The sequence below is a fragment of the Barbatula barbatula genome, assembly GCF_947034865.1.
Source record: "Barbatula barbatula genome assembly, chromosome: 3".
Taxonomy (NCBI): domain Eukaryota; kingdom Metazoa; phylum Chordata; class Actinopteri; order Cypriniformes; family Nemacheilidae; genus Barbatula; species Barbatula barbatula.
The window spans coordinates 2,399,263-2,528,416 of record NC_136764.1 but is presented as its reverse complement, the minus strand read 5'-3'; the positions used below and the strand labels follow the sequence as shown (position 1 = coordinate 2,528,416).

The following is a 129,154-nucleotide window of genomic DNA, read 5'->3' as shown; positions in this document are numbered from 1 at the left end:
CACACACAATCACACACACACACATGGATTAACTACAAATTTTTTTACTCCACTTATTTTTGTTGTCTTGATAAAAGTATGTTTAGTTATTTGTATAGTAATGAGCGACTTTAAATGGTTGAAATATGAATCATTTTATTAACACCCGCGTATGTTAAGTAGATCTATGACGCAATCGAAACGTGAGGCGTTGGCAACCTCTACTGGAGACTTTACTCAACGACACGTCACTCGAGTCGAGCCGGTTCTGACAGGACTTGTTTCGCATTAATTTCGGTCTGTTATGTGGTGTATGGAGTGTGGGGAAACTCCGGGTTTGTTATGCATGTCCATGCTAAGAGAGTAACTCTTTGTCCGGTTTTGGTTGGCCAAACGCGGGGTTGCGGAGGCCAGGTTTTTGGGGTTCAGTAAAAGAAGTTAGACAGTTCGTTTGTGTCTGATCTTTATTGTGTGGTACAAACACAACAATTGGCGACGAGGATTAAAGGATTTACGGATACGTTGTCGACACGATGGCTGGATACATTGGGATAATTGAGTCTTTTGACAGTGCCACGGATGATTGGACATTGTACTGTGAACGGATCGAGCAGTATTTCGCAGCTAACGACATCGCCGTCGATAAACGTGTCTCAGTATTATTGAGTTCAATCGGAGGAAAAGCTTATGCATTGCTGAGAAGTCTTGCTGCCCCCGTGAAGCCGGCGGAACTCAGTTTTGATGGCATTGTGAAGGTAATGCAGGAACATTTAGCTCCGAAGCCTCTAATCATAGCGGAACGCTTCAGATTCCATAAGCGGAACCAGAACGAGGGGGAGTACATTACAGCTTACGTGGCTGAACTGAAAAAGTTGTCAGAACACTGTCAGTTCGGAGATGGACTGAATGATGCGCTGAGAGACCGCTTGGTCTGTGGCATTCTAAACGAGAGCACCCAGAAAAGATTTCTCACGGAGGCGGATCTCACCTTTAAGCGGGCCGTTGAAATTGCGGTCGCTATGGAAACAGCCGCAAGAGACGCAGTGGAGCTACGATCAGGAGTGAAGATGTCAGTGAATAAGGTAGCTACTGCGTACAAATCAAAAAGGACAATGCTAAATACCGAATTGTGTTATCGATGTGGAGGAGAGGGACATAAAGCAAATCAGTGCAGATTTAAAACGGAAACATGCAGGAAATGCAACAAAGTGGGACACATACAAAGAGCATGTCGTTCGGATATCTCAGTAAATGAAAGGGACAGACAGTACAAGGCTTCAAGGAAGACCTACAAAGAGTTGCACGTTGTTGCTCCACAGTCGGATGATGAAAGCGATACAGGATTGACAAATTTGGATATTTACAACCTGAAAAATGAATCGACAGAGGCAATTTGGCTAACTCCACAAGTTAATGGGAAAACTGTCAGAATGGAGTTAGACACAGGCTCAGCTGTATCAGTGATGTCACAGGGTGAGTTTGAAAGACATTTCAAGAGAGTCAAATTACATCCATCACCTGTCAAACTAAAAACATATACAGGAGAGCCCATAGTTCCCCTCGGAGTGATGCCGGTGATGGTAAAATACAACCAGCAACAGGCCAAGCTAGATCTGTACATAGTGCAGACAGAAGGACCAGCACTCTGGGGACGAGATTGGCTGAGGAAGCTGAAGTTGGACTGGGAATCCATTAAAAGCCTACAAGTATCCAATCCGGGGGTACAGCGTACACAGGAGCAACTGAAGGAAGTGCTGGATAGAGCTACAACGGTGTTTCAACCTGGTATTGGAACCCTGAAACACATTAAAGGAAAAATAACTCTTGAGGAGTCTGCAGTTCCTAAGTTTCACAAGGCACGTCCAGTTCCTTATGCTATTCGCCAGAAAGTCGAAATTGAGCTAGATAGGCTAGAAGCTGAAGGAATCCTTTCCAAGGTCGATTGGAGCCCCTGGGCAACCCCAGTCGTTCCAGTTGCAAAAAAGGACGGGACGGTAAGGCTGTGCGAGGATTTTAAAGTCTCCATCAACCCTGTGCTGCAAGCAGAACAATATCCACTCCCAAGAATTGAGGATATTTTTGCTAACCTTTCAGGAGGGCAGTTTTTCAGCAAAATAGATCTGGCAGAAGCATACTTGCAGATGGAAATAGAAGAGGACTCGAAAGTGTACCTGACAATAAAAACCCATAAAGGACTGTATCGCTACAATAGGCTGGTTTTCGGCATCGCCTCAGCCCCAGCGCTATGGCAAAGAGCAATGGAGCAGGTACTTCAAGGATGCCCAGGGACACAATGCTACCTTGATGACATCATAGTCACAGGAGAGAACGACTGCAGTCATCTAGAGAATCTGACACATGTCCTGAAAAGACTAGAGGAGTATGGACTACGGGCAAGACGCGATAAGTGTGAGTTTTTCAAGAGCACCATCACATACTGTGGACACGAGATCGATGCAAACGGACTACACAAATGTCTTGACAAACTAAAAGCTGTCGCAGAGGCACCGCAACCAAAAGACGTCTCACAACTGCGGTCCTTTCTTGGATTCGTTAATTATTACAACCGGTTCCTGCCAAACCTTGCAAATGTACTTCACCCTCTCCATGCACTACTACGGACAGGAAAGAAATGGATGTGGACAAGGCAGTGTGAACGAGCATTTCAGGAGGCTAAGAAACTGGTGATGTCAGACACAGTGTTGACCCACTTTGACCCGCACAAACCCGTGAAGCTAGCCTGTGATGCCTCACCATATGGAATCGGTGCGGTGTTGTCGCATGTGATGTGTGATGGAACGGAACGCCCCATAGCTTTTGCTTCGCGCTCCCTGAGTGCTGCAGAGACAAATTATGCACAGATAGACAGAGAAGCTTTAAGCCTGGTCTGGGGTGTAAAGCGATTTAATCAGTATTTGTATGGAAAGGAATTTACCTTGGTCACGGACCATCAGCCCCTGCTTTCCATTTTCAGTCCTCAGAAAGGAGTACCACTGACCGCTGCTGCACGAATGCAGAGATGGGCACTGTTTCTGGGAGGACACAGATACCAAATTGAGTTCAAACGAACGCTCAAACATGCAAATGCAGATGGACTGTCACGGTTACCTTTAAATGGTCTCGGCCTAGAGTCAACAAGGGAAAGCATAGCCCTGGATGTTTTTACTCTGGGGCAGCTTGAGAATTCTCCTGTCACAGCTGAAATGATCCAGAGAGAAACCAGAAGAGACCCTACCTTGTCACAGGTCTACACAGCCACTCAAACCGGCTGGAGTGTAGAACAAAAAGATCGATTTCCACAGTTCTATCAGCGGCGGGATGAACTATCTCTGGACGGAGGATGCATCATGTGGGGGTTAAGAGTCGTGGTTCCACCAAAATTGCGCACTCGAGTGTTGGAAGAAGTGCATACTGGGCATTTAGGGGTGGTAAAGATGAAGTCGCTTGCACGGAGTTTCGTGTGGTGGCCGGGAATTGACCAGCAAATAGAACAACTTGCCATGTGTTGTTCAGGATGTCAGCATGTTCAAAAGATGCCAAAGACTGCTCCGTTGCATCCTTGGGAATGGCCTTCATCACCATGGCAACGGATACACGTTGACTTTGCAGGGCCGTTTATGGGACGTATGTTTCTGGTCATTGTGGATGCATGCTCTAAGTGGCCAGAGGTTTTTGATATGACCACTACAACGGCTAGTCAAACCATTGCAGTACTGAGAGATCTGTTTGCAAGGACCGGTGTTCCACAACAGTTGGTGAGTGACAATGGGCCCCAGTTTGTGGCTGAGGAATTCCAGATGTTTTTGAGGAACAACGGCATCAAACACGTAACATCAGCGCCATACCACCCCGCCACAAATGGGTTGGCGGAACGATTCGTGCAAAGTTTGAAAAATGCACTGCGAGCCATGACGAATGAAAGGATCTCACTAAGCCAGAAGCTGCACAACTTCTTGTTTGCGTACAGAAATGCAGTACACATCACCACTAATCGAACACCTGCCATGCTGTTCATTGGACTGGACAGGACAAGAAGTCAGCTAATGGCAGTGCTAGGATAAACACACAACGGACTGACAAAGAACAAGAGCACACGAGGGAATGAAATAGGAAACCTCTTAATTACGTAATGGGCAACAGCCGCGTAGCGCAACCCGCGAGCGGGAAGCGCTAGCGAAACTCGCTACAGGTGACAGGGTGATCAGCGGAGTCGTGAGGGAAACCCAGTGAGGGAGACACGGGGCGGGGCTGGTGACGCAGACACAGAACACGCGGAAAACTGTCAAACAATTCCCCACGTGTTCAACATGAAACAAAACAAAGTCACGCAGGCAAAAAACTGAACCACAGACCCAGAGTCATGACAGAGAGCGATCCTGTAAAACTGATGGTGCTGTCCCAGCATGCAATGCTCCATATCATAGCTTCACATTCTCTATTTACAATGTAAATGATATAGGCCTATTAAAACATATCAACTAAAATAAAGCGACAAAAAATAAAATAAAGCACAGGTGGTTTTCTTCTTTAAACATTGTCATCAATTACAAGAGTTCAGTTTTTCACTTTGCATTTTAATGTTAAATTCAGTACATTGTGATAAATTCATTTATTGGCGTAAAAGTCAGATATACAGAAGGACAGTTTGTGGACACAGAAGTGAATCTCTTGACATTTACAAACTGTGATTCAGGTCAGAGAACATAACGCTGTGGTACTATATGCTATAAGCTTTGTACTTAATAAAAAACTGCATAAGATACTCATACGTAATTTAACCATCTGCTTTGTATCATTCAGTGTTTCTCGTCTCATTCTTGTGGTGCCATGCACACAGTTGCTCTGCTTATCTTCAGACATGTGCATGTTGTGCAAGCAGCACATCTTAAAAGTAAAGTCGGTTTGTTTAGATCATCATTTCACCACAAGCCTCTCACACTTAAAGCTAGAAGACTCTTTCCTTTTCCATTTTGTGTTTTTATGCATCTGACACTGGCGATCATCTGAGCTCAGCTCCATTAAACCAGGTATGTTTAGAAAGTTATTTCCAGCTGACAATAATGAAACGGTACCAAACAACACAAACATAAAACAACATAAAACCTGAAATATTTTAAAGTGAATGTTTGTTTATTCATTTGATCGATATTTCATTCACATCACATAATTAACAGTTATTATAGTCTGTCATGTAAGAAACTACCATCTTTGAATACTGAATGCTTTATAATGTGTTTTACTGAAAGAAATGTAAATTATATTAGACATTTAAATTATAATATAATTGCATAATATAGCTGTTGACAGTAAATATCTGATCCGTGCAATTTTGTCAAAAGAGTATGCCAAGCTTTTAAATGGTTCACCGAATATCTGTATCTTCTGACTGTCTACCTTACTATGAGACAATATGTTTTCAAATCAGACTAATGTCCAGCATTGCAGCATCAAACTGTTTCTCTGTTCCAGAAAAAATAACATTTATAATCTATAAGTGTCACGTTCAGGTTCTGTTTATTGTTCATATAGTCAATCATTAGTTTCACCTGTGTCTGGTTTAGTTCTCCTGTATATTTGAATCTCATCATTCCCGGAGGACCGCGGCCCTCTTGTAGTCTTTAGGGACTAATCTTGCATACACTACACTATTATAATATAAATATTATGAAGGTTTAGGCTGCACTAGTCAGATCAACCGCAACCAGGAACACTTCCAATAACAACTGATGCATTTGTTGCTTCAAAGAGTGCAGAACAGTCCTCTACTCTCAGCCAGTCTCATTGTTCCAAGGGTACCAGAGCGGGCAGGACGCAGTCCATACCCAGACCTGACAAAATCTGTGATGATTGAGCTGGACAAAGGACGTGACAACTACAACATTTTAGCCGCTATTAGATTATTAATGATAATCTATTTTGCCTTGTTGTGCAGCACTGTCGAGCTTGTGCAGAGGCTGCAGCTTTTGCCAGAGGAGAACTGGGATCCGCTGGTTAGGCCTGGTTTCCCTCTGAGGGTTTGTTTGCCTGGCTGCTAGAATTTTATAGTTTTATTTCATTAACACTGCATAGAGGAATTTATAGCAATATAACAATGAACATTGTAAAAAGCGCTATATAAATAAAGCTGACTTGACTTCACTTGACAATTATTGAGTTGTGTTACAATAAAGTGTTAAATTAGTGAAATTATACAGTGATAATCTTGAGTGAGAGCTTTCATTTGATATATTTAAAATCGGTTTGACATTGTGTGTGATATAAATATGAAATTGTGGGTGGTGAAAAGACAAATTCAGACCCTTTTATGTAACATAAATGCTAAATCTCACATTGGGACTGGTAAGAAAGCTTTCAAAAATGCCAAAAAAATGTTTTGTGCTCTAACCAGTTTGTGGTTGTGTTTAGGAAGATCAATGCAAAATAATCTACCCAGAAGCATTGTTTGTTTTCAGGTTCTTGAAAGGTTTTCCACTGTACACTAGCAGATGACGGCGCTGTACCTCGGTGTTCTTCTGTTGCTTCAGTGTGGACTGTTGCATGCAGCTGAACCTCAGAGTTCACAGAACCTGAACTGTCCTGCTCTTGCTGGAGTACCAGGAACACCTGGACACAATGGTGTACCCGGAAGAGACGGTAGAGATGGAAAAGACGGGGCCATTGGGCCTAAAGGAGAGAAGGGAGAGCCAGGTTTGTGTGAGAGTTTAAGTGTGTTTTTCAGAGGGAGAGATAAAGATTCAGGCATTTGCTTGCTTTACTGTGACAGGAATGGATGTGCAAGGACCGCCAGGTAAAGCAGGACCACCTGGACCCCAAGGAGTACGAGGTCACGATGGTTTAATTGGTTTGCCAGGTATCAAACATCATAAATTGTGGTCCAGAATATCAGCCTATAAATCAATAAAGCATCCTGATAAAATGTATTTTCAGGTCATCCTGGAAGTGACACAATGTCCCTCAAATCTGAGATCCAGCAGCTAACTGCCAAAATGACCATGATGGAGAAGGCTTCAGGATTTAATACTTTTAGAAGGGTTGGGCAGAAATATTACATTTATGATGGCCTATTGGACAGTTTTGGACAGGGGATTAAGTTCTGCAATGCAGCTGGTGGAACGATCGTTTTGCCAAAAGATGATGCTGAAATCCAAGGTTTGTTAAGATTATCTGTTGCCAGTGGTTTGAGTGGTAAGAAGGTGTTCATTGGAGTCACAGACAGAAAAAGAGAAGGGCAGTTTATGGACCTTGATGGACAGCTCTTGACTTTTACCAAGTGGGGTTCAGGTCAGCCTGATGACTATAAAGGTGGACAAGACTGTGGTGCCCTCGTGGTGGATTATGGGGAATGGGATGATGTTGGTTGTAATGATTCACATCATGTCATATGTGAAATAAAAATCTGATAGAACGTGTCACAATCTTCTGCACTATTGACATGTGTATGTGTGGGACAGATGCACATCCAACCACCAGGGGGAGCTCTCTCCAAAATACTAAAACCTTACTATTCACTCAACATTTTATATATTTGTCTCATGTATACTGTATGTGGCCATGCTTTCCATTGTCATGGTATTGCCAGTTCACCTGTGTACCAAGCATTATATCATTATTCATTGCATGTCTTATGTGATGACAATAGTTTGGCTGTTCTTTTGGTTTATCCTTTAGAATCATATATGTCTTGTTTGCTTGGTTGAACTGATCATTTGGATTGTAGACCTTCCCTGGTATTTTGACCGTCCCTTTCTGGACTGTTGTTTAATAAACTTCTGCATATGGTTTTTCAACCTGCCTACATGTCCAGTCCTTTACGCATAAATGATCAAATGTTGGATTATTTCCAAAAAGGGAGAAATGTTTCTTCATTGTTAGATATTGATATTCATATAGTGTTTACGGTTGATTAAAACAGACACTTCATGCCTGAGGTATTTGTTCACATATTTATACTTTTCTCTTTAATTCATAAACTTATAATTTATTAAACCTGGCTCAGACCAGAAGACAGTTTCGAGATTTGTCTCAAAAATTAATTAAATAACATTTATTTTCTAATAACTACCTTTTCTATTGATTAGTGATAAAATGTTGTTACCTTTTATTATTCTTGAATAAATTAGTTTCTGTTTCATTTAAATGCAAATCTAATAACAACTTTAAAAACTCTAAATACCTGAAGTGATGTCATATACTGTAAATGAGATTTCATTGGTCGGCTGTAATGTTTATATTCTGATAACATGAACTCAAGACCCGTCCTGTCCACAACATTTGTATCTGACTTGATAATCCTGATTATGTGACTTTAAACTGATTGATTCAAACATTCATTTGGTTTAAAAACTAAACAACAAACTTAAAGTTAAACAAGCTAAAGTATGTTGTTATTGTTTTATTATTTATTTACATTTATTATAGTGGAGAAAGAAACTATCTACACATTTTTCTGAAGTCACATCAAGACAACAAGATGTGAAAAAGTCTATATTTCAACAATCTTTTGATAACTGTTTATGTTTGGAAACTGATAAACATTTTATAAACTGAAGCCAATCATCACTTTAATAATCAAACTAAATTAATAATCATAATAAATATATATATTGTAAATCCCTCCCTCAAGTGTGGACACTTTAAATACTGCTTAAACAGAAACCTTGTTATTCCCACAGTGAGCAGAAGATGGTGATGTTAAAGTCCTGCTGTCTCTGTGCTGCTCCAGCTGCAGTTGTGGCCGCATGTATGAGCTGCGACAGAGAAGAGTTGTGCAGCTTTCCTGCAGCTCAGTGGGAAGAGTTTGGTGGTAACAACATCAAGGTCTTGGGCTCGATCCAGAGGATTGCACTTAGAGACAAATGTATAGGATCATGCAAATGTAAGTCACTTTGGTTAAAAGCGTTTGCCAAATGCATTAATGTAAATGTTTATCCTGGAGTCCCCAGTATACCGGGACACAATGGCTCTCCTGCAGAGATGGTAAAGATGGGGCTGCTGGTCAAAAAGGTCAGAAAGGAGACACAGGTTTGTTCGTCTAGTTTATATTTTATTTGTGTGTATTACTGTCTATTGTGACATATACCTGTACATACAGTATTACATATCAGTCATATGAGAATGATGTTGATGAGACATTAAATGGTTTAACAACGTTGTATTTTGGTTACAATTAGGTAATGTTGCAGTAAAACCTTTTAAAAACCTTTTAAAAACCACACCCCATATTAAAAAAACAGGTAACTAAAATAAAATGTTTTAAAACTTAAAAAAATAACAAAGTGCTTTATGTTTTTTAAAATAGTTTAAAACATAAATATCATGTGTCTTTACAACGAAGACAAACCCAAACCAAACGGTAACTTTTGTGACATGTTTTGTTTAGGTGTTAAAATGATTTTATATTGATTGAACAATCTATATTATATTAACACATCATATGAACGCTTACAGATAGTAAATACACTTACAGGTTTATATTTCTCAAAGCAAAGTTTGTTCGCGTTGTGAACCGAAACTAGTCCATTAGTTTAGTCCATAGACAAAATACTGCTGTGAGATGAATGAGATCTAAATCTCAACACTGAGCAAACTTCAATACTGAAAATGACCACAAGGTGGCGCACACACACATGACAATCTGAACACATGAAACTAAAGGTTTCGGTGTTTTAACACGAAGCTCAATATTATGCATGTGAATTATTTTCTTATTGTGACAAATCTTATATTGTCAGAAAGGTCTAAGACTCTAAAATAAATATTTCATCACTGTTTTATCAAATCATTTATGTAAGAAGAGTAATTGATTCATAAATGACAAGAGTGTGAATAAGAAACATTTATGTGCTGCTCAATGTCTGGCGGTACACGTACATTTACTTCAATATTTAGTTTAAATTATTAACTTATCATAACAAACTATATATTGTCAGAAAGGTCTAGGACTCTAGAATGCATATATGATCAGTACTTTATGAAATTCATAAATAACAAGAAATAACATTATATCCAGTAATGAAAAGGCAAGACAGTCCGCTATGAATCGGTGATGAGGGGGATTGACATCAGGGTTCTAGGAACAGGCTTTCGGCTGAATGTGGATCATTTTTACACCAGACCATCACTGTTCCAGGATCTCCTTCAAAAAGGCTTCTGGACCTGCGATGGATCCAGAAAGTGCTATCGATCTCTATTTGACCGTTTTGTGGATATCACAGTGGTCAATGCCTTCATACTGCACCAGCAGCTGGCTGAACACCAGAACTGAAGGCAGATGACACAGAAAGATTCTGGGAGGCTCTGGATCTGGAGCTTACAGACTGGAGGCCTCAGAATCAAAGCTGCTCCACTTCTGCTCCTTCCACCTCCTCTTCTGTTCCAACTATTACAACTTCTAAAGTCCATTTTATATCCATTTCTTGTGTTTTATTATTTTGTGTCCATTTGTCAAAGTCAAAAGAAAGTGAAAAAAGCATCTCAATGTGTTTCTTTAATGTTAAATGTCATACCAAGTAACTAAGTTTGAAGAAACCAATGTTTCTGTTTTCCAGCATTCCAGTGACGTTTGAGAAGAATTTGAGTCTCATTGTATGTTTTAACACCTGATTACTGTCATGTTGTGCAGCCAAGGTGTGAAACTTTAGATTTTCTTTGGTCAAACTTATTTGGTTAAATTCAAAGGGAGACGATCACAGTGTTGTTCAGTTTCTTTTATTGCTTATCCATAATCTCTCTGAAGAGTGTATGCAGTGATTCCTGTACCCTAAAATAAAAAGGGAAACAAAGGAGTTAGTGACAGTCATCCAGATCAATAACAGTTGGTTTATTTATTCCTTTTATTGGATTTAAGTGAAGAGAGAACAACTTGTTTTGTCAATATAAACTTCTATGTTAAATCAAACCGTGTCAGTCATTCACCCACTTGCTGGTTGTTCTCTTCCTCCAGTAGAGTTCTTGCTTCTTGTAGTGGATAGAAATCTCTCTATAACTCCCCTGGTGGAGAACTGGCATTATCTGCCCAGTAGATTTAGCGGCGTCAGGTCACCGGCTGGTGAATCACTATGATGGAGCTCTAAATAAAAGACAGTTTTCAAATGGCGGGGTTTGATTTACTCTTTGAGTCCTGGTTGCCTGTTCCAGCGGAGTCGTGTAGTTCGGGGCATTTATTCTGTTCATTGGTTAATCAGGTTTGAGTGAGATGTGGAATGTGATTTTCTTATATTAGTGAATAATGTAAAGTTTGTGTCCTGCAGTCATTACACCCTTCAAGTGCAGCTGAACCTGTACAGTCGTGTCAGACTGATCGTCAACTTGTTTTACATCATTTGTATTTGTAGACGGAAGTTCACTGAAGAACCAGTAACTGTTGATTTATACAGTTTTCTTTGTTTGTGGTTAATTGTAATTATTGTAAGTGTTCGGGTCTCCTGTGTTCAATAGTAGAAAGGGTACTTTACACACCTCTCTTTAGGGGTGCAGTGTTTAACACTGAGTGAGTTTCTCATTCTCTTTTGTTTAGGGAGCAACACCAGTGTGTGTGTTTGTAGTGTTTGAGGTGGGGCAGTATTCTCTTTCCTTGTTAGTGTCTTTTATGATCCAAGGCTGCCCGTAGTGTTTACATGTTTGTTTTTCTTTTCTTTATTTTAAGTACCTTTTCTTGGTCTGTGTTGTAACTGAATTTGAAGGTACTTTTTAATGACTGTCATAGGAATTATACTTAAATAAAATAAACATTTGTTCTATTTTGCAGAACTGTCTCAGTCCTCTCTGGAAAGACCGAACCTGGGGTTTAGATTTTCTCTGAGTACTAGTATATCCGGGTGAAAGTCCCTATTGACTACAGTTAAGACTTTCAGTATCTTAATGTGAGTTTATTTGAATTATTATCTTGATCTCCGCCTCACAATCTCATCCTATTGGCCTTTTCTCAATTGTGTGGATGTGGTGTGGCCATAACGTCATGTGTTACCCGCTACACACACACCATAGTAAAAAATAGAAACAAATGACTTAAAACCATTTTTAGCATAAATTACTCATCAACACTTATTCTTCACTTTGTCAAGAGCAAAAAGGCTACAAATGACTAAAACTTCAATTTTGGGACATTTAACAGGAAATTATGTAACAAATTCAACATTCCCATTAGTTTTGGTCACTTGAAACAGGGAGAGCTATATAGAGTTTTAAAGAACTGTAATCCCTAAAACTTTCAGCCAATTTGGATATGAATACTAAATAAAGCCAAGAGTGGCACTTTAAGCCGTTATTAATAATATCTCTCTAACCTGAATACATATAAAAACCTAAAATAACTAAAAATATGCCTCTGTCCCAATATATGTGTGTATTAACATTATATGTACATATTAAAATGTTTAGTTTATATATAAATATATTTTTAGTAAATGATCACAAAGCCATGAAATACCTGAAGCGTGCTGAGTTGTCAAATGTCTAAACTGATGGAGACTCTCAGACCTCACAAGAGACCAAGCCGCTTTGAAAGTGAATCAGATGATGGTTAATAAATGAAATACATTGTTATTATAACCAAGTTCAACAGGATATTTAATAATAAACAATGAAAAAACATTGTCAGACTTTCACTGAATCAAATACTTGATGAAGTTTTAACAGAGATGCGTCAGCTGCGAGAAGTGATCATGAAACATCACCAGCAACAGGTGTTAGAAGAACCTGTAAATCTGATTCTTTTATTGGCTGAACATCATCACTTTGAAGATACTTTGAAGAACTGCACATATGTATAGACTCTATAGTATAGAGGCTACGGAAAGACCTGTACAAAGCAGAAACTTCAATGACTTCCAATATCGTAGTCTTGAGGAGCACGCCAACCTCCTGGAAATTATATAGGACAGTTTACATGTTTACAGGTAATTTATTTTATTATTGTAGTACGTTTTGCGCCTAGCCATTTTACCTCAACTATTTATGTTAATAATAGCAGAGGTTTATGGGTAAAATGTAAATGAGTGGCGCCAAATGAACATTGTATATGTTTTAATTGGTCAGTGCAGCGGATTGGTTGGTGCCACGCTGCCCATCACCAAGGGGGTGGTTGCTTGTTAACACAAATTATCCAGTTATTAGAAAATATACAATTAAAAAATAATTCAGCACACGCTCAAATACATTTTAGACTTTATTGTAGATGTTTTGATAGAACATACTCTAACCAGGGATGTTCTTCACACCACTGTCCCTGAAAAGAACGTACTTGTTCATTGTACCACATTGTACATTATATTGTGTTTTTTTAAATGCGCAGGATCTGATGGATTTTGTAACTGAAACTTTTTCTCCCTTGTATACATGGCTGTGGCTGCCTCACTCTCCATTTCTTCCTGTCTTCCAAATTCTAATAAAACAGAAATATTACTTATCGGACCAAAGACACGCAAACCGAATATTTCTGATTATAAACTGCAAGTTGAAGGATGTGCTGTTACTCCAACTCATACTGTAAAAGATCTAGACGTTATATTAGACAGCAACCTGTCATTTCAAAATCACATCTCAAATGTCACAAAAACAGCCTTTTTTCACCTAAGAAATGTTGCCAAATTTTGAAATATTCTGTGTGTTGCTGATGCAGAGAGAAGCTTATTCATGCATTTATGACCTCAAGACTTGACTACTGTAATGCACTTCTTAGTGTTTGTCCTGCATCATCAATAAACAAACTATAGTTACTTCAGAACACAGCTGCCAGAGTTCTAACCAGGTCTAGAAAATACCATCACATAACCCCAATGTTATCAACCCTTCACTGGCTACACATTAAGTATCGTATTGACTTTAAAGGTCTTTTAATCACTTATAAAGCCTTAAAGGGTTTAGCCCCTACCTACCTAACAGAGCTTCTATCACACTACAACCCATCACGCTCTCTAAGATCTCAAAACTCAGGACTTTTGATAACATCTAGAATAACTAAATTTCTCATACGTAGCACCTGGAAACTCTAAACTCTGGAATAGCCTTCCTGATACTATTCGAGGATCAGACACACTCGCTCAATTTAAATCTAGATTAAAGACACATCTTTTCAGCCAAGCATTCACTTAATGCAAAATATGCAAAATAAACCACCAGGAGACTGCTGACATTAGATATTATTTACTAGGCGTTTATATAACAAGTTAAACTATTCATGTACTGTGTTTTACCTTTTTTTGTGTTTTTCTTATTTTCCCCTGTAAAGCAGCTTTGGAACAGTGCAGATTGTGAAAAGCGCTATATAAATAAATTTGAATTAAATTCAATTCAATTGATTTGGCTGATGCTCAATGGGCTCTCCCTCACTCTCTGAGCCTGCCTCTGCCTCATCTTCAATGGAGTAATAAGTAATAGACATTTAATTTCATATTAGCATACAGCATTAATCTATATAGCCTACTATGCTAATATACAACTCATTTAGAGCCTAAGATGTGCTACTCAGAACTAAGACAAGTGATTACAATGGGAAATATATTTACAAGAATTAAACTGGAGCTTTGAATCCATGTTTGCAGTGTTGAACTGCCTTTAACAGCCTCCCTTCGCTCCTTCTCTCTCTGTCTTCTTTTTTGTGAAGGCATTGTTGTACATTGTTTTTTGGGGGCGGATTGTCTACAAAGTGTGCTAACAACAGGACATTATTTAAATCTGATCGTTGAGTACAATAATATGATTAGACAAGCAGCTAACTTTAATTAAAAAAACGCGGATATGTTGTACAAGTTGTTAGAGCAAGACCAAGAGCAAAACATTACCGATATACAAAGAAAATAATAATACCAAATGACAAATTTTGCAGATTCAACCACTGTCCTGTTAATTTTTTTTCCACTGTCCTGTTAATGCGACAGCTTTCGTTAACTGTCGTGTCGTGTTCACTCTCAGTTTCAAGAGACAGAGACACGCGCCGCAGACACTGTGAGTGATGCTGTGGAGCGAGCGGGAAAACCTGGAGCGGAATAGTGGAATCAGCGGAATAGTGGAATCAGCGGAATACTTTGAACGGAGCGGGATGGGAAAAGGGGCACCTCAGTCGATGAGGGCAGAGGGCAGTGGCTCTAGCCACCGGGCCACCCCCCTGTGCACGGCCCTGTGTCTCAGTAATACCCCGCTGTCTCATCCCACTATTGGATTGTTTGGCTTCCCTTACTAACGCTCAATTTGCGCGAATCACACCACAAGTAGGTATAGGTCTATCACCAGAGAGTCAGTCAAGAGAGAGTGAGTAGGCCTACACTGGTCCACTTGCACTGGTACACTGGTCCATGGCACTTAGTTCTCAGCTTTGTAGGTTTTTGAGGGAATGGAACAGTAGATATGCATATCTACAGGGACCGCAAGGATGGTGTACTGGTTGGTTGTGTCCGACCCATTGTGGTGGGCCGGTCTGAGTAAAAATGCCAGGGCCCTTTTTTTCTCCTAGTCCAGCCCTGCCTGGAATAATACTACAGCAGCATATATAGTCTTGAGCTAAAGGTATAGACTACCATTGCCTGTTCCCCGAACAACACATTTTGTATTGCACTGGGTGCTGTAGCCATTAAAGAAAACGTATTTATGTTCAAATGTATGTTCAATTTTTTATTTATTTAATCTATTTTGCTTATGAAAAGTGAACACTGAACAGCATTATAAGAGGCGCAATATGACATGATTATGACCACTTCATAGGTTTGTTTAGAAAGACTTTCTTTAAAGTGAATTTCGTTTTGTATAAATTGTATCTTAATTTTAATCAATGTTTAATCAAACAATTTCCTCGATTGAATAAATGAGAAGCAAACCAAGAACGTCGGGTGTGGATTGAAGTGCGGAACCCACTATAGGACCTTGTTTCCGAGGCCTATGTCTTTCTGTCTTCTGTCTCAATTATACAGTAGGCTTATAGAAAGTTATGAAAGGCTATTGGACAGTTTTATTGTGGCTTAAAAGCAATATGCTGTTGTTTAAAAACAATAAACGTCACGTGACTTATAGTGCTGAATTACAGAGCTGGTATAAACATATTTACATTTACATTTAGTATCAGACAAACATATCAAACAACATCGGGTAAATAATCTGTCATTTCAGAACGTTAAGAATGAAGCCCGTGTTTGTATGGCCGAGATAAATGCGCTGATGGCGACACCTTTTGGACAGATATAAATATGCAGCACACTTCACTGTGCATTAATGAGACTAGATCGCTGTATATAGCAGTTCATCTTCTTTTGTCATTACTGTTGGCTATGCCTATGTAGAAAAATGCATGCATCTCTCACTTATTGTAAATTGTATTTCAGAACCACACCTCATGTAAAGCAGTAAACTCACTAAAAGGAATTCTGGCGTCTGGAGGATTATTACTTCAGATAGATGCCACACACACAGTTTTATTCTCTTTACAACACCGGTACAAACACACACAGATGAGGCGGCTGATCCTTCACAAGGGTGTTTGTCATGTGCACTTGACCTTATTCCTCACCGCTGGTCTCTCAGCTCTCTCTCCCTACAGCAAACATTATACAGAATTCAAATGATGGGACGTACAAAGATGTTTTATGGGAACCTGCACATGTTGGTATCAAAGGAAATGAAATGGCAGACGAGACAGCAAAAGAAGCCATTAAAAACAATGATATTAATATAAGTGTTTGTATCAGTAAGAATGAAATCTAGAGGATTTTTGAGGAAGAACGTCAGGTGGCAAAAACAATGGGAGATGGAGAAGAAAGGAAGGTGGTTGGACAAAGGAAAGTGGGAGAGATGAGAAGAGATGAGATAATAATATCAAGGATGAGAAACAGACATACAAGACTAAACAGCACACTTTATAAAATGGGTCATCATGAGGAATTTTGTGGGCAAGAAGAAACTGTGGAACATGTTATACTGTCAGAAATATGAGTCTGAAAAAAGGATTCCAAGGCAAAATCCAGAAAAAATTAAAATGCAATTAATTTTATTTTACGAAATTATTATGGAAATAAATGTAATAGCTTTATATTTCAATATCTTAGAATAACAAATTTCGGTCTCTCTCTCTCTCTCTCTCTCCCACTCTCTCTCTCTCTCTGCTTTCTTCTTTCTTACTTTATTAACCCCCAGAGGTCGACAAACGCACGGAACACTGGATTTTTATATTTTTTTATGATTTATTAAATCAATGGCATAAGAACAAGCAAGAGTTTTTATATATTCAAGTCACATTAACATTCGTTGACAGATAGAAATGAAAAATGAAAGAAATAGAATTACATACATTTTAATGTTTTCAGAGCATCATATGTTTTCAGAGCATCACATGTTTTCGGTGCTTTTTTGTTTGTTCACGAGATCTATATACAATTTGAAGTCATTATTAAAATGTGGTTTACATTGAGTCAACTTTTTCTTATGTAGGCCTATATGTAATTTTCCTAAAAGAATAAACAAATGTATAATATGTTGTTGTTTACAGTTCAAATATACAGCACATCAAATATACACATTTCTATCATACATTCCAGTTTTCTGTTTATATAGAATCAATATGTTTCCAAAGACATCTTGAGTTAATACAATGAAGAAAAAGATGCAAAATGGTTTCTCTTTCTTGACAACAAAATGAACAATATTAAGCTTAAATCTTTCCAAAACATGCTTAGCAGGATCAATTCTATGAAGTATTTTGTTATTGATACAAACTTATTTGGCAGTTTCCAAGCTTTAACCCGAGAGATATTACCAAATAAAGAAGACCTAAATAATCTTTCTGCAGGTAAAGACACAGAACAAAGAGCATTCCTTATAATCTTATTACTACATTATTGTTTTAAAACATCAACATTTTCAATGAAAATGTTTCCACAAGTATAAACCAAACTGACTCTTTCTGAAATACAGTTTTATTAAAGTTACAGTATTAATTTCATCAATCACAACAGCAAATTTTCTTGGTTTAATTGGTAATTGTAATTTTTGAAGACATTCAGGACAACAAGTACCCATGAGAATTAAATAACTGTCTTACTTAAAGAATACCTTTATTGAACCAAGTATGATAGAATAAAGACATCTCATTTAAATTTATCAATATGCAATATTTATTTATCCATATGATATATATGTGGGGTGAAAAATTGTGCTTATATATCAATTTCCATGCTAGCAGGGCTTGTCTGTGAAAACCGACAGAAAAATTACATTTTAACAAAAAATCTTTGCCTCCCAGAGTATTAAATATATAATAAGGAAATACTTTCCAAGGGCTTTCTCTATTCTTCATAAACTCTATTAAATATTTAATTTTAAAGGTGTCATTCAGAGTATTATAATCTGAGACCTCCAGTCCCCTTTACTCTTTAGGATTACAAATGACTTCCTTTTTTAAATAATGTGTTTTTTCCTCCAAATAAAGTTATAAAGAATCTGATCTTGGTCTTTTTTATGATCTTGGTAGGTACATCTAATGATAATGACGTATACACCGATCTAGCTATACCTTCCGCCTTTGACAATAATACCCTCCTAAATATTGAGTGGTCCCACATTAACCAACAATGAAACTTCTTTTTAGTTTTCTCAATAATTGACCCAAAATTAAACTGACTTTTTCATTTTAACAGATTATTACACCTAAATATGTTAGTTCATGTTTAATTGGAATATTCTGAATTTCTGTAAAGGAGCAATCTTTAAGGGGAAATAATACACATTTATCTAAGTTCATGTTAAGTCCTGTCGGTGACCACGCGCTCTCTCACTCTCCGCACCGATCAAGCTCACCGGACTTCTGAGAGCACCTGCACCTCGTCAGCTCATTTGCTTGGACACTATTTAGTAGGGCTGTGTAAAAAATATCGATTCTTCGATTTTAATCGATTTTCAATTTAACGAAACAATATCGATTCGGGAAATCCCGAATACAAATAAAACAAAATTATTCAAATAAAAAGTGGGAGAGGGAGAAAGGATCATGGCGGAAGCTCAATGGACCCCAGCGCCGGCTAAATTAAAGTCTGATGTGTGGAAGCACTTTATGTTTAAAGGCAATGACGGCAAAGGTGAGGTCGACAAAACTACTGTTGTTTGCAAGTTGTGTCCGCAAGAGCTACGATTTTGGAACAATACAACAAACCTACGAGACCACCTGTCGAGACGTCAACCTGACGCGATATCTGGTTCATGCGATTCTGGACAGCAACGACTGGACGTTGCTTTTGCCTGCAATTTACAGTCAGATTCACCTCGCGCTAAGAAAATTACTGATGCTATAGTAATGATGATTTGCAAGGATTTACGCCCATACGCACTAGTTGAGAACGAGGGATTTCACAATCTTATCAATGTTTTAGAGCCGAGATACGCAATGGTTTCACGCTAGTACCTCTGTGAAAAGGCAATACCGAAAAAGTATGCTGAGGTTAAGATCAATGTCGCAGCAAAGAGTATCCTCTTTTAACACAACAAGCAAAGAGGTATCTCTGTGTGCCGGGAACAAGTGTTCCTGCTGAGCGAGTTTTTTCAACTGCTGGTGATATTATCACAGCACAAAGAAGCTGCCTTAGGTCAGACCATGTTGATCAGCTACTTTTTTTACTTCAAAAAATGAGTTAGTGCTAGTAAAGAACTGTTTGTTATTTGGACAGTTACTGTGTTTAATATGCACAATGTCCAGAAAAGGTTTTATGGGCCTGTTTTGGATGCTACAATGAATCTGTTTTATTTTGTTATGAATTTAACTTTTTAAAATAAAAAGTTAAAATCTGATTGTTGGTTACTTGTTTGGTTACCCAAAGTAAAAATAAAAAGTAATTCCTAACATAATTGTATGGGCTCTACTGTCAATGTGTACGTGTATTTAACTAATGTAAGAGAGTAAGAGTTTCAGTTACCAGCATATATACTTAAATGTGGATTCCATGCTTACAGAACTAGAATTTTCATCTACGTAATGATAACTAAACGATATTGAATCGAATCTAAACCATAAAAACAAGAATCGAATCGCCAATTTGGTCGCAAAACCCAGCCCTACTATTTAGTTTGTGCATTTTGGTTCAGTTTTTGTTCGGTGTTGATGTCGTTATGTGTTATGTTTGATACCTGTTGTGGAATTTACTTGTTTTTTGAAGGCATATACTTGATTGTGGAGTTCATACTTTTCCTATTTTTGAGAAAACTTACCTGTTATGGATTTTGGTTACTTGCCTGTTTTGGAGAAACATTCTTGTTTTTTTGGTATACTTTCCGGGGATTTTTTGTTCCTTTGTTATTCCTGTTATGAAATCCCAGTTCTCTCATCCTGTACTCCTGTGGCGTGACATCCTGAAGCAGCACTGAATTCCTCAATATATATAATAATTTTTGATATTTCACATTTGTTTTGCAATCGACTGCTGCAGGGGCGATTCTAGGTTTTCAATGTTAGGGGGCTCAGTCTCCTATGAGGATAAATATAAATAAATAATACTGTACATAGCCCCTCTCTTAGCACCACATACTGTTTACATTACTAAAATAAATAATTCAGAAAAAAATTGCAGATTAAAGACAAGTTATCTAAATGAATATCACATTAATCTATCGATCTGCAACATTTATAATTCAAAGTGACAACAACTGTAACAAATCCACATAATAAATGTCACAATCAACTGCTGAAAGAAATAACTTGATGATATTGATGTTTCCCTCCCGTTCATTCTGCCGAGCGCTGTCACTCCTGTGCATGACTGAGTGTTCATGTATTACATCCACAATACATTTTAAGTCAATAATATAATAATTAATAAAAATTCGTCTTCGAAAATCACCAGGCTGAGCTACAGTTACTCTATCTGCCCGAGGTCTTTCCGGGGCTCTCGAAACTACCATCAGCTCTCAATAACTGGGTGCAGAAAAATAAAACATCATCATGAATGACACATATCTGTCATGCTTGTTTTGTAAAGTATGCCGTCATCGGTGTGAAATGATTTAGTTTGCTGTATGTAACGTAAACTAGTTAACAGTGAGGGGTGAACGCAGACAAGACGTTTTTCAGTGGATGAGAAAAGGGTCTTGTATTGCTCCTGCATCATATTATGTAATCTGTATTAATAACAAATAATAGAAAAGATGCAGATGTCACCTTGTACTCGCTTATGACGTTAAATCCACTGCTATGTACTGAAGAATGCGCTAAATAACGTAACCTGCCGCCGTTTTCATAATAAGACTTTTAAAGGGGACTATAAAGTGATCTCGAATACTTGTACAGACTTGTACTTACAATATTTTAGGGGGGCTAAGCTAGACCTTTAGGGGGCTTCAGCTCCCCTAAAAGCAACGTCACTGGACTGCAGTATCATCTGCAAACTGACAAAGTTTAAGTTGTTCACTTAAAGTTGTGATACCATTCAATTGATTTATTTTTATATGTGATGCTTAAACTTGAGTGACTAACAAAATAAAAAGGGAGAGAGGGGGGGGGCTTCCTTAACTAGTGCCACGATGAATATTGAATCTTTGTGAGGTACCATGAGCAAGTTTGATAAAACTATTACACCCACTATATCGTGTTTTAACTGCTTTTAAAAAACATATCTCCACCAAACAACTGAATGACTTTGAAAATAAAACTATGAATCACCGTATCAAAAGATTTATTGAAATCAATAAATAAAATAAAACTTTCATCCTCTATAAAGTGATTATAATCAATCATATCTAAGACTAGTCTACTGTTCTCTTTTGTCTACACTTTGCTTTAGTCTTCTAGCTAAAATCATTGCAAACACTTTACTGTCATTATTTAGCAAACTAATAGCCCTCGAATTTTCAATGAATAACTTGTCTTTATTAGATTTGGGAATCAATGTTATAACTCCTTGTTTTAATGAAACAGGCAATTCACAATTTTGTATATCTTATTCAAATACTAATAGTAAAAAGGGTGAAAGTTCTTTGGCAAAAGTCTTATAAAAATCACCGGTTAGCCCGTCATTGCTGGAGATTTCTTACTCTAATAAGTTAATACACTCTCGCAACTCTTCAATGTCTATTTCTTTATCACAAACATTCTGAAAGTTCTGATACATTTATTTTTTGTACTCAATTTAAAAAGGTATCAATGTCAGAAAGAAGCTGATATGGGAGAATACAAATGACTACAAAACTGGGCAACATACTTTGAAATAACTGAGGAATTATCTACTAATTTATGATTTATCATTAATTTACAGATTGAGGCAAAATCGCAGTTTGTTTTTTCAAGGGCATAAAAACATTTTGTATTTTTCCCCTTTTTCTAACCATTTAAGTTCTGATAAAAGCTCCTCTTGCTTTATCCTCATAGATCTTATCTAAGTCAATTTGCAATAAGTGTAATTTTTTGTAACTCACAATTAGTCAAAGTTTCTTTTTCTTTTTGCACAAATTAAAAATATCCGTAATAATTGTTTTTCTTTGATTTTGTTTCGTTTTTTGTCTCCAATTTTCCTCGATTAATAAATGCTTTTCTAATATGAAACTTAAAAATAATTAACTGTTATGTTTTTTGACTGATTGTACCGTATTTATTTGTATAAATATTCCTTTATGTCAATACATTAAACATTATTAGTTAAATCATTAGACACAAGTCAATAGTCAATATGAGAATGAAGAGATGAGTCCTCATGTATATTCTTCCCTGTCTGGATTCTGACATCGCCACACATCTATAAGACCCTTAATCCAGTTCACTAGAAGGGCCTGGGCTAGTTTTAGGAGGCCATCTATCAATGGTTTCATTCAACACAGTATTGAAATCTCCGCCCCACATAACTTTGGAAAGAAAGACATAAATGCGTTAGAACGGTTTCATAAAGAAACACAAGAGTAATAAAAGTATAAACTTAAAATTTTCACATAATGGGATTCTCACAAATGATACACAAGAATTTAAACAGTTGCAAACATTCAGAGAAGAAAAACTAACTTCAAGTGCATCAGACCCGTCGCCAGACCTCAGTCTTAAGGGGGGCATATGAAATGCATGGGAGGGCACACTTATTATAAGCCTACAGTACGTATACTTATAATAATCGTATACTCTATTCGCGCAGCACGTAATCATCACCTTAAACAGAACCAACAGCGATAGCCTATAGCCTGCACCACATTACATAGAAGCAATTTTATGAATATCCATAAAACACTTGACTATACAACATATTAGATGTAACACCAGTAGCATCTCTCAAACATTGCATTTTAAAGCAGTCAACAGAGAGATATGCATTGCCATGACACACACACACACACACAGAGACTTTGAACCTACCGGTACTTTGAGTGGAGGCAGCGCTGTCCTCTCTCCAGTCCCTCCTGTCAGTACAGCGGGAGGGGGCGTTTCTCCGAGCAGAACCTCCTCATCAAAGTGTCCTTCCACTCGGACTTAAACTTGTGAGTGAGGTCCTTTTCAAAAGCAAGCTGAATCAGCTGGGCCTTGCGTTTGTGCAGCATACTGCGCCGATGCTCTGAGAAGACGCTTTTGAGCGTGGAAAATTAGTTTTCACACATTGCTGTGGAAGCTCCTAAAGTTAGGGCAAGGGTGTAGGCTGTGAGAACAGTCGGCATAGCCTGGAGTGCGCAGTTGAATGTGCTGAGGATGTTAGCTATTGTCCATTTTCCATCTTCGGGGGGGACCGGTGTGTCAGTCATTTTCTTCACCAGGAACTCACGAGCCACAGTATATTCAGATTCAACCACATCAGTTCCAGCTAATACCAGGAGAGGGGTTACCTTTGATGGATCCAGGAAATTATCCTCGGCTTCTGGGTTCAAAGCAGCCAGTGCGCCAATGAGCTCGCTACTGCGCTCTCCAAAACACGCATTCATCTCTCCTTGCACAGCATCAATAACACTGTAAAACAATCTCATGAACTCAGTCTTTTCGTCTATGTCACTTTGTGGCTGACCAACTGTTTCTTCAACTGCAAATCCGCGGAGGTTCTTGTTAATTGTGCGTCTTCTCTTGCTTGGACCAGGGTCGGTCACCGACACAGCCTTGGTGGCCGATGCTGGAGGAGCGCAGAGATCCCACAGTGCAGAAAACTCTTCACGCAGTCAGAAGCGCTTTTCACAAGTGTCACCGCAGTGAACAAGTCCATATCTTCGGCCTGTAGTAGTCTGTTAGGTGGCTCAAAAAGTGACAACAGTTTCATAACAAGGTGCGCAATTAAAAGAAAACTGCGCTGCGTAATGGCACGAAGCAGCCCCGTAGCCTCAACGCGCACCTCCGCTCCAAGGCCTCGTGTGTTTTCCACCTCGGTCAGTAATGTGGATATGTCGTGAAAACTCTTCACCACAACTTTGACCGTTGCCAAGTGGCCAGTCCATCTCTGGTCCAAGAGACGTTTCAGGTGTGACGAGCGGGCCAGTGGCCAATCAGCGTCGTCATGGCAACGGCGTAATCAAGCCACCACACCGGCAGATCGTCACCACCTGGTCCCTATCAAGCTCACCCTTTATAAACAGAGGAAGAAGAGGAAAGGGTGAGCTTGTTCTCAACGGAGATGTTATTGTCTAACGTGTCGTTTGCTTCCTTTAACAGAGACCAGCGAGTGACGATCACCAAGGCACCGCTCACCAGGCACAGACACTTCACCACCTTTCACCTAAGAGGCACGAGCACCACCTCTGAACCCGGGAGCACACGAGGAGCTAACTTCCCCACAGCTGCACTTATCTGTAACCCTTTTGCTGTGTATCCCATTAAACCACCCTCCGGGGCTAGAAAGATTCGAAGTACTGTGTCTGTCTCGTCTATGCTTGCCACAGTGGTGGAGAATGCGGGCATATTGACGGGACAGCTTCTAACAGAATTTGTCTGGTTTTTTTTCTTGTCGTCTGTAGGAAATCGCTCTCTCTCTCTCTCTTTGCTCCAACCCGAGTTGGATGAAGATGGAAGGAATTATTCAGCGCCTCACGGACATCTCCGCCCAACAACATGTGTTCAGCGAACAGCTCGCTCGCCGGCAAGAGCGTTTGGAGCACCAGCTCGAAACCATCCGGGCCACCGCAGCGCGGGTTCCCCTCCCAGATGCCCGTGCCACCGCCCACCACCATCTCACCAAGCTCACTGAGCTAGATGACATTGATGCGTACCTCCACACATTTGAGGTAATCGCTACCAGAGAGGCTTGGGACAAAGGCGATTGGGCACGACTGCTGGCGCCCTTCTTGACCGGCGAGGCACAGAGGGCATATTTTGCTCTCCCCGCCCAACATCAAGAGGATTACGAGAGGCTGAAAGCCGAAATCCTCGCCCGGGTGGGGTTATCACCGGTAGCCGCGGCGCAACAGTTCCAGCAGTGGGCGTACAACGAACAACTTCCCATTCGGGTACAGGTTGCGCAGCTGTCGAGGCTCGCCCAGTTGTGGCTCCTAACCGAGGAACTCTCGGCCAGACAAGTCGCAGAGAAGGTCGTCCTTGATCGCCTACTCCGGGCCCTGCCTCGCCGTGTTAGAAATCCGGTGAGCATGCGTAACCCCACCTCCCTCCGAGAGCTTGTGGAGTCTGTCGAGCTGGCGGATGCAGCACTCGCCCGCGAAGGGGGAGAGAGAGCGATTCCTCAGCCCCGGAGGGTGAACTCCCCTTGGCGACCGCAGGAGGGTATCTCTCGGCCAGTCAGCAGACCCCCGGTGGCCTCACCGCAGGACGAGCCGATGCCCACGGAGCCGGCATCTCCTACACCACGGGCGTGGCTGGCGGGTTGCATCGTCCATAGGAAACTTCCACCAAGCGCCCCAGAGAGGGTCGTACGAGTCGACGGCAAGACCCTGGTGGCTACCCTCGACTCCGGCAGTTCCATTACCCTGGTTCGAGACGGCGTACTCTCCCCTCGTCCGATGCGGAACACCCGACTTCCTATAAAATGTGTCCATGGAGACACCCGCGAGGTCCCGAGCCGTCGAGTTGAGATCGCTGTAAGCCCCGGGTCCTGGCCTTTTGGAAGTAGGCATTGTGAATGACCTCCCTGTACCTCTTCTCCTCGGACGTGACTGGCCGGGGTTCGACCAACTGTTGGCCGCGACGATGCAGCCCAATCGATGGAGGACCAAGCCCCCGCGACGCCGACGCACAGCGAGAACTCAGCCAGCGCTGATGGCCACCGAAAGTGAGCAAGGGGGTGAGTGTGTTCCTCGTTCCACTAACCTGGATGTTGATCTTTTTCAGAGGGTCACCGAAGGGGGTTCGTTTGGAAGGGAGCAACGGGAGGATGACCGCTTACGCAACTGTTGGAACCAAGTTCGACTAGTCGACGAGGAAGTCAGACATCCAGCTCCTCACCCTCTTCCGCACTTCATCATGAAAAACGGGCTGCTGTACTGTGTCGCCCTAAGGCGGGGGGAGGAAAAATCCTTGTTGGTCGTTCCCAAGGCGAAGACGGGGGTAGTTATGGAGCTTGCACATGTGCACCCGATGGCCGGACATCCCGCGGCCGCCAACACGGCCCAGCGGATAAGGGACCGTTTCCACTGGCCAGGACTCGAAGCGGAGGTAAAAAGGTTCTGCCAAGGATGTCCCACCTGCCAGCTGACGTCCCCCCAACGACCTCCCCCTAGCCCCTTGATCCCTCTCCCCGTGATAGAGATACCCTTCTCGCGCATTGGCCTGGACCTGGTGGGGCCCCTTCCGAAGTCTGCCCGTGGTCATGAATACATTCTCGTAATCGTTGATTATGCCACCCGGTATCCGGAAGCCCTCCCTCTTCGAAAAGCCACCACCAAGGCGATTGCCAAAGAGGTCTTCATGCTGTTCAGCAGGGTGGGAATCCCCTCCGAGATATTGACGGACCAAGGGACCCCCTTCATGTCTCGGCTGATGGCCGATCTCTGCCACCTACTCAAGGTGAAACAGCTCCGCACTTCGGTATATCACCCTCAGACGGACGGCTTAGTAGAGAGATTCAACCAAACCCTGAAGAGGATGTTACGGCGAGTGGTGGCAGAGGATGGGCGTGACTGGGACCTCATGCTTCCCTACGTGCTCTTCGGCGTGAGAGAGGTACCCCAGGCGTCTACCGGGTTTACCCCGTTTGAACTTCTGTTTGGCCGTCAACCTCGGGGGCTCCTGGATGTAGCCCGAGATGCCTGGGAGCAACAACCCGCCCCGCATCGGAATATTGTGGAGCATGTTCAACAGATGAGAGAACGCATCGACCGGGTCATGCCACTCGTGAAGGAGCATCTGCTCGAGGCCCAGCGCACCCAGAAGCGGTTGTATGACCGGCCCACACAGCCAAGAGAGTTCCAGCCAGGTGACCGCGTGTTACTGTTGACCCCCTCGGCTACCTCGAAGTTCCTGGCGTCCTGGAAGGGCCCATACACCATCGTCGAGAAGGTTGGGCCGGTCAACTACCGGGTCCGTCAGCCGGGCAGAAGGAAACTCGAACAGCTCTACCACGTGAACTTGCTAAAAAAGTGGGTGGCCCCAGCCCAAGAGATGGCCGCCTTCGCGGAGATGGAACCACCAGTGGTTCAAGTGGGCGAGCACCTTTCCCCAGACCAGAAGGGCGATCTAGAGACCTTGGTCCGTCAGTTCTCTGATGTATTCCGGGAACGACCCGGGCAGACTCGAATCATCCAACATGAGATTCGGACACCCCCGGGAGTCGTCGTCCGACAGCGGCCCTACCGGGTCCCTGAGGCTCGTCGGCTGGCTATTGAGGAAGAAATTACCAGGATGAAAGATCTGCAGGTGATTGAACCCTCACGTAGCCCCTGGTCCAGCCCAATCGTAATGGTACCAAAGCCAGATGGAACATTACGGTTCTGCAACGACTTTCGGCGCCTCAACGAGGTCTCCGCTTTCGACAGCTACCCCATGCCCCGAGTGGATGAACTCCTGGACCGGTTAGGGAAGGCACGGTTTATCTCAACGCTTGACCTTACCAAGGGCTACTGGCAGGTACCCCTTTCCCCCGGAGGCCAAGGAGAAAACTGCCTTCAGTACACCGTCGGGCCATTGGCAATATAGGGTCTTGCCCTTTGGACTGCATGGAGCACCGGCCACGTTCCAACGCATGATGGACATTCTGTTGAGGCCCCACCAAAGTTACGCGGCAGCCTACTTGGATGACTTGGTTATCCACTCGGGGTCGTGGGAGGAACATTTGACGAGGCTCCGGAAGATCCTGCTGGACCTGCGGAAGGCAGGGCTCGCTGCGAACCCGAGAAAGTGCCACCTGGGCCTGGCGGAAGCCCACTACCTCGGCTTCAGAGTTGGACGCGGATTAATCCAACCACAGCCCAACAAAACAGAGGCCGTCCAGAAGGCTCCCCGACCTACCACGAAGACCCAGGTGCGTGCATTTCTCGGGTTAGCCGGCTATTACAGGTGCTTCATCCCTGCTTTCTCCTCTCTAGCCAGACCCCTGACCGACCTGACCAAGAAGGGGCAGCCGGAGAAAGTCATCTGGAACCAGGAGGCCCAGGCAGCGTTTCGGGCCCTGAAACAGGCTCTCTCCTCCTCGCCCGTCTTACACGCCCCAGACTTCGGCTGCCCCTTCACACTCCAGACTGATGCTTCCGACACCGGGTTGGGAGCGGTCCTGTCCCAGGACCTGGATGGAAAGGAACACCCGGTCGTCTACATCAGTCGGAAGCTCACCCCAGCTGAAACCCGGTATGCCACGGTGGAGAAAGAAGCCCTCGCCATAAAGTGGGCTGTCCTGGAGCTCCGCTATTACCTGCTGGGAAGGAGCTTCACCCTGGTTACAGACCACGAACCATTGACCTGGATGGCCAAAGCCAAGGACTCCAATGCCAGGGTGACCAGGTGGTTCCTTGCGCTCCAGGACTACCACTTCACAGTCACACATCGGGCGGGGGCTTCCCATGGCAACGCCGACGGCCTATCCCGGATGTGGTCAGGTTGGGCATCAAGGTCAGGGGCACAAATCCCCCCCCAGTGCCCCCTAATTCCGTACAGAGCGAGCCGCCATACCATGTCGACGCTTAAGGGGGGAGAGTGTGACGAGCGGGCCAGTGGCCAATCAGCGTCGTCATGGCAACGGCGTAATCAAGCCACCACACCAGCAGATCGTCACCACCTGGTCCCTATCAAGCTCACCCTTTATAAACAGAGGAAGAAGAGGAAAGGGTGAGCTTGTTCTCAACGGAGATGTTATTGTCTAACGTGTCGTTTGCTTCCTTTAACAGAGACCAGCGAGTGACGATCACCAAGGCACCGCTCACCAGGCACAGACACTTCACCACCTTTCACCTAAGAGGCACGAGCACCACCTCTGAACCCGGGAGCACACGAGGAGCTAACTTCCCCACAGCTGCACTTACCTGTAACCCTTTTGCTGTGTATCCCATTAAACCACCCTCCGGGGCTAGAAAGATTCGAAGTACTGTGTCTGTCTCGTCTATGCTTGCCACACAGGGTATCGCCTTTGTACAGAATAGCCACGGTTGGCTTCCTGATGAAGTTGTACAGCATGTTGCATACACCAAATACAGCAATTTCTGCACACCACCATGCCTGCCAGACATGAGTGATGCGCCATCATAAACCTGACTCAGGATTTTGTCCGTGCTGAGTCCGGCGCTGGTAAGCTCATCAATGATGACACCTGTCAGAGCCTCTGCATCACCTTTCTCAGATGTGGCCATTACCAAGACGCGCTCACACACACCATAGTTTTCCTCAACAAAACGCACAACTACAGATATATTTTCTTGGCCTAAAGGATCCCGTGTGCCATCCACTTTAATTGAATACCAGCTATCGCCGACTTGTCGCACTATTTCTTCTGTCACGAGTTTGCTCATCATTTCGATAATCTCGTTTTGTATCTGTGGGCTGGTATAGCGTGCATTCTGTGGGATTGTTTTTGTAATCCTTGTCAGTTCGGGATCTTTGCGCATGGTGTACTCAAAGAGAGACAAAAACAGCCCCATGGAGCCATTATCATCTAGCACACTGGCAAAACCAGAATTATCTCCACGTAACGGCAACTGATTCACCACTAAAAACTCCAGCATATCAATTACGGCTGACATGTAGTATCTGTTGCGAGCCAGTTGCTCTGAATTTAAGAGAGTGAATCTCTTTTCCTGTCTCTCTACGTTTTTCTGAATCTCTCCACATTGCTTCACATGCTAAATGTTCTTTTGAAGCTGCATGCTTATTTAAGCCCTTGCCTGTTTCGATTGCATGTTTCCAATCATTGAATCCCTTAATGGAGAAGGACGCGTCCGATGATGCAGATTTGAATTTCCTGCAGGCATAACAAAATGCGGAGTCCTTTTCCACCGAGTACTCAAGCCAGGCCCTGTTCAAATACCAGCTAGAGGAAAATGATCGCTTTTTTGAACCAAACATTTTAACTGGATATTTCTTCAACACAACCTGTTTGGGTTTATCTGTGCCGAGGTCACTCACACCCACTGATTCAACAGCCAGTTGTTGTGGCCCAAATGCTGCCCCAGTCGCGGTTGCACTTGACCTGCCAGGCCCCTGGTCGGGCTCCACGGAGCTAGCATCAGGCTCAGCCTGTCGTCCAGGGTCTCCTTCTCCAACATCAGGCGTCGGTGTCGTTTCAATTGTGGCAGAGGAGACTGTTGGTGGGCTTTTCAACCACTTACGGATATCCATCTTCTTATATACGGTCTATGATCTGAAGCGAGTAAGCGAAAACTCATCCAGTTTTTAAAAATTCGCGGTAACTGTTGAGCGGCTACACTGACATAGGCAACGTCAAGTACGTAGCCTAACGTTCTTTTTAGTAAGGCCGTGATAGGCTGTTGCAGTGTAGATTCCCATCAATCAAACAAAATCACACCATTGTTTCTTTATATATTAATGTTTTAATGATAAAGAATGCAACATTAATGCAAAACAAAATTAGCAACTATGATAATATAAAATTACTGTATTTTTTAAGAGATCTGTGCCTCAAGTGGGGGGACACAAGCATTTTTGGGGGCGGGCCTGGCCCCCTATGGCCCGCCCATAGCGACGGGTGTGAAGTGCATCCAGTTTAACCATCAGATTTAAAACTCAAAAGCACATTTCTTCTTTTCTTAATTTTTTCTTCTTTCTCACACAAAGATCAACTATCATATACAATACAGCCAATTGCAGACTGCAACAAGTCTATCAAGCCTATGTTCAGTTATCTTCTTCAGAATGAATCTCTCTCCCATCGATGAAAGCTATTGCTCGGATGATGTTTGCATTTTTGCCTTCATTCTTGCTCTCAACACAACCGGCCAAAGGCGATTCCGTGCTTCTCTGTCGACCGCAGTCAAGTCCTTAAACCTTAGTCCCTTGGTGGTCAGATATTCATTGTTTTTTTAGTTTATCCATATAAAATCTCTAGCGGTACGGGAAATGAACCTCATGGTCACCGGTCTTGGTTTCACTCCTCTTCCATTATCCGAAGTTTTAAGTCGCCCCAGACGATGTACCACATCCAGACCATCTGCTACCACCCGTCTGTCTGTGTCCGAAACCACCGCTTTGCATACTCCCATGGCTCTCATTTTCACGTTTTCATAAGTTTGCTCTGACATACAAACGCAGGCGCCATCTGCGGCTGTAACTCCTGATCCTGAATTTTTATGTTAATTTCGTTTCCTTTTTTCCAGGAGAGCATTTGCACTTGCTAGCATTTCGTTTTCTTTCTGCAGAACCAAACATCATCGTGCACTGAGGTAAGAGATTTGCCCAAAGCTTCAATGTTGGAAGAGTTTTCTTTAGCCTAACCATGATTTCAATCTGATCGGATCGCTCGTTGATTTTCTCAGAGAGAATTCGGATGATATTCTCCTGCACATCACTCAAAGAAAGTTCACTTCCAGGTGTCAACGACATTTTCTGAATTGTGCATAGAAACTGATGATGGATCAATTGTTGCGCTACTCGAAAGTCAATGTTGTCGACTATAAATCGACTACAATAAGCAACATAACGATAGTAGTAAACAACATAATGGTATTTGTGTTTTCATTTGTGAGACTTACCCGATTTGTTTCTCAGCTTACAAAACCTGTCACAGCGCCATCTTGACGCTCCTCCCGCTGGATCTTGTTCTCATAGCATCAGAATCAACTCGACATTAGTGATCATACATATATGTGTAAGACATCATATAAAAGTGTAAAGTGTTTATACTTTTATTTGGGAACATTGACAACCAAACGTGTATTTGTAAAAAAAAAGAAAATATACAGGGTGTGCTTTCAGCCGTCGTAATATATTTCTGAAAACAAATCACAATATAAAGACTAAATAGATCATTCCACTCCACCAATAACGTGTTTTTGTTATGCGTGGGCTTTGTTAGTATTCATATTTATATTATTAATCAATACTTTGCAGATTATATGTTAACAGTTATTTGCAGTTTTATTTCAGGAAAGTTGCTGCATCACTGAATCTCTGAGCTTATTAAATCAGTTCATGTTAAAGACAGAACACATGACAGACATATGATGTGTAACTGTGCTCATGTTGATCATAGTCTGAACCATTTGATAAAGAAATGACCAATAAACATATGAACCGTCAGCGGTGATGTCACAGTCTTCAGAGAGAAAAAGGCTCAGATGATCTTTACTGAATGAAGGGAATCCTTTCACTCTTCATGTGATTGTTTCAGTCGAGGCTCAATACTGTAAAACATTGAGAAACATCAGATATGATATTAATATTCACTCATCTCAGTCATTATCAACATCATGTCACAATGACTTTATAATTACAAATCATATTAAATTAATCTGAGAGAGAGAACACAATACAAGAAGTGCAGCCACACCAACATTAACACAAGTGTGAGTACAAAACATTTCTGTCACTTGTTCACTGTAAATAAATCTACTTAATGTCTTGCAAACAAATAGATATTTTTGTATACACTGAATAAAACTAGTCCTAAAACATCTCTAATAAAGTTTATTTTGTTGACTGGATACTTAAAGGAACAGTTCACTCAAAAATGAAAAGACTACTATGGGAGTCAATGGTGACCCACAACGGCTGAGTTACAATATCTCGTGTTTATTTGTGTTCAGCAAAACAAAGAAATGTATTCAGGTTTATAATAACTGGTCCCCAAAAAAGAAAATTATTTAATCATTTACACCTTGTGTCATTCCAAACCTGTATGACTTTATTCTCACAAAAGATATTTTGATAAAACATTTGTCCTCATTGTCTTGTCATTGGTTTTGTATCCATACAATAGAAGTTTATGGCTACAAACTGTGTTTTTGCAGAAGAAAGTAAGGTTGTAAAGTATGGACTTTATATTAGTTAAGTAAACTCAGAGAATGGAGGGACTCCTGCAAAACAGCCTCTTAATATAATAGCATCTAAAACCAAATGATCTATTTTTCATCTATTGCACGAGAGCAACAACAACTAAAATAAAACTATTTTAAAGCGTGAGGTCGCTGGTAGTAAAAGAGCAGCAGGTGGATCTCTACAGCAGCTTTACGTTACTTCAGATCTGAAGCGAGTGTACAGACCAAACTTCACTTGCATTTACAACAAGTCCACTGAAAGTGTCATGAGCACTAATAGATGAAACAGCAGAAACATGTGTCGAGTTTGTTTGTGACGGCCTACGACTTTAGAACAACGTCGATATATTTATTAGCCCACATGACCCGCGACTAGTCGACATCAAGCTTTAAATGAAGTGCCAGAGCATTCATGTCGACTAGTTTGAGCCAAACCCTACAGTGTGGTAATAGTTTATAGAAATATAATGATTTAAAAATAATAAATAACTCACAGTAGTGTCTGTAGTTGACAGTGTGGATCCTTCAGTAGATCAGAGAGCAGCTTCACTCCTGAATCTTCTGGATTATTATATCTCAGATCCAGTTGTGTCAGATGTGAGGGGTTTGATCTCAGAGCTGAAGTCAGAGCAACACAACCTTCAGATCCAATACTGCAGTCAGACAGACTGAAGAGCGAAGAAAATAAATGAAATAATGACAATAACATTTAGACAATAATCTTAAGGATATATTATTTATTGTTCATCAAATGTATCAAATTTTGTCCCTTTTTACAAGATACAAGTAATAAATTAAATGATTGTAAATCACTGTCATTATACAATAATATCATGAATAGTTTCATATATTGAAGTTAGTTATTATAATGATCTCAGTTTGGTGATAATTCTGTATGAATCTGAATCAACAGAGAGTCATTGACTGACAGTCACTGTTGAGTCTCTTACATATAAAGATGATTCTGATAAACTTATGAAGACCTTCATTTACATAATACATACACATGTTTAACTTTATTGCTTTAAGGATTTTCTTACTTTAGTGTCTTCAGTTTACAGTTTGTATTCTTCAGTCCATCAGAGAGCAGCTTCACTCCTGAATCCTTCAGATTATTGAGACTCAGGTTCAGTTCTGTCAGACTTGAGGAGTTTGATCTGAGAACTGACGCCAGTGATGAACAACTTTTCTCTGTCAGATTACAGTCACTCAGACTGAAAGAGAAATAACAAGATAACAGTGAGTCACAATGTTTTTAATACATTTATCATTAAAATAATTTGATCTCATGTATTTTCAATGAAACCCACTTCTAGCATGAGTGACAGAAAACCTCAACAAAACATGAATGTGTGTCTACAGCAAAACAGTGTAATGTTTAACTTCATGCAAATGGAGAGCAACTTTCCATATATTACATTTCTATTTATTCGTTAAAACTTGTATCCAGAGGGATTTACACATGAGATTAATACAAGCAGATCGAGTTTATCCAAGAGAAATCATTTTACAAATAGTGCTGCCACACCACATTTACACAACAAGAGTGAAACAGCAACAATACTTGAAAGTCTCTTGTGATTATAAAAAATAGTGAGTTTATAAACAAAATGATTAAGACCTCTACTGATTTTACAAACACACACGTTATTGCTTTAAGGATTTTCTTACTTTAATGTCTTCAGTTTACAGTTTGTATTCTTCAGTCCATCAGAGAGCAGCTTCACTCCTGAATCCTTCAGATTATTGTCACTCAGGTTCAGTTCTGTCAGACTTGAGGAGTTTGATGTGAGAACTGACGCCAGTGATGAACAACTTTTCTCTTTCAGATTACAGCGACTCAGACTGAAAGAGAAATAACAAGATAACAGTGAGTCACAATGTTAGTAAGACACTTATGACTGTTTTCTGACTGATGGATCTTTCTGGTGTGAATAACGCTGACACAAGGTTCATGTGACAATTAAAATCTCACCGTATCACAAATGTAATACATATAACAATGTTCCAAGAGAAAGACGATAACATTTAAAAAAATCTCATTTATTTTCAATGAAAGCTTAATAACTTGTTGAGTGACAATGACAGTGACATTGCAAAGACAACGCAATCCTGTCGATATGCCTTATTCAACATCCCAAAGGTTAGACCCTATCTCACGGAGAATGCAGCACAACTTCTTGTCCAGGCGCTGGTGATCTCAAGGTTGGACTACTGCAATGCTCTCCTCACTGGTCTTCCTGCAAAGGCTTTCAGCTGGTTCAAAACGGCCCAAAAGGGTTCGTGTGACACCTCTGTTCATCTCTCTCCACTGGCTACCGGTTAAAGCCCGGATCAGATTCAAGTCACTGATGTTTGCCTACAGGACTATCACAGGATCTGCGCCGGCATACTTCCACACCATACTACACTCCTACACCCCATCAAGAACCAGCGGCATCTTGTATTGTCTTCTCATAAGGGCAGAAAATCACTTTCACGCTCATTCTCCTTCACAACTTCTTCCTGATGGAACAGTCTTCCAAATGCGGTTAATAAGTGAAAATAATAAGTTAAATAATCACACCATAATAAAAGCAAAATAACTCAACAAGGCTGAAGTGTGCTCACATAACAACTGCACTCAGCAGGTTAATGAAACAAACAATAGAAGAAAATATAAAGACCGGACCTCTAGGAACTTGAATGTAAGACCCCTGCCCTACAGCATTCAGACAAAACAGTGAAACAAAGTGTGTATAATGATGCTCATTAAAGATCATCTTCATATATTAGACTGCTGTATATTTCTTGTATGTTAGATGTTCAGGTGAATCTTTTTGGATTATCTGGATGTCACAGATTTAGCTTCAACCTCGCCGCTGCTTAATAACAATAAACTTCACTGTGACAAGATGAGACATGTTTTATATTTAATAATGTTTGCTGTTCATTTCATTTAATGTTTGGTGTTTATTTTAGACTCGTACCTGATGAACGTGGTCGTTTGTGGTTGTTATGAAACATCTGTCTGTGTGTTTGAAGCGATTGTCACACACAGTATAAATGACAGATGCTTTAGTAGATATTTGTTGGAGTCGCACTTTTGCTGCAGAGTTAGAGCTTTAAAAACACATTTTAATGGATATGAGGGTTTGTGTTTGTTATCTGTAAGTCTCTGTGCATGTTCATGCATTCATTCAGTGTTTTGGATTCTTGTGAATAATTTGTATATGTAGCAGGGAAAAGTGACAGGGCCCCTTTAAGAGCATTTCCTTAGGGGCGGAGTTGTGCACATGATTAGATTCCCAGGTGCTTTATAAGACCAGAGGAGCAGTTGTTTGCATGGGCTTTGTTTGCTGGTTGAGACTCAAGAAGGTTATCATTGTTGCTACTTTCACTCATTCAGTATTTATTGCCTCTAAAGTGATGTACACACTTTAGTACACCTGTGCGCCTTGTTTGTAGGCTGTTATCCTCCTTTCCTTGTATATGGTTAGAATGAATGATTTCAACCATTTTTGTGGATGTGTCTTAGGCTGGTTTGATCTCCCTGATGGTCGTGGGGCTGGTGGACGCATGTTAGTGACCATTGAAAGTGGTACTGTTCAACCTTTTAGAGCATCGGTAGGGTTTATGTGTATTGGGAGTGATTTAGCTGCGGCAATATATATTTACTTGTGAAGTTGATGATTAGATGATTTTATATTTATCTGATGTAACATTTGGTCTATTTTTGTTCTCCTTAGAATTTCCAGTTTCTTTGCCACTGCTGTCTTTCCTCCCCTTTCGGTTTTATGTAACTTTTTTATTTTCCTTTTTTGGGGGGTTTGCTGGTTAAGGTTGTTTTGATAATTTAATATTGTGACATGTCTAGTACGGCTGGGTATGGCTACTCTTATTAGTCTGCATCAGGGCTGTTTAAACTACAATGGTCCGCTTCCTGAGCATCAGTTTTACTCCGAGAACCAACTCATTTGTTTTATTTTTTTGTCTTTTGTTTAGCGGATCTCTAGGGAGTGCTGGTTGGCACCACACTTGTGTGGTCTCTTTGGTGGATACTCTCCTGTGGTGCTGCCATGTACACTGTGTTGTTCACATTTATTTCTCTTTGGGTGTGCACGTGTGTGTGTGTGTGTGTGCGCGTGTGTGTGTTTCCCTTTTATTAGGCACGTGTACTGGTGAATATCACAGGGGCAATAGTGTGGGCCCATGCCAGTGTCCGGTCAGTCCTCCTCGAGTGTCCGCTAGTTTGTCTTTGGGTTTGTTTCGTCTCTTAAAGTTGGTGTTCTCTATTTTAAGATTACAGCTCCAATGGTGATTACCCTGATTAATAATTCAGGCCTTTTAATAGGGCGTGTCCTTTTCTTTAAGATGTCTGTCAATAAATTGTGAATTTTGTTCTATTTGAGAAACTCGTCTCTATTCCTTCTGTTGATAAGGCACACAATGAATCTGTGTCTATAATTTAACTTCACTCTCCCTGAGTGGGATTAAGGGTGGCGTAGTCAGGCGATGTTGATCGGGCATCTTAATTTTCCAGTGTTTATAGTGCCCTCGTGCTACATTAAGATATAATGTGGTATCATTTATGGTGACGTTACTTAGGAATATCGCTGTTGTTTAGCCGGAGGAAGTTGACATAACCGAGGTTTTGTTAAAACGCCGCCACTGTCAACTACATCAAATTTACACACGAACAAGAGTGAAACAGCAAAACATAAACAGCAAAAATACTCGACAGTCACTTGTGATTATTAAAAAAGTGAGTTTATAACTAAATGATAATTTGATCAGTAACTCACAGTAGTTTCTGTAGTTGACAGTGTGGATCCTTCAGTAGATCAGAGAGCAGCTTCACTCCTGAATCTTCTGGATTATTATAGTTCAGATCCAGTTGTGTCAGATGTGAGGGGTTTGATCTCAGAGCTAAAGTCAGAGCAACACAACCTTCAGATCCAATACTGCAGTGAGACAGACTGAAGAGAGAAGAAAAATGAAATAATGACAATAGTTAGGAGTTAAATTATTTAAGTTAATTATACTTTAATATATTTTTATTATTCATATATTATTATTCATCAATGTATCAAATGATGTCCCTTTTTACAAGATACACATAATAAATTAATTTATTGTAAATCACTATAATATCATGAATAGTTTAATATATTGAAGTTAGTTATTAAAATGATCTCAGTTTGGTGATAATTCTGTATGAATCTGAATCAACAGAGAGTCATTGACTGACAGTTTATTTGTTTATTTAAAAGGATCCCCATTAGCTGACGCCGAAACGACAGCTAGTCTTCCTGGGGTCCAAACAATACATACAAAACCCAGTAATTACAGTCACAATTACTGATAAAAATATCATGTATAATTACACATAAAAAAACAAAATGAAGTAACAATACAAGAAGTACTGATTAAAATAAAAATAATGCAAAACAACATAGCACATAATACAGCCTCATATAACCAATCCTGACGATGTTATTATGTTAAAACAAATACGTTCTTAGTCTTTTTTTGAAAGCAGTTTTTCCCTTAATTTCCCGAACCCCAACTGGAAGATTGTTCCAAAACACAATTGACCTATAAAACACGGTCCTCTTCATAGAGTCAGATTTTGGTATGGGTAAAGAAATCTGTCGACTATTCGCCCCTCTTGTGTAATGAGAATGCATATCTGAATAGTAAATTAAATTGTCATAAAAAAAATTAGGAATCCAAGTGTTAATAATTCTATGAAAATATACTAACATATTACCGGATAGTCTGTGCTTGACCAGCGGCCAAGCCAGACTTTCATGCATCTCAGCGACACTAGTTCTCGGAGAACAACCAAGGACCAGTCTTGCAGCCTTATTTTGAGCCACTTGTAATTTTTTTAAATGACTGCTTGATGCAGCAGACCATACAACAGAACAGTAATCTAAATGACACAAAACCAATGTACAAACAACACGACTAAACACATTTCCGAGTTACTGCAACCGCTCTGCCCATTTTAGCAACAACTTTGTTGATGTGGTCAGACCATGACCATGTAGAATCAAGCCAAAGTCCAAGAAGCTTCACCTTTTTTACTTGCTGTACATTTTGACCATTTACTTGTATATTCATTTTAGGATTATCAGATAATCTATACTTAGAACCAAATATTATACAAGGAGTTTTTAAAATATTAAGGACAAGTTTATTTGTTTTAATCCAGTTATGCAATTTGCTAATCTCACAAGACAGAACCTGATTAAGATCTGAACATGTAGAGGCTGCATAATAAAGAGTAGTATCATCCGCAAACATAGTCAATTTAGCTTCACTGAGTAAATACGGCATATCATTAGTGAAAATTGAAAATAACAAAGGTCCGAGGCAACTTCCTTGAAAAACGCCACAATCCAGGGACTTGCTAGAAGATAATGCACCGTTAAAATAAACTCTTTGCGACCTCTCCGACAAATAGCTCTTAAACCACTTGATAGATGAGGAAGTAAAACCATAACTAATGAGTTTGGAAATCAAAATTTCATGGTCAATCACATCAAAGGCAGCACTGAAGTCTAGTAGTAGTGTACCCACTAGCATTGAGTTATCAATCGATGTTAGCCAGCTATCCGACATTTGTGTCATTGCAGTGCAGGTGGAATGACCATTCCTATAAGCATGCTGAGAATTTGTAGTCAAATCATTGTTAGCAAAGTAACCTTGTACTTGCTCAGATACCATCTTTTCTAGTAATTTACTTAGAATAGGTAAAATGCTAATAGGCCTACTATTTGGACCACAGAAAGTTGATTTTGTGTCTTTGGGTAAGGGGATTATCTTACTCTCCTTCCAAAGTTTTGGGCACACACCACTAATCAGACATCTGTTAAAAATGTGACAAATTGGTTTAGAAATATGTCCAGCTGATAACTTCAACAGCCGACTATCCAAGTTGTCTGTACCAGCAGACCCACCAACAGTCAAAGATCTCAGCAACTTTTCCACCTGCACAACATTAACCTGATGAAATTCAAAACTACACAGTTTATCTTTCATAATACATCTTTCAATTAGCTCATTTGAGTGGGAATCAACAGCGCATTTGATTGTCTCTCTAAGTTTAGAAACCTTATTAACAAAATAGTCATTAAAATAATTTGCAATCTGTATTGGCTTAGTCAAATAAACTCCATTCAATTCAACAAAAGAAGTACAAGTAGATTTTTTCCCCATGATTTCATTGAGTACGTTCCACATTCACTTGCTATCTGTACCACTGTCGTCAATTCTCTTCTGAAAATATTTTTTCTTTTTCGCTCTGTTCTCCTTGGTCACCTGATTCCTTAGAGTACAAGTAAATTTTCTGTCCTCAAAGGAGTCAGAAAGAACCGCAACCTTTTTAGCCTCTTCCCTTTGAGCCATTAAGCTCCTTAACTCAGTATCAACCCAAGGAGCACTTTTGGCTTTAACTGTGAATTTCTTTAGTGGGGCATGATAGTTAACAACTCTCATAAAACAATCCATAAATAAATTAAGGGATACATCCACATCATCAATGTCACTTATCAAATTCCATTTAATCTTATCCAAGTCATTTAGAAAACACTCCTCATTAAATACCCTATAAGATCTATTCATAATAATTTTAGGACAGGCTCTAGGTAGCTTAGTTTTCCTGGAGACAGCAATACAGTTGTGATCACTAAAGCCAACTGTTACAGAAATAGGCGTTGAGCACATATCAGGATTATTAGTGTAAATGTGATCAATACATTTTGATGTTAAAGATCCTGTATTATTACTAGAAACTCTTGTTGGTTGATCTATTAATTGAGATAAACCACAGGTGTCTGTCATGGTTTTAATCTTATTCTTCAGAGGACAAGTATCAGACAGCCAATCAATATTTAGATCACCCAGCCAGTATAACTCTCTGTTTTCTTCAGTCACCTTATCTAGCATATTACATAAACCATTTACATACTCTATCCTGGCACTAGGTGGCCTATAACAACACCCAATAATAATTGGTTTTAGATGTGGAAGATGTACCTGTAACCATAACACTTCAACATCAACAACCATTAAGTCATGTCTCATTTTAACAGGGAAATGATCCCGTATATAAATGGCAACACCACCTCCAAACCTGTTTCGATCATTTCTATAAATAGAAAACCCCCCTATATCAACATCTGAATTGTCTATGAAGTGATCCAGATGAGTTTCGGAAATCATTAGTATGTCTATTTTGTTTAGTTGCAAAAATAAAGACAAGTCTTGAATTTTGTTCCTTAGACTACATATATTAATATGTGCGAGTATTAAACCTTTACGTAGTTTATTTATACTGGTCATCTTAGTTAAAAGTAAATAAGTCCTATATTATAATCTGGTTGAATATCTTGTACCCTAGGTTAGTTTATCTACATCAAATAGGCTACGTACATATACGTCCTGCACACAAACACACACACATGTAAACAACCATATTTAAAATTGAGCTTAAAGCTCATTAGGCCGATAACTGACTTTGTCCGTTCCTTGGGGTAATGATCAGTTTATCATACTTCAAACTCGCTTTATCCCCTCTCTCTCTGGCAGCTTTCACCTTCGGCCACAACTCTTTCCTCCTCAGTTGCACAGCTTCCGAGAAATCTTCGTTAATGTATCAATCTTAGTGCCCTTTAATTTCTTGGCAGAAGAAAGAATCAGCTCTCTATCTTTAATGCGAAGAAGTTTAACAACGATTTTCCTTGGCCATTCCCTCTCCTGAAACTGACCAAGTCTCTGGGCACGCTCAATGTCCATATTTATTCCATCTAAGCCCAAGTTTTTTGAAAACATTTCTCGCACCTTTTTCTCTGATTCACACCAATTCTCTCCTTTCTCGTCAGCAATGCCATCGATTACAATATTTGTTCTCCTGCTCTGGTTTTCAATGTACTCAAGCTTGTTAACCATTGCATCCAATTCCTGCTTGGAGGTAGTGATGTTTGTCTCAAACGCCCTTATCTTTGACTCGATCTCCTTGCATCCCATCTTCTCTTCTTCAAACTTTGATTGGGTAAATTCCAAGCTGGTCTTCAGCTCCTGTACTTCTCTGATAACACCATCCAATCTTTTGTTAGTTCCATCCATGATCAGCTGAATGAAACATTTGAAGTTCTCTTGCTGCTGCAATAAAATATCTTTATAGATCTCTCTCTGCCCGTCCATTAACTGAGAGAGTACACTCATTGTGACAACAGCATCCTCCTCACTAGGAGATGTTTTAGCATTTTTAGGAGGCATGATGTGTCTTACCAGGATGTACCGGGAATTGATGAAAGTTGCAAATATTGATGGTGACAGATCTGTTTGTCCAGTCCTGGTAGGCCCAAAAGCCCAACCACTTGGGCTACAGCACAAGCTCAGCAGATAGTGGAAATATTGTCCCCAATTCTGAGACGCAATTTAAATAAAATGCCACTTGTGTCAATTAACCACTGAATTTGAGAATATCAGAAAGGATTCAGTAGATTTTTGTTAGATTCTAAGAGACCAGGTTCATAATACACACACATGTTTAACTTTATTGCTTTAAGGATTTTCTTACTTTAATGTCTTCAGTTTACAGTTTGTATTCTTCAGTCCATCAGAGAGCAGCTTCACTCCTGAATCCTTCAGATTATTGTCACTCAGGTTCAGTTCTGTCAGACTTGAGGAGTTTGATCTGAGAACTGACGCCAGTGATGAACAACTTTTCTGTGTCAGATTACAGAGACTCAGACTGAAAGAGAAATAACAAGATAACAGTGAGTCACAATGTTAGTAAGACACTTATGACTGTTTTCTGACTGCATGATGGATCTTTCTGATGTGAATAACGCTGCACTTGCCACAGAGATGAATAACAGTCAAAGCCTTAACAGATGGATCGTTAATGATCACTTCTGATCTCATTTCTATGTTTCAGGATATCGTATGAAGCATCAAGGTGTCAGGAACGTGTTGAGGGAACAAGGACAGAGAACCCAAGTGCAGACAGCGGGGTCAGAGGTCAAACCTTTCTGATCCGCGTGCGCTGCTTCTCTCCACCAAAGACACGCCGCATGAAGAGCAGCAGACACGTGTTCATGTTAACAACAGTAGTGCAGACACGCAGAGCAGGTCAAAAGACTCACAACAATAAACTAAATACAGCAACTTTAAAGGATTTCTATCTGTCAGTCTGTTTGATAAAAGTCTCCAACCTTTCCACCAGATTTGTGATATTTTATGAACCACAACCTTTTTATCTATATTGAGCATTAGCATTATTGATCAGCATGTAAACATTTGTGACCCTGTGAAAACCCAAACTAAAGTCTCAAAAATCTAACTTATTATAACAAGCATCAAATATTAATTTCAAGCATTAATTTCATGATTTTATGTAGAAAGCAATGAAATAAAATTTGCTTTTCACAAGCAGCGTCACATTTAGTAATGAACAAGGATCTAATAGTGAACTGATTTAAAGACAGAAGTAGTTCTGGTATGAAGGGCATGAAAAGGCTTATTTAGTAAGTAAATTAGTTTTCTGTTTATGATGAGAGCATTTTAATAGTTACATTACATTTGTTGTTTGAATGTTGTCAGTAGTTTTATATTAACAGATATCAATTATCAGACTTCTATTAAGAGGACATTCCCCTCTCCACAGAACCTACAATACATAGATACATACTGTGGATATCAAAATATTAAATAAATGGCCTGATGAAAGATCATATATATACACACAAGGGGGCTTAATTTATTAAATATTTACTAATTTTCAGAAAATATTGTCTGGATTATTGTTGGAAGAAAATATAAAGATCGGAGCTCTAGGAACTTGAATGTAAGACCCCTGCCCTACAGCATTCAGACAAAACAGTGAAACAAAGTGTGTATAATGATGCTCAGTAAAATAGAAGAAACTATTTGAGAAATCCCTTACAGGTGTTTAATAAAAAGTGTATGGTGAGGTAAGAGGTAGCAGTGAGGTCTTTAATGTCGACAAATGGCAATAAATTGGCAATTATTTTTTATTTTAACAGTCACATTACAATCTCATCTGCTCAAGTCAGATGTATAAATATTGAAATATAAATAATATTTGTCACGTTAACTGTGAATAATTAAAACTGTACTCCATGTGCCAGTGTTGCGCAGTCGCAGTTCATTGCACTAAATATCTGTTTTGGATTATCTGGATGTCACAGATTTAGCTTCAACCTCGCCGCTGCTTAATAACAATAAACTTCACTGTGACAAGGTGAGACATGTTTTATATTTAATAATGTTTCCTGTTCATTTCATTTAATGTTTGGTGTTTATTTTAGACTCGGACCTGATGAACGTGGTCGTTTGTAGTTATGAAACATCTGTCTGTGGGTTTGAAGCGATTGTCACACACAGTATAAATGACAGATGCTTTAGTAGATATTTGTTGGAGTCGCACTTTTGCTGCAGAGTTAGAGCTTTAAAAACACATTTTAATGGATATGAGGGTTTGTGTTTGTTATCTGTAAGTCTCTGTAAATGTTCATGCATTCATTCAGTGTTTTGGATTCTTGTGAAGGATTTGTTTAGATATGATGTGGTATCATTTATGGTGACGTTACTTTGGAATATCGCTGTTGTTTGGCCGGAGAAAATTTTGCCATAACCGAGGTTTTGTTGAAACGCCGCAACTGTCAACTACATCAAATTTACACACGAACAAGAGTGAAACAGCAAAACATGAACAACAAAAATACTCGACAGTCACTTGTGATTATTAAAAAGTGAGTTTATGAACAAAACTATAATTTGATCAGTAACTATGAACAAAACTATAATTTGATCAGTAACTCACAGTAGTGTCTGTAGTTGACAGTGTGGATCCTTCAGTAGATCAGAGAGCAGCTTCACTCCTGAATCTTTTGGATTATTATATCTCAGATCCAGTTGTGTCAGATGTGAGGGGTTTGATCTCAGAGCTGAAGTCAGAGCAACACAACCTTCAGATCCAATACTGCAGTAAGACAGACTGAAGAGAGAAGAAAATAAATGAAATAATGACAATAACATTTAGACAATAATTAATAGAGTAATTATTTAATATAGTTAATTATACTTTATTAAATATATTATTCAATTTATTATTCATCAATTAATCAAATTATGTCCCTTTTTACAAGATACAAGTAATAAATTAAATGATTGTAAATCACAATAATATCATGAATAGTTTAATATATTGAAGTTAGTTATTAAATGATCTCAGTTTGGTGATAATTCTGTATGAATCTGAATCAACAGAGAGTCATTGACTGACAGTCACTGTAGAGTCTCTTACATATAAAGATGATTCTGATAAACTTATGAAGACCTTCATTAACATAATACATACACATGTTTAACTTTATTGCTTTAAGGATTTTCTTACTGTATTGTCTTCAGTTTACAGTTTGTATTCTTCAGTCCATCAGAGAGCAGCTTCACTCCTGAATCCTTCAGTTTATTGACACTCAGGTTCAGTTCTGTCAGACTTGAGGAGTTTGATCTGAGAACTGACGCCAGTGATGAACAACTTTTCTCTGTCAGATTGCAGACACTCAGACTGAAAGAGAAATAACAAGATAACAGTGAAGATATAAACACAACAAGAGATAATGTTTGAACAATGAGAATCATCTGCACAAGAGCTGAAGCAACATCTGCACCTGATAGAGAATCACTGCAAGAACTGAACCCTGACAGACGATTATAAATAAAAAAAAATGAATGAAAATCAGAAAAAGCCACAAGAGAGCAGCTCTCACTCTATAGATGCAGTGAACAATTCCATCATGTTTTATTGTGTCTCTGTAGGACATTAACTACAGTAATGTGGACTGTTAGATGTTCAGGTGAAACTGCAGGTAAATGACTCACTCAGCTGTTCTGGATGCTTTGATCACTGGCAGAAGCCTCAGAAGACATTTATCTGATGGATCATATTTACTCAGATTAAACTCATCCAGCTTCTCTTCTGAGTTCAGTAACACAAACACCAGAGCCGACCACTGAGCAGGAGAGAGACGGACTCCAGTAAGACTAGACTCATCTCCTCTGTTCACATATGTTTGTACTTCCTGCACTAGAGAATGATCATTGAGTTCATTCAGACAGTGAAACAGATTGATGGATTTCTCTGGAGAGAGATTCTCTCTGATCTTCATCTTAATGTACTCGACTATTTCCTGTTTACTGTCAGAGCTTCTTCCTGTCTGTGTCATCAGATCTCGTAAGATTGTCTGACTGGACTCCAGTGAGAGACCCAGAAGAAATCTGAGGTAAAGATCCAGGTGTCCGTTCTCACTCTGTAAGGCCTTGTCCACTTCACTCTTCAGTAAATCACTCATGTTTGATCTCAATCCGCTGAAGTTTTCTGATGTTTGCTGAAGAAATGACAGAAACTTGAATAAAGCAGCGAGAAACTCCTGAATGCTCAGATGCACAAAGCTGAACACCTTCCCCAGGTTCAGTCCAAACTCCTCTCTGAAGATCTGAGTACAAACTCCTGAGTACACTGACGCTTCTCTGACATCAATGTCACACTCTCTCAGATCCTCCTCATAGAAGATCAGGTTTCCTTTCTCCAGCTGTTGAAAAGCCAGTTTTCCCAGAGACTCAAGACTCTTTCTAGCCTGCTGAAGATCTACCTCACATTTCCCATCATACTTCTGACTCTTCAGTTTGATCTGAAACATCAGGAAGTGTGTGAACATGTGAGTGAGAGTCTTGGGGATCTGTGCTGGACTCTCTGCTTCACTCAACATTCTCTGGAGAACAGTGGCTGAAATCCAGCAGAAGACTGGGATGTGACACATGATGTACAGACTTCTGGATGATTTCATGTGTGTGATGATTCTGTTGGCCAGACTCTCATCATTGATTCTCTTCCTGAAATACTCGTCCTTCTGAGGGTCATTGAATCCTCGTACATCTGTGATCAGATCAACACACTCAGGAGGAATCTGATTGGCTGCTGCTGGTCGAGAGGTGATCCAGATCAGAGCAGAAGGAAGCAGATTCCCCTTGATGAGGTTTGTCAGCAGCACATCCACTGACGCTGATTCTCTGACATCAAACAAACTCGGATTCTTTGAGAAATCTAGAGGAAGACGACACTCATCCAGACCATCAAAGATAAACACAACTTTATAATCATCAAAGTCTGTCGATCTCAGTTCTGTTGTATCTGTGAAGAACTGATGAAGAAGATCCATCAGACTGATATTTGTCTGTTTGATCAGATTCAGTTCTCTGAAAGGAAGTGGAAATATGAAGTGAAGATCTTGATTTGTTTTTTCTTCAGCCCAATCCAGAATGAACTTCTGCACAGAGACTGTTTTTCCAATTCCAGCGACTCCTTTAGTCAGCACACTTCTGATGGGTTTGTTTAGTTCAGGTGAGACTTTAAAGATGTCATTACATTTGATTTGTGTTTCTTGTGTCTCTGATCTTCTGGATGCCGTCTCAATCTGTCTCACCTCATGTTCATTATTGATGTCTTCACTCCCTCCCTCTGTGATGTACAGCTCTGTGTAGATCTCATTCACAAGTGTTGAGCTTCCTTGACTTGAGATTCCTTCATTCATTCTCTGGAATTTCTCTTTTAGTCTGGATTTATGTTTCTTCGTGTATAAAGGGGCCAATTCTGATAAACAAAGGGAATATAAATAAAAATACATGTTTACGATTAGAAAATCCTTAATTCTACAGTATGTACAATGTAAAAACAAACATATTTTTTTCTTATTTAATATCATTTTAATATAGTAAAGCTCTCTATGCTTATTAAACCAAATGAATATTTTTGGCTTATTTTTATATTATATTTGACCTTAAGAGTGTTTTAAGATTTTGCTGATCATGACATTAGATGAACACAAAAAGCTTCATGGTTCTATTGTGTTGATTTATTAACTGTAAATGTATTTTCACTAATAATCTTCAGTAAATACAGACACTGTGTCTGTTCGTCTGAAGGTAAAGTGATGTCATAGTCACATGACTGAGAGCTCTTACTGGTCTGTAGTTTGTAAGCGAGGTCTGTCTGCTTCATCTTCCTCAGGACGTTCAGTGTGATCTTCAGAAACATCTCTCTGATCTGATCTTCATCATCCTCCTTTTCTCTCTCAGAGCATGATGGGTAATCTGGACTCAATAGACTCTTGAAGATCTTCAGCTCTTTCTTCATCAGAGAGATGAGTTTGTGCTCAATCTTCTGAAAACATTGTTCAAACACAGATGATTTTGTTTTCTTATGAAGGCAGAAAAAGGTTTTAATGCTCATTTTAGTGAACACAGTTTTTTCTAAATTGCTTGAACCTCATTTCATGAAACCTGTAACACATTTAAACACTATAAACACACATCAAAACTACACAAACAAAATCATATTTTCTTTAATTCATATTTTGCCTTCAAATGATTCTCAAAGCATCAAATACACATCAGCATTGATAACACACTGAGATCTATTTCAAATCAATATGATCGTGACTTCTTACTACAATGAATCAGTTTGAAACTAAACATCTAAACATGTTTCAGAATCATCAGTAATAATAACAGTAATCTGTGTAAAGCTGCAGTACGACTGACAGTAAAAGAATCTCATGAAACGCCCCTTAAACATACAGCTTTGATTTTGGCCTTAGAAACATATTTTGGGGTAATAATATTATATTTTAATAATTAATATTTATTCATATTTATATATACATGGTTGCTACACAGTAGTTGCTTATATACACACAGACACACACAAACACACACAAACACACAGACACACACAGACACACACAGACACACACAGACACACACACACACACACACACACACACACACACACACACACACACAGACACACACAAACACACACAAACACAAACACACAGACACACACAAACACACAGACACACACACACACACACACACACACACACACACACACACACACACACACACACACACAGACACACACACACACACACACACACACACACACACAGACACACACACACAAACACACACACAAACACAAACACACAGACACACACACACACACACACACACACACACAGACACACACAAACACACACACAAACACAAACACACAGACACACACACACACACAGACACACACACACACACACACACACACACACACACACACACAGACACACACAAACACACACACACACAAACACAAACACACAGACACACACAAACACACAGACACACACACACACACACACACACACACACACACACACACACACACTCACCTGGAAAACAGACTCCATGTGCTTCCCTCTGAATGAGACATTTGTTGTGTTTCTGTAATGTAACAATAAATGAAATATGTGTTTCATACAGTGAACACATGGATTAATGTGTCAAGTCAAGTCAAGTCAGCTTTATTTATATAGCGCTTTTTACAATTTTCATTGTTACAAAGCAGCTGTACAAGAAAAAAATGACTATAAGTAAAACATAAAAGGTTATGGAATTCAAAACACAGGTCAAATATCAGACACACAATAAATTCCTATATGCAGTGTTAATTAAATAAGACAACCAAATTCTAGCAGCCCCCCCGGCCAGGCAAAACAGTGCAAAACAGTATGCAAACGGTGGCGAGGAACCCAAAACTCCATTGGAGGAGAAAAAAAACCTCGGAGGGAAACCAGGCCTAACCAGGGGATTCCAGTTCCCCTCTGGCAAAAACTGCAGCCTCTGCACAAGCTCAACAGTGCTTGCACAACAAGGCGAAAATAAAAAAAAATTAGATTTAAAATTATCATTAATAATCTAATAGTGGCTGAAGTTTTGTAGGGACGTCACTTCCTTCGTCCAGCATTTGTCAGGTCTAGGAATGGATTGCGCCCTGCCCGCTCCGCTCTTGTAACCTTGGAACAATGAGACAAGACTGGCTGAGAGTAGAGTACTGTTCTGCACTCTTTGATGCAACAAATGCATCAGTTGTTATTGGAAGTGTCCCTGGTTCCGGTTGATCTAACTAGTGCAGCCTAGATCTTTGAAATACATGTATTATGATAATCTAGTGTATGCAAGATTAAAAAGATGCGTCTTTAGTCTAGATTTAAACTGACAGAGTGTGTCCGCCTCCCGGACATTGCAGGGAAGACTGTTCCAAAGTTTAGGCGCTAGATAAGAAAAGGATCTGCCGCCTGCACTTGATTTTGAAATTCTAGGTATTACCAACTGACCTGACGCCTGAGAGCGTAGTGCACGTGATGGACTATAATACGTAAGAAGTTCTCTCAAGTAGTGAGGAGCTAAACCATGCAAGGCTTTATAGGTAATAAGCAAGATTTTAAAATGTATGCGATGCTTTATAGGTAACCAGTGCAAGGTTGACAGAATCGGGCTAATATGCTCATACTTTTTTGTACGTGTAAGAACTCGAGCTGCCGCATTTTGGACCAGTTGGAGTTTTTGTAATAGGCCTGCAGGGCAACCACCTAATAGTGCATTACAGTAATCTAGTCTTGATGTCATAAAGGCATGTATAAGCTTCTCCGCATCTGATGATGACAGCATATGACGTAATTTTGATATATTTTTAAGATGGAAAAACGCAATCTTACAGGTGTTGGCGACCTGGTTCTCAAATGACAGAGTACTATCGAATATAAAGCCAAGATTCTTAGCTGAAGATGAGGGTTTTATGGAACATCCATCAATAGTTAAGCAGTATTCTTGGTTGTTACGTAGGGCGGTTTTCGGTCCGATAAGTAACACTTCAGTTTTGTCCGAGTTCAGTAATAAAAAATTGCTACTCATCCACTTTTTTATATCGACAATGCATTCCACTATTCGATGGAATTGCTGTGTTTCGTGAGGCTTCGAGGAAATATAAAGTTGCGTATCATCAGCATAGCAGTGAAAGCTTATTCCGTGTCGCTTTATTATATCTCCTAGGGGTAACATGTATAATGCGAAGAGCATAGGCCCTAGTACTGAGCCCTGTGGTACACCGTACTGGACTTGCGATTTGCGTGATACCTCATTGTTTATTTTTACATATTGGAAACGGTCGCATAAATAAGATCTAAGCCATTTCAAAGCTATTTCCTTAATACCGACATCATTTTCAAGTCTATGTAGGAGCATGCTGTGGTCAATGGTGTCGAATGCAGCACTAAGATCTAGCAGCACCAATAAGGAGATACAACCTCGGTCGGACGCCATAAACAGATCATTTGTAACTCTAATCAGAGCAGTCTCTGTACTGTGATGTGCTCTAAATCCAGACTGGAAATCTTCATTAATCTCATTCCTTTGGAGGAAGGAACATATTTGAGTTGAGACTACTTTTTCCAGAACCTTAGATAAGAAAGGTAGATTCGAAATAGGTCTATAGTTAACTAGTTCTCCAGGGTCCAGATGGGGTTTTTTGACAAGGGGCCTTATAACAGCCACTTTATATGCTTTAGGCACATGTCCTAATGTCAGAGATGAGTTAATAATGCTAAGTAGAGGATCTATAATTTCTGGGAGCATCTCTTTCAGAAGATTTGTAGGTATAGGGTCTAGCATGCATGTAGTCGATTTAGATGATCTAATGATTTTCGATAGTTCATCGTGATCTATAGTAGAAAATAAACATAGTTTCTCCTTAGGGGTGCTGTAGTAAGTCGTTTGTTCAGCGGGTTTCGCATCTGGTTGCATAGTTATAATTTTCTCTCGAATATCTTGGATTTTATTTGTGAAATAGTTCATAAATTCATCACTGCTATGCTGGTATACAGCATCAGAAGTCGCAGACGATTTATTTTTGGTTAATTTAGCCACTGTATCAAATAAAAACCTAGGGTTATTTTGGTTTTCTTCTATTAATGATGAAATGTAGGCGGATCGAGACGTTTTTAGGGCTTTCCTGTATTTTTTTGTACTATCCTTCCAGGCAGTACGAAATACCTCTAATTTAGTCTTTTTAAAGTTGCGCTCCATTTTTCGTGCCGCTTTCTTTAGAGCCTGAGTGTGTTCATTTTTCCACGGTGTCGGTCTGTCATTTTTAATCTTCTTTAAGCGCAAGTGTGTATCTGTCAGTAAAGTGTTCAGTGAATATCTGCAGTAACATCAACAGCACAGACTCAGATCAGAGAATAAAGACTGATGAAGTGATTTACTCGTCTAAACCATCAGACTGTTCTCACCTCACATCTGGATCATCACAGTCACCTGAACTGAAGTAAAGTGGAGGACCCATTGATGCTTCACTCTTCATGGACACACAGCTGGGTTTAGGAGATTCTCCACCAGTCAAACTAAAACAACATTACAACACTTTACTTCATGTTCAGTGTTATGCATTATTCAATAAAGCACTTTTATTAATGAGATATTTCACCCAATAATAATACTTTATATAAATGATAAAAACATATTTCAATATAATTCATAAAAATATAATTTGTAAATGTGTATAAACGTTACACACATTTACAAAATGTCTCTACATGTTAATGATTATAAAACCAGAAATAATAAATGAAACTTAACTGAAACTATTTAAACTAAAGTAAGTTATTAAACACAAACTCTTACATCTGTCAGATCAAAACACATCTAACTATAGACAATAAAACATTTTTGTTTATTAAAATCGTTCATTTCTCACCTTTTGGTCTTTTTGGAGAGATTCATGATGAACACACAGTGTCAGAATATAAAGAGTTAATCTCAAACCTTTAAACAAAATACTGATGTGTTATGTGTCATCTCAGAAATACACACTTCTTTCCCATCAGTCCGTCCACAACATTGAGCTTCACATTTGCTCTTAACAGTGAAACTAAGTTTTCAAAACGTCACTTTTAATGTTTTAAGTTTATAAACACACTTCCTGATTCCAGAAACAACACAATATTCAAGACAGTTCTTCAAGCAATAAACTTAATGTGATGTTCAGATCAAGACGATATTAAATCTACTGAATAAACATGAGGCTGTTTTTACTTACTGTGTTTTTAGCTTCTTTATGGTTTATTTTCTTGAACGAGGCTTTGCTGTAAAATGGCTCAGGCACGACAGGCTTGTTCAACAGTCAGATGATATCAAAGTTCATTCAGACCGAAGTCCACTAGTTAGTGACCCCTGTGCTAAAGGTTCTTCCTCATGTAGGCAGTAGTGTGACGTCTCTCCAGGAACCTGCTGAGTGAAACTCTTCACAATATGAATACTTATGAAGTTTATTCTCCAGTGACGCTCTTTCTCCAGTATGGATTATGTGATGCTGCTTAACTGGCTCTAATACTCACACCACACTCAAACACTTCACTTCTCTTCATTATGGATTTATTAGCAATTCTTACCATCGTCATTCAATAAAAAACATATTCCACAAAAAGGCTTTACATGGTTTTCTCTGTTTATTGAAAATACATGTTTTATCACTCATAACAGATAAATGGTGTTTCTCCAGAATGTGAGCACATATTGAAGGTCTGGGAACCATGATGGCTTTGAATGAACGGCCCGTGGGTGAGATGTCTGAGGCTAACTGGGTAATCTTCCTCCACTGAAGATGTGTTTGGGCTCTCCAGTGAATTCTCTTGTGGACAGTAAGCGCACTATTGTGTCTGAAACTCTTTCCACACTGAACACATGAGTACAGACGCTCTTCAATGTGAGTTCTTATGAGCTTTGCCAGTCGGTCTTTGTATGAGACTGTTTTCCACACTGAGTGCAGGTGAACATCTTTTCTCCAGTGTGGACTCTTATGTGTATGTGAGAGAACCAACGTCAAGGTAAGTGATCCACAAGCTCAACTCATAGACGCTTGATCATTTATTTCTTCCTCCAGACGACAAGACATAAAACAAAGAGAAACAACATCAAACTAACAGAAATGACTTGACAGGACTTATAAGAGAAACAGATTCAACCAGACCATCTGCCCCTTTCATTATAAAGGTATTAGACGAGACCATTTAACACAACAGGGGATAATTAAACAATTCTCAACATTAACAACTTTAACATGGGTTTTGTAAAATAAGCATATCCACAATTATCGATAAACTCAATCAATAATTGATACTGGATTCATCGTCTTAAAAACCAATCGCTTGAGAAACTGTTGTTGAATTCTCCCCCCGGCTCATCGGTAGATGGCTCGTCCCGGCAGAACCAAGATCGCATAAGTTCCTTGCTCCTGTCCGGACTCAGATCTTTGTCACCCCGGAACTTTCTCCAGCAGCCTCCTTCAAGGACTCCAACGCATCATACCGGTAAACTCAACAAGAAATATGTTTTCATTAACAGTAGAAGACAAATATATTGTAAACTATTTGCGGGCCTACAAATCAGTGTCCATGAGAACTAGTTTAACAAATGAATAAAGCAAAACTTCACTAACATTGTCTCGTGTGGTTCTTACAACTAATATTCTCCCGTGTTACACATATAAAGGAAAACAAATATTTAATATCATTTATGTGTGTGTCTGGATCTGTGAGTGACGTGTGTTTGTGATGTTTCATGCTCTATAAAGGTCTTTTCTGTCATCTGTCATTGTTTGTTTAAGAGAAATATCCATATTGATGTCGAGCTTCAAACAAGAAACACTTTTACCAGTTACAGAAAGTTTATGTGAGGGACATTTCCCTTTACAATCCTGCCCTTGCACACTTCACCTATGAACGCTTACAGATAGTAAATATACTTACAGGTTTATATTTCTCAAAGCAAAGTTTGTTCTCTACTAAATCAACACTGCGAAAACTTCAATACTGATAATGGCCACAAGGTGGCGCACATACACCATGATAATCTGAACACATGAAACTAAAGGTTGTCTGTGTTTTAACACGAGGCTCAATATTATGCATGTGAATTATTTTCTTATTGTGACAAATCTTATATTGTTGGAAAGGTCTAAGACTCTAAAATAAATATTTCATCACTGTTTTATCAAATCATTTATGTAAGAAGAGTAATTGATTCATAAATGACAAGAGTTTGAATAAGAAACATTTATGTGCTGCTCAATGTCTGGCGGTACACGTACATTTACTTCAATATTTAGTTTGAATTATTATCTTATAACAAACTATAGATTGTCAGAAAGGTCTATGACACTAGAATGCATATATGATCAGTACTTTATGAAATTCATAAATAACAAGAAATAACATTATATCCAGTAATGAAAAGGCAAGACAGTCCGCTATGAATCTGTGATGAGGGGGATTGACATCAGGGTTCTAGGAACAGGCTTTAGGCTGAATGTGGATCATTTTTACACCAGACCATCACTGTTCCAGGATCTCCTTCAAAAAGGCTTCTGGACCTGCGATGGATCCAGAAAGTGCTATCGATCTCTATTTGACCCTTTTGTGGATATCACAGTGGTCAATGCCTTCATACTGCACCAGCAGCTGACTGAACACCAGAACTGAAGGCAGATGACACAGAAAGATTCTGGGAGGCTCTGGATCTGGAGCTTACAGACTGGAGGCCTCAGAATCAAAGCTGCTCCACTTCTGCTCCTTCCACCTCCTCTTCTGTTCCAACTATTACAACTTCTAAAACCCATTTCATGTCCATTTCTTGTGTTTTATTATTTTGTGTCCATTTGTCAAAGTCAAAAGAAAGTGAAAAAGCATCTCAATGTGTTTCTTTAACGTTAAATGTCATACCAAGTAACTAAGTTTGAAGAAACCAATGTTTCTGTTTTCCAGCATTCCAGTGACATTTGAGAAGAATTTGAGTCTCATTGTATGTTTTAACACCTGATTACTGTCATGTTGTGCAGCCGAGGTGTGAAACTTTAGATTTTCTTTGGTCAAACTTATTTGGTTAAATTAAAAGGGAGACGATCACAGTGTTGTTCAGTTTCTTTTATTTCTTATTCATAATCTCTCTGAAGAGTGTATGCAGTGATTCCTGTACCCTAAAATAAAAAGGGAAACAAAGGAGTTGGTGACAGTCATCCTGATCAATAACAGTTGGTTAATTGTTTATACCTGATATTCCTTTAATTGGATTTAATTGAAGAGAACAACTTGTTTTGTCAATATAAACTTCTATGTTAAATCAAACCGTGTCAGTCATTCACCCACTTGCTGTTTGTTCTCTTCCTCCAGTAGAGTTCTTGCTTCTTGTAGTGGATATAAATCTCTCTATAACTCCCCTGGTGGAGAACTGGCATTATCTGCCCAGTAGATTTAGTGGCGTCAGGTCACCGGCTGGTGAATCACTATGATGGAGCTCTAAATAAAAGACAGTTTTCAAATGGCGGGGTTTGATTTACTCTTTGAGTCCTGGTTGCCTGTTCCAGCGGAGTCGTGTAGTTCGGGGCATTTATTCTGTTCATTGGTTAATCAGGTTTGTGAATGAGTGAGATGTGGAATGTGATTTTCTTATAATGTAAAGTTTGTGTCCTGCAGTCATTACACCCTTCAAGTGCAGCTGAACCTGTACAGTCGTGTCAGACTGATCGTCAACTTGTTTTACATCATTTGTATTTGTAGACGGAAGTTCACTGAAGAACCAGTAACTGTTGATTTATACAGTTTTCTTTGTTTGTGGTTAATTGTAATTATTGTAAGTGTTCGGGTCTCCTGTGTTCAATAGTAGAAAGGGTACTTTACACACCTCTCTTTAGGGGTGCAGTGTTTAACACTTGAGTGAGTTTCTCATTCTCTTTTGTTTAGGGAGCAACACCAGTGTGTGTGTTTGTAGTGAGTGAATACTGTTTCTTTTTATGACTTTCAGTATCTTAATGTGACTTTATTTTTGTTATTATCTTGCTATTATTTCTAATCTGAATACATATAAAAACCTAAAATATGTGCCTCTGTCCAAATATATGTAAGTTTATATATAAATATATTTTTAGCAAATGATCACAAAGCCATGAAATACCTGAAGCGTGCTGAGTTGTCAAATGTCTGAACTGATGGAGACTCTCAGATTTACGAGAGAAGACCTCACAAGAGACCAAGCCGCTTTGAAAGTGAATCAGATGATGGTTAATAAATTAAATGCATTGTTATTATAACCAAGTTCAACAGGATATTTAATAATAAACAATGAAAAAAGATTGTCAGACTTTCACTGAATCAAATACTTGATGAAGTTTTAACAGAGATGCGTCAGCTGCGAGAAGTGATCATGAAACATCAAGCAACAGGTGTTAGAAGAACCTGTAAATCTGATTCTTTCATTGGCTGAACATCATCACCGGTGTGTTTTTCAGTCAGAACTCATTGCACAGCAGGATTTTGAGTCCCAGAGTCCGAGAGGTCCAGATATTTCACGGGTGTTGGTGATGCGTCGGCGGCTCTCAGATCACGTGTTTCATAACTGAAGGGTCCTCACTCCTCAACAATAAGTTTCCCAACAACAAACAATAACACTTGTTCTGCCTCTTGTTGTTTAGTACGGAGCACGTGCACTAGTCAATCTAACAATGTTGTTTTGTGGTGAAAGTGTAGAAATCACTTTTATTTTGAGTATTGAGCACTATTGTCAAAACCATGGTTTTATATTTTACCAATATATATAATTGAACAAATTTACCATTTATTTAATTAAAACAAATACTTTTAAATTAATTATGTAATGTAGTTCATAAAAGAGATTATTCTGAGGACGTCAGGACTGTAAGATTTCTTGCTTGCCAGACAAATTCATAAATCAGAAAATAATGAAAACAATGTAAAGCATTAAAAAGCATTTAACAAACAAAACATTAATGATATTTGTATTGTTTATGTTATATGTCTTATTGATTATTTTCAGAAGAACCTCATGGTATTTATCATGAAATATTAATTGGTTTAGTATGTGTGTGTTTTTGTAAGATTTCTCAGATGAAATGATCTGATTCAATACATTATAAAGTCTCAGTATTAGAAATCAAGAAATCAACTTTTGTACAATAATGACTTATGTGTTTCTTTTTAAGACTCATGTGCAGCTGATGATGACGATGAGCTCATATATTATTTCTTCTTTTCAATGTAATACTGTTAGACCGGATCAGAAACATATTGCCAGGACTGTGCCTTAGTTAAATTAGGATATTTAAGTCACTTTCATTAAAATGCCTTTGATGTCCTAAACCGTCTTTGAAACAGATGTTGTCTAATATTCAGTTCCTGTAAGAAACTGTTCCAGTGGGCGGGGTTAGTGAAAATATTCATACTTCGTTCTGTAGTGACGTGAATAGGGTCGCCACCCGTCCCGTGAAATACGGAATCGCCCCGTATTTACAGACAAAATGACGCGTCCCGTGGACGCGATTTGTCCCGTACTTTACATTGGTCCACATTATAAAGCATCCTATGCAAATCACCCCACCCGCAATGTGTGAAGACACGTCCTATTCTGTCCCTGATTGGGTAATACTCGCTGCCATTGTTGGTTTGATGGTTAATCACGGCCAATCAGATTCAGAGGAGGGCGGGTTTTTTTTAAGTTTCCTATTTTGATTTAAAGTTCTTTGACTTGTCTTTTTCTGCACAGAGGACATATGAATGTAAAATCTCTGGAATGAATTCTCATGTGTGTGTCTTTCCACACTGAACACACGGGCGTCCTCCTTTAATGTGAGTTAATGTGCGAGTTGTTATTTGATCAAGAAATATTTGTCAAACGGAGTGTGGAGGTATAAAAGGATCTTAATTATGAAAGGGTTTCATTGGGCGTGGAAGAGGGGAGGAGCTAGAGACACTCAGGAGAAAAGATACGGAGAGAAGGGGAAGAGAAAGACTTCATCGCTTTCCATTTCTGACACATTAGCGCCGCTGTGTGGATGAAAACGGCATTGCGAATTCTTTGAGATTCTTTATTCACAGTATTGTTCCTATTTTGAGTACTGCAGCCTTTGCCTCCAGGGAATAATTGTTCTTCCCTTCTATTTTCTTCTATAATTCATTTTTGAACATTAGCAGTGTTTATTTTCCTTTTTGAATAAACCTTCTTCTTACTTTCTGAACTGGTAACAGTTTTGTTTTTGAGCAAATCTGTGTTACTGTGTTGTTTTGTGGAAAATACATCCTCGTCTGTTGCAAGCGCTCACGTGGATGCTATTCATGGTTGAAAAAGAAAAGAGACTTTCTGTGTTTGATCAGGTGGTCATCTGTGATTAAATGACCTGACACATCTGGACACTGCAACACCAGCTCAGGTCTATGGTGAGGTCAAACTAAACTCTGAGTTGTGAATCTCATTCTGGTATGTTGACTGACATGAAAACATATCTGATGTGGAAACATTTATAAAGTACTTTTGAGTGTACCGAGCACCTTCTGAACGGTCTTTCAGAACTGTTGTTGTTTTCCTATTTCTGTTTGGTTTGAGCATAATTGAAGAAAAGAGACCGAACAAAAGAGTGAATCTGAACAAAGCTTTATTTCTTTTTGTTTGTACATTTTGTTGTGGTGAAACCGTACTCACGACTCTCTCATCTCATGACTATTGTGTGTTTTTGTTTATTCTTTACTGAACATTAAGGTAAATAATTCTAAGTCTACTGTCTCCTTGGAGAAGGGACATCCCTCTTGTCCTCTAGGCTGGTAGACGGGAAAAGGAAATTAATTGAATCAAACTCTAGGTCATCACTAAAAGAAAAAACATAAACAATCAAGACAGAGAAAAACATACTTAGACAATAGCTATAGGAAACTATAGGGTGGGGACCTCGATCCTGTCATTTTCAGATGTGAAAAAGTCTATATTTATATTTCAACAATCATTTGATAACTGTTTATGTTTGGATATAAGCTGGTAAACATTTTATATATTGAAACCAATTATCACTTAATAATAATAATCCAACTAAATTAATAATCATAATAAATATATATATTGTATATCCTCCCTCAAGTGTGGACACTTTAAATACTGCTTAAACAGAAACCTTGTTATTTCCACAGTGAGCAGAAGATGGTGATGTTAAAGTCCTGCTGTCTCTGTGCTGCTCCAGCTGCAGTTGTGGCCGCATGTATGAGCTGCGACAGAGAAGAGTTGTGCAGCTTTCCTGCAGCTCAGTGGGAAGAGTTTGGTGGTAACAACATCAAGGTCTTGGCTCGATCCAGAGGATTGCACTTAGAGACAAATGTATAGGATCATGCAAATGTAAGTCACTTTGGTTAAAAGCGTTTGCCAAATGCATAAATGTAAATGTTTATCCTGGAGTCCCCAGCATACAGGGACACAATGGCACCGCTGGCAAAGATGGTAAAGATGGGGCTGCTGGTCAAAAAGGCCAGAAAGGAGACACAGGTTTGTTTGTCTAGTTTATATTTAATTTGTTTGTATTACTGTTCATTGTGGCATATACCTGTACATACAGTATTACATATCAGTCATATGAGAATGATGTTGATGAGACCATTAAATGAAACTCAAATAATGTCCAAAACACACTACAAAAGCTTCTAATGTATCCTAAAGTTACCAGAGGAGTTTTAATGGATACCAGTGGAACTTCTGTGGTGGTTTTCTTTCAGCAGGGTTGTCAGACTGTTGTGGTTATTTTGATGAAAGTAACTCAAGAGTAAGTGTTACGCATTACAACTCAAAGACAGTAATATTGTAATATAACTAATGACTTTTCAATGACAGTAACTAGTCATCTATAGTGTATCACATTGTGGAGGTAACTTGCCCAACACTGATCATAAGTGACCCTATCAATCCCCTTTAAAATGTTTTAAGTTGCGACCTTCATCTAGATATCATATGACACTATATGCCGGACAAATAGATTAAAAAACAGTTATAACAGCTGCTATTAGATTTTTAAAAGGTCTTATGTGTTTAAAGAGGTCATTGTGTCTTTGTTTTATCTATTGTAACTGTGCCAAAGGCTGCCAGTGCTTTCCCTGGAACGAATCGTCACTGATGACGCAACTTCCGTATAGTGTCGCAGGTGCGCGGTGCAGTTGAGGACTAACTTGGATCTTGACTTTTACTTAAAGCACTTCAGATTTTTAATTTCGGACAAAATTTTATATCTACATTTGAAATGCTTTATAAAAATATTGATAGTTCTGTGATACTATATCCAAATACCACAAACAGATTCCCTGTACTGAGATCAGTTCGCCAGGGATGCCCTATTTCACCGTTTTTGTTCCTACTGGTGGTTGAATTACTGTCACTACATATTAAACATAGTTCTATTATTAAAGGATTGTCTATTTTTGATAAGGAAATTCGATTAACTCAATTAGCGGATGATACAGCTCTCTTTTTGAGTGACAAACATCAGCTATAACCCTAATTGACCAATTTTCAGCTGCCTCAGGTTTAACGCTTAACAAATCTAAATGTGAAATCTTATGTCTGTATCAGACTGAAGAGGATAAAATGTTTAATATGCCTGTTAAGACATGTGTAAGATATTTAGGTATTCATATCTGCAAGGATCTTAAGGAACGTCAACAACTTAACTTTTCACCTAAATTGAAGAAAACTAAAACAACATTGAATTTATGGCTTCAAAGAGATGGCTTCTCTATTTTAGGAAGGATTCTTTTGACTAAAGCTGAAGGGATTTCAAGATTCGTCTATCCTGCCCTATCTCTTAATGTCAATGATTCAACATGTAAAGATATAAATACCATATTTAGGAATTTTGTGTGGAAAAACAGACACCATCATGTTAAAAAAGCAGTGCTCTCTGGTTCAAAGGAGGAAGGTGGATTTGAACTTTTGGACTTTTTGGACTTGAATTACACCTTTAAGGTGAAATGGTTGAAGGAATGTTTGAGCGCAGAAGAATCCTTATGGTACTTTATTCCCAACAATATTTTTAAGAGTGTAGGAGGCTTAACATTTTTATTGAAATGTAGCTACAATATTACAAGATTGCCGTTAAAACTTTCCCAATTTTATCAACAAGCTCTTTTGGCCTGGAAGCTATGTCATTCCCACAACTTCTCTCCACACAAGTCCATCTTATGGAATAATGATGAATGTATCACTAAAGGGAATAAGTCACTTTATTTGCAGAAATGGATTGATAGAGATATTATATTTTTAAAAGACCTTTTTGATTGTAATAACCAATAATTTAGCTATGAATCATTTCTTAGAGAGAAGGCATTCCCAATAACATTCAAAGAATATAACTCTGTTTTCAAATTTATACCTAATGGCATATTAGAATGAATGAAAAGTTATATAAAACAAAATGGAGTTCCAGACTTTAGTTTTACTCTTTATATAAATGGTGTGGATATAATGAGCAGCAATTGTATTAATAAGCATATCAGAAAATGTTTTTTAAATTTAAAGAAAATAACACCCCATGGGAAATTTTTCTGGAATGCTCAATTTACTGAGATTAATTGGCATGGGGCGTGGCTTGTTCCTTTTAGATTTGCATTACGAACAAAGTTAGAGAATTACATTTGAAAATATTGCACAATATATATCCCACAAATTTATTTATCTCAAAATTCACATCTATTGATAATTGTGTTTGTGAGACAGAAAGAGAATCTGTAATTCATCTTTTTTATGGCTGCTCATACTGTATAACATTCTGGAAAAGTGTTGAAAATTATATGGCATCTAAAATAACACAATTGCACTTGAAGGGAAACAGATAATCACTTACTTTGATTGTAAAGATAGAAATGTATGTAATATTGTAATGTATTTATTTTATTAGGTAAATTCCATATTCATAAAGCAAAATTTTCCAAATCCAAACCAAATTTTAAATTATTCCAAATTGAAATTGATTTATATATTGAGTCTCTTAAATTAGTTAAAAATAAGAAAGCTTTACTAATAACTAGTTTATATTCAAATCTCTTTAATTAATAAACTCCGCTATCCTTAATATTACTGATGTTTGTAAGTCTGTTTTATCTTTTTTTATTTTATTATTTTTATTGGTTTATCAATTTGTAATTTCATACTATTTATAATTTATTGTTTGTATATATTTTGTTAGTTCATTTTGTATTTTTGGATTGTGATGACTGAATGTGTGTAAATTTAAGTTTATACAATAAAAAAACAAAAAATAAAAAAATACTTGGATCTTGACCCAGAAAACACAAAATGTTTTTACAACTTTGCATTTCGGTTAAAATTAGGTGATGTTGCAGTAAAACTTTTTTAAACGTTTAAGTGCTATATGTTGCTTAAAATAGTGTAAAACATAAATATCATGTGTGTTTACAACGAAGACAAAACCAGACCAAACGGTAACTTTTGTGATACGTTTTATTTCGGTGTTAAAATGATTTTATATCGATTAATGAATCAATATTCTGTTAACACATCAATGAACGTTAAAGATATAAATAAACTTACAGGTTTATATTTCTCCAAGCAAAGTTTGATCGCGTTGTGAACCGAAACTAGTCCATTAGTTTAGTCCATAGACAAAATACTGCTGTGAGATGAATGAGATCTAAACCTCAACACTGCGCAAACTTCAATACTGGAAAATGACCACAAGGTGGCGCACATACACATGACAATCGGAGGAGAGAGGAGCGAGATCTTGAAATGCATTTCCAAAACCACATTGAATTTCGCTAAACCCAACGGTATAGCAAATGCAATCCCACATATTTACACCCCTTAATGTTAATGTATAAAGGGGAAAACATTTAAATGATCATTTTAATCTTAAACGTTTATAATAAACAGAATCGTGTCAAACTGTGAGCAAGTAACACATCTTATATCTTTTTTCAGCTCTAGTGTCACAGTTTGGTCTGCTTTTGCAACCCTGAGTTTATCGGTTAATGGGTTTATGGGTTTATGGGTTTATGGGTTCATGGGTTCATGGGTTCATGGGTTCATGGGTTCATGGGTTCATGGGTTCATGGGTTCATGGGTTCATGGGTTCTTGGGTTCATGGGTTCATGGGTTCATGGGTTCATGGGTTCATGGGTTCATGGGTTCATGGGTTCATGGGTTCATGGGTTCATGGGTTCATGGGTTCATGGGGTTTATGGGTTTATGGGTTTATGGGTTAATGGGTTAATGGGTTTATGGGTTTATGGGTTTATGGGTTTATGGGTTTATGGGTTTATGGGTTTATGGGTTTTTGGGGTTTATGGGTTTATGGGTTTTTGGGTTTATGGGTTTATGGGTTTATGGGTTTATGGGTTCATGGGTTCATGGGTTCTTGGCTTCATGGGTTCATGGGTTCATGGGTTCATGGGTTCATGGGTTCATGGGTTCATGGGTTCATGGGTTTTTGGGGTTTATGGGTTTTTGGGTTTATGGGTTTATGGGTTTATGGGTTTATGGGTTAATGGGTTTATGGGTTTATGGGTTTATGGGTTTATGGGTTTTTGGGGTTTATGGGTTTATGGGTTTATGGGTTTTTGGGTTTATGGGTTTATGGGTTTATGGGTTTATGGGTTTATGGGTTCATGGGTTCATGGGTTCATGGGTTCATGGGTTCATGGGTTCTTGGGTTCTTGGGTTCATGGGTTCATGGGTTCATGGGTTCATGGGTTTTTGGGGTTTATGGGTTTATGGGTTTTTGGGTTTATGGGTTTATGGGTTTATGGGTTTATGGGTTTATGGGTTCATGGGTTCATGGGTTCATGGGTTCATGGGTTCATGGGTTCATGGGTTCATGGGTTCATGGGTTCATGGGTTCATGGGTTCATGGGTTCATGGGTTAATGGGTTAATGGGTTTATGGGTTTATGGGTTTTGGGGTTTATGGGTTTATGGGTTTATGGGTTTATGGGTTTTTGGGGTTTATGGGTTTATGGGTTTATGGGTTCATGGGTTCATGGGTTCATGGGTTCATGGGTTCATGGGTTCATGGGTTCATGGGTTCATGGGTTCATGGGTTCATGGGTTCATGGGTTCATGGGTTCATGGGTTCATGGGTTCATGGGTTCATGGGTTCATGGGTTCATGGGTTCATGGGTTCATGGGTTCATGGGTTCATGGGTTCATGGGTTCATGGGTTCATGGGTTAATGGGTTCATGGGTTCATGGGTTAATGGGTTTATGGGTTCATGGGTTCATGGGTTCATGGGTTCATGGGTTCATGGGTTCATGGGTTCATGGGTTCATGGGTTCATGGGTTCATGGGTTCATGGGTTCATGGGTTCATGGGTTCATGGGTTCATGGGTTTATGGGTTTATGGGTTAATGGGTTTATGGGTTTATGGGTTTCTGTAAATATTGACCATGTATGTATAATACAACTTTTATTCAAATTTGTTTTTGTTACTACTGACTTTTTAGTAACACTTATAATAAGGTTCTATTTGTTAACATATAATGTTAAAGGATTTTAACATGCCAATGGGAAAGGAAAATAATCTTGAATTAAGGTTCAACTTTTTCTTAGTCACTCAATTGAAATGTTCTTACCCCATTGGCAGATTTTTATGCTTGTTTTAAGCACAAATTAACTGAAATATCTTTTCTTTTAACAAAAACAGGACTTATTTTCTAAGGTCATTTTGCTCATCAAGAAAATGCATCTTGATTCAAGAATTTGTAGACAATTTTACTGGAAAACAAGAAAAAAGACTAAACATTTTACATTTTACAAGCAAATCGTTAACAGTGTATTTTTATTATAAATATTCCTTTATTATGCAAGGTTCTGTCAATACATTAAACATTATTAGTTAAATCAATAGACACAAGTCAATAGTCAATACGAGAATGAAGAGATGAGTCCTCATGTATATTCTTCCCTGTCTGGATTCTGACATCGCCACACATCTATAAGACCCTTAAACATACATGATCCAGTTCACTAGAAGGGTCTGGTCTAGTTTTAGGAGGCCATCTATCAATGGTTTCATTCAACACAGTATTGAAATCTCCTCCCCACATAACTTTGGCTGAAGGATCGGAAAATAAATGCTGGAGACTCAATATTTGAAAAAAGTTAATCGTTGTTCACTTTGTTGTTGGGGGCATAACAGTGTATTAATAAATTGTTTTCGTCATTCTGATCTAACACGAGTAATATCCATCTACCGCAATCCTCTGTTTCCTAGTTTAATATTTTCTGATCGGATCACTGGTTGATTTTCTCAGAGAGAATTCGGATGATATTCTCCTGCACATCACTCAGATAAAGTTCACTTCGTTTGTCAGAGGTGTCAACTTCACTCTTTTGCTTTTTGGGAGGCTGATATTTGCTCGGTGTGTTTGATAAAGAATCACAACTTCCTCCGTTTTTTACTTTACATGCATGCGAGTGAGTATCAGTAAAACTTCTCTTCTATTTTATAGTTTTGATCTCCATCTCTGCGCCAAGATCTACAGACATTTTCTGAATTGTGCAGTGAAACTGATGATGGATCAATTGTTGCGCTACTCGAACGTCAATATTGAATCTAAATCGACCACAATAAACAACATAACGATAGTATCGACTTAATGGTATTTGTGTTTTCATTTGTACTGTGTTTTACCTAATTTGTGTTTTTTCCCTGTAAAGCTGATTTGGAACAATGCAAATTGTGAAAAGTGTTATATAAATAAAATTGAATTGAACTTGTGAGAATTACCTGATTTGTTTCTCAGTTTACAAAACAACGTCATCAACTCGTCATTAGTGATCAAACATATATGTGTAAGACATCATTTGATAGTGTAAAGTGTTTATACTTTTATTTGTGTACAATAACATTGACAACAAAAGTGCATTTATAAAATAAAGAAAATATAAAGGGTGCGCTCTCAGCCGTCACTGTCTCTAATATATTTCTGAAATCACATCTCAATATAAAGACTAAAACTCAGTGAATACATCACAGAAACACTCAGATCTGTATACTGTGCTCGGCTATAGATCATTCCACTTCACCAATAAAGTGTTTTTGTTATGCGTGTGCATTGTTAGTATTTATATTTATTTACATTATTGCTCAATACTTTGTACATTATATGTTAACAGTTATTTACAGTTTTCTTTCAGGAAAGTTGCAGCATCACTGAATCTCTGAGCTTATTAAATCAGTTCATGTTAAAGACAGAACACATGACAGACATATGATGTGTAACTGTGAGCTCATGTTGATCATAGTCTGAACCATTTGAGAAAGAAATGACCAATAAAACATATGAAGTTTCATCACATTCTTTGTTCTAGTTGCTTCAGAATATTTCACCTTGATGTCCATTATAGGTGTTTGGTGTTTATCTCTCCAGGTGTGAAACACATCAATATTCATCATCACTTACACTCCCTCACATGTGGAAAAAGTCATTATATTGTTTTATGTCAACGATCATTTAAGAATCAATTTGTCTGATGCCTAAAACTATTATTTTATTACAAGTATTTTATTTTAAGTTTATTCTTTATTAAATGAACTTTAACGCAGTAAAAGTAGGTGTCCATTGACCATGTAATAATGTATTGTGACCAGACACACGTCAGACTTTAGGAGCTCAGAGATACAGGATGATACAGAAAAGAGATCAGAATGTTATACAAATGGAAATAATGATAAATAAGACACTTTTTAGCGCTTCACAGCCGTCAGCGGTGATGTCACAGTCTTCATAGAGAAAAAGGCTCAGATGATCTTTACTGAATGAAGGGAATCCTTTCACTCTTCATGTGATTGTTACAGTCGAGGCTTAATACTGTAAAACATTGAGGAGAAACATCAGATATGATATTAATATTCACTCATCTCAGTCATTATCAACATCATGTCATAATGACTTTATACTTACAAATCATATTAAATTAATCTGAGAGAGAGAACACAATACAAGAAGTGCAGCCACACCAACATTAACACAAGTGTGAGTACAAAACATTTCTGTCACTTGTTTACTGTAAATAAATCTACTTCAAAATGTCTCGCAAACAAATAGATATTTTTGTATACACTGAATAAGTCTAGTCCTTAAATGTGTCTAATAAAGATTATTTTGTTGACTGGATACTTAAAGGAACAGTTCACCCAAAAATGAAAAGACTACTATGGGAGTCAATGGTGACCCACAACGGCTGAGTTACAAACTCTCGTGTTTATTTGTGTTCAGCACAACAAAGAAATGTATTCAGGTTTATAACAACTGGTCCCATAAAAACACAATTATTTAATCATTTACACCTTGTGTCATTCCAAACCTGTAGGACTTTCTTCTCACAAAAGATATTTTGATAAAACATTTGTCCTCACTGTCTTGTCATTGGTTTTGTATCAATACAGTCGAAGTTTATGGCTACTAACAGTTATCTGTGTCTTGCAGAAGAAAGTAAGGTTGGGTGGACTTTTATTTTCTTAGACATTTATTTTCTCGACATCAAGCTTTAAATGTCACGCCAGAGCATTCATGTCGACTAGTTTGAGCAAACCCTACAGTGTGGTTATAGTTTATAGAAATATAATGATTTAGAAAATAATAAATAACTCACAGTAGTTTCTGTAGTTGACATTGTGGATCCTTCAGTAGATCAGAGAGCAGCTTCACTCCTGAATCTTCTGGATTATTATAGTTCAGATCCAGTTGTGTCAGATGTGAGGGGTTTGATCTCAGAGCTGAAGTCAGAGCAACACAACCTTCAGATCCAATACTGCAGAACGACAGACTGAAGAGAGAAGAAAATAAATGAAATAATAACAATAACATTTAGAAAATAATCAGGAGGATATATTATTTATTATTTATCAATGTATCAAATTATGTCCCTTTTTACAAGATACAAGTAATATATTAAATGATTGTAAATCACAGTCATTTTACAATAATATCATGAATAGTTTAATATATTGAAGTTAGTTTTTAAAATGATCTCAGTTTGGTGATAATTCTGTATGAATCTGAATCAACAGAGTCATTGACTGACAGTCACTGTTGAGTCTCTTACATATAAAGATGATTCTGATAAACTTATGAAGACCTTCATTTACATAATACACACACATGTTTAACTTTATTGCTTTAAGGATTTTCTTACTTTAGTGTCTTCAGTTTACAGTTTGTGTTCTTCAGTCCATCAGAGAGCAGCTTCACTCCTGAATCCTTCAGTTTATTGTGACTCAGGTTCAGTTCTGTCAGACTTGAGGAGTTTGATCTGAGAACTGACGCCAGTGATGAACAACTTTTCTCTGTCAGTTTACAGTCACTCAGACTGAGAGAGAAATAACAAGATAACAGTGAGTCACAATGTTAGTAAGACACTTATGACTGTTTTCTGACTGCATGATGGATCTTTCTGATGTGAATAACGCTGCACTTGCCACAGAGATGAATAACAGGCAAAGCATTAACAGATGGATCTTTAATGATCACTTCTGATCTCATTTCTATGTTTCAGGATATCGTATAAAGCATCAAGGTGTCTGGAACGTGTTGAGGGAACAAGGACAGAGAACCCAAGTGCAGACAGCGGGGTCAGAGGTCAACCCTTTCTGATCCACGTGCGCTGCTTCTCTCCACCAAAGACACGCCGCATGAAGAGCAGGAGACACGTGTTCATGTTAACAACAGTAGTGCAGACACGCAGAGCAGGTCAATAGACTCACAACAATAAACTAAATACAGCAACTTTAAAGGATTTGTATCTGTCAGTCTGTTTACTGTTTGCTAAAAGTCTCCAACCTTTCCACCAGATTTGTGATATTTTATGAACCACAACCTTTTTATCTATATTGAGCATTAGCATTATTGATCAGCATGTAAACATTTGTGACCCTGTGAAAACCCAAACTAAAGTCTCAAAATCTAATTTATTATAACAAGCATCAAATATAAATCTCACTGAGATTTCAATCTTTAAAATGACATTATTCAGTTAATATTGAAGATATTGTTTTTATATTTTCACAGAATATTCAGTAGGATGATTGTATGTAGAAAACAGTTAAAAAGACTTTTGCTTTTCACAAGCAGCGTCACATTTTGTAATGAACAAGGATCTAATCTCCTCCCTTAACAATTACCGCCCAATATCCAATCTCCCCTTTCCGTCTAAAACCCTGGAACGTATAGTCGCTGCACAACTACAAACCCATCTTCATGCCAACAACCAACTGGAAACCCACCAATCAGGTTTTCACACCCACCACAGCACAGAAACCGCCCTCCTCAAAGTCCTCAACGACCTCCTCACCTCGGCTGACACCGGTTCCCTCAACATCCTCATCCTACTCGACCTGAGTGCAGCCTTCGATACCGTGAGCCATAAAATCCTGCTCACCAGACTCAAAGACCTCAGCATCGAAGGTACTGCGCTCAGCTGGCTCCATTCCTACCTATCCAACAGATCCCACTTCATCTCTCTCCATAACCACACCTCTACCACAGCCACAGTCACCCGAGGCGTTCCCCAAGGCTCTGTACTCGGCCCCCTCCTCTTCCTCATCTACATCCTCCCTCTTGGTCAGATACTCCGCCACTTCAGCATGGACTTCCATTGCTATGCTGATGACATCCAGATCTATCTCAGCACCAAATCCCCCCACAATCCTCCCCTCTCCCACATTAATTCCTGTCTATCAGCTGTTAAAACTTGGATGCAACACAACTTTCTCAAACTCAACAGTGATAAAACGGAATTCCTCCTCATAGGCTCCAAATCCACACTCAGCAAAACCAATAACCTCACTCTCACCATCGACGGAACCACTGTCTTCCCATCTCCACAGGCCCGCAACCTTGCCGTGATTTTTGACTCCACCCTCTCCCTTCAGCCTCACATCTACCAAGTCGTTAAAACCTCATTCTTTCACCTCCATAACATCGCCAAAATCAGACCCTCTCTCACACTCCCAGCTGCCGAAATACTCATTCATGCCTTTATCTCCTCTCGACTGGACAACTCACTTCTCCTCGGCATTAGCTCCACCCACATTAACCGACTCCCCCTGGTCCAGAATTCAGCCGCCCGACTCATCACCCGCTCCAAATCTTGGCATCACATCACTCCAGTCCTTAAACAACTGCACTGGCTTCCCATCGGATCACCTAAAAAATCCTGGTCCTCACCTACAAAGCCCTTCACCATCTGGCCCCCACATATCTCACTGAACTCCTCTCCTTGTACCAACCCTCACGGTCCCTCAGATCCACCTCAGCTGGTCTCCTCTCCATTCAAAATTCCAAACTCTGCAGTTTTGGGGACAGAGCATTCTCTAGGGCAGCTCCCAGGCTCTGGAACTCCCTCCCCCCTGATATCGACCTTCTGAGACATTTGCCATCTTCCAGTCCCGCCTCAAGACCCATCTCTTTACCTCTGCCTACCCATAGCCCATGTCCCTTTTTTCCTTTTCTTTTTTTTATCTTGTAAAGCGACATTGAGTTCTTGAAAAGCGCTATATAAATTCAATTTATTATTATTATTATTATTAATAGTGAAATGATTGAAAGACAGAAGTAGTTCTGGTATGAAGGGCATGAAAAGGCTTATTTAGTAAGTAAATTAGTTTTCTGTTTATGATGAGAGCATTTTAATAGTTACATTACATTTGTTGTTTGAATGTTGTCAGTAGTTTTATATTGACAGATATTAACTATCAGACTTCTATTGAGAGGGCATTCCCCTCGCCACAGAACCTACAATACAGAGATACATAACCTACTGTGTAAGGCAGGGCTCTTCAATTGGCGGCCCGTGGGCCGGATCCGGCCCCCGAGATATTTTGTAGTGGCCCTTGAAGTGTAATGTTGTTATTACATATGAGCAAAACCGTAGATTCGGCAGACACGTCTGTAAACAGCTGGCGGAAAAAGCGATAATGGAGGTACAGCGGATAATTTTTGGGTGTTGTACCTATATGCGCCAGTAGGTGGCTCCTATAAATAATGTTCTGTTGGGTGCATTGCCATTGTTCTGTGTACGTTACAATATCTAGTCCTAGGCCTACCTGTTTCGGCCGGAAACATATTTTGACGGACCGCTCAAACTTGTCTCTTTCAAAGCCAGCAAGCAAACAAGACAAAATGTCTCTATCTATTTTAGGAAAAAGGAAAGTTGACTCAGAGAACAGGCAGTTCAACAATGAATGGACAGAGAAATATGCATTTATTACAGTCAATGTGAAACGTGTCTGCCTAATCTGCAAAGAGTGCCTTGCCGTGTGTAAAGAGTTTAATTTGAGAAGGCATTTCAAGACAATGCATGCTAACTTTGACACTACTTTCCCACTGGGATCCGTTGCCCGGAGCCAGAAGATATCGGGGCTTACATCTTGTTATGAGCAAAGACGTCGCATGTTGTTTCGGGCATGTACGGATCAAGAGAGGGCAACGGCAGCATCTTTGCGAGTGGCATGGATATTGGGCAAAAAGAAAAAGCCGTTTACAGATTCTGTGACAGTCAAGGAGTGTATGTTGGCATCCATTGAGGAGGTTGTAACAGACGAGGAAGCTCGAAAAAGCATTATCGACTTAATCAAGCAAATTCCAATATCTGACACGTCAAATATGAGGAGAGTCGAGTGCCTTGCATCGGACGTTTTCGAGACGCTTTTGGACAAACTGAGGAAGGCCGAGGTGATGTCTTTGGCGGTGGATGAGTTGACAGATAACAGTGATATTGCGCAGTTGTGCCTCTACGTGCGATTTTTTGATGGTGAATGTTTTCGCGAGGATTTGCTTGGACTAATTCCCATGGAGGGGCGCACTACTGGTGAGATTTTATTCACCGAAATTGCCTCATTCTTTGAGGAAAACAACTTGGATTTGGCGCACATCAGGGGCTCGCCGCGAGGATGGCTGCCGTGGCTCCTCAGTTGAGATCGCTACATTGCCTCATCCACCAAAGCCTCCTATGTGCCAAGCTCAGCGGTGAGTTAAAACAGACCATGGACTCTGTCATGGCAATTATAAACTTTATCCGTTGCACCTCCAGTTTACAGCACCGCCTTTTTCGCAAGCTGTTGAACGACATGTCTGCTGAATATAAAGATTTGCTCATTCACAATGACATTAGATGGCTTAGCAAAGGAAACGCTTTGAAACGTTTTAGTGAACTACGAGAGGAGATTCTGGTGTTCCTCCAGTCTTCGAAATTGAAAAAAGCTGGCAAGTTTCTGTCTGTGATGGAAGATGATGAGTTTAATGCCGCTGTTTGCTTTTTGAGCGACGTTTTCAATCATTTGAACCAACTCAACATGGAGCTGCAGGGCAGAGGTAAAACAGCCGTGGAACTTGTGGAGAAACTTCATGCATTTCAAAGAAAGCTATCACTCTTCTCTGCTGATCTTTGTCCTGGGAAGATGCTCCACTTCCCCACACTGAGGAAATCTGGCCTGCAAATTACACGGCTGATGTCAAGCTTTATTGACACATTGAAGAACAACTTTGCCACTAGGTTTGGTAATTTCAGCATCTCCAGTGAAGTGATGAGATTTGTGAAGGACCCTTTCTGTGTTAATGTTGAGACAGACTTTGCATTGAAAGGAAAGGAGGTGGTATCATCTTTGGATGAGGGATCTTTACAGCTAGAACTCATTGACATTCAGTCGTCAGATGACTTGCGACAGTCATTGCAGCAGGCAGGTTTTGAAAAATTCTGGACCCATTTAGTCAGCCAAGACAAATTTCCACACTCAAGAGGTCTTGCACTTTTTCTTCTGACAATGTTTGGCTCAACATACACATGTGAGTCATCATTCTCACACATGAATGCCATTAAAACTCACAATCGCATATCACTCACTGACCAGCATCTGCAACACTGCTTGCACATTTCCCTGACAACATATACACCTGACTTCACTTCTCTTGCTAAATCAAAAAAATGCCATTTCTCTCATTAGATGGCAAATGTTGGCAAACTACATACAACGTAACATGTTGTTTATTTTTGAACTGTAATGTTTTTCATGTTTTTTGCCAGTTTGTTGTTGGTTTTATTGTTCCATTTGTTGGTGTTGAAGTTATTTGTCAGTTATAGCCTATGAATGTAATTCTAAATATCTAATATTACTCACCTAAACTGAGTGATGTAATTTGCACCAAGCTATGCACTTTGGTTTTAGTTTTTGTAGTTTCCTGTCACTCAAATGAGTGCAATCGTAAATAATCTGTGATATTGCTGGTTTCTGATTTATGTTCAAAATAGACAAAAGTAAGAACAGCAGTAGCTCATGTGTGAATTTATGGGGCAGTCTGTTTTATTATTTTGTTTGAGTTGTATTCAGTTACCAATTAGCTGCATTTCTGTTTTAGAAAGGGGATAGTTTGAATGTGACATTTAAATTTGAATGTAACAATGCCTTGGGCCCATGGGTCTTAATACATCATAATGTGCATATGTTGTTCTGCATAAAAAATTGAATATATTGACTCCTATATGTTCTGTTAATTTCTTTATTTGTTACCGCGATTAGTCATATTCTCCGGCCCCTTGTTTTGCTTCAGTTTGATGAACTGGCCCCAGTCCCAAATTAATTGAAGAGCCCTGGTGTAAGGGGTAGTAGTGAGGTCTTTAATGTGGACAAATGGCAATAAATTAGCAATTATTTTTTATTTTAACAGTCACATAACAATCTCATCTGCACAAGTCAGATGTATAAATATTGAAAGATAAATAATATTTGTCAAGTTAACTGTGAATAATTAAAACTGTACTCAATGTGCCAGTGTTGCGCAGTCGCAGTTCATTGCACTAAATATCTGCGCATCTTTTTGGATTATCTGGATGTCACAGATTTAGCTTCAACCTCGCCGCTGCTTAATAACAATAAACTGCACTGTGACAAGGTGAGACATGTTTTATATTTAATAATGTTTGCTGTTCATTTCATTTAATGTTTGGTGTTTATTTTAGACTCGTACCTGATGAACGTGGTCGTTTGTGGTTGTTATGAAACATCTGTCCGTGGGTTTGAAGCGATTGTCACACACAGTATAAATGACAGATGCTTTAGTAGATATTTGTTGGAGTCGCTCTTTTGCTGCAGAGTTAGAGCTTTAAAAAACACATTTTAATGGATATGAGGGTTTGTGTTTGTTATCTGTAAGTCTCTGTGCATGTTCATGCATTCATTCAGTGTTTTGGATTCTTGAGAAGGATTTGTTTAGATATGATGTGGTATCATTTATGGGGACGTTACTTTGGAATATCGCTGTTGTTTGGCCGGAGGAAATTTTGCCATAACCGAGGTTTTGTTGAAACGCGGCAACTGTCAACTACATCAAATTTACACAAGAACAAGAGTGAAACAGCAAAACAAACAGCAAAAATACTCGACAGTTACTTGAGATTTATTACAAAATAATAAATCAGTAACTCACAGTAGTGTCTGTAGTTGACAATGTGGATCCTTCAGTAGATCAGAGAGCAGCTTCACTCCTGAATCTTCTGGATTATTTCTGCTCAGATCCAGTTGTGTCAGATGTGAGGGGTTTGATCTCAGAGCTGAAGTCAGAGCAACAAAACCTTCAGATCCAATACTGCAGAACGCCAGACTGAATAGAGAAGAAAATAAATGAAATAATGACAATAACATTTAGACAATAATTAGGAGTAAAATAAATTAATATAGTTAATTATACTTTAATATTATTCAATTATTCATCTATGTATCAAATTATTAAGATACAAGTAATATGATCATTTTACAATAATATCATGAATAGTTTAATATATTGAAGTTAGTTATTAAAATGATCTCAGTTTGGTGATAATTCTGTATGAATCTGAATCAACAGAGAGTCAATGACTGACAGTCACTGTTGAGTCTCTTACATATAAAGATGATTCTGATAAACGTATGAAGACCTTCATTTACATAATACACACACATGTTTAACTTTATTGCTTTAAGGATTTTCTTACTTTAATGTCTTCAGTTTACAGTTTGTATTCTTCAGTCCATCAGAGAGCAGCTTCACTCCTGAATCCTTCAGATTATTGTCACTCAGGTTCAGTTCTGTCAGACTTGAGGAGTTTGATCTGAGAACTGACGCCAGTGATGAACAACTTTTCTCTGTCAGTTTACAGTCACTCAGACTGAAAAAGAAATAACAAGATAACAGTGAGTCACAATGTTAGTAATAAACTCATAATCAAAACAAGTTGATCTCATTTCAATGAAAGCTTGAAAACTTCTATAAGTGACAGTGAACTTCAGTAAAACATGATGTGTGTGTCCAGAAACACAAGAACAGTATGTCATGTTAACTTCATGTAAATGGAGAGAAACCTTCTGTATAATACAATTACATTTATTAATTGGGGAATTGTTTTTATCCAGAGAGATTTACACATGAGATTAAAACAAGATGAATGAGTTTATCCAAGAGAAAACATAATACAAGTAAAGTGACTACATCAAATTTACACAAGAACAAAAGTGAAACAGCAAAAATAATCGACAGTCAATTGAATTAAACAAAATGATAATTTGATCAGTAACTCACAGTAGTGTCTGTAGTTGACAGTGTGGATCCTTCAGTAGATCAGAGAGCAGCTTCACTCCTGAATCTTCTAGATTATTATAGTTCAGATCCAGTTGTGTCAGATGTGAGGGGTTTGATCTCAGAGCTGAAGTCAGAGCAACACAACCTTCAGATCCAATACTGCAGTTAAACAGACTGAAGAGAGAAGAAAATAAATGAAATAATGACAATAACATTTAGACAATAATTAATAGTACAATTATTTAATAATACTTTAATATATTTTTATTATTCATCAATGTGTCAAATTATGTCCCTTTTTACAAGATACAAGTAATAAATTAAATGATTGTATATCACTGTCCTTTTACAGTAATATCATGAATAGTTTAATATATTGAATTTAGTTATTAAAATGATCTCAGTTTGGTGATAATTCTGTATGAATCTGAATCAACAGAGAGTCATTGACTGACAGTCACTGTTGAGTCTCTTACATATAAAGATGATTCTGATAAACTTATGAAGACCTTCATTTACATAATACATACACATGTTTAGCTTTATTGCTTTAAGGATTTTCTTACTTTAGTGTCTTCAGTTTACAGTTTGTATTCTTCAGTCCATCAGAGAGCAGCTTCACTCCTGAATCCTTCAGATTATTGAGTCTCAGGTTCAGTTCTGTCAGACTTGAGGAGTTTGATCTGAGAACTGACGCCAGTGATGAACAACTTTTCTCTGTCAGATTACAGAGACTCAGACTGAAAGAGAAATAACAAGACAACAGTGAAGATATAAACACATCAAGAGATAATGTTTGAACAATGAGAATCATCTGCACAAGAGCTGAAGCAACATCTGCACCTGATAGAGAATCACTGCAAGAACTGAACACTGACAGACAATTATAAATAAAAACAAATGAATGAAAATCAGAAAAAAGCCACAAGAGAGCAGCTCTCACTCTATAGATGCAGTGAACAATTCCATCATGTTTTATTGTGTCTCTGTAGGACATTAACTACAGTAATGTGGACTGTTAGATGTTCAGGTGAAACTGCAGGTAAAGACTCACTCAGCTGTTCTGGATGCTTTGATCACTGGCAGAAGCCTCAGAAGACATTCATCTGATTGATCATATTTCCTCAGATTAAACTCATCCAGCTTCTCTTCTGAGTTCAGTAACACAAACACCAGAGCCGACCACTGAGCAGAAGAGAGACGGACTCCAGCAAGACTAAACTCATCTCCTCTGTTCACATATGTTTGTACTTCCTGCACTAGAGAATGATCATTGAGTTCATTCAGACAGTGAAACAGATTGATGGATTTCTCTGGAGAGAGATTCTCTCTGATCTTCATCTTAATGTACTGGACTATTTCCTGTTTACTGTCAGAGCTTCTTCCTGTCTGTGTCATCAGATCTCGTAAGATTGTCTGACTGGACTCCAGTGAGAGACCCAGAAGAAATCTGAGGTAAAGATCCAGGTGTCCGTTCTCACTCTGTAAGGCCTTGTCCACTTCACTCTTCAGTAAATCAATCATGTTTGATCTCAATCTGCTGAAGGGTCTTGATGTTTTCTGAAGAAATGACAGAAACTTGAACAAAGCAGCGAGAAACTCCTGAACGCTCAGATGCACAAAGCTGAACACCTTCCCCAGGTTCAGTCCAAACTCCTCTCTGAAGATCTGAGTACAAACTCCTGAGTACACTGACGCTTCTCTGACATCAATGTCACACTCTCTCAGATCCTCCTCATAGAAGATCAGGTTCCCTTTCTCCAGCTGTTGAAAAGCCAGTTTTCCCAGAGACTCAAGACTCTTTCTAGCCTGCTGAAGATCTACCTCACATTTCCCATCATACTTCTGACTCTTCAGTTTAATCTGAAACATCAGGAAGTGTGTGAACATGTGAGTGAGAGTCTTGGGGATCTGTGCTGGACTCTCTGCTTCACTCAACATTCTCTGGAGAACAGTGGCTGAAATCCAGCAGAAGACTGGGATGTGACACATGATGTACAGACTTCTGGATGATTTCATGTGTGTGATGATTCTGTTGGCCAGACTCTCATCATTGATTCTCTTCCTGAAATACTCGTCCTTCTGAGGGTCATTGAATCCTCGTACATCTGTGATCAGATCAACACACTGAGGAGGAATCTGATTGGCTGCTGCTGGTCGAGAGGTGATCCAGATCAGAGCAGAAGGAAGCAGATTCCCCTTGATGAGGTTTGTCAGCAGCACATCCACTGACGCTGATTCTCTGACATCAAACAAACTCGGATTCTTTGAGAAATCTAGAGGAAGACGACACTCATCCAGACCATCAAAGATAAACACAACTTTATAATCATCAAAGTCTGTCGATCTCCGTTCTGTTGTATCTGTGAAGAACTGATGAAGAAGATCCATCAGACTGATATTTGTCTGTTTGATCAGATTCAGTTCTCTGAAAGGAAGTGGAAATATGAAGTGAAGATCTTGATTTGTTTTTTCTTCAGCCCAATCCAGAATGAACTTCTGCACAGAGACTGTTTTTCCAATTCCAGCGACTCCTTTAGTCAGCACACTTCTGATGGGTTTCTTTAGTTCAGGTGAGACTTTAAAGATGTCATTACATTTGATTTGTGTTTCTTGTGTCTCTGATCTTCTGGATGCCGTCTCAATCTGTCTCACCTCATGTTCATTATTGATGTCTTCACTCCCTCCCTCTGTGATGTACAGCTCTGTGTAGATCTCATTCACAAGTGTTGAGCTTCCTTGACTTGAGATTCCTTCATTCATTCTCTGGAATTTCTCTTTTAGTCTGGATTTGTGTTTCTTTATGTTTAAAGGGGCCAATTCTGTGGAAGGGAAAACAAAATAAGTTAAATGCATGAAATGTCAAATAAAAAAAATAATCCACAGGAATAAATTCATGAATCTCTTACTGGTCTGTAGTTTGTCAGCGAGGTCTGTCTGCTTCATCTTCCTCAGGACGTTCAGTGTGATCTTCAGAAACATCTCTCTGACTCTGATCTGATCTTCATCATCCTCCTCTTCTCTCTCAGAGCATGATGGGTAATCTGGACTCAGTAGACTCTTGAAGATCTTCAGCTCTTTCTTCATCAGAGAGATGAGTTTGTGCTCAAGCTCCTGAAAACATTGTTCAAACACACATGATTTTGTTTTCTTATGAGGGCAGAAAAAGGTTTAAAGCTCATTTTAGTGAACACAGTTTTTTCTAAATTGCTTGACCCTCATTTCATGAAACCTGTAACACATTTAAACACTATAAACACACATCAAAACTACACAAACAAAATCATATTTTCTTTAATTCATATTTTGCCTTCATATTTTGCCATGATTCTCAAAGCATCAAATACACATCAGCATTGATAACACACTGAGATCTATTTCAAATCAATATGATCGTGACTTCTTACTACAATGAATCAGTTTGAAACTAAACATCTAAACATGTTTCAGAATCATCAGTAATAATAACAGTAATCTGTGTAAAGCTGCAGTACGACTGACAGTAAAAGAATCTCATGAAACGCCCCTTAAACATACAGATTTGATTTTGGCCTTAGAAACATATTTTGTGGTAAAATCATTTTAAAGCTTCATTTGAAGAAGAGCATCTACATTTCAGAATAAACTGTGAATGAAACATGATATTGAAAATAAATCAAATGAATGTAAAAAAAATGATTGTTAATCAAAGCAAATACTAAAAACGACACATTCTTTAAAAGAGAATTCTATAAAAAAATCCCTAATTAATATTTATATATAAACGGTTGTTACACAGTAATTGCTTTGCATCCATTTCTCAACTTTACACACAGACAAACACACATACACACACGAACACACACAGACAAACGCACATACACACACAAACACACACAGACAAACGCGCACACATACACAGACAAACGCGCACACACGCACACACACAGACAAACGTGCACACACACACAAACACACACACAGACAAACGCGCACACACGCACACACACAGACAAACGTGCACACATACACAGACAAACGCGCACACACGAACACACACAGACAAATGCACACACACACACACTGACAAACGCGCGCACACACACAGACACACACACTGACAAACGCGCACACATACATAGACAAACGCGCACACACGAACACACACAGACAAATGCACACACACACACACTGACAAACGCGCGCACACACACAGACACACACTGACACACACACTCACCTGGAAAACAGACTCCATGTGCTTCCCTTTGATTGAGACATTTGTTGTGTTTCTGTAATGTAACAATAAATGAAATATGTGTTTCATACAGTGAACACTTGGATTAATGTGTGTATCTGTCAGTAAAGTGTTCAGTGAATATCTGCAGTAACATCAACAGCACAGACTCAGATCAGAGAATAAAGACTGATGAAGTGATTTACTCGTCTAAACCATCAGACTGTTCTCACCTCACATCTGGATCATCACAGTCTCCTGAACTGAAGTTAACTGGATCATCCATTGAATCATCACTCTTCATGGACACACAGCTGGGTTTAGAAGATTCTCCACCAGTCAAACTAAAACAACATTTATGTAATGAGTTTATGTAATGTATCAGTAATGTGATTAATTTGTATAGTATATTAGAATAAATATAGGATATATGAACAAAAATATTCAGAAAATAAAGTAAAAAGTAATTTCTGCTAAGATAAACTGTTATAAATGAACATATTTGTAAGGACAACTATATTGCTTACATGTAATAATATGTTTTATGCATAAATTTAGCTAAATCTCGTACATCCCAGTTTGAAGCAAGAAAACTGAATCTGTCTGTAGTCCAACCTTTTAAAATCCCTTTGCAAGTGATACAGTAAGATTCAAATGTGATTCCTCCTCTGTGCTATAGTGAGATATGAACTCTGCTTATCTAAAGAGAATTTAATAATACAAACAATAAAGAAAACCAAAGAAACCCCTCCCCACACAAACTAATATTGATTTGAAATGAAAGTTGTTTTAAGTATAAACTCTGACAGCTATCAGACAAACCAAACACATGTAACACGTTTCGCAATTACAGTTAAAAAGGACAAATTTGTATATTAAAATATTTTACTCATCTCACCTTTTAAACTGTCTGGAGAGACTCATTGTTCCTGCAATAAAAACACTGTGTTAGACACTTCTTTAAACCAGTCATCCTCAGCTAAGCTGCACATTTCATCTTTTAAACAGTGAAGTGTCTCATATTATTGTTGAACTGCCCTATTGTGCTTTACATTTCTAACATGGACTGAAGGGGCGGAGCCAGACGTGGGGAGATTGGGGGCTTAACCCAATACTATGGGCTTGGTCCCCAATGAGAGGTTTTCCCCATTTATGGCGACTATATTACTATTTTCTAAGTGTTCTTTATATTTTGAAACCATAACATAGCAAATGTAGGCACTGTAATAATGACCGATTTAAAAAGCATGTTAACTTTCAGAAGATTCAGCATTTTAATTTTAACACATTTAATTTACCTCTATTTTAATCTAAACGTCTTCCTCTGTTAAATTACTGGTTAAATAGCGGACTGGATGACTTTATTATAGAAACCTAAAGAGATTCGTGGTCATCCGCCCCTGGACTTGGTCTGTTGCCAGAAAAATGGTGCAGGAATGAATCTTTCCACTTTCACTTAAGACATTATATCGAGTATTTTCACAAGAGAATCGGCAAACAAGTCACATATGACTGTTTATAAACACGCTTCCTAATTACAAGAATAACATTTACATTTAGTCATTTTTCAGACGATTTTATCCAAAGCGACTTATGAAGAATTCAGGGAGCAATGAGCGATATGTCACACAGGAGCAATAGTTCAATACAAAAAACAACACACAACAATAAACGCGATGTAAATAAAGTAAAACAGTCCATTGAATCTACTGAATAAATGTGATACTCACAGTTTTTTTCTTAACTTTAATAACAATGATGATTCTTCTCACTTTAAAATGTCTTCTGCTGTAACAGTTTCACTTTCACATGATGACTGTAATGACGGAGGAGGAGCCTTGAAAGAGCTCAAACACAATGATACACACACACACACACAATCACACACACACACACACACACACACACACACACACGCACACACACACACACACACACACACACATACACACACACTTCGCAGTGTGTAGTGTTTCCTTTCGCTGCAGCCAATTGGCTTCTGAACTACAGTGGTAGTTTTACTGCTATTATAATAATACTTTTGTGAGACATATTTAGTTTGGTTAAGAAAACAAAGATGGTGTTTAATCTGGTGCCGGTCGCATAAACCGCTTAGAATGACAAGATCGTCCTCTGTTATTTCGTTTTGTGTCTTGTGTCTGGCCCCAGATGATGTAATCATAAATGGATTAACTACAACATTTTTTACTCCACTTATTTTTGTTGTCTTGATAAAAGTATGTATAGTTATTTGTATAGTAATGAGCGACTTTAAATGGTTGAAATATGAATCATTTTATAAACACCCGCGTATGTTAAGTAGATCTATGACGCAATCGAAACGTGAGGCGTTGGCGACCTCTACTGGAGACTTTACTCAACGACACATCACTCGAGTCGAGCCGGTTCTGACAGGACTTGTTTCGCTTCAGTTTCGGTCTGTTACTCTGTGAACTGCAGCTAAACACTTCACACAAATATACCAACTTAAACATTCTTACGTGTTAACACGCGACATTCACCTTTACACGACGATTATATAAGAAATCATTTCTGAGGTAAATATGAGAATTAGTTTTGTTGGTCCTGCAGAGACATGGATTGGTTTCACTGTAATAACTGTTTTCTGAGAAGAGGGAAACCATTTGTAGTGTCCAGCTGTGGTCATATATTCTGTCAGGACTGCATGAATACAAGTGAGTGCGGGATTTACTTTGGTATAATAACAGATTTTCACTTTTATTTAAGACCTTTTTTAGTCAGGAAACAAACATTTTGTCTTCCAGAGTTTAGTGGTCAGTGCAGAGTGTGTCAGGCCGACTGTAACTACCTGACAATATCTGACCAGGTGAGTCAAACTAAACCCAGAAACTGCGTCTACAGCAGAACAATGATCAGCCCCAGTTGTGATGCTAAATGCAGACAACGAACCAACAACACATTCATTGACAACGACTCTCATTCTATAGATAAAGCCACTGCCATATATGATATTATTGAGAGTTCATTGAGTTTATGTGTGCTGTATGGACAGAGTTCACCTGGTGTGGAAAGGATCCGGCTAGCACAGGTACATCTGCTAAAGATCTGGAAAACATCTGCTGTGTAAAAACATCTGCTTGATATCAGTTTTACATCCATTCTCAATGATAAATATATTACAGACGTCTGTGTGACATCTTCCATCAGACGTATTGCAGATGAGCAAACAATGTCTTCCAGATGTGAATGCAGACGTCTGTCAGGTGTAGTTTGCTATCAGGGGACAATCGTTGCAAATTGGCAAAACAGTTGACAGCCCAAGTGAAGGTTTTGTTTATTTATCAGCTTTTCTCGTCTCTTTTGTTTCCTGCATATTCCTTTCATTATTGTGAAGATGAAACCGCAGGAAAAGATGTATTTCACAGATCCAGTGAAACTCCTGCAGACTCGACTGGATCATATCGCACAGGTATCAGTCGTTTTATCAGACACTTATTACACGACCCGTTGGGACGCTTGGTTCTGATTGGCCAGTCGTGACATTTGCAGGTCTGTTATTCCCATATAACAACCTCTCAAAACTAATAACACACGGTCACCCGGATGCAGCGAATCATTTTGCTAGGTTTTTTTTGACAAATTAAATATGAATATATATATATGTATAAAGCCACCTTAGTTGTTATAAAATGCACTGTAACGCACTGCTTCATGGGGCTTATTCCATTTGCATAGCATATGTTTCATAAAATGAAGTAAATAAAGTGAAATTTAGGGTCTGCCGTTACAATTCGGGTATTTTATTACGGCTTGGAACTCGGCTCAACCAATCATAATGAAGAACTGACCGTTTTATAATAACATACATTATATTCACAAAAGATTAAACCAAACGCTTGTTCGTGACATTTGAATGTCGTTTCTTACAGTAAAACTTGGAAGGTCTGCATTCGGTAAAATGAGCTTATCAAATATTTCATCATGTTTCTCATGGGGCAAGTAGCCGTGTAATAAGTGGGATAATGTACAAGCAGCCGGCTGTTCCTACCTGATACCTGATCGTACTGTCAGGGCTTATTTCTGCGATAACAACCGGCTGCCTGTACATTATCTCTTACTTATTAAATTTACTTTATTACGATTCATTTATAATCGACATGATATTGAATAACATCTCTATTTTCTTTTACTTGACTACATGAAATGATAAAATGCCACACTGACATGAAGCCCTAAGCAAACACAATTCTACCTATTGAAAGTTCAGACGTGTTTCAGGTTGCCGTTTTTCAGAAAAGGCAGAAGGAACGTGTCATAGCTTTCTATAGAAGCAAGTCTGCAGAGCTGGAGCGAAGACTTAAAGATGTCAATGATCAGCTCTACAGGTCTTTTGTTGTTGAATATCTGAAATATTTACGTCATACTTCAAAACTTTTAATTTGTATCTATTTGTGTTTTATTAAAGGCTGAGCTGAAAAGAGAGAATGAAGGGCTCAAGAAACCTCTCTCTCAAAGGAGGGTGAGAAATATCAGTTTACATTAGTTGTATTCGCTCTTGACTCATTCTTTAATGTTAATGTGTTTTGCCCCACACAGACATCTCCTGGGAGGTTTCAGATTAATGGGTAAACACAGATTATTGTCTATGATCATATGTGTGGCCATAATATTGTTACAGTATGTTATGACAAGTATTCACAGAATTCACGTCTTTCCATATATAGAGGTACTCCAAGGATGACTCTTCCAGTGGCTGTGACATCACCAGGTACTAACGCTTCATAATTTGAGAAATAAACTGCACTTATTAAACTAAAAGACTAAACTTTATGTGTTGTGTTTTTACTTTCCACAGTCACACCGCGCTCTAGAGCTGTCAGGTAGATTGAATTGTATTATCTTAACCATGTTTACTGGTAGACCTGCTCTCCCCCAAACATTGACCGCTTTTCCACCATCGTGCAGAACCGTTCCGTGTGTTGGATATTTGTCTTAGACTCCCACAGGTTCATCCCTCTCTATGTCGAGCAGATGACCAGATACAACATTTTCACAATTACAGGAAAAGTGAAACATTTCTTGACTTCTGTTTTTGAAGAGGTGTCTGTCATCTGCGAGCATCCAGAAGATGTTTCTCCCGTTTATACATTTTGAGTTTTCTGAAACTGACGTGTTTCTTTCACTCCAGTTTATCACTTTCATGTTTCATTGTGCATGAATCTAAACTGAATCACTTTTCTCTTCAACCTCCTCTTACGTAACAATCTCCATTTCAACAATCTGTGTGTGTGTGTGTGTGTGTGTGTACTGGCACACATAACTTGCTTTTACACCTTGTGTTGGTCTTACTTTTGGATGAAGCGGCTCCTTCAATTGTAAAATAATTTGTAGGAACAGATGTGCTGAAATCTATAAATACATTTGTTTATTTTCACACGATCACGCAAATAATTTCAAAAGTGTGAAAATGCTGTTTGATTGTAGTTAATATACATACAACGTCCATTTTTCTCTTCTCTGTTAAGATTTTAATGCTTTATGCAAAACAAATAATATCAATGCAGTTAACAAAAACAACAAGACTAGCAGAGAGCGATCCTGTAAAACTGATGGTGCTGTCCCAGCATGCAATGCTCCATATAGCTTCACATTCTCTATTTACAATGTTAATGATTTAGGCCTATTAAAACATATCAACTAAAATAAAGCAACAAAAAAGAAAATAAAGCACAGATAGTTTTCTTCTTTAAACATTGTCATCAATTACAAGAGGTCATTTTTTCACTTCAGTACATTGCGATAAATCCATTTATTGGAGAAAAGTCAGATATACAGAAGAACAGTTTGTGGACACAGAAGTGAATCTCTTGACATTTACAAACTGTGATTCGGGTCAGAGAACATAACGCTGTGGTACTATATGCTATAAGCTTTGTACTTAATAAAAAACTGCATAAAATATTCATACGTAATTTAACCATCTGCTTTGTATCATTCAGTGTTTCTCATCTCATTCTTGTGGTGCCATGCACACAGTTGCTCTGCTTATCTTCAGACGTGAGCATGTTGTGCAAGCAGCACATCTTAAAAGTAAAGTCGGTTTGTTTAGATCATCATTTCACCACAAGCCTCTCACACTCAAAGCTAGAAGACTCTTTCCTTTTCCATTTTGTGTTTTTATGCATCTGACACTGGCGATCATCTGAGCTCAGCTCCATTAAACCAGGTATGTTTAGAAAGTTATTTCTAGCTGACAATAATGAAACGGTACCAAACAACACAAACATAAAACAACATAAAACCTGAAATATTTTAAAGTGAATGTTTGTTTATTCATTTGATCGATATTTCCATCACATCACATAATTAACAGTTATTATAGTCAGTCATGTAAGAAATACCATCTTTGAATACTGAATGCTTTATAATGTGTTTACTGAAAGAAATGTAAATTGCATGAGACATTTACATGATAATATAATTGCGTAATATAGCTGTTGACAGTAAATATCTGATCCGTGCAATTTTGTCTAAAGAGTATGCCAAGCTTTTAAATGGTTCACCGAATATCTGTATGTATCTTCTGACTGTCTACCTTACTATGAGACGATATGTTTTCAAATCAGACTAATGTGCAGCATTGCAGCATGAAGTTGCCATTTCGTGGAAACCAATACAAAAAATATAAATCTTTGTGCCGTATCAAACAGTTTCTCTGTTCCAGAAAAAATAACATTATAATCTGTAAGTGTCACGTTCAGGTTCTGTTTATTGTTCTGTTTGTTCATATAGTCAATCGTTAGTTTCACCTGTGTCTGGTTTAGTTTTCCTGTATATTTAAATCTCATCATTCCCGGAGGACCGCGGCCCTCTTGTAGTCTTTAGGGACTAATCTTGCATACACTACACTATTATAATATAAATATTATGAAGGTTTAGGCTGCACTAGTCGGACCAAACGCAACCAGGAACACTTCCAATAACAACTGATGCATTTGTTACTTCAAAGAGTGCAGAACAGTCCTCTACTCTCAGCCAGTCTCATTGTTCCAAGGGTACCAGAGCGGGCAGGATGCAGTCCATACCCAGACCTGACAAAATCTGTGATGATAGAGCATGACAAAGGACGTGACAACTACAACATTTTAGCCGCTATTAGATTATTAATGATAATCTATTTTGCCTTGTTGTGCAAGCACTGTCGAGCTTGTGCAGAGGCTGCAGCTTTTGCCAGAGGAGAACTGGGATCCGCTGGTTAGGCCTGGTTTCCCTCTGAGGGTTTGTTTCTCTTCCAATGGAGTTTTGGGTTCCTCGCCACCGTTAGCATACTAGCATTGCACTAGTTTGCCTGGCTGCTAGAATTTTATAGTTTTATTTCATTAACACTGCATAGAGGAATTTATTTTTACAATGTTTACTTGTACAGCTGCTTTGTAATAATGAACATTGTAAAAAACGCTATATAAATAAAGCTGACTTGACTTCAATTGACAATTATTGTGTTGTGTTACTCTAAATTGTTAAATTAGTGAAATATACCAGTTTGTGGTTGTGTTTAGGAAGATCAATGCAAAATAATCTACCCAGAAGCATTGTTTGTTTTCAGGTTCTTGAAAGGTTTTCTGAAGTTTTTAGAGCTGTCAGGTAGATTGTATTGTATTATCTTAACCATGTTTACTGGTAGACCTGCTCTCCCCCAAACATTGACCGCTTTTCCACCATCGTGCAGAACCGTTCCGTGTGTTGGATATTTTATTTATGTCTTAGACTCCCACAGGTTCATCCATCTCTATGTTGAGCAGATGACCAGATACAACATTTTCACAATTACAGGAAAAGTGAAACATTTCTTGACTTTTCTTGTTTTGTGTCTTGTTTTTGAAGAGGTGTCTGTCATCTGCGAGCATCCAGAAGATGTTTCTCCCGTTTATACATTTTGAGTTTTCTGAAACTGACGTGTTTCTTTCACTCCAGTTTATCACTTTCATGTTTCATTGTGCATGAATCTAAACTGAATCACTTTTCTCTTCAACCTCCTCTTACGTAACAATCTCCATTTCAACAATCTCTGTGTGTGTGTGTGTGTGTGTGTACTGGCACACATAACTTGCTTTTACACCTTGTGTTGGTCTTACTTTTGGATGAAGCGGCTCCTTCAATTGTAAAATAATTTGTAGGAACAGATGTGCTGAAATCTATAAATACATTTGTTTATTTTCACACGATCACGCAAATAATTTCAAAAGTGTGAAAATGCTGTTTGATTGTAGTTAATATACATACAACGTCCATTTTTCTCTTCTCTGTTAAGATTTTAATGCTTTATGCAAAACAAACAATATCAATGCAGTTAACAAAAACAACAAGACTAGCAGAGAGCGATCCTGTAAAACTGATGGTGCTGTCCCAGCATGCAATGCTCCATATCATAGCTTCACATTCTCTATTTACAATGTAAATGATTTAGGCCTATTAAAACATATCAACTAAAATAAAGCAACAAAAAAGAAAATAAAGCACAGATAGTTTTCTTCTTTAAACATTGTCATCAATTACAAGAGGTCAGTTTTTCACTTCAGTACATTGCGATAAATCCATTTATTGGAGAAAAGTCAGATATACAGAAGAACAGTTTGTGGACACAGAAGTGAATCTCTTGACATTTACAAACTGTGATTCAGGTCAGAGAACATAACGCTGTGGTACTATATGCTATAAGCTTTGGACTTAATAAAAAACTGCATAAAATACTGATACGTAATTTTACCATCTGCTTTGTATCATTCAGTGTTTCTCGTCTCATTCTTGTGGTGCCATGCACACAGTTGCTCTGCTTATCTTCAGACATGTGCATGTTGTGCAAGCAGCACATCTTAAAAGTAAAGTCGGTTTGTTTAGATCATCATTTCACCACAAGCCTCTCACACTTAAAGCTAGAAGACTCTTTCCTTTTCCATTTTGTGTTTTTATGCATCTGACACTGGCGATCATCTGAGCTCAGCTCCATTAAACCAGGTATGTTTAGAAAGTTATTTCTTACCAAACACCACAAACATAAAACAACATAAAACCTGAAATATTTTAAAGTGAATGTTTGTTTATTCATTTGATCGATATTTCAATCACATCACATAATTAACAGTTATTATAGTCTGTCATGTAAGAAACTACCATCTTTGAATACTGAATGCTTTATAATGTGTTTACTGAAAGAAATGTAAATTGCATGAGACATTTACATGATAATATAATTGCGTAATATAGCTGTTGACAGTAAATATCTGATCCGTGCAATTTTGTCTAAAGAGTATGCCAAGCTTTTAAATGGTTCACCGAATATCTGTATGTATCTTCTGACTGTCTACCTTACTATGAGACGATATGTTTTCAAATCAGACTAATGTGCAGCATTGCAGCATGAAGTTGCCATTTCGTGGAAACCAATACAAAAAATATAAATCTTTGTGCCGTATCAAACAGTTTCTCTGTTCCAGAAAAAATAACATTTATAATCTATAAGTGTCACGTTCAGGTTCTGTTTATTGTTCTGTTTGTTCATATAGTGAATCGTTAGTTTCACCTGTGTCTGGTTTAGTTTTCCTGTATATTTAAATCTCATCATTCCCGGAGGACCGCGGCCCTCTTGTAGTCTTTAGGGACTAATCTTGCATACACTACACTATTATAATATAAATATTATGAAGGTTTAGGCTGCACTAGTCGGATCAAACGCAACCAGGAACACTTCCAATAACAACTGATGCATTTGTTGCTTCAAAGAGTGCAGAACAGTCCTCTACTCTCAGCCAGTCTCATTGTTCCAAGGGTACCAGAGCGGGCAGGACGCAGTCCATACCCAGACCTGACAAAATCTGTGATGATAGAGCTGGACAAAGGACGTGACAACTACAACATTTTAGCCGCTATTAGATTATTAATGATAATCTATTTTGCCTTGTTGTGCAGCACTGTCGAGCTTGTGCAGAGGCTGCAGCTTTTGCCAGAGGAGAACTGGGATCCACTGGTTAGGCCTGGTTTCCCTCTGAGGGTTTGTTTCTCCTCCAATGGAGTTTTGGGTTCCTCGCCACCGTTAGCATACTAGCATTGCACTAGTTTGCCTGGCTGCTAGAATTTTATAGTTTTATTTCATTAACACTGCATAGAGGAATTTATTTTTACAATGTTTACTTGTACAGCTGCTTTGTAATAATGAACATTGTAAAAAACGCTATATAAATAAAGCTGACTTGACTTCAATTGACAATTATTGTGTTGTGTTACTCTAAATTGTTAAATTAGTGAAATATACCAGTTTGTGGTTGTGTTTAGGAAGATCAATGCAAAATAATCTACCCAGAAGCATTGTTTGTTTTCAGGTTCTTGAAAGGTTTTCTGAAGTTTTTCCACTGTACACTAGCAGATGGCGGCGCTGTACCTCGGTGTTCTTCTGTTGATTCAGTGTGGTCTGTTGCATGCAGCTGAACCTCAGAGTTCACAGAACCTGAACTGTCCTGCTCTTGCTGGAGTACCAGGAACACCTGGACACAATGGTGTGCCCGGAAGAGACGGTAGAGATGGAAAAGACGGGGCCATTGGGCCTAAAGGAGAGAAGGGAGAGCCAGGTTTGTGTGAGAGTTTAAGTGTGTTTTTCAGAGGGATAGATAAAGATTCAGGCATTTGCTTGCTTTACTGTCACAGGAATGGATGTGCAAGGACCGCCAGGTAAAGCAGGACCACCTGGACCCCAAGGAGTACGAGGTCACGATGGTTTAAATGGTTTGCCAGGTATCAAACATCATAAATTGTGGTCCAGAATATCAGCCTATAAATCAATAAAGCATCTTGATAAAATGTATTTTCAGGTCATCCTGGAAGTGACACAATGTCCCTCAAATCTGAGATCCAGCAGCTAACTGCCAAAATGACCATGATGGAGAAGGCTTCAGGATTTAATACTTTTAGAAGGGTTGGGCAGAAATATTACATTTATGATGGCCTATTGGACAGTTTTTATCAGGGGATTAAGTTCTGCAATGCAGCTGGTGGAACGATCGTTTTGCCAAAAGATGATGCTGAAATCCAAGGTTTGTTAAGATTATCTGTTGCCAGTGGTTTGAGTGGTAAGAAGGTGTTCATTGGAGTCACAGACAGAAAAAGAGAAGGACAGTTTATGGACCTTGATGGACAGCTCTTGACTTTTACCAAGTGGGGTTTAGGTCAGCCTGATGACTATAAAGGTGGACAAGACTGTGGTGCCCTCGTGGTGGATTCTGGGGAATGGGATGATGTTGGTTGTAATGATTCACATCATGTCATATGTGAAATAAAAATCTGATAGAACGTGTCACAATCTTCTGCACTATTGACATGTGTATGTGTGGGACAGATGCACATCCAACCACCAGGGGGAGCTCTCTCCAAAATACTAAAACCTTACTGTTCACTCAACATTTTATATATTTGTCTCATGTATACTGTATGTGGCCATACTTTCCATTGTCATGGTATTGCCAGTTCACCTGTGTACCAAGCATTATATCATTATTCATTGCATGTCTTATGTGATGACAATAGTTTGGCTGTTCTTTTGGTTTATCCTTTAGAATCATATATGTCTTGTTTGCTTGGTTGAACTGATCATTTGGATTGTAGACCTTCCCTGGTATTTTGACCGTCCCTTTCTGGACTGTTGTTTAATAAACTTCTGCATATGGTTTTTCAACCTGCCTACATGTCCAGTCCTTTACGCATAAATGATCAAATATTGGATTATTTCCAAAAAGGTAGAAATGTTTCTTCATTGTTAGATATTGATATTCATATAGTGATTACGGTTGATTAAAACAGACACTTCATGCCTGAGGTATTTGTTCACATATTTATACTTTTCTCTTTAATTCATAAACTTATAATTTATTAAACCTGGCTCAGACCAGAAGACAATTTGGAGATTTGTCTCAAAAATGTAAAAAATCTATTAAATGACATTTATTTTCTAATAACTACCTTTTCTATTGATTAATGATAAAATGTTGTTACCTTTTATTATTCTTGAATAAATTAGTTTCTGTTTCATTTAAATGCAAATCTACTAACAACTTTAAAACTCTAAATACCTGAAGTGATGTCATATACTGTAAATGTGATTTCATTGGTCGGCTGTAATGTTTATATTCTGATAACATGAACTCAAGACCCGTCCTGTCCACAACATTTGTATCTGACTTCATAAGCCTGATTATATGACTTTAAACTGATTCTTTCAAACATTTTATTTGGTTTAAAAACTAAACAACAAACTTAAAGTTAAACAAGCTAAAGTATGTTGTTATTGTTTTATTATTTATTTACATTTATTATAGTGGAGAAAGAAACTATCTACACATTTTTCTGAAGTCACATCAAGACAACAAGATGTGAAAAGTTTATATTTCAACAATCATTTGATAACTGTGTATGTTTGGAAAATGATAAACATTTTATAAACTGAAGCCAATTATCACTTTAATAATCAAATTTAATTAATAATCATAATAAAAAAAATTGGTTAAAAGCGTTTGCCAAATGCATAAATGTAAATGTTTATCCTGGAGTCCCCAGCATACCGGGACACAATGGCACCGCTGGCAAAGATGGTAAAGATGGGGCTGCTGGTCAAAAAGGCCAGAAAGGAGACACAGGTTTGTTTGTCTAGTTTATATTTTATTTGTGTGTATTACTGTCCATTGTGACATATAGCTGTACATACAGTATTACATATCAGTCATATGAGAAGGATGTTGATGAGACATTAAATGGTTTAACAACGTTGTATTTTGGTTACAATTAGGTAATGTTGCAGTAAAACCTTTTAAAAACCTTTTAAAAACAACACCCCATATTAAAAAGATATGCAACTAAAATAAAATGTTTTTAAAACTTAAAAAAAAACAAAGTGCTTTATGATTTTTAAAATAGTTTAAAACATAAATATCATGTGTGTTTACAACGAAGACAAACCCAAACCAAACGGTAACTTTTGTGACACGTTTATTAAAGGTCTTAAAATTATTTTACATTTATTAAAGAATCAATATTTTATTAACACATATGAACGCTTACAGATAGTAAATAAACTTGCAGGTTTTGCGCAAACTTCAATACTGACAATGGCCACAAGGTGGCGCACATACACATGACAATCTGAACACATGAAACTAAAGGTTGTCGGTGTTTTAACAGGAGGCTCAATATTATGCATGTGGATTATTTTCTGATTGTGACAAATCTTATATTGTTGGAAAGACTCTATAATAAATATTTCATCACTGTTTTATAAAATCATTTATTTAAGAAGAGTAATTGATTTATAAATTACATTTATGTGCTGCTCAATGTCTGGCGGTACATTTACTTTAATATTTAGTTTAGTTAACAAACAATAACACTTGTTCTGCCTCTTGTTGTTTAGTACGGAGCACGTGCACTAGTCAATCTAACAATGTTGTTTTGTGGTAAAAGTGTAGAAATCTCTTTTATTTTGAGTATTGAGCACTATTGTCAAAACCATGGTTTTATATTTACCAATGCTATGGCTTTTACAAATCACGATTTACACACAATAACTAATTGAACAAATGTAGCATTTAAATAAAATCGTTGTGTAATAATCATGTAATGTAATTATGTAATGTAGTTCATAATAGAGATTCTTCTGAGGACTTCAGGACTGTAAGATTTCTTGCTTGCCAGACAAATTCATGAGTCAGAAAATAATGAAAACAATGTAAAGCATTAAAAAGCATTTAATAAAGAAAATAAATAAACATTTTAAATATTTTTTGTTTTTTATTGTTTATGTTATATGTCTTATTGATTATTTTCAGGAGTTTGCCTTCGAGCATATAAACATGAACAGATGCTCGAGGTTCAGAGAGAAACAGCAGAGTTTGTGAAGTCCCACATAAAGGAGGAGATATAAGAACCTCATGGTATTTATCAGGCAATATTCATTGGTTTAGTATGTGTGTGTTTTTGTAAGATTTCTCAGATGAAATGATCTGATTAAATACATTATAAAGTCTCAGTATTACAAATCAAGAAATCAACTTTTGTACAATAATGACTTATGTGTTTCTTTTTAAGACTCATGTGCAGCTGATGATGACGATGAGCTCATATATTATTTCTTCTTTTCAATGTAATACTGTCAGACCGGATCAGAAACATATTGCCTGTGAGCCATTAACTCTTTTGGTGATTCCTTAAATAAAACAAACAATCAAGATTTTTAATTTTTACTGTTTGTTTGACTCGTTTAATACTTATTCACAATGTATTCGTTTCATTAACTAGCATTTCGATAAAATTACATTTTGGATCATTTCTCAGCAAACAACAGTAACAAAATTAGTTCATATTTAAAAAAAAAATCAGTTTATGTTTTCTTTTCAGCACCATTACAACAGTCTTCTGTGTCAAATAAACATAATATAGTGTGTATATTAATTAATTATAATATTTATATAAGACAGTATAATTCAGTATAATTCATGAATCAAGCATGATGTGTGGAGCCATAAGAGGTCAGAACATGAACACAAGTTTGCAGTAAACAGCGGCCTCGCAGTGAATCGTTCAATCCCTCTAAAGTACTTTAAGCTTTTGACTATTTTTCGAAAGTTGTTAATAATTTAATTTGTACATAATAAATGCGTAATACAGTTACTGAGACTACAACACAAATCTATTTATTCATTATCAGTTGTTTTGAATGTTGTTGCATTTACCTCAAAGTATGTTGTAATATCAAGAGGATTAATAAGAATTATGATTTTTAACAGATTTTACTAACAGATGAAGAAATGGGTTTGCGGCGCTTATTTCTGTATTTACGGTATATCAGAAAAAGCAGGTTTAATGTTCTTCAGAGTTTTTTACATTCAGTTGGCCAATAAGTTTCGCATGGCAGCATATTTGTAGCAATGTTTCTTCCAACACTTAAAATACATTACATGCTAAATAAATTTCGAAGGGGGCATCATAATGGAATTATGCTTAGGGCACCAAAATGGCTAGCAGCGGCACTGGATCAAGCATATATGTGTAAGACATCATTTGACATTGTTAAGGGTTTATACTTTTATTTGTGTACAATAACATTGGCAACAAAAGTGCATTTGTAAAATAAAGAAAATGTACAGGGTGCGCTATCAGCCGTCACTGTCTGTAATATATTTCTGAAATCACATCTCAATATAAAGACTAAAACTCAGTGAATACATCACAGAAACACTCAGATCTGTATACTGTGCTCGGCTATAGATCATTCCACACCACCAATAAAGTGTTTTATGTTATGCATCTGCATTGTTAGTGTTCATATTTATTTATATTATTAATCAATACTTTGCTCATTATTTGTTAACAGTTATTTACAGTTTTCTTTCAGGAAAGTTTCTGCATCACTGAATCTCTGAGCTTATTAAATCAGTTCATTTTTAAGACAGAACACATGACAGACATATGATGTGTAACTGTGCTAATGTTGATCATAGTCTGAACCATTTGAGAAAGAAATGACCAATAAAACATATGAAGTTTGATCACATTCTTTGTTCTGGTTGCTTCAGAATATTTCACCTTGATGTCCATTATAGGTGTTTGGTGTTTATCTCTCCAGGTGTGAAACACATCAATATTCATCATCACTTACACTCCCTCACATGTGGAAAAAGTCATTATATTGTTTTGGAAAAAATGATAAATAAGACACTTTTTAGCGCTTCACAGCCGTCAGCGGTGATGTCACAGTCTTTAGAGAGAAAAAGGCTCAGATGATCTTTACTGAATGAAGGGAATCCTTTCACTCTTCATGTGATTGTTTCAGTTGAGGCTCAATACTGTAAAACATTGAGGACAAACATCAGATATGATATTAATATTCACTCATCTCAGTCATTATCAACATCATGTCACAATGACTTTATACTTACAAATCATATTAAATTAATCTGAGAGAGAGAACACAATACAAGAAGTGCAGCCACACCAACATTAACACAAGTGTGAGTACAAAACATTTCTGTCACTTGTTCACTGTAAATAAATCAACTTAAAAATGTCTCACAACAAATATGTATTTTTGTATGCACTGAATAAGACTAGTCCTAAAATGTGTCTAATAAAGATTATTTTGTTGACTGGATACTTAAAGGAACAGTTCACCCAAAAATGAAAAGACTACTATGGGAGTCAATGGTGACCCACAACGGCTGAGTTACAAACTCTCATGTTTATTTGTGTTCAGCACAACAAAGAAATGTATTCAGGTTTATAATAACTGGTCCCCAAAAAACACAATTATTTAATCATTTACACCTTGTGTCATTCCAAACCTGTAGGACTTTCTTCTCACAAAAGATATTTTGATTAAACATTTGTCCTCATTGTCTTGACATTGGTTTTGTATCAATACAGTAGAAGTTTATGGTTACCAACAGTTTTCTTGTGGAAAGAAGAAGACAGAAGAAAGTAAGGTTGGGTGGACTTTATCTTCTTAGTTGAGTAAACTCAGACATGTAAGCCACTCAGATTCATTTGAAAGTTGGATTCATTTAACATTGTGTGTGAGTGTTGAAATACATGTGACTTCACTGAGAAAACTGAGTTATGCAAACCTCTCGACCCAATGTTGAATAAACTTAAAAGTTTGTCCTACAGTTTATTGTGTTTAATATTATTGATTTCTCAACCTGTAATTTCTTTACAGTGTGTAGCGGTTGAACGGGTTTAGATTTTGTGAGTCCCGTCGAGTAGTCGATGACATCATTAATAAATAAAATAAGATCTTGGAAATGTTTTGCAACAAGATTTGATGGGTGTGGGCAGTAAGACACTCGTGTGCGGCTGCGGGCAGATGGCGGGACTCCCACAGAATAGCCTCTTAAAATATAGTATCTAAAACCAAATAAAGTGTTTTTCATCTATTGCATGAGAGCAACAACAACTAAAATAAAACTATTTTAAAGCGTGAGGTCGCTGGTAGTAAAAGAGCAGCAGGTGGATCTCTACAGCAGCTTTACGTTACTTAAGATCTGAAGCGAGTGTACAGACCAAACTTCACTTGCATTTACAACAAGTCCACTGAAAGTGTCATGATCACTAATAGATGAAACAACAGAAACATGTGTCGAGTTTGTTTGTGACGGCCTACGACTTTAGAACAACGTCAATATATTTATTAGCCCACATGACCCGCGACTAGTCGACATCAAGCTTTAAATGTTGTGCCAGAGCATTCATGTCAACTAGTTTGAGCAAACAATACAGTGTGGTGATAGTTTATAGAAATATAATGATTTAAAAATAATAAATAACTCACAGTAGTGTCTGTAGTTTACATTGTGGATCCTTCAGTAGATCAAAGAGCAGCTTCACTCCTGAATCTTCTGGATTATTACAGTTCAGATCCAGTTGTGTCAGATGTGAGGGGTTTGATCTCAGAGCTGAAGTCAGAGCAACACAACCTTCAGATCCAATACTGCAATTAGACAGACTGAAGAGAGCAGAAAAATAAATGAAATAATGACAATAACATTTAGACAATAATCAGTAGGATATATTATTTATTATTCATCAATGTATCAAATTTTGTCCCTTTTTATAAGTAACACATGAAATGATTGTAAATCTCAATAATATCATGAAAAGTTTAATATATTCAAGTTACATACACATGTTTAACTTTATTGCATTAAGGATTTTCTTACTTTAGTGTCTTCAGTTTACAGTTTGTATTCTTCAGTCCATCAGAGAGCAGCTTCACTCCTGAATCCTTCAGATTATTGTCACTCATGTTCAGTTCTGTCAGACTTGAGGAGTTTGATCTGAGAACTGACGCCAGTGATGAACAACTTTTCTCTGTCAGATTACAGCGACTCAGACTGAGAGAGAAATAACAAGATAACAGTGAGTCGCAATGTTAGTAAGACACTTATGACTGTTTTCTGACTGCATGATGGATCTTTCTGATGTGAATAACGCTGCACTTGCCACAGAGATGAATAACAGTCAAAGCATTAACAGATGGATCTTTAATGATCACTTCTGATCTCATTTCTATGTTTCAGGATATCGTATGAAGCATCAAGGTGTCAGGAACGTGTTGAGGGAACAAGGACAGAGAACCCAAGTGCAGACAGCGGGGTCAGAGGTCAACCCTTTCTGATCCGCGTGCGCTGCTTCTCTCCACCAAAGACACGCCGCATGAAGAGCAGCAGACACGTGTTCATGTTAACAACAGTAGTGCAGGTCAATAGTTGGGTCAGTTGTGGCCTGGGGGTTAGAGCATTGGGCTTGTGATCAGAAAATTGCTGGTTCAAATATCAGTGCCAGCAGGTCATGACTGAAGGGCCCTTGAGCATTACATTTACATTTACATTTATTCATTTGGCAGACGCTTTTATCCAAAGCGACTTACAAGTAGTTTTATACAGTGGAACATTACTGCAGAGCAATCAGGGGTAAAGTGTCTTGCTCAAGGGCCCTTCAGTCATGACCTGCTGGCACTGAGATTAGAACCGGCAACCTTCTGATCACAAGCCCAACGCTCTAACCATTAGGCCACAGCTGACCCCGAGCAAGGCAACTTACCCCTGATTGCTCTGCAGTAATGTATATAAACTACTTGTAAGTCGCTTTGGATAAAAGCGTCTGCCAAATGAATAAATGTAAATGTAAATGCAATAGACTCACAACAATAAACTAAATAGAGCAACTTTAAAGGATTTGTATCTGTCAGTCTGTTTACTGTTTGATAAAAGTCTCCAACCTTTCAACCAGATTTGTGATATTTTATGAACCACAACCTTTTTATCTATATTGAGCATTAGCATTATTGATCAGTATTTAAACATTTGTGACCCTGTGAAAACCCAAACTAAAGTCTCAATATCCAACTTATTATAACAAGCATCAAATATTAATCTCACTGAGATTTCAATCTTTAAAATGACATTATTCAGTTAATATTGAAGATATTGTTGTTATATTTTCACAGAATATTCTGTAGGATGATTTTATGTAGAAAACAGTAAAAAGACTTTTGGTTTTACTTTCTTTTCACATACAGCGTCACATTTAGTAATGTACAAGGATCTAATAGTGAACTGATTTAAAGACAGAAGTAGTTCTGGTATGAAGGGCATGAAAAGGCTTATTTAGTAAGTAAATCAGTTTTCTGTTTATGATGAGAGCATTTTAATAGTTACATTACATTTGTTGTTTGAATGTTGTCAGCAGTTTTATATTGACAGATATCAATTATCAGACTTCTATTAAGAGGACATTCCCCTCGCCACAGAACCTACAATACATAGATACATAGCCTACTGTGTAAGGGGTAGTGAAGTCTTTAATGTCGACAAATGGCAATAAATTAGCAATTATTTTTTATTTTAACAGTCACGTAACAACAGGGATGTGCACAGGGGGGTTGCTCAGGTTGCCCGGGCAACTGCCCATATGCCCTTCTCGACTCACTTTGCCCTCCCGAGGTGGAAAATAAATAAATAAATCATACAATGGATGGAGAATTTCACATACGTCTAGATAAAAAAAACGTGAAAAGACTCATTCACCTCCGTATACAGGCAACGAAAGTTAAAGTCAGAAGAGGAAGGGCGTGTTTACATGGCTGCAGCGCTACACGCGACCGGCACCTGAGCTGAGCCTGCATGAGCTGATCCTCTCCTTCCCTAGAAGGAGATTGTCGCGGTTATCGGGTGATACGACTCAACGCCATACGTCTGGATTTCGGCCGGACAGTCCGGATTTTAAGCCCCCTGTCATGCGTCCGTGGCAGCCTCAAACCACCTGCTTTTGTGCTGGATCTGTGCTGAATCGGCCTAAACAAAACCCCCTTTAGAACATTTATTGGGACGCAGCAGCATCGCGTCTGACGCCGTAAGATCTCCGGTCAAACAAATGATTGGCTGAATGAGGTGTCAAATAAATATCTGATATATCATTGGTTAAAAACGTAAACAAGCCTCCACGACGTGGAAGTGGAGTCCACATGTTGACTTCCTCACATCATAACGGTAACTTGCTGAAAGGTCAGACCTCATTTAATCCGGAATGGACAAAAGAGCACAACTTTATTCAATTCAATTCAATTTTATTTATATAGCGCTTTTCACAATTTGCATTGTTCCAAAGCAGCTTTACAGGGGAAAAACGAAAAATCCAAGAAAGGGTAAAACACGCTACATGGTGTTTTATAAAAATCCAATTATTCTAGTAAATAATATCTATGTAAATCTGATTTCTTTAGCATATTTGCATTAATTGAATGCTTGGCTGAAAAGATGCGTTTTTAATCTAGATTTAAATTGGGCGAGTGTGTCTGATCCTCGAATAATATCAGGAAGGCTATTCCAGAGTTTAGGTGCTACGTATGAGAAAGCTCGACCCCCTTTGGAGGATTTAGTTATTCTGGGTATTATCAAAAGTCCTGCGTTTTGAGATCTTAGAGAGCGTGATGGGTTGTAGTGTGATAGAAGCTCTGTTAGGTAGGTAGGGGCTAAACCCTTTAGGGCTTTATAAGTGATTAAAAGAACTTTAAAGTCAATACGATACTTAATGTGAAGCCAGTGAAGGGTTGATAACATTGGGGTTATGTGATCGTATTTTCTGGACCTGGTTAGGACTCTGGCAGCTGCATTCTGAACTAACTGTAGTTTGTTTATTGATGATGCAGGACAGCCACTGAGTAGCACATTACAGTAGTCAAGTCTTGAGGTCATAAATGCATGAATAAGCTTCTCCGCGTCAGCAACACACAGAATATTTCGTAACTTGGCAACATTTCTTAGGTGGAAAAAAGCTGTTTTTGTGACATTTGAGATGTGATTTTGAAATGACAGGTTGCTGTCTAATATAACGCCTAGATCTTTTACTGTATTTGTTGGAGTAACAGTACATCCTTCAATTTGCAGTTTATAATCAGAAATATTTGGTTTGCGTGTCTTTGGTCCGATAAGTAATATTTCTGTTTTATTAGAATTTAAAAGAAGGAAATTACGGGTCATCCAGTGTTTTATATCTTCAATGCACTCTGCCAATTTGGGTAGCTGGGAGGAATCATCTGGTCTTGATGAGATATATAGCTGAGTATTATCTGCATAGCAATGGAAGCTAATTCCATGTTTTTTAATAATGTTTCCGAGGGGAAGCATGTATATGGAGAACAGCACGGGTCCCAGAACCGATCCCTGAGGTAATCCATAATTTACTTGCGTTAGATTTGATGATTCCCCATTTAAATGGACAAATTGATGTCTGTCTGACAAGTAAGATCTAAACCATTGTAGTGCCTGTCCCTCAATACCAGTATAATTGTTTAAGCGATCTAGAAGTATGTTATGGTCTACGGTATCGAACGCAGCACTAAGGTCAAGCAGGACCAGGAGTGAGATGTTACCTTTATCTGATGCTATAAGCAGGTCGTTTGTAATTTTAACGAGCGCAGTCTCAGTGCTATGATGCGGTCTGAAGCCTGACTGAAATTTTTCGTGCATGTCGTTATTTTGTAAGAAAGAGCACAACTGAGTGCACACTACTTTTTCTAGGATTTTAGACAGGTATGGAAGATTTGAAATCGGTCTATAGTTTCCTAGTTCATTTGGATCTAAGTTTGGTTTCTTGATAAGAGGCTTAATGACGGCCATTTTAAAGGGTCCTGGGACATGGCCTAGATTAATTGACGAGTTGATAATGTTATAAATGGGCTCAATTGCAACAGGTAGTAACTCTTTTAATAATTGAGTTGGTATGGGGTCTAGTAAGCAAGTTGTAGGTTTAGAAGTTGCAATAAGTTTAATTAAATCCTCCTGTTTTATAGATGAAAAACGCTGGGGCCTTTGTTTTGGAGCGATGATTGGTGCTAATTCATAGGACAGATTTGGAGGTTGAGTATTAACAATTTTGTAGCGAATGTTTTCGATTTTCTCTGTAAAAAATTTCATGAATTCATTGCTACCGAGGTGCGGCGGAATAGCCAGGTCAGGTGGTGTCTGTTTATTTGTTAATTTAGCGACTGTGCTAAATAAAAACCTTGGATTGTTTTTGTTGGTTTCTATGAGGTTACTAAGGTGCTCAGCCTTTGCTGCTTTTAGTGCCTTTTTATAACAATTTGCACTCTCTTTCCACGCCATTTTAAAGACTTCTAATTGCGATTTTATCCATTTGCGCTCTAGTTTGCGAGTTTCTCTTTTTAGGGCCCGAGTGGTGCTATTGTACCATGGTGCAATATTTTTCTCAGTAATCTTTTTTGACTTTGTAGGTGCGACTGTTTCTAATGTATTAGAGAAAATAGTGCCCAATTTCCTGGTCATGTCATCGAGCGATTCTTTGTTTATTGGTCTGGTTATTAAAGGAGTCAGATCTGGCAAGATCTTTGTGAAACTATCTTTAGTAGCGGAGGTGATTGTTCTACCCTGTCGATAACGAGTTAAAGGGCTGATTCCAGACGTGCACAAAGTACCCGTTATAAGATAGTGATCGGTGACATCTTCGCTTTGAGGCGTAATATCTATATTGGTTAGATCGGCTCCGTGAGATATAATCAGGTCTAGTGTATGATTAAATCGATGAGTGGGTCCTTTAATGTGTTGTATTACCCCAAAAGATTGTAGTAGTTCTGTAAACGCCAGTGCTAATGCATCATTTGCACTATCTACGTGGATATTAAAATCTCCGACAATTAGTATTTTATCAGCGTTAACCAATAGATCCGATAGTAAGTCCGCGAACTCTTTCAGAAATTCAGTAGAGGGACCAGGTGGTCTATACACCGTAGCCAATGCAAAAGAAAGCAATGGTTTTTTACTTTTGTTAGGAATAATTATGTTCAACGCAAGCACTTCAAATGATTTAAATTTATGCTTTATTCTCTGAGTTACATTAAGAAAGTTTCTAAATATTGTAGCTACGCCGCCACCCCGACCAACCGGACGTGGCTCATGCATATAACAGTAGCTTGGTGGGGTACACTCATTTAGACCGAAATAATCATTTGGTTTAAGCCAGGTCTCGGTAAGACAGAGTATATCAAAACTGTTGTCCGTGATCATTTCATTCACAATAACTGCCTTTGAATTTAGTGATCTTATATTAAGTAGGCCGAACTTTATAAATTGGTTTTGGTTGTTTATTACATTGTCTTCAGGTTTAATAACGATCACATTTTTTCTATGACTTTTGCAAAAAATTTTACTTGGTAGTATTATTCGGGGGACACATATAGTCTCTATATATTTTGAAACAGTAACATTTATAGCAGTTGATGCGCACATTCTATGGTTAAGGTTTTGACTTACCTGAGGGAGACTTACCTGAGGGGGACACAGTCAACAGGTGCGTAGCGCCTTCGAGATGTTGTCGGAAAGGAGAGCCGCGCCGATGCTGCTGGGGTGCAGGCCGTCGGGGCGGAAGAACCTAGGTCGCTCCCAGAACAGATCAAACTTTATATAAAAAGGCAGTAGAGACACTTTTCATGAATGTCGCTGTGAAGTGGACGTTTGTAGTCAAGGGACATGAGGCATGCCAGCACAGAAAAACAAAAGTAACCGACGAGCTGCAGGTACATCTTCAGGTCAAATATAAATTGCCAGGTCAGAGCAACTGCCCCTCAAAATTCCTGTGCACGTCCCTGCATAACAATCTTATCTGCACAAGTCAGATGTATAAATATTGAAAGATAATAATATTTGTTACGTTAACTGTGAATAATTAAAACTGTACTCCTTGTGCCAGTGTTGCGCAGTCGCAGTTCATTGCACTAAATATCTGCGCATCTTTTTGGATTATCTGGATGTCACAGATTTAGCTTGAACCTCGCTGCTGCTTAATAACAATAACAATAAACTGCACTGTGACAAGGTGAGACATGTTTTATATTTAATAATGTTTGCTGTTCATTTAATTTAATGTTTGGTGTTTATTTTAGACTCGTACCTGATGAACGTGGTCGTTTGTGGTTATTATGAAACATCTGTCTGTGGGTTTGAAGCGATTGTCACACACAGTATAAATGACAGATGCTTTAGTAGATATTTGTTGGAGTCGCACTTTTGCTGCAGAGTTAGAGCTTTAAAAACACATTTTAATGGATATGAGGGTTTGTGTTTGTTATCTGTAAGTCTCTGTGCATGTTCATGGATTCATTCAGTGTTTTGGATTCTTGTGAAGGATTTGTTTAGATATGATGTGGTATCATTTATGGTGACGCTACTTTGGAATATCGCTGTTGTTTGGCCGGAGGAAATTTTGCCATAACCGAGGTTTTGTTGAAACGCCGCCACTGTCAACTACATCAAATTTACACAAGAACAAGAGTGAAACAGCAAAACATAAACAACAAAAATACTCGACAGTCACTTGAGATTATTAAAAAAAGTGAGTTTATAACTAAATGATAATTTGATCAGTAACTCACAGTAGTTTCTGTAGTTGACAGTGTGGATCCTTCAGTAGATCAGAGAGCAGCTTCACTCCTGAATCTTCTGGATTATTATAGTTCAGATCCAGTTGTGTCAGATGTGAGGGGTTTGATCTCAGAGCTGAAGTCAGAGCAACACAACCTTCAGATCCAATACTGCAGTAAAACAGACTGAAGAGAGAAGAAAATAATGCGGTAACATTAAGACAAATATTAATAGTACAATTATTTAATATATTTTAATTATTTCATATATTATTCAATTATTATTCATTAATGTATCAAATGATGTCCCTTTTTACAAGATACAAGTAATAAATTAAATTATTTTAAATAGATACAATAATAGCATGAATTAATATGTATGAATCTAAATCAACAGTGTCAGGATATGCGGAAAGCAAAACCCAAACGCAGGCAGCAGTTGAAAATAAAATACTTTATTTAAATAAACCTGTTATAGGGCAAACAATAAAGTAACAAGACTAAAACATAAAACAAGGTCCAAGATAATCTAAATAATAAATCCAAACACATGACAGGGAAATGGTCAACAGGAACAGGGTTGTCCAACACGAAGACACGATGAGGCAAGATAACACAATGAACCGACACAGGACAATAAACAGAAGGGATCTAAATAGAGACACTAACAAGGATGATGATACAGAGCAGGTGAAGGGAATGAACACTAACAGGACAAGCATGAGCGGAGAAGGAGAGGGGCGGAGCCAAAGACGAGACCTGAGAGAAAGCACATTGTGTCGTGACCGCCAATAATGTGTTTCTCTCCACACAAAACACTTGATACTGTCATGATACTGCACTAAGACTAGAAAAACCTGACAAGACCTGACAGAACCATGATACAGAGAGTCATTGACTGACAGTCACTGTTGAGTCTCTTACATATAAAGATGATTCTGATAAACTTATGAAGACCTTCATTTACATAATACATACACATGTTTAACTTTATTGCTTTAAGGATTTTCTTACTTTAGTGTCTTCAGTTTACAGTTTGTATTCTTCAGTCCATCAGAGAGCAGCTTCACTCCTGAATCCTTCAGATTATTGAGTCTCAGGTTCAGTTCTGTCAGACTTGAGGAGTTTGATCTGAGAACTGACGCCAGTGATGAACAACTTTTCTCTGTCAGATTACAGCGACTCAGACTGAAAGAGAAATAACAAGATAACAGTGAAGATATAAACACATCAAGAGATAATGTTTGAACAATGAGAATCATCTGCACAAGAGCTGAAGCAACATCTGCACCTGATAGAGAATCACTGAAAGAACTGAACCCTTACAGACGATTATAAATAAAAAACAAATAAATGAAAATCAGAAAAAGCCACAAGAGAGCAGCTCTCACTCTATAGATGCAGTGAACAATTCCATCATGTTTTATTGTGTCTCTGTAGGACATTAACTACAGTAATGTGGACTGTTAGATGTTCAGGTGAAACTGCAGGTAAATGACTCACTCAGCTGTTCTGGATGCTTTGATCACTGGCAGAAGCCTCAGAAGACATTCATCTGATCGATCATATTTCCTCAGATTAAACTCATCCAGCTTCTCTTCTGAGTTCAGTAACACAAACACCAGAGCCGACCACTGAGCAGGAGAGAGACAGACTCCAGTAAGACTAAACTCATCTCCTCTGTTCACATATGTTTGTACTTCCTGCACTAGAGAATGATCATTGAGTTCATTCAGACAGTGAAACAGATTGATGGATTTCTCTGGAGAGAGATTCTCTCTGATCTTCATCTTAATGTACTCGACTATTTCCTGTTTACTGTCAGAGCTTCTTCCTGTCTGTGTCATCAGATCTCGTAAGATTGTCTGACTGGACTTCAGTGAGAGACCCAGAAGAAATCTGAGGTAAAGATCCAGGTGTCCGTTCTCACTCTGTAAGGCCTTGTCCACTTCACTCTTCAGTAAATCACTCATGTTTGATCTCAATCTGCTGAAGGGTCTTGATGTTTTCTGAAGAAATGACAGAAACTTGAATAAAGCAGCGAGAAACTCCTGAACGCTCAGATGCACAAAGCTGAACACCTTCCCCAGGTTCAGTCCAAACTCCTCTCTGAAGATCTGAGTACAAACTCCTGAGTACACTGACGCTTCTCTGACATCAATGTCACACTCTCTCAGATCCTCCTCATAGAAGATCAGGTTCCCTTTCTCCAGCTGTTGAAAAGCCAGTTTTCCCAGAGACTCAAGACTCTTTCTAGCCTGCTGAAGATCTACCTCACATTCCCCATCATACTTCTGACTCTTCAGTTTGATCTGAAACATCAGGAAGTGTGTGAACATGTGAGTGAGAGTCTTGGGGATCTGTGCTGGACTCTCTGCTTCACTCAACATTCTCTGGAGAACAGTGGCTGAAATCCAGCAGAAGACTGGGATGTGACACATGATGTACAGACTTCTGGATGATTTCATGTGTGTGATGATTCTGTTGGCCAGACTCTCATTTTTGATTCTCTTCCTGAAATACTCGTCCTTCTGAGGGTCATTGAATCCTCGTACATCTGTGATCAGATCAACACACTCAGGAGGAATCTGATTGGCTGCTGCTGGTCGAGAGGTGATCCAGATCAGAGCAGAAGGAAGCAGATTCCCCTTGATGAGGTTTGTCAGCAGCACATCCACTGACGCTGATTCTCTGACATCAAACAAACTCGGATTCTTTGAGAAATCTAGAGGAAGACGACACTCATCCAGACCATCAAAGATAAACACAACTTTATAATCATCAAAGTCTGTCGATCTCAGTTCTGTTGTATCTGTGAAGAACTGATGAAGAAGATCCATCAGACTGATATTTGTCTGTTTGATCAGATTCAGTTCTCTGAAAGGAAGTGGAAATATGAAGTGAAGATCTTGATTTGTTTTTTCTTCAGCCCAATCCAGAATGAACTTCTGCACAGAGACTGTTTTTCCAATTCCAGCGACTCCTTTAGTCAGCACACTTCTGATGGGTTTGTTTAGTTCAGGTGAGACTTTAAAGATGTCATTACATTTGATTTGTGTTTCTTGTGTCTCTGATCTTCTGGATGTCGTCTCAATCTGTCTCACCTCATGTTCATTATTGATGTCTTCACTCCCTCCCTCTGTGATGTACAGCTCTGTGTAGATCTCATTCACAAGTGTTGAGCTTCCTTGACTTGAGATTCCTTCATTCATTCTCTGGAATTTCTCTTTTAGTCTGGATTTGTGTTTCTTCATGTATAAAGGGGCCAGTTCTGATAAACAAAGAGAATATTAATAAAATATACATGTATACAATTAGAAAAAATATATATATTTTGCCTAATTTGTTCTTATATTTGACCTTAAGAGGGTTTTAAGATTTTGCTGATCATGACATTAGTTGAACACAAAAAGCTTCATGGTTCTATTCTGTTGATTTATTAACTGTAAATGTATTTTCACTAATAATCATCAGTAAATACAGACACTGTGTCTGTTCGTCTGAAGGTAAAGTGATGTCATAGTCACATGACTGAGAGCTCTTACTGGTCTGTAGTTTGTAAGCGAGGTCTGTCTGCTTCATCTTCCTCAGGACGTTCAGTGTGATCTTCAGAAACATCTCTCTGACTCTGATCTGATCTTCATCATCCTCCTCTTCTCTCTCAGAGCATGATGGGTAATCTGGACTCAATAGACTCTTGAAGATCTTCAGCTCTTTCTTCATCAGAGAGATGAGTTTGTGCTCAAGCTCCTGAAAACATTGTTCAAACACACATGGTTTTGTTTTCTTATGAGGGCAGAAAAAGGTTTTAATGCTCATTTTAGTGAACACAGTTTTTTCTAAATAGCTTGAACCCCATTTCATGAAACCTCTAACTGTGTGTTCACACTGAGCGCGAATGAGGCGTCAAGCGCGAGTGATTTACATGTTAAGTCAATGCAAAGACGCGATAGACGCGCTTGCGGCGCGAATGAGGCGGCACGAATGACGCGAATAGCGCGAATGACGCGAAAATTCGCGCCGCATTAACCAATCAGGCGCCTGCTTGAGTAGTGACGTAGACGACGTAGCGAGCAGAGGCAGAAATAAAAAATGGAGGACAAGCTCATCTCAGTGTGTGGACACCCGGAGCTATATGATACGTGTTCATAAAAATAGGAATAAAAAGGATCTTGCTTGGAAGAAAGTGAGTGAGGAGGTCGAAGAATCCGGTAAATTGTAAAAACATTTTCGTGAAGCGAATTTCACTCGCGAATGACGCGAATGAAGCGAGTTAACACAAAATGTTCAAGCGTCAAACTACTCGCGAATAGCACGTTTTTGACGCCTCATTCGCGCTCTATGTGAACACACAGTAACACATTTAAACATTATAAACACACATCAAAACTACAGAAACAAAATCATATTTTCTTTAATTCATATTTTGCCTTCAAATGATTCTCAAAGCATCAAATACACATCAGCATTGATAACACACTGAGATCTATTTCAAATCAATATGATCGTGACTTCTTACTACAATGAATCAGTTTGAAACTAAACATCTAAACATGTTTCAGAATCATCAGTAATAATAACAGTAATCTGTGTAAAGCTGCAGTACGACTGACAGTAAAAGAATCTCATGAAACGCCTCTTAAACATACAGCTTTGATTTTGGGCTTATTAACATATTTTGGGGTAAAATTATTTTAAAGCTTCATTTGAAGAAGAGCATCTACATTTCTGAATAAACTGTGAATGAAACATGATATTGAATGTAAATCAAACGAATGTAAAATAAATGATTGTTAAAGCAAATAAAAGACACATTCTTTAAAAGAGAATTCTGTAAAAAAATCCCTAATAAATATTTAAATATAAACGGTTGTTACACAGTAATTGCTTTGCATCCATTTCTCAACTTTACACACAGACAAACGCACATACGCACACGAACACACACAGACAAACGCACATACACACACACACACACACAGACAAATGCGCACACACACACGAAGACACATACACACACACACACACACACACACACAGACAAGCACACACACAGACAAGCAAACACACAGACAAGCACACACACGCACAGACACACACACACACTCACCTGGAAAACAGACTCCATGTGCTTCCCTTTGATTGAGACATTTGTTGTGTTTCTGTAATGTAACAATAAATGAAATATGTGTTTCATACAGTGAACACATGAATTAATGTGTGTATCTGTCAGTAAAGTGTTCAGTGAATATCTGCAGTAACATCAACAGCACAGACTCAGATCAGAGAATAAAGACTGATGAAGTGATTTACTCGTCTAAACCATCAGACTGTTCTCACCTCACATCTGGATCATCACAGTCTCCTGAACTGAAGTAAAGTGGAGGACCCATTGATGCTTCACTCTTCATGGACACACAGCTGGATTTAGGAGATTCTCCACCAGTCAAACTAAAACAACATTTATGTAATGAGTTTATGCAATGTATCAGTAATGTGATAAGTGTGTATAGTATATTAGAATAAATATAGGATATATGAATAAAAAATATTCAGAAAATAAAGTAAAAAGTAATTTCTGCTAAGATAAACTATTATAGTTCAACATATTTGTAAGGACAACTATATTGCTTACATGTAATAATATGTTTTATGCATAAATTTAGCTAAATCTTGTGCATCCCTGTTTGAAGCAAGAAACTAAATCTGTCTGTAGTCCAACCTTTTAAAATCCCTCTGCAAGTGATACAGTAAGATTAATCACTGTAATTCAGTGCTATAGTGAGATATGAACCCTGCTTATCTAAAGAGAATTTAATAATACAAATGTAGTGGGATTGCCCCTTTAAGATTAGTCTGCGTGGCCCTTTTAAGAAATAGCAGCTCATTAAGTGGGTGGGTACGTCAGGTAATCAACCAGCTATATAAACTCAGGTGAGTTAGGTGCTTCATGACATTCAATTTATGTGACCTGTTGGTGTAGGTCTTGGTTCTCCTTCACTCCTTCACTCCTTCACTCCTCGAGAAAGGTATGTGTTATATTAAACTGGTGGCTCAGAGATGGGGAAATATAAATCTAGACTATGGGTGTTCGTGGGAATTTAACTTTATTCACATGTTTTCTTAGTGTTCTTGCTTGATGTAATTTTAGAGTAGTCGGGTGTGTCCAGACATTGCTAGTGAGCATGTGAGTCAGTTTCTTACACGTGAAAGGTAATATGTTTCCCTTACCTGGTTTGTGTGACTAAATCTGAGAGGAGTGGGGAGGGAGCAAACGAAAATGTCTTTGTTTTTCAGAAGTTGCCAGCTGCTGTTTTGCTGCGGTTAAAATAGCGTTTCCAGTTTGGGACGCTGGATTCTCCTGTTGTTAAACGCTCACGATTGTCGTGAATGCTCGCGATCGCCTTGAATGCTCGCGATCGCCTTGAATGACTGCCTTGACAACTGTACCACAATCACGGATGCGATCTAAACCCGTGGTCGTTGACACTGGTGCTACCGGGTTCGCTCACGTAGCTGGCGTAATTCCATTTGATTTGCATTTATTCGTAGTCTGTGTATTTTGTTCAAATGTGGGTGTAATGGAGTTGAATTGAAATCGCTTCATTGTATTATTTAGTATTGTTTATTAACAAATTTAGTTGTTTTTGTTACTTGGGTTGGTTGTAATCCTTTCGTTGTCATGCTTTACATTTATGCTGCTCTATTACGGAGTTGAGTATTTATCTGTTTTGTTCTGTTGACCTTGGTTTATTTGATGGTTGTTAAGTGGGTTTAAATTTACTATTTCTTTTTGGGTTTGGTTGGTTTGAAGTGTTTTGATTTGTATTTATTTTGTTTTTGAATTGAGCAGTGAAATGTGTATGCAAAGACATAATATCAAAGAAAGAAACCAACTTTAATTTATTTTTGTTGTGCATTGTTTTTTGTTCTTTTGGCCAGTGTATGGGTGGCCGGCCCAGGGAAACGGTCTAAACGAATCCCATTGGGATGATTCATTGACATTTATTAAATTTTACCATTGATATTGAGTTACAGGTGTTTTTTAGTAATTTTGATAAATAAATTTAGTAGTCTGTGGTTTTGTCTCTGCTTGTCCTTTTCATTCAGTTGAAAGCCTGTAATTGGGGAGGCTCGATAATTGGGGTTTGAGCAAGGGCTTTACCAGTGTAAGCTAATGATCGTCATACGGTCACAAGTGGCGTAGTCGGCAGGGTTCTTTTTTTCGAAGTTACAAGCAGAGACTGACCAAAAAAAAAAAAAAAACTATCTATATTTTATTTGTGGTGTGTTTCCGTTACAGCAAAACAGCAGCTGGTAAGATGCAGACAGGAGTGTGGTAGTGGAGGAAACTCTGGTTAAGTGGTAAGGTTTTTTTTTTCTCTGTTTTTCTCTCTCCCTCTTTTTGGTGGGGAAGCTTGTAGACATGGAGGGTGAATTGGAGGAGTTGCGAAGACAGGTGCAGTCATTGAGGGGAGAAAATGAGCGGTTGCACCAACAGCAAGCAGGGCAGGCAACGGGAGGTGCGGGCCCCTCAACTGTGAATGTCCTACCTGCCCCTAGTCCCATAGTTGAACGAGTGGTCTATGTCCCTAGGGAACGGAGGGGCCGTATGTTTAGTGGTAGAGGGGAAGACAATGTGTTCGAGTGGGTGGAAGAGATACACGCTTGCTTACGGGTCCGACATCTGCCTCTGGTTGAACAGACCTTATTTGTTTTAGATCATTTAGAGGGTCCTGCTAAAAATGAGATTAAGTATAGGGCAAGGGAAGATCGGGAAACACCAGAACAGGTGTTTTCCATCTTGAAGGAACTTTATGGGTGTTCACAGTCCTATATTGCCCTGCAGCAAAACTTCTTCTCCCGTAAACAGCGTGAGGGTGAGTCTTTGCAAGAGTATTCCCATGCCCTTTTTGCACTAATGGATAAGGTGGTACATCAGGCCCCAGTAGGTATGACTAATTCAGTGGTTTTACTCCGAGACCAGTTTGTAGAGCATGTGCTGGATAGTGGCTTACGGCGGGAGCTCAAACGTTTTGTTCGATTGGATCCTGACTCCACCCTATTGGATGTTCGTTAAGAAGCCATTAGATGGGTGGATGAGGGGTTTCATTATGAGATGAGGGAGAGGAGTCATTCGGTCCCAAATTCCTCTGCGCTTCAGTATAGAGTACAGGGACGGATAGAGTCCTCTGGCCCATCGGACGGTAATGTTTCGGAGCTTACAGAACTGAAGAGAATGATGAGGGCCCAGCAGGAACAACTTAATGAATTGACTCAGAGTCTACGGCAACTACAGTCTCAGAGTGTAGGAAGCCATCCTAGGCGGCTTGGCCCTATCATTTGTAGGCGATGCAATCAGCCTGGGCATATTGCTCGGAATTGTACATTAGGACAGGCTCCGTTTAGAGATCAACAGGCTCGTTTGTCCCATGTAAATGTATTGCCTCTTAATGGGCAGGCGGAAAACTGCAACCCTCTGAACTGATGAGCCACAGTTCAGATGGGATAGGGCCTGGCTCAGGTGCTCATGTCCCCACTGGTAGTGGACCTTCCACTTTGTTGGGTAAGTGCCCCTCCGTCATAGTTAATATGGGTGGGGTTAACGTTCCATGCTTATTGGATACAGGGTCCATGGTAACCACCGTCACAGAGAGCTTCTTCCTGGCACATTTTGAACCCTGGGGTAAGGAACGGTTGAATGATTGTGGATGGTTGCAGCTTCGGGCCGCTAACGGTCTATCTATCCCCTTCGTAGGGTACCTGGAGTTGGATTTTGTTATATTGGGTAGACGCATTCACAATAAGGGTGTTCTTATTGTAAGAGACCCTCCACAGGTCCTTCCTACATCGGGGTTGCCGGGCCTATTGGGAATGAACGTTATAGGTGAGTGTTTTCAGGAGCTGTTTAATCAACATGGCCCAGAGTTGTTTGAGCTCCCTATAGTTAAAGAAGTTCCAGCGTGGACATTAGCAATGCAATATTGCCAGACTGGTTGCTCTCGGAGGTCGGAATTTAGCGGGGGGCCTGTACGTGTTAGGGGCAGACATACGGTCCGCATTCCGGCCAACTCCCTGCAATTTGTCCCAGTTACTTGTGCTGTGCAGTGTGGGTTCTTGTCTATGGCTCTTTATGAGCCTTTGGATAATGGGAATCCACTTCCATCTGGCTTGTTGGCGTCTGTAGCACTGGTTCCGGTAAGAGGTGGTATCACTAAAGTCCCTATGGTTAACATAGGTGAACTTGATGTCTTTCTGCAACCACGGCAAGTGGTGGGAACATTGTGCCAGGCCCAGCCCATGAGCTGGCCAGGAGAGATTATTGCTACTCGTCCAAATGCTGCCAGTGACCAACAGGCTGTAGTTTCCTCACAAGTTGGAGGTGTTGATGGGGTCGAAGAGGTGATCCAGCAAATGGATCTGTCGCATCTCTCCATAGAGGAGCAGAGTCAGGTGAAGGGTCTGTTGGGAAAATATAGATCTGTATTTTCAACAGATGATTCTGATTTGGGGTGTACCAACCTGATTACACATGAGATTCCACTATTGGATTCTGCTCCTATACGACAGAGGTATCGTCGTATCCCTCCCTCTGACTATGTTGCGGTTAAAGAACATGTGCAACAATTGCTCGCAAGTCAGGTGATTAGGGAAAGTAGTAGTCCCTTTGCTTCCCCCATAGTCATTGTTAAGAAAAAGGATGGCAGGATACGGTTGTGTGTCGATTACCGACAGTTAAATCAGAGGACTAGGAAGGATGCTTTCCCATTGCCACGCATCGAGGAGACCTTGGATGCCCTTTCTGGGGCTCAGTGGTTTTCAACTGTTGATCTAGTAAGTGGTTATAACCAGGTTCCAGTGGCCGAGCAAGACAAAGGTAAGACCGCTTTTTGCACACCCTTTGGGCTATTTGAATTTAATCGGATGCCCTTTGGGTTGTGCAATGCCCCAAGTACATTCCAGCGGTTGATGGAACGCATGTTTGGGGATCAACGATTCCAAACTTTGTTGCTGTACTTGGATGACATCATTGTCTTCTCGACCAACGTAGCGCAACACCTTGTGCGATTGGAGTTGGTTTTTAGCCGCTTGCAGCAGGAGGGCTTAAAGGCCAAACTGGAAAAATGCTGTTTTTTCCGTCAGCAGGTTCACTACTTGGGGCATGTTTTGTCAAGAGGAGGAGTTTCCACTGATCCTGGTAAGATTAGCACAGTGGCAGAATGGAGGCGACCTCTTAACGCGGCAGAGTTACGATCTTTTTTGGGCTTCGTGAGCTACTATCGCCGCTTCGTAGAGGGGTTTGCCAAGTTGGCTGCCCCACTGCATCGCCTGGTAGCAGAGTTGGTCGGCACAAAGAAAAAGAGGGGCTCAGGCAGACCCATAGAGAGCTGTTGGACCCCAGAGTGTGAGCAAGGGTTCCAGTCTCTAAAAGAGAAATTGGTGGTAGCTCCTGTGTTGGCCTATGCTGATTTTGCTAAGCCCTTTGTTCTTGATATCGATGCTAGCCATTTGGGGCTAGGGGCGGTGCTTAGTCAGGAGCAAGATGGGAGATTACGGCCATTGGCCTATGCCAGTCGAGGGCTTAGGCCTACGGAGAAGAATATGGAGAATTACAGTTCCATGAAGTTGGAATTCCTCGCCCTTAAATGGGCGATGGCAGAAAAGTTTAGGGATTATCTCCTGGGCCATCGGTGTACTGTCTATACAGACAACAACCCACTGAGCTACCTGAATTCAGCCAAGCTGGGTGCAACCGAGCAGCGTTGGGTGTCTCAGTTGGCAATTTTTGATTTTGAAATTAAGTACCGCCCTGGTCGGGTTAATGGTAATGCCGATTCATTGTCAAGGCAGTATTCCTCTTGCATTCCGACACAGTCCTTTGGTACACCATTGCCTAAGACACTCTGCACAGTTGACATCCGCCAGGAGGAGGGTGAGTTGGTAGGCGCAAAGCAGCATGCTATTGTCGCCTTCCCATCTCATTCTAAGGAAGAGCTCCAGCAGATGCAGTTGGAGGATCCAACGTTGAGGGGATTTCTTGCATTTTTTTCCGGAAATAAGTATCCATCTAAGATGGAGCGACAGTCAATGTCTAAGTCTGGGCTGGAGCTTTTACGACAATGGGGCCGATTGTTCTTCAAGGAGGGATTGTTGTACCGCCACCTTCAACTTCCTGATGGTGGAGAGGAGATAGATCAATTGGTATTACCAGAGGTTTTATGGAATGAGGTATTTACGCAGTTACACGATGGGCATGGCCATCAAGGCAGGGAACGGACCTATGAGCTAATTCGAAGGAGATGCTATTGGCCAAATATGAGTGCCTATGTTCAAGAACATTGTCAGAACTGCCGGCAGTGTACTATTTCAAAGTCCAGTTATCCAGTAGCTCGTGCTCCCATGGGCCACTTGTTGGCATCTAAGCCAAACCAAATATTGGCTGTTGACTTCACCTTATTAGAACCATCTAGTGATGGACGGGAAAATGTCCTAATTATAACAGACGTATTCTCCAAATACATATTGGCTGTCCCAACTTGGGACCAGAGGGCAACCACTGTAGCCAATGTTCTGGTACAGGAATGGTTTTACAAGTTGGGTGTGCCAGCCAGACTTCATTCTGATCAGGGTCGGAACTTTGAGAGTGCAGTTATTGCCCAATTGTGTAATCTGTATGGGATTCAGAAAACTCGCACGACTCCGTACCATCCTCAGGGTAACGGACAGTGTGAAAGGTTCAATCGAACACTGCACGATCTTCTTCATTCCCTTCCACCCGAACAGAAACGTTCCTGGACTCGGCACTTGGCACACCTGGTCTTCACGTATAACACCACGTGCCATCATACCACCGGTGAGTCTCCGCATTTTCTGATGATCGGACAAATTCCACGGTTGCCGGTGGATTTTCTGCTGGCAGGAGTGAAGGATCCGGTGGGGGGTAGTGTGGAAGATTGGGTGGCTGAGCATCAGGAAGGGCTTAGAGTAACCTATGGAAGGGTAAAAGCCCGTCTTGAAGCAGCTGCGGAACATAGGAAGAACTCGTACGATCAGACAGTAAGGGGTCAATCACTGATTGAGGGCCAGTTAGTACATTTACGTGAGCATGGAGTTCGAGGCCGAAATAAGAGTCAGAATCATTGGTCAACGGCTCTGTATAAAATTGTAAGAGCCCCTCGGGAAGATGGTCAGGTGTATAGTATATCTTCACTGGATGAGCCCACTCGGGTAAAACATGTGCATAGGTCTCTGTTGAAGCTGGCTCCTGACACTGTACAACAGGCTTATCATATTGATCTGGGCTTACAGGGACAAGATTTTCAGGAAGGTTTGTGGGACGGGGACTCTGTGATGGTGGTTATTGAGCCCCCATCACCTACACTTGTAAATGACGCTTCTGTGGAAATTGTTCCAAAGGTGACCACCGAACATATCTTCCCTTTGGTATCCGGTTTAAATTCACCGTCTTGTGAGGCCTCTACTTCGGGGGCACAGGGCGTACGGAGATCAACTAGGACAACGGCAGGGAAACATCCGAATCGTTATAATTTGCCCAGAACAGTAATTGGTGATGTATCTGCTAGTCTATCACTACCGGTTGAGAACCCCCTCCTGGGACAAGGAAGGGACTGTCATTTCCGCCCTTGGCTGTAGAAGGTTGAATCATTGGGACAATGATTGAAAATCCTGGGGTAGATTGTAGTGGGATTGCCCCTTTAAGATTAGTCTGCGTGGCCCTTTTAAGAAATAGCAGCTCATTAAGTGGGTGGGTACGTCAGGTAATCAACCAGCTATATAAACTCAGGTGAGTTAGGTGCTTCATGACATTCAATCGATGTGACCTGTTGGTGTAGGTCTTGGTTCTCCTTCACTCCTCGAGAAAGGTATGTGTTATATTAAACTGGTGGCTCAGAGATGGGGAAATATAAATCTAGACTATGGGTGTTCGTGGGAATTTAACTTTATTCACATGTTTTCTTAGTGTTCTTGCTTGATGTAATTTTAGAGTAGTCGGGTGTGTCCAGACATTGCTAGTGAGCATGTGAGTCAGTTTCTTACACGTGAAAGGTAATATGTTTCCCTTACCTGGTTTGTGTGACTAAATCTGAGAGGAGTGGGGAGGGAGCAAACGAAAATGTCTTTGTTTTTCAGAAGTTGCCAGCTGCTGTTTTGCTGCGGTTAAAATAGCGTTTCCAGTTTGGGACGCTGGATTCTCCTGTTGTTAAACGCTCACGATTGTCGTGAATGCTCGCGATCGCCTTGAATGCTTGCGATCGCCTTGAATGACTGCCTTGACAACTGTACCACAATCACGGATGCGATCTAAACCCGTGGTCGTTGACACTGGTGCTACCGGGTTCGCTCACGTAGCTGGCGTAATTCCATTTGATTTGCGTTTATTCGTTGTCTGTATTTTGTTCAAATGTGGGTGTAATGGAGTTGAATTGAAATCGCTTCATTGTATTATTTAGTATTGTTTATTAACAAATTTAGTTGTTTTTGTTACTTGGGTTGGTTGTAATCCTTTCGTTGTCATGCTTTACATTTATGCTGCTCTATTACGGAGTTGAGTATTTATCTGTTTTGTTCTGTTGACCTTGGTTTATTTGATTGTTGTTAAGTGGGTTTAAATTTACTATTTCTTTTTTGGATTTGGTTGGTTTGAAGTGTTTTGATTTGTATTTATTTTGTTTTTGAATTGAGCAGTGAAATGTGTATGCAAAGACATAATATCAAAGAAAGAAACCAACTTTAATTTATTTTTGTTGTGCATTGTTTTTTGTTCTTTTGGCCAGTGTATGGGTGGCCGGCCCAGGGAAACGGTCTAAATGAAACCCATTGGGATGATTCATTGACATTTATTAAATTTTACCATTGATATTGAGTTACAGGTGTTTTTTAGTAATTTTGATAAATAAATTTAGTAGTCTGTGGTTTTGTCTCTGCTTGTCCTTTTCATTCAGTTGAAAGCCTGTAATTGGGGAGGCTCGATAATTGGGGTTTGAGCAAGGGCTTTACCAGTGTAAGCTAATGATCGTCATACGGTCACACAAACAATAAAGCAAACCAAAGAAACCCCTCCCCACACAAACTAATATTAATTTGTAATGAATTAGTTTGTATGAAGCAAATATTCACAAAGTAGTTTTACGTTTAAACTTTGACAGCTATCAGACAAACCAAACAGTTAAAAAGGACAAATTTGTATATTGAAATATTTTACTCATCTCACCTTTTAAGCATTCTGGAGAGACTCATTGTTCCTGCAATAAAAACACTGTGTTAGACACTTCTTTAAACCAGTCATCCTCAGCTAAACTGCACATTTCATCTTTTAAACAGTGAAGTGTCTCATATTATTGTTGAACTGCCCTATTGTGCTTTACATTTCTAACATGGACTGAAGGGGCGGAGCCAGACGTGGGAGACATTGGGGGCTTAACCCAATACTATGGGCTTGGTCCCCAATGAGAAGTTTTATGGCACCTATAAAACTTTTTAGTGTTCTTTATATTTTGAAACCATAACATAGCAAATGTAGGCACTGTAATAATGACCGATTTGAAAAGCATGTTAACTTTCAGAAGATTCCGCATTTTAATTTGCACACATTTAGTTTACCTCTATTTTTAACTAAAGGTCTTCCTCTCTTAAGTTAACGTTACTGGAGTAATACAGAGTTTAAAGCGTAATGCTGCCACCTTGCGTACTGGATGACTTTATTTTAGAAACCTAAAGAGATTCGTGGGCATCCGCCCCTGGACTTGTGGAATGAATAATTTCACTTTCTACACATATCTAGTATTTTCACAATAAAATCGGCAAGTCACATATTAGGATACTGTTCATAAACACGTTTCCTAATTGCAAGAATAATATTTAGTCATTTTTCAGACGATTTTATCCAAAGCGACTTATGAAGAATTCAGGAAGCAATAAGCGATATGTCATAAAAGAGCAATAGTTTGATAGGTGCTAATACAAAAACAACACACAACAATAAACGCGATGTAAATGAAGTAAAACAGTCCATTGAATCTACTGAATAAATGTGATACTCACAGTATTTTTCTTAACTTTAATAACAATGAGGATTCTTCTCACTTTAAAATGGCTTCTGCTGTAACAGTTTCACTTTCACCTGTTACCTGTAATGACGGAGGAGGAGCCTTGAAAGAGCTCAAACATAATGTTACGCACGCACGCACGCACACACGCACGCACACAGACAGACAGACACACACAATCACACTCACACACACACACACACACGCACGCACGCACGCACACAGACAGACACACACAATCACACAGCACACGCAATCACACACACAATCACACACACACACAATCTCACACACACACACACACACACACACACACACACACACACACACACACACACACAATCACACACTCCCACACACAATCACACACTCCCACACACAATCACACATACACACACACATTTGTGCATTTCGCAGTGTGTGTAGTGTTTCCTTTCGCTGCGGCCAATTGGCTTATGAACTACAGTAGTAGTTTTGCTGCTATTATAATAACACTTTTGTGAGACATATTTAGTTTGGTTAAGAAAACAAAGATGGTGTTTAATCTGGTGCCGGTCGCATAAACCGCTTAGAATGACAAGATCGTCCTCTGTTGTTTCGTGTCTTGTGTCTGGCCCCAGATGATGTAATCATAAATGGATTAACTACAACATTTTTTACTTCACTTATTTTTGTTGTCTTGATAAAAGTATGTATAGTTATTTGTATAGTAATGAGCGACTTTAAATGGTTGAAATATGAATCATTTTATAAACACCCGCGTGGGTTAAGTAGATCTATGACGCAATCGAAACGTGAGGCGTTGGCGACCTCTACTGGAGACTTTACTCAACGACACATCTGCTCACTCGAGTCGAGCCGGTTCTGACAGGACTTGTTTCGCATTACAGTTTTTACGATTGCTAAACGACAGTGAGCACAACTGTAGTCACATGTGCAAAACTCTAACTACAGTCTGCACTACCAACAGTCACCTGAGCTAAACTGTTCAGATCACCTGCAAAACTCATTCAAAGCAACACAACTCTTAACACACGGCTCAAAACAGACTCAGTGCAGCCAAACACAATCCACAACCCTCACTGAGATAACACACACTGTCACTCACAACACACTGAGAGGAAAAACACCAATACAGAAAATACAAACTTTTCATCTTTACAGTTTCAACTATTTCAGTGACTTTATACAAAGTCATATTTCTCCTCTTCCTCCTGTTGGGGCCTTTGGGTCCTGTTGTAAAAATATATTTTACAGTCACACTTACTGTCATATATATCTGTGCAAATATTCTATACTGTAATTGCAATACAAAATAAATTCCTGTAATGTTTTCATTTACTGTAAGGATGTAACTCTCAGCTGTTTGTAGGATGGAAAATCCGACTTACAGATGCCACTGTGGATCTTTGCAGATTGTGTTGCACCCTCAACCCTTCCTCTCTCAATGAGAGACCATGATCCACGACAGGGTCTATAAGTGAAGCCCTTATTTCATCTGAAATAACAGATCTGTGTCTTCTGTGTCTTCCTCCACGCATCTGCCCTCTCCCTGCCACCCTTCTCCCACCACGAACCCGTCTTCCTCGTTCCATTTCCAAAATTAGTCTTTCTGAGCTCTACCTTATATATATATATATATATGTGTGTGTGTGTGTGTGTGTTCACTCACCAATCTAAAACAAGACACCTGCTTAGCCTTTCAGCTGAAATTGCAACCAGCAGTGTTTGAAAGGCACAAGGCTGAAATCTATTCTGTTTTGAATGTGTGGTTCACAGTTTTGACAGCAGTGTGTTAGCATTTGAACAAAGTGCTGTAAATCCACAGTGTTGTGCAGGTTGTGGTTAAAGTTGTGGGATAAGTGTGTAGAGTTTTGAAAACTGTGTTCAAGCAATGAAAACCGAACTAGAGTTTGGTCCACATGAACTGCTGCTGTGCAGACTGTAGTTAGAGTTTTGCACATGTGACTCCAGTTGTGCCCACTGACGTTTAGCAATCGTAAAAAAAATGTAAATGAGATATTTCACCCAATAATAAGACTTTATATAAATGATAAAAACATATTTCAATATAATTCATAACAAAATAATTAGTAAATGTCTCTACATTTTAAATATTATAAAACCACAAATAATAAATGAAACTAAACTGAAACTATTTAAACTAAAGTAAGTTATTAAATACAAACTCTTACATCTGTCAGACCAAAACACATCTAACTATAGACAATAACACATTTAAGTTTATTAAAATCTTTCATTTCTCACCTTTTGGTCTCTTTGGAGAGATTCATGATGAACACACAGTGTCAGAATATAAAGAGTTAATCTCAAACCTGTAAAGAAAATACTGATGTGTTATGTGTCATCTCAGAAATACACACTTCTTTCCCATCAGTCCGTCCACAACATTGAGCTTCACATTTGCTCTTAACAGAGAAACTACGTTTTCAAAACGTCACTTTTAATGTTTTGAGTTTATAAACACACTTCCTGATTCCAGAAACAACACAATATTCAAGACAGTTCTTCAACCAATAAACTTAATGTGATGTTCAGATCAAGACGATATTAAATCTACTGAATAAACATGAGGCTGTTTATACTTACTGTGTTTTTAGCTTCTTTATGATTTATTTTCTTGAACGAGGCTTTGCTGTAAAATGGCTCCTGCTGTAATAGTTTCACTTTCACCTGCAGTTACCTGTGAAGGAGGAGGAGCCACCAAACATGACAGACTTGTTCCACAGGCAGATGACATCAAAGTACCGCGAGCGCATTCAGACTGAAGTCCACTAGTTAGTGACCCCTGTGCTAAAGGTTCTACCTCATGTAGGCAGTAGTGTGACGTCTCTCCAGGAACCTGCTGAGTGAAACTCTTCACAATATGAATACTTATGAAGTTTATTCTCCAGTGACGCTCTTTCTCCAGTATGGATTATGTGATGCTGCTTAACTGGCTCTAATACTCACACCACACTCAAACACTTCACTTCTCTTCATTATGGATTTACTAGCAATTCTTACCATCGTCATTCAATAGAAAACATATTCCACAAAAAGGCTTTACATGGTTTTCTCCGTTTATTTAAAATACATGTTTTATCACTCATAACAGATAAATGGTGTTTCTCCAGAATGTGAGCACATATTGAAAGTCTGGGAACCATGATGGCTTTGAATGAACGGCCCGTGGGTGAGAACGTCTGAGGCTAACTGGGTAATCTTCCTCCACTGAAGATGTGTTTGGGCTCTCCAGTGAATTCTCTTGTGGACAGTAAGCGCACTATTGTGTCTGAAACTCTTTCCACACTGAACACATGAGTACAGACGCTCTTCAATGTGAGTTCTTATGAGCTTTGCCAGTCGGTCTTTGTATGAGACTGTTTTCCACACTGAGTGCAGGTGAACATCTTTTCTCCAGTGTGGACTCTTATGTGCATGTGAGAGAACCAACGTCAAGGTAAGTGATCCACAAGCTCAACTCATAGACGCTTGATCATTTATTTCTTCCTCCAGACGACAAGACATAAAACAAGACAGATTGGGGTCAGCTGTGGGGTCAGCTGTGGCCTAATGGTTAGAGCGTTGGGTTTGTGATCAGAAGGTTGCAGGTTCAAATCTCAGTGCCAGCAGGTCATGACTGAAGGGCCCTTGAGCAAGGCACCTTACCCCTGATTGCTCTGCAGTAATGTGCCACTGTATAAAAAAACTACTTGTAAGTCGCTTTGGATAAAAGCGTCTGCCAAATGAATAAATGTAAATGTAAATGTAGATTCAACCAGACCATCTGCCCCTTTAACAACATTAACAACTTTAACATGGGTTTTGTAATATAAGAATATCCACAATTATCGATAAACTCAAGCAATAATTTATACTGGATTTATCGGCTTAAAAACCAATCGCTTGAGAAACTGTTGGTGAATTCTCCCCCCGGCTCATCGGTAGATGGCTCGTCCCGGCGGAACCAAGATCGCATAAGTTTCTTGCTCCTGTCCGGACTCAGATCTTTGTCACCCCGGAACTTTCTCCAGCAGCCTCCTTCAAGGACTCCAACGCATCATACCGGTAAACTCAACAAGAAATATGTTTTCAGAAACAGTAGAAGACAAATATATTGTAAACTATTTGCGGGCCTACAAATCAGTGTCCATGAGAACTAGTTTAAGAAATGAATAAAGCAAAACTTCACTAACATTGTCTCGTGTGGTTCTTACAACTAATATTCTCCCGTGTTACACATATAAAGGAAAACAAATATTTAATATCATTTATGTGTGTGTCTGGATCTGTGAGTGACGTGTGTTTGTGATGTTTCATGCTCTATAAAGGTCTTTTCTGTCATTGTTTGTTTAAGAGAAATATCCATATTGATGTCGAGCTTCAAACAAGAAACACTTTTACCAGTTACAGAAAGTTTATGTGAGGGACATTTCCCTTTACAATCCTGCCCTTGCACACTTCACCTATGAACGCTTACAGATAGTAAATAAACTTACAGGTTTATATTTCTCAAAGCAAAGTTTGTTCGCGATCTAAATCTCAACACTGCGCAAACTTCAATACTGAAAATGGCCACAAGGTGGCGCACATACACATGACAATCTGAACACATGAAACTAAAGGTTGTCGGTGTTTTAACACGAGGCTCAATATTATGCGTGTGAATTATTTTCTTATTGTGACAAATCTTATATTGTTGGAAAGATCGAAGACTCTAAAATAAATATTCCATCACTGTTTTATCAAATCATTTATGTAAGAAGAGTAATGGATTCATAAATGACAAGAGTGTGAATAAGAAACATTTATGTGCTGCTCAATGTCTGGCGGTACATTTACTTCAATATTTAGTTTAAATTATTAACTTATCATAACAAACTATATATTGTCAGAAAGGTCTATGACACTAGTCTGCATATATGATCTGTACTTTATGAAATTCATAAATGACAAGATTGTGCATATAAAAGTGTTTAGAGTGTTCTGGTCTTGAAAAGCCTCCTCACATTATATCCAGTAATGAAAAGGCAAGACAGTCCGCTATGAATCGGTGATGAGGGGGATTGACATCAGGGTTCTAGGAACAGGCTTTAGGCTGAATGTGGATCATTTTTACACCAGACCATCACTGTTCCAGGATCTCCTTCAAAAAGGCTTCTGGACCTGCGATGGATCCAGAAAGTGCTATCGATCTCTATTTGACCCTTTTGTGGATATCACAGTGGTCAATGCCTTCATACTGCACCAGCAGCTGACTGAACACCAGAACCGAAGGCAGATGACACAGAAAGATTCTGGGAGGCTCTGGATCTGGAGCTTACAGACTGGAGGCCTCAGAATCAAAGCTGCTCCACTTCTGCTCCTTCCACCTCCTCTTCTGTTACAACTATCACAACTTCTAAAACCCATTTCATGTCCATTTCTTGTGTTTTGTTATTTTGTGTCCATTTGTCAAAGTCAAAAGAAAGTGAAGAAATCATCTCAATGTGTTTCTTTAATGTTAAATGTCATACCAAGTAACTAAGTTTGAAGAAACCAATGTTTCTGTTTTCCAGCATTTCAATGACGTTTGAGAAGAATTTGAGTCTCATTGTGTTTTAACACCTGATTACTGTCATGTTGTGCAGCCAAGGTGTGAAACTTTAGATTTTCTTTGGTCAAACTTATTTGGTTAAATTCAAAGGGAGACGATCACAGTGTTGTTCAGTTTCTTTTATTGCTTATTCATAATCTCTCTGAAGAGTGTATGCAGTGATTCCTGTACCCTAAAATAAAAAGGGAAACAAAGGAGTTGGTGACAGTCATCCAGATCAATAACAGCTGGTTCATTGTTTATACCTGATATTCCTTTAATAGGATTTAAGTGAAGAGAGAACAGCTTGGTTTGATTTAACATGGAAGTTTATATTGACAAAACGTGTCAGTCATTCACCCACTTGCTGGTTGTTCTCTTCCTCCAGTAGAGTTCTTGCTTCTCATCCTATTGGCCTTTTCTCAATTGTGTGGATGTGGTGTGGCCATAACGTCACGTGTTACCCGCTACACACACACCATAGCAAAAAATAGAAACAAATGACTTAAAAGCATTTTTAGCATAAATTATTCATCAACACTTATTCTTCACTTCGTCAATAGCAAAAAGGCTACAAAAAACTTGACTTACATTTTGGGACATTTAACAGGAAATTATGTAACAACTTCAACATTCCCATTAGTTTTGGTCACTTGAAACAGGGAGAGCTATATAGAGTTTTAAAGAACTGTAATCCCTAAAACTTTCAGTCAATGTGGATATGAATACTAAATAAAGCCAAGAGTGGCACTTTAAGCCATTATTAATGATATCTCTCTAACCTGAACACATGTAAAACCTAAAATAACTAAAGTCCCAATATATGTGTGTATTAACATTATATGTACATATTAAAATGTTTAGTTTATATATAAATATATTTTTAGTAAATGATCATGAAATACCTGAAGCGTGCTGAGTTGTCAAATGTCTGAACTGACGGAGACTCGGATTTACAAGAGAAGACCTCACAAGAGACCAAGCCGCTTTGAAAGTGAATCAGATGATTATAACAAAGTTCAACAGGATATTTAATAATGAACAATGAAAAAAGATTGTCAGACTTTCACTGAATCAAATATTAATTGGTTTAGTATGTGATTTGTACATGTAAGATTTCTCAGATGAAATGATCTGATTCAATACATTATAAAGTCTCAGTATTAGAAATCAAGAAATCAACTTTTGTACAATAATGACTTATGTGTTTCTTTTTAAGACTCATGTGCAGCTGATGATGACGATGAGCTCATATATTATTTCTTCTTTTCAATGTAATACTGTCAGACCGGATCAGAAACATATTGCCTGTGAGCCATAAACTCTTTTGTTGATTCCTTAAATAAAACAAACAATCAAGATTTTTTATTTTTACTGTTTGTTTGACTTGTTTAATACTTATTCACAATGTATTCGTTTTATTAACTAGCATTTCGATAAAATTACACTTTGGATAATTTCTCAGCAAACAAAAGTAACAAAACTAGTTCACATTTTAACAATTTATTTTCAGTTTATGTTTTCTTTTCAGCACCATTACAACAGTCTTCTGTGTCAAATATACATAATATAGTGTATATATTATAATTAATTATAATATTTATATGTAACCCTTTTCTCAACCCTAGTGATTAATTTAAATGTTTCCCAAACAAGAAAACCCTGGATTCCCGGAAATTGAATGTTGAATTGACCTTTTTTTTCTCTTTTATCAATTACATTTTTTTAAAATATCAAATCAATACAACAAATTCCACATAAGGGATTTTTTATAAAGATTTATTAATTTGACACTAATATAAACCCTTTTGGAAAAAATAAAATTAACAAAAATAACAACTGTCCACTTTAACAATCAAGTATGCAATAGCCTAAACAATCTCTAAGCATTCAATATTTATCACCCTCAAAAAATATATATATATACACTCTCCCTTCTTATTTCAAGTGAAAAGAACGTACACCGGATGATTATTGAAAACTCACAATTACTCAATTTTCAGAATGCACTCAGTACCAACACAATAGATGAGTTCGATCACAGTCTCTTATGAACAAAACACACTCTTTTGGCTAGCCGTTGGGGCCCAATCGTTGGTGCACTTTCAAGGGAACATATTCAAGTAAACTCAGTACATCGAGAGCGTTTGTCGAGACGAATTCACTTACGTTCCATCCAAGGAAAGACGAAGCAATGAAAAGTGATCACTTACAGCACGAGCCGCTAAAAGAAAAGTCCATTCCAAATGCTCAACAAGGCAGCTTGCGATGAATCTCGTCCCCCCAACCACTGTTACGAGTGGTTTGGAAGTGCTTCTTGTGACACAGATGACGCAAGCCAACGGCAGAATGGGTTGAAATTATAGCCTACTAAACAAATGAAACAACACTTTAAACAAACAAAAAAAATCGAGTGGATGAAAGTTCTATCTGTCACTTTGGGCCTGTACTAAGTAGCGAAGAACCTTCATTAAAACGAGGACATGCTGAACTCTTTTCGCCATGTCCGATCTCCTTCCTTGTCCTCTTCTTTTTTTTTTTAATCAGTATTAACAATATAATACAACAACATCAGTTCATGCCAGGGTTGATACATAAAATAGACTACTTAAACAGGCATACAAGACAAACAAAAATAAAATAAAATAAAAAGAATAAAACGAGACCAAATTACATAAAAGGGTGCAAATTAAACATATTTAGAGAGTACAAGATCGGTCTTAATAGCCTTTCTATTGTTAAGACCTCTTACAGTGGTGTGATATTGTTTAAGCTCTGCTAAAAGGTGTTAATTTGGTTTGGACTGTGCCCATTTCTACTTATGAATATGGAATTTTCCTAAGACTAAAAACAATTGGACAAAAAAGAAAAATCCTTATCTGTTCCACCATCATCCTCATTCATGCAATTTCAAGTGTTTGTGAAGTGATTCTTTTATAAAGAACACCGCTTTCTCACATAACGCAGTGAAGCAGCTCGTGCATGAGAGAATCATTGATATCAACAGATTCAGCATCATCACCGCGCATCATCTGATAGCGTCACACATAAGAAGGTTTACTGTATCTTACACAGCTTCCTAAGGTATGGTTCGGGGAACACGCCTCTAATGGTAAACCTTTAGTTAAATTATATGTTAGGAGTCTTTGTAGCGCGTTAAGAGACAACGATAACCAACACCTGTTGTGCCAAGAAATGCTCCCCTGCCAGTTTATGCACCCCCTACAATAA

The 129,154-nt window shown here is 38.7% G+C and overlaps 5 protein-coding genes across 10 annotated transcripts; 2 read left to right on the top strand and 3 right to left on the bottom strand.

Annotated features, from left to right (window-relative positions):
* Positions 1–4,833: 4,833 nt before the first annotated feature.
* Positions 4,834–7,764, top strand: LOC306891728 (mannose-binding protein A-like). Its single transcript, XM_079452222.1, has 4 exons — positions 4,834–5,006; positions 6,432–6,666; positions 6,743–6,829; positions 6,907–7,764. Exons 2-4 carry the CDS (start codon positions 6,465–6,467, stop codon positions 7,377–7,379), a joined length of 762 nt encoding a protein of 253 aa, XP_079308348.1. The 5' UTR covers positions 4,834–5,006; positions 6,432–6,464; the 3' UTR covers positions 7,380–7,764.
* A 24,343-nt stretch (positions 7,765–32,107) lies between these two features.
* On the bottom strand, positions 32,108–53,376 carry LOC306891686 (NLR family CARD domain-containing protein 3-like). The gene is made up of 14 exons (XM_079452154.1): positions 53,270–53,376; positions 52,928–52,995; positions 52,464–52,574; positions 49,566–49,617; positions 48,301–48,499; positions 46,162–47,929; positions 45,674–45,847; positions 45,101–45,274; positions 42,833–43,006; positions 38,046–38,219; positions 34,933–35,106; positions 34,302–34,475; positions 33,756–33,929; positions 32,108–32,628 (listed from the first exon to the last, which is right to left on the bottom strand). Exons 2-14 carry the CDS (start codon positions 52,951–52,953, stop codon positions 32,592–32,594), a joined length of 3,411 nt encoding a protein of 1,136 aa, XP_079308280.1. The 5' UTR covers positions 52,954–52,995; positions 53,270–53,376; the 3' UTR covers positions 32,108–32,591.
* A 13,493-nt stretch (positions 53,377–66,869) lies between these two features.
* LOC306891700 (NLR family CARD domain-containing protein 3-like) lies at positions 66,870–82,650 on the bottom strand. Its single transcript, XM_079452174.1, has 13 exons — positions 82,560–82,650; positions 81,728–81,758; positions 81,063–81,173; positions 80,833–80,884; positions 79,523–79,727; positions 77,668–79,435; positions 77,180–77,353; positions 76,614–76,787; positions 76,030–76,203; positions 75,486–75,659; positions 69,202–69,375; positions 68,659–68,832; positions 66,870–67,874 (listed from the first exon to the last, which is right to left on the bottom strand). Exons 2-13 carry the CDS (start codon positions 81,751–81,753, stop codon positions 67,856–67,858), a joined length of 3,225 nt encoding a protein of 1,074 aa, XP_079308300.1. The 5' UTR covers positions 81,754–81,758; positions 82,560–82,650; the 3' UTR covers positions 66,870–67,855.
* Positions 82,651–89,653: 7,003 nt separating this feature from the next.
* On the top strand, positions 89,654–92,531 carry LOC306891725 (mannose-binding protein A-like). Of its 2 annotated transcripts, none has more exons than XM_079452214.1 (4): positions 89,654–89,826; positions 91,188–91,433; positions 91,510–91,596; positions 91,674–92,531. In XM_079452214.1, exons 2-4 carry the CDS (start codon positions 91,232–91,234, stop codon positions 92,144–92,146), a joined length of 762 nt encoding a protein of 253 aa, XP_079308340.1. In that variant the 5' UTR covers positions 89,654–89,826; positions 91,188–91,231; the 3' UTR covers positions 92,147–92,531. The 2 variants fall into 2 exon arrangements, with proteins under 2 accessions (XP_079308340.1, XP_079308341.1); XM_079452215.1 differs by having other exon boundaries at positions 89,742–89,826; positions 91,232–91,433.
* Positions 92,532–95,909: 3,378 nt separating this feature from the next.
* LOC306891713 (NLR family CARD domain-containing protein 3-like) lies at positions 95,910–123,043 on the bottom strand. 5 transcript variants are annotated; one of them, XR_013786385.1, is made up of 14 exons: positions 122,956–123,041; positions 122,614–122,681; positions 120,341–120,426; positions 119,511–119,541; positions 110,618–110,728; positions 110,388–110,439; positions 108,823–109,027; positions 106,781–108,548; positions 106,292–106,465; positions 105,290–105,463; positions 104,187–104,289; positions 98,562–98,735; positions 98,174–98,347; positions 95,919–96,692 (listed from the first exon to the last, which is right to left on the bottom strand). XR_013786385.1 is itself a non-coding variant. In XM_079452192.1 (13 exons), the coding sequence occupies exons 4-13, from the start codon at positions 119,534–119,536 to the stop codon at positions 96,656–96,658; spliced, it is 2,895 nt and encodes a 964-aa protein (XP_079308318.1). In that variant the 5' UTR covers positions 119,537–119,541; positions 120,341–120,426; positions 122,614–122,681; positions 122,956–123,043; the 3' UTR covers positions 95,910–96,655. The 5 variants fall into 5 exon arrangements, 4 of the variants coding, with proteins under 4 accessions (XP_079308318.1, XP_079308319.1, XP_079308320.1 ...); XM_079452192.1 differs by lacking the exon at positions 104,187–104,289 and having other exon boundaries at positions 95,910–96,692; positions 122,956–123,043; XM_079452193.1 differs by lacking the exons at positions 104,187–104,289; positions 120,341–120,426 and having other exon boundaries at positions 95,910–96,692.
* Between the last annotated feature and the right edge of the window lie 6,111 nt (positions 123,044–129,154).

What these genes read in the sequence shown, in the direction of transcription:
- LOC306891713 (XM_079452192.1), bottom strand. Translation starts at nt 119,536, where the DNA reads ATGAGTCTCTCCAGAATGCTTAAAAG. An exon ending in ACATGGAGTCTGTTTTCCAG is followed by an intron (nt 109,028 to 110,387) that starts GTGAGTGTGTGT and finishes CAATGTTTTCAG; the next exon opens with GAGCTTGAGCACAAACTCAT. An exon ending in TGTAAACTACAGACACTACT is followed by an intron (nt 96,693 to 98,173) that starts GTGAGTTATTTA and finishes AATGTTTTACAG; the next exon opens with TATTGAGCCTCAACTGAAAC.
- LOC306891700 (XM_079452174.1), bottom strand. Translation starts at nt 81,753, where the DNA reads ATGAGTCTCTCCAGACAGTTTAAAAG. An exon ending in CTCTCCAGACAGTTTAAAAG is followed by an intron (nt 81,174 to 81,727) that starts GTGAGATGAGTA and finishes ATGTTGTTTTAG; the next exon opens with TTTGACTGGTGGAGAATCTT. An exon ending in TGTCAACTACAGACACTACT is followed by an intron (nt 76,204 to 76,613) that starts GTGAGTTACTGA and finishes TTTCTTTTTCAG; the next exon opens with TCTGAGTGACTGTAAACTGA.
- LOC306891686 (XM_079452154.1), bottom strand. Translation starts at nt 52,953, where the DNA reads ATGAATCTCTCCAAAAAGACCAAAAG. An exon ending in TGTGATGATCCAGATGTGAG is followed by an intron (nt 49,618 to 52,463) that starts GTGAGAACAGTC and finishes GTTACATTACAG; the next exon opens with AAACACAACAAATGTCTCAT. An exon ending in TGTAAACTGAAGACAATACA is followed by an intron (nt 45,275 to 45,673) that starts GTAAGAAAATCC and finishes TTCTCTCTTCAG; the next exon opens with TCTGTCTTACTGCAGTATTG.
- LOC306891725 (XM_079452214.1), top strand. Translation starts at nt 91,232, where the DNA reads ATGGCGGCGCTGTACCTCGGTGTTCTTCTGTTGATTCAGTGTGGTCTG. An exon ending in AGGAGAGAAGGGAGAGCCAG is followed by an intron (nt 91,434 to 91,509) that starts GTTTGTGTGAGA and finishes TTACTGTCACAG; the next exon opens with GAATGGATGTGCAAGGACCG. An exon ending in TGGTTTAAATGGTTTGCCAG is followed by an intron (nt 91,597 to 91,673) that starts GTATCAAACATC and finishes ATGTATTTTCAG; the next exon opens with GTCATCCTGGAAGTGACACA.
- LOC306891728 (XM_079452222.1), top strand. Translation starts at nt 6,465, where the DNA reads ATGACGGCGCTGTACCTCGGTGTTCTTCTGTTGCTTCAGTGTGGACTG. An exon ending in AGGAGAGAAGGGAGAGCCAG is followed by an intron (nt 6,667 to 6,742) that starts GTTTGTGTGAGA and finishes TTACTGTGACAG; the next exon opens with GAATGGATGTGCAAGGACCG. An exon ending in TGGTTTAATTGGTTTGCCAG is followed by an intron (nt 6,830 to 6,906) that starts GTATCAAACATC and finishes ATGTATTTTCAG; the next exon opens with GTCATCCTGGAAGTGACACA.